The sequence below is a fragment of the Ambystoma mexicanum genome, chromosome 4p, assembly GCF_040938575.1.
Source record: "Ambystoma mexicanum isolate Mex_15411 chromosome 4p, UKY_AmexF1_1, whole genome shotgun sequence".
NCBI classification, from domain to species: Eukaryota; Metazoa; Chordata; class Amphibia; order Caudata; family Ambystomatidae; genus Ambystoma; species Ambystoma mexicanum.
In genome coordinates this window covers 1,267,384,957-1,267,529,135 of record NC_090927.1, presented here as the reverse complement: position 1 = coordinate 1,267,529,135, position 144,179 = coordinate 1,267,384,957, and positions in this window count along the sequence as shown.

Here is a 144,179-nt window from a genome sequence, read left to right as displayed (position 1 = left end):
ATAAGTGCAAGGAAGAAGAATTTGTCACATGTTTAGCATATTTCTTTTCTGACTGGATGGTTGACTATGTTGCTGATCATACCCAACTCTTCTTTAGAGCTGGCTATGAATGTTTTATTCTGAACTGTAAACATTTTTCTAGTTTGGATAATAGAGGCAGAGCACCTGGACGGTGTAAGGCAGTCACTGATGGATAGGAAGATTGTAACCAATCCCATTCTCCCTCACAATCTTTAACATCTCCACTAGCTGCTTTGGGGGGTTCTTCTTTGGTTCCTCAGGGACCGGGGGGGGCAGGGCCCGGGTCAGCTAATGATGATGATCATTGGGAATTGTTGGCAGGGTTGGTCCACCAGAGGAAATTTTAGGGTTCCTAACAGCACCCTATTACTTCTCAGTTGCAATACTAGGGAGTACCAACACGTATATGAACAAGATGGCCTTCTGGACAACATAGATTGATTCAGTACACTCACTTTACAGGAGACTTGGCTTGTGGAATCTCTAGTTTTGCATGAGTGGTCCACTATTCAAAAGCATGTGGTTAAAGTGAAAATAAGTAGACCCAAGGGTGATCTGCTCTTGGGTGTAATGAAGCCCTTAGCACTCACTGAGATTAACTGTGACTCTCACAATATTCTTGCAGGCAGAAGGACCCTCCCTGTTACCACTGGGCCAAAATAAATGATCCTTGTTAATATTTCTGACCCCCCCGGCCGTCCCACATACAGCAGTCTGAAATGTTCTAGAGGGATGGTTTGACTCTGCGTTTTGTGCCTCCCCCATTATTTCCCTCCCTTGGCTTCAAAGCCTTGTACAGTGCTTAATGTACAGTTTATGGTCAGCTTGATCTTAAATTCACTTCTGTAGCACATGTTAACAACTATTTGATAACCAGACATTCTTCTTGGTGGGCCCAGCCTCAACAGGTTTGTAGTTCAGATTTTCAAAAGGTCTTTATTTAGCGCTAAATGCACTCTTCATGGGAAACATGACCTTAAAGATCATTTCTGTTTGTTGTGTTATCACCAATTCACCACAAATGCGATCTCTTTCTTTATATATTTGAGCATATATTTGAAATCAGTGTGTTATCTCTAGTATTCATCAAACCAAAGGGCTATGAGGTCAGGATCCAGACATAGGGCCTCATTACGACTCAGGCGGTAAGGGTTTTACGGCGGCGTAAACAGCGCCGACCCTTACCGCCTGATTCCGAGGTCCCTTAGCCCCATGGAGGTTTTAACACCTGCTTTCAGCAGGTGTTAAAATCCATGGCGCTAAGGGACCTTGATGTTAATTACGCCACTGTAATTTACGGTGGCGTAATTAACGCCTTCCCCACTCCCATTATGCCCTATGGGGCAAAATGGGAATGGGGAAGGGAAAATGGGAAAATGGGGATTTACTGCCCCGCCAAGGTTGGAATGGGGTGGTAAATCCGCCAACCACCATGGCGTAAACGTAGTTTACGCCATGGTGGTAAAGTCACGGCCCAGGCGGTAACTTACCGCCTGGGTCGTAATGAGGCCCATACTTATTAAATTCACAGTTTAATGGGGGATTTCAGCTTAGAGGGAAAAAGAAGAGGCAGTTTACAATTCTGAAAGGCTAGCATATTCCATTTAACCAGTGCGTACCTTCAACTTTCCATGCTGCACCAGGGCCTGTTCTCCAGACATACAATCTTTTCTTTATACCATATTAGAACAGAGGTCAATGAATAGGTCGTTGTTACATAAGGAAGCAGTATTTAAATCTACACCAAACGAAAAAGGTCTTTCTTTGTCCATGTTGTCATTGTATATGGTGGATAGTTTTTCTACAGGGGTATCCCCCACGTTATGGTGATATTCCCTCCTACTAAGTGAGGATAAATAATATGTATTTAAACAGAAGGAAGGAACATATAACAAACTACATCAACACAGTATATATCCTCAGACAGCAATTTCTTGTAGCAACCCTTCAAAGCTGAATCTAGCTCAGAGAGAATTAAGAGACTGAAGAAAGATCTAACTCATTTTGCACATGAGAAAGCTTTTCAATATGTCAACAAAGATTATAACTTTGGAGCACCGACAGGAGGTCAGAGACCAAACCGTAGGGTGAGATTCAGAAATACATCGTATAGTTCTAGCGATGAAGGAGGAACACCTGGCGAGAATGAAGAAACTGATGGAGTGGGACAGAGAGGAAGGAAGAAAAATACCGCCATGCAAAGGGGCCGTAATACAGGAGCAAGGAATGGATCGAGACGCCCACCTTTTTTAGGCAGAGGGAACAGTCGGCAGGAATGGCAAACAGACCGGATGCAGACACGCAGTTACCGGGGTTGGTAGTGAATCTGTCTAGTGTAATCTTAACTAATGATGAAGAACGGTGTCTGAACAAAGGCCTGAATTTCGTGATATCAAAATATCACATCCTTTCGAATTCAGGTTAGAATTCAGTGCATTTATGCGCAAGGTACATCTTAGAGAATTCTTCGCAAATCAACCAGTTAGTCTTCAGACAAATTATAGTGGCCTGAGAAACCCCTCGACCTGGTGCCCACCCCATCTCGCACATTCTCCTGAATCAGTAGTCTTTGAAAAAAAGGTCCTACAAGATTTGAGTAAACTTGAAACTAAAGGCATTCCCAAGAACTCCAATTTAAGTCAGCAAGAAATTGCCGTACTACGAGAAAATTGTCATTCGCCAGGCGGATAAAGGAGGAGCGATAGTCCTTATGAATAAGAAAGACTATATCGAGGAATGTCATAGACTTCTGTCAGATAATATCAGCTACTGTAAAATTGATCAAGATCCTGGTCCTGCCATCATGAAAATGATAAAAGAGAAAGTGGGTAAAGCTGTTGATTTAAAACAGATTAGTAAACAGGAAGGAGACTATCTAGTAAGAGAGACCGCTAGAACTCCTATTTTTTACATCTTGCCCAAAATCCATAAAGATCTGGTGAGACCCCCTGGTAGACCCATTGTGTCGGGCGTGAACTCCATCTTGGAACCCTTATCTAAATTTGTGGATTTCTATCTACGTCCCTTCGTAATGAAAATGAAAAGCTACGTTCAAGATACCAGAGATGCCATTGGGAAAATTGAAGGGCTCACTTTTGATCACACCAAGGACATACTCATTTGCTTAGACATCCAGTCGCTTTATACTAACATTCCCCAACGAGCAACTCTTGAAGTGGTTGAGGAGATACTGCTTCAACGTGAGGACAATCATCCTGTGAGTAATGCCTTCATTTTATGGTGTGCAGAAACAGCTTTGACAAACAATTTTTTCCAATTTTTGGGACAATTCTACTTACAGGTTGAAGGTACAGCCATGGGTGCCACCATGGCTCCAAATTTGGCCAATCTGTACGTAGATATGGTGGAACAAACGGTAATCTATTCAGAAATGAATCCTTTCAAGCAACAAATAACACAATGGCTAAGATACATCGATGATGTATTTATGCTGTGGCATGGCTCGATGGATGAAGCCAATAGTTTTTTGGCATGGTTAAACAATCAGAATAGATACCTGAAATTCACAGCGACAATGAGCTCCTCAGAAGTGAACTATTTAGATCTCACTATCTACCAACAAGATAACCGTTTATGGGTTAAACCGTTTGTTAAAAGCACTGATAAAAATGCACTACTGCACTATAGAAGCCACCATGCGAAACATGTCCGTAACAATTTGCCCTTTGGGCAATTTTTACGTTTGAAACGTAATAGCAGTACTAACCATGATTACGAAACCGGGGCTAATTTACTTATGGGACAAATTGATCGATAGGGGCTATCCCAACAAAGTGGTTAGGCAGGCTGCCAAACGAGCTTTTAATAACAACCGGGAAGCTCTGCTGGTAAGGAATAAGAAAGACACTGCCAACCATGAGACTCCATTGGTGTTTGTCAACACTTTTAGTAATCTATCCTATAAAGTTAAGAATATCATATGTAAAAATTGGAAAAAGACAATGAATAGTCCATTACCTATGATAGCCTTCAAAAAGAGCACCAACATTCGTAATCTCGTTATGAAGAATGACATACACCAGGTGGTTAGCCAGGAGGGTGCCCAAAGTACATTGTGGGGTCTACCTCGAGTGAAGGGTCACCATCCATGTGGAGAATGTGTCATGTGTCCATTTACCAAGAAAATGACCACTGTCAATTTGGGTCTCACTTCTGAATGGGTGTTGAATGAACACACTAATTGTAAAACGGAAAATGTAATTTATATGATTAAATGTCCGTGTGACCTAATTTATATAGGCAAAACCAACAGAAAGTGCAAGACTCGGATGATCGAGCATAGGAGTTGTTTAAAACATCATATGGGTAAAGCTCCTCTAGTCAAACATTTCGAAGATAAAGGACATACTTTCTCTGATTTTGAATGGTGTATCTTAAAAAAGATCAAGGGTAGATCTCAAGACGAAATTAATAGGAAACTGATTAATCTGGAACAAAAACGTATCTTTCTTACCAACAGTCATGTCACAGGATTGAATGAGAACATTGAGTGGCATAACATCAGATAAGCAAGTTACTTGTTTCCTTGAGGGGACTTAGGAGATGCTAGGAGTGTTGCACTATTTGTTGGTACCCATTGAGGGAGAATCTCTATTTCTATGCGAAGAAATGGATAAGTTATGCAATTTGTTGTCATACAGGCCATGAACATTTTGCCTCAAGGGTTTGTTGCCTCTGTGGTTGTCTCTGTGTTTACAGAATTTCCACCGTAAGTGATGTTCTGTTGTGGTTTTCTTTTTACCTTGGACATGATCAGGGTTAGCAGGTTTCTTTTCCCGTGTCCCGGGACAGTTAATGCCCTTTTTAGTACTGGTGGAGAATGCCTACGCCTTCTCCTCACATGTTTTGCACACTTTGCCATTATATTGGGTCTTTTTTGGTTTTTGACAGGGATTTTTGCCCTTTAGCTTGGTGCTGTGGGAGTCACTCCCTTTTTTTCCATCAGAGGTCTTGTGGCCTTAGTTGCTTAGCATCTCGGGCTTGTGTTGCCTGATTTGAATGGGTGTTCCAACGCACGTGGCGCGGTGCGTAGTTACGTCATCGCGTTACCGCGTTCCGCGGAGCGTGATGACGTCATCGCGTCACGCTAGTGACGCGGAAGAAGGATTTCAGTACGGTTTTTGGGCCGTGGTCTCAGGGTGTTGATCCACTATTATCCCGGACGTGAGATGTAGAACTCTGCCTGTTTGCAGGTTATCAGCTGGCATAGATAAGGTAAGAACGGGGGGATGCCTTTTGAAGTAACTTTAATTCTATCACTCTGTAGAAGATGCCCCTACTCTTTGCTATGTATTGACGTAGCATGTTTACTCTTTCAGAGCAAGAGGAATTTTAGAAGGAAGAGGCCCTATCTATACAGGCTTTTACTGTAGTGTTTTTTGGAGTATTGAAAACCGCCTAAATAGGTAAAACCCTTTTTGGCCCTTTCTAATTAGAGAAGCAGATGCTTACTTGACATCTGGGGCTAGGCATCTCACCCTTAACTTGTTGTATTTTAGGTACTGATAGTTAATTTAGGAAATCGTAAAGAAAGATGATGGATGACAATGCCACTGAGTTGTGACTGTATCCAACTATAGAACAGCTTTAACACCCGAGGGTGAGCCAGTTTCTGTTGTTGCCTAAATTCCTGGTGTTCGGGATTAGGAGGTGAATAAAAATACTACCATTGGTAGAATTCCTCTAGGTACTCACTTTCGAATTTCACTTACTGCTGTAATAGTGAAGAGCCAGTACTGACTTGGCTTATACGGTCGAAGACATATATTTCTTCTGACCGCAGATCCAGTACATGAAGTAGTGTGTACAAGATACCCTATTGGTGATTAGGGTTTGGCTATGGTGATTGATTACACTGATTATGCCCGTGTTAGTGATACGTGTTTGTCTTTTTATCCTTAGAGATAGCAACGTGGTGTATATGTAGGACGAACCGACCTGGAGCACGGGATTACTTCTGCCCCTGATGAATGTCCGGTTATTTGGAAACACGGAGGACTGAAACTTATATAAGTTGGGCTGGTTCACATAATGGGGAATGAGAAAAATTGAGTTGCCATTGTTGTGTTGTGCTAATGAAATTTTTGGCATTTAATTCTGTACACTGTGAGGTGGCATGATTTTAAGATGTATATGACTATGTTATGTGTATATGTTTTTTAAACAAATGAGTGTATTTCTTGTGCTGAAGAGAGATTAATATATTAAAAATGATATTTTTTGGTAATACTGCTTTTTGATGATTATTGAGAACACATAATGCAGCCCATATTTGTTTCGTGGTTGCTACAAGAAATTGCTGTCTGAGGATATATACTGTGTTGATGTAGTTTGTTATATGTCATTGTATATGGTAACATGACGTTTCTTTCCTCCTAATGAATGTGATCTGTCCTTCACTTTACTTCTGAATTGCAAAGGCCTTGTTCCTCCTTTTTAGCTTCCAAATGCACAACTATTTCTTTTCATCCCATGTGCATTGCTGCAGTTTATAAATCTGTCCATGTGTAATGCATTTCAATGTCAGTTTATTTGTGAGAAGTGTCTTTATCCACTTGCACACTTGTCCATTACAGTAGAATTTAACAAGGCACATTTATTTCCACGTCACTAGGCCTTAAATCAGAGAAGCAGGTGTTTTGGGCTGGCCTGAATTTTCCAATGGATAGCTCAGGTAGCTTCACTCTTACATACTTGCCTGGACTCTTTATTTTGGACATTCAGGGGCTATCCGGTCGGGACCAGGTTGTGTGATTAATTAGGTCCTAATTAATAGCGAAACGATTGAGAATGTCACCGCCTAAGTAAAAGGTGGAGGGGACATTTCACACAACCCAACAATTATGTTCTATACTTTTGTAGCCAATGGACATTTTTAACATACACCTCCTAGGCAGTAGATGTTTGGAATTTGGAGTTTCCAGGCCCATTTGCCACTTATCAATCAATTTAAACGTGGACATGGGCTGATTTTTTGGGAGTTTCCTGAAAAATGCTTCACTGGTGAAGCTTCTTCCATTATTCAAGCATACTCTGGCGACAACAGGCTTCTCCACCTCATTTACCTGAATGTGGAAAAACAGATGTTCACCCTTTATCTGGATGTCGGTCAAACTTTGAGCTGGTTTTCCAACATCTTTTTTCATGGGAGTTAGGTGTTCTTCTGACTGTGGATTGGTGTACAATTTCAGAGTATTTCCTTCCAGGTTGGAATGCAACTCAAAACTGTCAGGGAGGTTCGTTTTCAACAATGGAGCAGGGTTCCCATCACCAGTTTTTTCTCCTAAAGAGATGACAGTGATGTCTGGGACTTGATTGTTCCTAAAATGGAATTCTACTTTGTTGGAACGTTGTTCAATCATGTGGCTTCAATCTCACATAGTTGGTGCTTTGTTTTAATTTGATGGCTGATTAGTCTGGGTCCAGAAGACCTTGTTCCTGCAGTCAATCAGGAGTGATAACCTTCAAAGGAGGTCATTCCCCAGTAAACAAGGTGTGGCCTCTGGAGTGGTGATTATTGCCAGGAGTTTCACCCTATGTCATCCAATTTTGATCTCCACATCCACAGTCCCTTCGACAGAAATATCATTCCCATTGAAGTTTTGGAGTTGTCCCGGAAGAGGTGTGAGGGGAATTTGGTGACTCTACCTCCTTCCTGAATTTAGTTGGGCAGAGTCTTTTTTGGACAGGAGTGTGGCTTGGGATCCAGTATCCACCAGCGCTGATAATGCACACTGACCCCGAACCTTGGTGGGAGCATAAAATCTTCCTTCTTTCTCATCTCTCTCAAGGGGGAAAAGGAAATGTCTATTTTGTTCCATCTTGGCAATTCACTTTTTATGTCATGAAAATTGACTTAAAATGCATTTAAATATGCTGCTCCGATGCCTCTTGCTGAGAAATCCTTTATTCCTCAATTGTTTTCTGGACTGCCTTGGTTTTGTTCGTTTCCTGGGCATGTTGCAGCCCTGCCTCATGTGCTTTTAAGCATTCCAAAATGGCCTCATTATTTGTTCACTTCTCCTGCAAGCCCACCATGCCCCCCACTGCCCCCGTGAGTGTCTGCAAGCCCACCATGCCACCCCCTACCCCCCACGAGTGTCTGCAAGCTCACCCTGCCACCCCCTGCCCATGTGAGTGTCTGCAAGCCCACCCTGCACCCCTTGTCCCCTGTGAGGGTCTGCAAGACCACCCTGCCACCCCCTTCCCCCGTGTCTGCAAGCCCACCCTGCCACCCCCTGCCCCCTATGATTGTCTGAAAGCCCACCCTGCCACCCGCTACCCCACGTGAGTGTCTGCAAGCCCACCCTGCCACACCCTGCCCCCGTGAGTGTCTCCAAGCCCCCCACCCACTCCCTGCCCCCGTGAGTGTCTGCAAGCCCCCTGCCACCCTTATGCCCCCTGTTATTGTCTGCAAGCCCCCTGCCACCCTCTGTCCCCCTATGAGTGTCTGTAAGCCCACTGCCACCCTTCTGCCCCTGTGAGTGTCTGCAAGCCCCCCTGCTACCCTTTGCCACCCTGTGAGTGTCTGCAAGCCCCCCCTGCAATCCCCTGCCCCTCATGAGTGTCTCTGAGCCACCCACCCACCCCTTGTCCCCCGTGAGTGTCTCTCTTCCCCCACTCACCCCCTGCTCACCTTTTAGTTCCCTGTGCCCTCCCCTTCTCTTCCCCGTCCCTCATCCTACGCTCCCCTCCTACCTTCCCTCCCCTGTCCTGTGAAAGATCTGCACTACCATAATTGCCGTAAGGTATAGTAATAGTAGCTGCCTGCCTTTTGCAGCCAGCCTGCCCTCCCCTGCCCCCTACATTTTCATTTTATCTTAGCACTTACTCTTATCATTTGTCCCTCGACCTCTGATGACAGCTTGTCTGTCTCCCCCTTCCCCCCTTTTCTTCTCCTCCTACTCCCTCGCCAGCACTACCTTGATTAGTCATTGACCTTTTAAGATAGTCACATGTTCTGTGCCTCTCCTTATCCCTTCTCTCCACTCCCCCATACCTCCCCTCATCACTTCCTCGTGTCATTCATGCACTGCAACAATTGTCATCAAGCATAGTAATGTTACCTCTAGTCTTGTTTCCTTTTTTCCTTCCCCTCCTCTCCCTTATTGTTCCATGCACTAGTACTATCTTATGATATGATAGTTTTTTTCACATTCTGATTTGTTTCAAGGCCCTTTAAGAATGTAACTGTATTTCTCACATGTTCCCTCCCTCCTTGAAGCTCTTTGAAACACATTGTGTATAGGCGCTATACAAATAAACTATCAATCAATCAATCAATGTTGTACTCCGACACTGTATGATCTTTGACAGTTTTCTGTGTCGGAGTCCAGGAATCTGTAAAAAAGATTTTGTACCCAGAAACAAGTGGGATTGGGAAGTCCCCTTTTTCCCCTGAATCTTTGCTGTGCCCCTTTTCCTGGAGACAGTTACCCGAACCTTTTAGGGGAGAGGTTACCTCAGTGCTTTGGGGGTCATCTGGGGGGCATTGTTGGGGTTTAAGAATGTGTTGCTCTTGGTCAGTCTCCATACTTACCCAGTCTAAATCAGGGTCTTTTGGGACCCATTTTACATTGGGAGGGATCCCTCCATCCCTGTAAGGGAAGATTTACTTCCCTGAATCCTCCAGGGAGTCATCCTCTTTCAAAAGGGATGATGCGGACTACCTCCACAAAGTGGGTTATCTTTTGCTTTTGATTTCTCATACGTACACTCTGTTCCCTAGATTTCAGCTTTTCAGGGGTAGAAGATTTATGTTCAGGTTCCGAGGTTTCCAGGGGTTTTGTTCTGGTAGAAAAGGAAGCTTCCTCTAGGGCGTTGCATCTCCCTTCCACCCAAGCCCCCTCCTCTGCACCAGGCCTGGATGTTGAGTTGCTCTGGGCAGCAGTTTCCAGTTGAGGGTTCTGCTGAGCCCTCAACATGCGATCGAGGTCTTGGATTAATTGTTAGACCTGTCACTCCATTTCTGAAATTTTTTCTGGTTGGTAGGGAGGTCTTGATTCATACCTTTACTGCTACCGGAAAGGGTATTTGTGCCTTCTCCCAGCTTAGCTCAGGTATTGGGAGTTTCCCTGATAACCTTCCATCCTAGGTCTCCCTTCTCCCTGATTTGGGAATCTGTTGTCGTGAAAGTGGGGCGAGAGAGAGGAGGATTGTTCTAGTAAATTGGGGTTTGAAGGGTATCTGGGAAAGAAACTCAGGCTGGGAGGTGGAGTATTTTTTCACCCAGACAGAAGTTCTCAGGGAGGTTTCCTGGGGCAGTACTTACCTGATTAGTCCTCTCCTTGTGCTGGCATAGTCCATAGATACCCCAGGATGGGTCTGTTACCCTTGTATCTTGGGCTGATATAGGTGTCCGGGACAGATGGAGTTTTGGTCTGATACCGTGCATGGCTGCCACCAGATTGGGTTGGAATTGAGGGTCTCCTCTGCCACTCATTCTGCTTGTTCGTGTTAGTGGGTGGAGGATTTTTAGGCCCCCTGTTTCTAAGTCCAATATGGGAGTATTTTTCACCTTTGCCCCCTTTGCAGCGGCAGGTGTGTTTGATGGTTTGGGGTTTTTAGGATTGCTTTTGCTTTCAGATGGCTTTTGGGCCTCATAAATCTGGGTGGCCTGATATATCATCCAATCCAGGGTACTACACTCATGGACATCCCTTACTAGTTGGGTCAGAATGTATTTCTAGAGTGCATGGAAGTATGCCTTAATAAACTCCCGACTATTGATGTTCACCCACCTAGAGGTATGTGGAAATGCTTGCTTCAGCTCTTGCACTTACTCTCTAGGTGCCTGGTTTTCCCCACACTGCAGGTTGTGCGCTGCCTTGTGGGCCTTCTGAGGGTTCCTGTGAATGGAGAAGTGCTTCCAGATGGCCGCCTTGTAGATGGATCATTTTTGGTGATCTTCCGCAAAGAAGATGGAAAATGTCCATTTGACCAACTCCATGGACTTTCTATCATTCTTGATACCAAATAAAGCCATCATTTGGTCATAAAGCTCTAGATGCTGCCATGCTGAATATTTGGTGTTCTTATGGCAGGGAGTCATACAGCTCTTCATGGCCTTTATTTGCCGAATTGGGTCTTTCACAAGACCTCCCTTCTGTTTGGCAGACTTTCTTTCTTTTTTCTTTTTCTTTTTATTTGTGTATAGTTCTAAAAGAACTTTTACAAATTGTCACAACTTTAAACAGTACATAACTTTACACAAGTATCTAAGTAATTCATAATATTACATAGCAAATCTACAAAAAAATATCTATCAAATGTAAAATTTAATCACATATTTAAAAAACACAGATCAAAACCAATTAGCTTAAAACCAATTAGCTTAAAATCCCCCTAATTTAGGGGCATCTCACTTTGAGCTCACAAGTAACCACACTATATCAAGACACTTAACTATAATGATCCACAATCAGTACAGTGCAATATGAATGCTTTCAGTATCTGTATTAAGGCAATGATCCCAGAATGTATCATTTTTTATAAACTCGTAGTGATACACCATAGTGCCTAAAATATTAATGTATTCAGAACTCAGTGTTTCACATTCTGTGAATAAATGTTTTGGCGTCTCTAGTATACCAATTTTTTTACATAGTCGGCAACATCTATCTTTGAGGGGAATCCCCAGACGAGCCCCCATCATCAAATATGTTGGTAGTTGATTCATGTGCTTTCTCAAATGAAGGCTCTGAACTGACAAGTTCGGGCATTGCCTCAACTATTTCTGGGTTTTGAGATATTGATGCAGCACTGTAGCTACATGTGCATAACTACTGATCGTAGTTAGATGGATATAATTACTGACCCAATCCCATTGTTTTACTCTATGTTTGAAAATCTGTTTTAAAGTGAAGTAATTAGTCCCTCTAATAAAATCAGGGCACCATCCAATATCCTTGTATAGTTCATCCTCCAACACTTCAAACTGGTCTGTGCCCCTCCGAGCCGCTGGCATTACCCTTATGCCAATAATGCAAGCAATTTACATTTTGGCTGGCATGTTAGTTTCCAGGTGTAGCAAACCTCTTCTAATCAACAGTTAACCTCTGAGTGATAACAGTCACAATTCTAATCTCAAATATTCCCCCTCAATGTGACTAATCCCCTCAATGTGACTAATCTCAGGTCTTGCATTGCCAATGCCTCAGCCCATATAGCACCATTGGGATAAGACATTATTTATAAAGAATAATTATGCTGTGTTTTTAGCAAAGTCGTATATTAGCTGTGTCATACTAAGTGCCTTGGTCTTCTTAATAGGCCCGGCTACCGCTCATTTCTAACCCCAGGTAGGGATATGATGCTGCATAATCAACCTTTCCTAGGGTAGTATGGAAATCTAGTAATTTTACTTTTTTTGATGAGACGGCCAGGATCTTGGTTTTGCCCATATTTATGTTCATCTCGTTGACACCTGCATAATCAATCAATGATTGGGACATGCCCTTGGCTCCCATATAGCTATAATTCATCATAAGTAGCTTATCAGCATACATCATGAGAGCAACGCTACTACAACCTATCTTAAGGTAGGCGCCACAATTTGTTGACATGCGGGTCGGCAAGGGCCGCTGTGAATAGGTTATACAACAGTGGAGCAAGTGTGCACCCCTGCTTCACTGCACAGCCTATAAGTATTGTTCCAGGTAGCCCTCCTTCATCATTCATATGGATCTGAGCCTGAGTATTCATATGAAGCCCTTTCAATGCAATAATGATCCACTTTGAACAGCCGTAGCCAAACAATTTTTTCCACAGCAGATTCCTGTTGACCCCGTCAAACGACGCTTTGATCAAGTATAATGTACATCCTCCAGAGACACAGAGCCCTTTCATTAATGCGTGCAATATTTTTAGATTATGGCAAGTACCACACGCGGGTCGAAACCCTGTCTGGTGGGGGTGCAGGATATTAAACTCATCGGCCCAAGCTTGGAGCTCCCTCAAAAGAGGGTAGAACAAATCTTCCCTGTTACATCAAGCAGGGAAAGGAGCCTATATTTCTCGAGTCGAAGTCACTCTCCCCTTTTGTACACTGGAAGAAGAATGGGTTGCTGCCAAGACACCGATATTTGCTGTGTGAGGCAGACTTTGCCAAATACGATTCTTAGTATATGTGCCCGTATATCAGGATTCTGTTAAAGCACTGCATTAGCCAATCCATTGGGACCCGGCGCACTAGAATTTACAGGTTGGGAGGCGACCGAACTCTCGCCCCTTGCTTTTGAATATGGTCCACCCAGTCAGTTTCACCTATAGGATTTATTACCTGTCTATTTTGATAACCCTTAGCCTTGCACGGATGGTGTTAGTTTACTGATTATTTTCTTTACATGTTTAAAGTTACCCTACATGTAACTAACTTGACCTCCAACATTCAAACTAATCCCTAGCATGATGTCTCGCCTTAGATTGCGCTGGTGGGCCACTTATCTAAGGTTACGGGATAGAAAAATAAACTTGCCCTATGCCTATCTGGGCACCATAAATATTCTTTTTTCAATATTATTTTCTTTGATCACCTCTAAAAAGCACAACCTGTGGGAGTCTTGCCTAACTATGTGCATTCAAACACTTGTGTATAGGCACGTTATAATTGGTGAAGTAACCTTATTTATTCTTCTTCCCTGTTTAGGCTACTAAAAACAAAATTAAAAATTGAAAACCCATAATATCTGAAAAGTGCTTCGAAATGTCCCAAGTGATTAGTATAGTAAGACAATCCCCAGGCAGTATCTCTCGCTCATGCAGTTATCGTGCTGTTTACTGATGACAACCTCTGAAAGGCACAAATTGGCCTTAGTTGTCAAGAGGTCTAGAAAAGCCTACCGGTTTCAGTGGTGTGATGGATAAGCCACTTTCTTCAGGGCCACAGCAGTCACATGGTGCTGTTCACACAAGGATAAATAGTGAGTGTCGACTATGCATCACAGTGCACCTGTATATTGAAAAAGCGGGGCGGGGAAGAAAGGGGGTAGACGGAGGGGAACAAGAAAAAAACAAAGATGATTCAGTCTCTTACATCCTATGTGTCTGTTTTTTAAAATGCTATTCACATTGTTCCTTCATAGTGCAAAAACCCTGTTGTCTTACCCTGCTCATATGCACAGCTCGGTAGAGAAGGATCAACACATGTGTTTCTTTATTTCTTTTTCTCTTTAATTTGCTCGAATTGGGCGATGTAGTTTCAAAACGTCCTGTGAGGACCTGTAAGAGTGCATAGCATTACTCTTTCAGATCTGTTTCAATAATGTTGAGCTGCTTGTTTTAAGCTTATTTTACAATTGTTTGTGTAGTAGTGACTATCTGGGAGGGCTGACGGCTGTCAACACTTTCCTACCTGGGTTTCCCACTGTCTAAAGTCCGGGAAATATCGAATCCGATTTACTTCTAAGAGTACAGCAAAGGACTCACCTTCTTAGGGTCCCGTTGCTGACTTACTTAATAATCAGTGACCTAACACTGTTTGTGTGAAAAACATTGTGTGTGTTGTTAGGGTTAATACCCACTATCAGTCCTCTTTTTTGTATTTCCACCTTAGCCTTACCCAGCATATTCCAAATATTCTTATGATCAGCACTACATAGAGCACCAACGATTTTTAGCCAGTTAGCATTTAGGGTCCAGCGTTTCCACCTCTTTCGCCATCGTAGGTACTTTTTCTGTCCGAACTACGTGCAATACATATTTCTTTCTGCATAGCTCGCTTTGTATCTCTGACAGCAACATCATATACCAATAGAGCTTTCTCACAATATATGTCCAGGGTTTTATTTCCTACCACAGAGACTTCTGCTTCCGAGTCCACTCACCCTCTGACTCAGAGCTGCTGCTATTGATGGGCCACTCCCTGTCCTCTAGGTACTCCCTACCTCTATGATACTGGGAATCCCTCCCATAATGACTGGGTCTGGGCTCTTCTCCCCTGAGGTGCTGTGGGCCCTCAGGGTCATCTGCATAACACTCCCCTTTTCACACAGGGAAGTACTCATCCTCCTCATACCTTCTTCCAGGTATGGTGGGGAAATCCCCCCACCTCCCTGAATGTGAGGAGGTTTTTAAAATACTCTTTTGAGGCCTGGACTCTCGTTCTTCTCTGTCTGCAAAGCAGACCAGGTGGTCCTTCGGTAATACCCACTTCAGTTTCTGCCAGTCTAACTCCCTGATCCTTTCATCATTGAAGCCCTCCTGGTCAGAAGTACATGCTAGGGTATAGTTAAGCTCCCAGAGCCCACTGGTCCGGGTACCTTCTCTCCTACTAGGTAGAGATGAATATTCTTCAATATCTAATAAGGACTGAGCCTCTGGTTCAATTGGACTAGGCCTGGTTGGGTCCAGCTGCCTCAGGTTTACCTGTTCTTGAATACTGGCAGGTATGAAGTTAGCTGCACCCTGTACATATGAGGTTGTGAGTTGGCTTGAGGTCCCTGGTAGAGAGGACATCACTCCACGATTGAGGGTGCTTTTATATACCCTGACTGGTCGGGGTCCCTCAAATCCTGTTTGTATTTGGCTATTTAATTTTCCATCCTTTCACATTTGTTTTTCTAAGTCCCTATCTCTTGTGATATACAATTCTAACACCAGTGCTTGAGTACCTTCTAGCACTTTATTGTGTGCTGTTACTCGCTCTCTTAGTCCCTTGTTCTCTTCACACTGGGATTCATTTTCTTCCTGTGAGGCTTGTATTGTCTGCATATATTCACACTACTTCCTTTTCAGAAAACTAATCTCCCCCCCTTTTCCAATTTTGGCTTGTGTTGCCTGCTTTATGTCAAACTCTACTTGCCTCATATGTTCCATACATTTTTCATTTTCTAGCCTCATGTCACTCAGTTCCTGAGAACATAATTCACTTTTCTCCACGTCTGTCCTTAACTGATGCACTTCCTGAAACAGGGTACTATTCTCTTGAAACATTTTGCTATTTTCTTTCCTTAACTGACTGCTCGCTCTGCTGTTTCAAAGTGTTCAGTTCTTGTTGCATTTGATCGAAATCACCCTGAGAATGCACATCCCTTATGACTGACTGGATGTTTTCAGCTTTCAGTTGTATTATCTGTCCTTGAAATGTGAAAATATCTTCTAAGCAGGCTCTATTTTGAACAACCTCGTCACTTAACTGGTGTTGACTTGCGCTCAGGTTTTCAACACATTCTTGATACTCCCCTTGCAGGGCAGAATATTGAACCTCTCACTCTGCATTCACTTGCTGTTGTTTCGCTATTTAATCTTTTAGTTGCTGATTAAAATGTTCTAATTTTGACTCTGAATTTTTGCTCTGTTGCGATTTTCCTTCTTATTGTTCCAACTCTCTCTGGGCTTGATTCAAAAGCTCAGAATGATTTTGCACAGAGGCTACACTATCCTGGTATCTTTCTTCCATGATCAACATATGGAAGTACATATATCTTATACAGGGACGTCATTTCACCAAAATGCCAGGGGTAGCAGAAGTGACATCACATGACCCTTGACCCCTGGTGACATCACAGGAAGTGATGTCTTTTGACCCCACCCCGAAGTGATATCGCGGGATGCGATGGAATGCAACCTTTCACCCGTTGACAAAACAGGAAGTGCTATCACATAGCATTTTTACACTACAAAAAATATGGTTAAGATATCACCATAATGTGATGTACATTTCATACAAGAATGGATTGCCATATGTATCGATAAGATCAGTGTGTATAGGTCCATATTACCAAATTACTGTGAATGCAAGCAGACGTCGATAACCAAATGATAATGATGTTTTATTATATAGCACATACGCTTAAGCGCTTTATATAGAAAAAATATACACCCAATATCACCCAACCTGTGTTGGCAGTCATTTATCAACCTCAGAAGGATGAAGGGCTGAGTTGAGGTGTTTAAGAACAGATTAAATCAGTGACTCACCCCCTGAAGTGTGCTTGAAATAAACCTTTAATGAGTCTAGCAATTATTCAATATAATTCCAGAAAGACCCATTATTTGGTATTCCTAATCTTCCTTATTTGGGGTCAGTGCTGAAAGTGTTAGACTTGTGTCACCCCTGTTCTTATTTGTTTTCTTTTTTAAGGGGCTTTAATAAGAAAGCCAGCCACTCCAGAAATATAAGAGCCACATGGTGCTGGCCACAGCCCATGAGCTTGCATTACAACAAAAAAAAAACGTTTTTTTTTCCTTTTTTTTCTAGAGGTCGCAAGGATGACCACAGAGGTTGCAAGGGAGACCTCAGAGGTCGCAGTTGTGACCTCTGGTGACCCCTAAATAACGTCCCTGATCTTATATCTATGCTGGGTTTTTTCATGTAGAAATTTGTCAGGGCCTGATGTAACAGCCCATTATCCTGCCACATATCAACATTTGCAGAGGTAACCTCCTGCATCATTCTAGCTTGACACATTTTGTGTTCTTATTCTACCAATTCACCTTTAAAAAACAAATTGGATAGGAGGTGCTTCCTGGCCATATTGATTTCTACACTGCTCATTCTGAAATGTGTTCTGCACTTGACATGCTCTCTATGCAAGTGCAAACATCTCAACCCTGTTCCTGCCTAGTTTCCACTCACAATGACAAATCCAAATCAACACTGTTTTATCTATACACTGCCCTGGAACCCAGGGTACAGGTCTGAATGGCGCCTTCAATATGCAACACAACTCTCCATCCCCTGCAATGCAATTGCACCCAATTGAATAGTCCGGTGCTACTTCACTATTACGAGTGAAGACTCTCTACCAATCCTGGACGAGCCCCCAGTTTTGTCAGAGTTTATTATGTGGTCACTCTCAACTCAGGGAGTGCCTTTCCCCCAAGCAAGGTGGCGCACAATAAAGCACTTTTGATACAGAAGAAAAAGTACATATGGGTTCGGTCTTTGTGTGGAAGGCGCTTGTGCACGAAGATTAATTAGTGAGGTGGGAAGCTGCGTGTACCTAGACAAATAGACCGCCCGTACAGGCCTATTATATGTATCACACTGTGAAAAGGAAGGAGTCGGGTCTTGGCGATCAATCAGCGCTCTACCCTACTGGTTGCAGGTAGTATTGTGAGTATTTAAGTGATGCATTAAGTACATTTGTCACAGAGATACAAGTTTACAGAGAAGTTTTAATAATTTCAATGGTCTAGTTGTTCAGCCAAGTTTTTCAGCCGGCACGTGTTTCGACCGCGACTGAATCGTCCTCAAGGCTGATATTAAGCATACATAGGTACAGAAATTAAAAAGATCCATAAGACCATATCGGTGCCACAAAACAATGTGATAAAACAGGATCAAAACATTTATATAGTGATTTAGACTCAATTGTTAGGTAAAATTGTTGATTCATGAAAAAAAAAATCATTCAAAATACATACCCATTGGCAATTGTCAGAAGAGGAGTATCAAAGAAGCAAGCAAGAACAAAACAGAAAACAAGAAATTGATATTAGATGCTCTTGAATAGATCTCTGAAGTTAGTAGTTGAATCACCCATCGTAACATCATCTTGCTAATGTGATAAGGGGTATGCCTCCCGATTTGCCAAACCCAGCCTAGTTCTGCCAGAATATAGATATCAAAAAGTGGGTTAGTCCTCACAGCACCAAAGAAGACCATGAAAGGATACTAGAGAAGCAAGAAAGGAAATTTAGAAGGCCAAGGACCAATACCCTGTGAAAGGTGTAAGCACTTAACCTAATCAATGTATTCATTGTATTCATTGTTAGGAAGCTCACCAGTTCGATTTGTATTGTCTGACCTAGTCCTGTAAAGAAGGATTTATAAAAGTCAATACGTGCATGCCTGATTGACAAAAAACAAACGCTGTGGCTGGAAGTACCAAATAACCTACCCTGTATAATTGTGACATAGAGGATGTGCTGTGTCGAAAATATCTCATCCTATTTCAGAAAGAACAGTCTCTCCATCCAATAAAAAACTGGAATGTATCCCAATCTATATAAGAAAATAAATAATTGTGGTCTTAGTTTTCCTTAGCCTACACTTAAGATAGTTAGACAGTACCTGTGTGCCACAAATCAAAGCAAAAACTATTAAAATGTAATGCATAATGAGTAAGTATCTTACCTAATTTCATGAGTCCTTTAACTTAAGCATAGGGGTGGACAGAAAAAATAAAGTGCATGCTTGTCCGGGTTAGATCCCTGAATGAATAACAAATTAAAGGAACTGTAAGTAAGGTGAACAAAGTGAGACACATAGTTAAGTAGAATAAGGGCCTCATTACACGGAAGGCGGTAATGGTTAACGGCCACCGTTAATGGTAACGGTGACCGTTAACCATTACCGCCTTACTACGAGGTCCCTTAGCGGGTTGGTGCTTTAACGCCTGCCTTTTGCAGGCGTTAAAAACCAACCCGCTAAGGGACCTCGGAGCTAATTACGGCACCGCAAAATTGCGGTGCCGTAATTAGCGCCTTCCCCATTCCCATAGAGCCCTATGGGGCAGAAATGGGAATGGGGAAGGGCAATGGCGGAAGGGGGATTTACCGCCCCACCAACCGTGGAATGGGGCGGTAAATCCCCTTTCCGCCAAGGCGGTGCCGGTAATTTACCGGCATGGTCCAGGGTGCTAATAGCACCCTGGATCACCGCCTTCCGTGTAATGAGGCCCTAAGTCTCATAGTACAAGAACCCTGTGGTTTAACTTCTTTCATGTAGAGTTCCAAAATCTCCTGGTTTCCTAATATGCAACTGGTGTTAAGCGCGTGTGATCAAGCGCGAACGCCATTTGAACATTCAACGTCATAAGCACGTGACGTCACGTGCACTTCATTGGCATGCGTGCTGCGTCACACATTGTTATTGAATGACGTCATTTGTTGACATTAAGTGGACACAAGCGTGGCGTCACGCAGTGTTATTAGAAGACGTCATTTGTTGACTTTACTGCCGCCAACACGCGAAAGAAATTAAATTAAATTGGATTGTGCTGAAATTCCATGTAACACAGCAAAGATTGTGTTGTCTGTAAATAAGGATACATCCAAAAGCCTAATGCATGGTAGCAATATAATTGTGCAGACTGTATGTTAAATCAATAGCCTTATGCATGACGGATTAAGAGAAGCCATGACAAACCAACAGAATAAAGTGATTTGTGCACTTAGAATCAAGGAGAGCCATATTAATTAACACAGTGGGGGTATTGAAACTGAGAGAACAATTAGTTCCCTAATTTGACCAATATCATTCAAAAGGGCACTGTCGGGTATACTTAATGACAATAAAATGCTCTAAGCAACTGTAATATATGAAAACAGGCTATTGGAAAGGGGATCATTAAGTTCAAAGCCTCAAGCCAGATACAGGCACTTGCAGGGTGCGTTTGGTGATTTGTTATTCATTCAGGGATCTAACCTCTTCAGAGACAAGATAAACTAGATGGGGCAACATATTTAGAGCACGAAACTAACCACAGCCTTCTAATCCATATAAATAGCCCAAAATATATGCATAGGGACCAAATTCACAATGTCTCCATGAAATCTAAACAACACTGCAGAAGCTCTTAAACACACCATCTACATAGATGACATCATTCCTATCTCCATTGTTAAGGCCACCACAGTTGAAGCACCCACATCAGTTCCTCATGCAGGGCACCTGTCCAGATAATCCCACAATCAGCTTTGACAACCTGGCCAAACATCACTCCATCACACACCCCTTCTTTCTTTGAAAAGTAACTGCAAAGTGGCTGAAAAGACTGTTGCCATTGTGGTGCATGAAGTGATCACTCAGCACAATCTCCAACAGGACGGGCAATCAACATTCCAATCTTCATTTTTTTTTAATTGGTTTAGTTGATATACATCAACTTTTCAATTTGACAATATAAAATACATATATTAAGAATAAATCAATCGATCAGACCTAATATTTACTGATGCAAGAAAAATGCAATAGGTAACAGTAACAATAATACAATGAACAGAATCATTAAAAAATATTTCTCAAAAATGATGCAAGATACATGAATTGAGCTGCCACAATTAATGCACAACTAGTGCATATCTGCATGGTCGCACATCACTAGAGATTTAACCTATCTAGGTGGTCTGATTAGATCTCACTTAAACATCATCCAGTCACAAGTCAAAAAATTGATTATTACGATTCCCAACAAAGTTCGAATTGTACAGAATATACATCGCCAGAAGATTTCAATAGCAAGAATTTTAAAATGCCTAATATGACTTCTCAAATCATTAAGCTATCTACATTCGGTAATTAGATGTTTTAACGTTTCAGACTGACCTGCTTGTTTATAAAAAGCGACAAATATTCTGCTTTGTATCGATAGTTCTCAGTTTTGCCAATACATCATTAGTTAACCACAGATTAAATCTCATTCACATTAAGGCATTTCTGAGCTTAGGTGATGGAAATTCTGCTAGACAGGTGTCCAATGTGCGATAGCTTTTATTGTTAAAAGGATTCAGTTTAAAATCCTTATACGTTAGACATATTTCTCGCGTTCTTATCTGGTCAAATTGTAACAATTTGTGCTTGTCGCGAGTTGGATTTTCTAGCAAAAGCTCCAAATAAATATCTGCGTCAGTGAATATTTCTGTAACAGCAGACTTCTGTACTTTTATAAACTTTTGGTCATTTGTAGAAACATATGATACTAGTATTTACAAGAGTTGTTCTGATTTAGGGGCTAGCAAGCATTTTCTGTATAACATACATAACTTCCATGTGTACATGCAAAAGAGCGAGATCAAGCCAAGCTCAAATCTGATCATTGCAAGCGGAACACATTGTGGCAGGTTTAAAAGTCGTTTTCCAAAACTTTCTCTCCAATTTCAACCAGAAGACTTCACAGAGCACTGATTCCAGTCTTCATTTAGCATAGAGCCATCAATCACCAAAGTCACTGACAACCCTCTCCAGTTATTGAAAAAAGGGGACATCCTGATGTGAATTCTAAGCTGTGCTAATCTCAAACTTTTGCCCCAAAATATAGAAATGGTGTTTAGAGCTACGATTAGTAGGGTACTTGTTATGATGTTATGACCATAGAGCTTTCTATTTATTCATTGATCCTGTCGGACTTATCTGACAGCTTTACTCAGAGAAAGGTCCATCAAGGATATAACATTTTGCTGTCAGAAAATAGAAAGTTGTTGCGTGAATCAGTGATGGAATATTTGTCTACCCTGTTCTTATGGAATGCTTCCTATGCTTTTCCTGCAATGAATAGGAGAATGTTTTCTAAAACAGCTTGTCCCTGCATTTTTTACGTTTGCACATCAGATTGTTAACAAAGCATATCTAATTTACCTCAGACACTTGTCTTATTGAAGGGTGTGCAAGGATATCAAGTTTCTACATTTAAAAGTTATTTTATTAAAAATTTGTTTATATTCTTCAACCATCACAACACACCCAGGCTGATGGGACTTCTTCAATAAAAGATCTCATCCTTTTAAGAATCCATTCTTCAAAAAAAAACATTCATGCATTGGCATTTGAAATTGTATTTCTAATGACTTAAATTCATTTTAAAACGTTTATTTCTGTTGTACATTATTTGAGAGAAGTGTGTAGTGTTGGTAAATGCTTCTTTGTATGCTGTATTCAAACTGAACAAATCACTTCTTCAACTGGCAAGTATAACCCGAATCCAGTCTGCTAACAATGGTTTGAGTGTTATTCCTTGCACTTAAAGGATAGTTCTGGGACTTTTTTTTTATTGTCCCTACGGTTCGGCCATGTGTTTTTAAGCATAACTCGGTAGATCGTAGAAAACTTTCCTATGGACCTTACCCAACTTTTCGTCCATTAACGCACTCGAAATCAGCCGCCATTTTCTGATAATCCTATCATTTCCCCCCATCGCCCTGGCTCACCTGCTTTTGCGGCACTAAATCAAATCCCCCGCCCCTGAAGCAGACTTTATCAAAACATTCATATTCCCCGCCTCTATCCGTGACGTGACTGAGCTGCGTAGGCAAACGCGCCCAGGCGTCTTCTACGCGACTCCACACAGAACCCGGAAATCAACACAGATGAGCTCACACAACACAGTGCGCCACAATTGGGAATATGAAACTGTACTTTTAAATTAAACCGCAAGATTGTAAATTTGGTAAAGTACATTTATTTGACATCAAATGTTTTGAGAATATTCAGCGATTTTCATTTTTATTTGCTCACGTTCCAAAAAGTTTGTTTTGAGGCACGCGATGGTCCTTTGCTGTACACAGGGTCTTAGATCATCTCACAATACAGCGCCTCAATTCTGAATATGAAACTGTGGTTTAAAAGCAAACGGCAAGATTGTACATTTGGCAAAGTACATTTATTTGACATCAAATGTTTTGAGAATATTCAGCGATTTGCATTTTTCTTTGCTCTCGATCCAAAATAGTTCGTCTTGAGGCAAGCGATGTTCGTGTGCAGTACACAGGGTGTTGGTTTACGATAAAATAAGCTCTTCGGTCGCACTGATAATCGCATGGCTGTTCCAACAACGAGGCACTAGGCCACCACAACGGTCTGTATGTTGCATCTAGCCGTTAGTACCGCGTAAGGGCATACTTGTACTTGGCGATCGTCCCATAAAATGGTCAGGGTGGTAACGTTGTTCACGCGGAGAAGCAACTGGCGGTTGAAAAAGCCATCCGCCGGTGTCTGGTACTCGTGACACATACAATAATGAAGGATGTACCTGTTTTAAAAACATAAAAAATGAAATTAGTCTCACCGTCAGATCTTTATTAAAATTATTCATTTTATATATTAGGTCGGGAAATTATTTCATAGCTAGGACAGTGCAACTGGGTATTATACGTCAAGGGGGGGCTGTAGGATACTGAGACAGTCCCCAAGTGCAGGGGTTGACAGGGAGGCAGTGCAGGTGGAGAGTGGAAGGGCCCAGGACCGAGGTCGCAGACAGTGGACCAGTTGTAGCAGGGGAGAGGGAGAGAGAAAGCAGAAGCAAAGAGGAAGGTTTTGAGGTGCTTCCGTAAAAGGAGATGGTTCTCCTCAAGATAGTGCGCGGTACAAAACAATATGCCACATAGAACGAAAAAGTACAACTTAACCCGTCTTTATAGCTACTGTATAGTAATTAAATTGCGGTATAAAATCATCTAAAGAGTTACTTACATTATATTTGCATTTTCCATTGTGTCTGTGCGTAGGGCAGCCCCGAAATACCACTCCTTCTATGCCGACGTTATTTCTTCTAATGAACGAACATTAAATGGCTTTCGTTTCTGAAATTATATTCATTATCATTTCTTACGTTATTGCCACACACCCCCAAAAAGAAGTCTTTCGGGATGGTCCCGGCCTGTCAAGGTCAAATAACAATGGAACCTTATACTGAGTCGTGGGCCATTCCGGCACCCGAGAAAAAATCAAAGCAGCTGACCTTCACTTTGAACGAGCACACATTCCTAGTTAGCTACATTCAGTGTAAGGCCATCTCACAGGACTCACAGAGCAATCACTTTTATTTACACAATACATAGCTACACATATTCAATGGGCCTGCGACATGAGGAGACTCGAGAGAACAGACAATCAAATTACAATCATTTAAACCGTGATGAGTATTTCTCAATGAGCTCTTCTTTAGGTGGACATGGAACAGAGGCAATGTTGGGTGGCAATGCAGTTGTCCCCTGCACAGGTTCGTTCACAACTCCATGTATGTGCCTATCTAGGACATCAACAATACGTCTCTCAATAAAGTCATACTGCATATCCTCAAACACTGGTTTGATAACCCATTGTTTACTTCTTTTAGTGAAGGCCTTATTGTAGCGAAGCGTCCCTAAAGTTCCGGTCGTCCTACTTTGTTGACGGCCAACATTATGGTTATGTGCCAAGACCGCTAGAAGAGTCCGATTTATCATGCCCTCCATGCCAAAATGCAATCGTTTTGGCCTGTACTTTAGGCACATATTGTGGAACACCTCCAAATCTCCTGTGTGGCAGAATTCCGTGAGTCCCCTCAAATCTCTTGTTATAGTTTTATCAAATACAATCTTTTCAATGGCTTTGTGAGTGGGTGATGAAGGAATCAACCACTTCTTCTTCCGTGCCTCCTCTGTGGACAAATGGCCATGTTCACAATTGTGGAAATGTTGGTTTGTGGTCCAGCGGTGAACGTTGCTACAGTGTAGCATTACTGACCGCCATTTTTCCAGTAGAATTTCCAACGACCCTCCACATGTTTTTGAGCTCCACCAAAGATGGTTGCTGATTGACTTGGACCACTGTGAAATACCTTGCATATCTTTTTTTTTACCTGCAGCCAACATTTTTTTATTGATTGTTTTTGCAAGATGCCAAACGTCAAATTGGTGATTTATATTTTTGTACTCTTCTCTCATTGTCTTGGCAATTGAAACGTGTCTGTCCGTGGCTATCAGGTCGATCACCATTCCCCGCGATTGTAGTTCTTGCAATGATGCTACAAAGCCAACTTTCTCCATGGCCACTGAGGATGTACTTTGTGACACCTGCACGACCACCGAACTCACAATTTTCTTACTGTCAATGTCCTGAAAGTGGTAGGTGCAGTACTTGGCTGAAAATCCTGGGCTGTCGCACTGTCCATCACCGGCTAGCCTGAACCGTTTGCCCGCGAATGTACTATCAATAGACATTTTTTCCATTCTCCAAGCTTCGCTAATGGCTGGAAATAGATAATCGCTTTGGTATTTGTAGAACTGAGTTTTCGCAATGAAATGGATTCCCACAAACTGAAAGAAAGACTCTAACTTTTTAAAACTTGAACCACTAAAAAGTGCAGCCGCTGCACAAAGTAGATTGCCTGCTGGCAGTTGCCCCAGCATGGGTTGTGCAGACCATGAGAAAGGATGATATTTTGTACAGGTGGCATGTATTTTAAGGTTAGTGCCTCGAATTGCACGAATCACATTAATCAATGGCTCCCCACATACTTCCCCACCAACCGAATGCCCACATTTCATCCGAATAATAATATCAATCAAAAAACTATCGAATACAATGAATTTGGCCTCTTTCCTTATACTGTCACTCTGCATCCCAGCTGGTTCGGCCTGTAACGTTGAGGACATGTCACTCACATGAAAGGTAGAATCTCTGATATCGTCTTCCGCTATGTTCAGTGATATTGATGGTGTTTCATTGTCGTCCACTTCATTCTCTTCCATTGCAACATCTGTTCCTTCTCCGGCGATGGGTGAATAAAACAATTTCTTCAACTTTCTCGCGGTCTTAGTTTTTGCGGGTGTGGATTCTGTGAATTGATCTCCGACTGCATCCGAACTACTAGGAGGACATTCACTATCAATGGCTGGATGTGGTATAGCTCCGTTGTCAATCACTTCATAGTCTTCCCATTGGCACGATGCATCTCCAGTCTCAAATCCCTGCCAAAAGGTTTGACAAGCAACATCTCTCGTTCGCTTCACTGTCTGTGTAGATCTAGTTTGTACACCCACTCGCAACTAGAGGACAGATTGGAAAAGGGATGTTCAGTTTAAACACAACTTACAGTATTGAACTATTAACAGTGAAAAACAACATAATATAGTGACCAGGACACTAACCTTCTTTTGCTTTCTTTTCTTTGAAACTTTCTTGCCTCGAACTTCAACATCAGGACGCTGTTGCTCCGACTCGTGTGTGCATGTCTCCACTTCCTCTTGCGCTGCAACGACTATATTTTCATGATAAGCACATCCATCACGCACTGACGCTCCATCGACTCCCTGAAACATAGAACTTTCATTAGTATGTATAATAATATCGAAAACACAAAATGTACTTGGGGACCAATACCCACGTACATCTCAATAGCAAAACACGAATGAACGCTTTGTGTAGAACATTCAAACGACAATTATTCACGCATTGTTGATCTAGTTAGATGGAACTGTCAAGATCCATACCTCGGGCTCCTCATAGACTTCCATTGATGATATTATTGAAGATGATGCTTCAGTAACTCCCTGAAACACAGTAATTGCATTAGTATGGTTTTCTATTTTGTTAAAAAGAACATAAACTTTGTGCAGGCGTCAACGGCTCATCTAAATAGACCTGCACAAATGATCAGTTGTCTAAAATAAATAATGGATATGTAAATATGATTCGATTTGCTCGATCGTTGCAAGTGTCACCACCCAGAGATCTGCATCAACTACTAGGTGTGATGTTCTTGTAGAAGAAGCTCCGTCATCTCCCTGAAACATAGTACTTGCGTTAATAAAGTAGGAAGTATAGCGGATGTAATCACGTCATATGATTTTGCTTGATCGAACTGTCAGTATCCATACCTCGAAATGCATAAGAACATCAAGGGACGATGTAACTGCGGTGCACACTTCTGCAAGCTGTTGCGCCGACCCGTAACTGCATGCTCCCCCTTCTTCTTGGACTAATGCTTCATCGACTCCCTGAAACATAGGACTTTCATTAGTAATGAACACAATATTGAAAAAAGAAGACACATAGGAGGGCGACGACAGAAGGACATATCAATGGCTAAAAACGAAAGAAACATTGTGTGTAACAATCACGCTACAAGAATGCAAGATCTGATGATCTCCATCGATGGAACTGTCCGGAAACGTACCTCGAGCATCTGAGTGACATCAACGGTTGTCGTCAATACGTTGGACTCCTCAACATCTCCCTGAAAGACAGTACTTGCATTATTTTGGATAACAATAATTATAACTGAAAACAAAGACTAGAGGACGAGTACAAGGGTGTACCATTAGGTAAAATAATTACACGATTAATTAAAACTATTGATTTACATGCCTAAAACAAGTCAGTGGCAGAATAGCCAAGTAAGATTACCCGATAGGCGCTTGAAGTGGCTGATGACTGCAATAACGACACGGATGGAGAATCTTCCGCCTTCATATTGAGTGGATACATAAATGGGGAAATTATTGTTAGCTAATGCTACACACTACCGCAAGGCCGAGAGATAAATACGTAAACTTGACTCACCAGTGGAGGGATGTGGACGAATAGAGTGGGAATAGCGGTTGAGAGCAATTTTCGCCTCGCTCGCGGTGTGTTCTTCTTTATTAGCAATGATGTGGAGTACATGTCTGAGCTAAAGTGCCTGCTGCAGATGCGGTATCGATCACCCCTCTTGTCCGCAAAGACTTCTAGGACTCTACTTTCAAGCTCAGACGGTGGATATCCGCAATATCGGACCCATTCTCTTATCTGATCTATTGTATTAGGGAAAACATGCATTATAGTACCTTCAGATTTATTATGGGTCTTCGAAGGGCAACCGCCAATGGAACAGGCAGGCATTGTGGAAAGTTCTGAAAAGTAAAGATCAACAATTCTCTATGAATACCAATGTGTTAAAAAATTAAATGACACATAAAAGGTTCAATGCAAGGTTTGTTTTGGTTCTTGGAACTATACACGTTATTCACATGCGGATAAGTATTTGAATAACTTTAAAAAAATAGAAAAATAATTTGACTAAACTCAGAACATGTGACTAGTTACTTGCATGTACTGTCTTGAACGAAAAGAAATTGGACGCAAAATGATTATGGTACATGGCCTTACCTTGACGAACAAACAGTTAGATGCAGGGATCAGAGTAGTTTCTTGTCGTAGAACAGGGAGCAGTTCACAGGTTGCAAACTGAAGAGTTTCCTCGAAGTGGTCACGGAAGTTCACAGAGACGAAGAGCAGATAACCAGCACCTTCACGGGTTGACTAGCAAAGCGCAAAGAAGTTCACATTAGAAATATGAAGTGGGTTATAAATAATTCGAAACAGGGGTGTGTTTGTGAATGAATGACGTGTATATGTCGTGGCATTATGCGGTTTGCAGGGGGCCGCCCAGCGTGAGGGGGGATGCTTGGCAGGAGACACGGGGTCTGGAGGTAGACATGGGAACAACAACCCATGCTCTATAGACCACTTTGAAGTGTACATGGTCTTTGGCACCTCTTGGCCTTTATCGCTCCCTGACAGCTCCACTTGGCAGCACAAGTACCCCGGTGCGAACTGCCTTTGATAGGGCGGGGGGGTGTGGATTAGGGCGGTGGTCGTGCAGACAAGACTCGTTTGCCGCAGGGCCTCACCAAGGAGAGGCCATCTAACTGCATGTAAGAGGCAGGCTGCAGGATCTAGTACATGGAAGGCAGGGGGGTGAGTTTATAAATACCTCACCCTCCCAGGAGAATATATGGGTGCAGTTCACCCTGGGGACCCTGGATGCCTAGGCAGTTAGTCAGCAGCAGGCTGGCCTGTGGTGGCAAGGCGGCACGGGCCAGAGGGGGTCATCTCTGTACCCGGTGCCCAAAAGGATGATTTATTATGATCAACCATATTGATTATTTACCTATAACCATGTATTATATCAATAAAATGCAACGGCCTTCCTTTTATTGCCAACGCTTGAACAAAGTGGTGTGGTAAGTATTTTTGGGGGAGGAGGCAAGGCCGGGAGGCTTGATGCCAACCCGCAAAATAACATATGTATGTCTGCTGCATATGGGTTCAACGGTTATGTGGATTGAAGGTGGGCGGCCAGCGTGAGGGAGGATGCTGGCAGGGAGACATGTGGTGTGACAAGACAAGGCACAGGAAGACTATTCAATGGAGACACACTAGATTCATTTAAAAAATCAAAACAACCATTGTTAAAATATATGTTGGGTTTTATTTTAGATCTTAATTTCAATTGAACATAAATAATAAACATTACACATTGTAAAGTTCCGGTTGCAGCACATCCAGGGAAAATCCGCGGTATTGTCCACTGTGGCTGGGGAAATGTTGTCTAATGGCAAGTACCGCACAGGCAGGTATTACTCTCCGAACGCGGTGTCCGAGCCTCCCGTGAAGCCACCAAGTGAAGCAACGATAGGCCACCAGCCTGTACCACCTGTGAAAACGAAAGATGCAAACTGTATTAAAATGACAAAACTTTCTTATCACTGTCGATTCAGGTAAAAAATGTCATTCTGCTTTGAAAAAAATTCTATCTAGAAAATGCACAATATGGAACCAATTTACATGCATTCGAATGATATGTAGATGTCATTTTATATGTGGGAGACGACCATGACATAGTAGTGGCATCACTGACATCAAAACCAGAGTATACTTACTCGTTACTCGGATTACGCGGACGAACAGTGCCGCGAAGTTCGTGCATAAGCACCATCATCATCCTCAACACGGTCCGTGAGAGGCAGGCTTCCCTGAACTCTGGCAGCTCGGTGATGCATTACGGACTTGGCTCGCCTTCCGAAATGTAGGCCAAGCACCCGGAATTTTCACGGCAGCAGCAGTTCTCCTCCTCAGTTGGCATTAGCTCGCACCGATTGCACGTGCACCAGGTGGAGACGCCGTCCATGCGACATGGTCCAGGCTCTTCATCCGTTGACTGGTCCTCCCAACTGCCGTCCGAATCCCCATCGTTTTCGCGTGCTTGCCTTTCCAGTAGTTCTTGCTCGGTGTACTCGGGCTCGTACATATACGGCATTATTGTAGCCATTGTGTGGTAAAGAAAGTAAAATAATTTAAAGAGATGGTACAGGTGTTCACAAGGCCTAGAAGCGGCGAAGGTAGCTGACCAGAGCACAGAAACGAGTCACAGAATACTCAAAGTAACACAGAGAGAGTAATGGAATCGAAAATCTGCTGCTGTGTGTTGTGAAACGGTGTGTTTATACTTATTGAGGAAAGAGGCGTCCTGCCATTTCCATGGTGACACTTCATTAGCTGAGGCGCAGCGATTGTTGACACGAAACGTGCTTTGGCGTTGGGAAATGGGCGGTACGCGTCTGCTGATGTCAGGCTCAGGGGCGGGGGATTTGATTTAGTGCCGCAAAAGCAGGTGAGCCAGGGCGATGGGGGGAAATGATAGGATTATCAGAAAATGGCGGCTGATTTCGAGTGCGTTAATGGACGAAAAGTCGGGTAAGGTCCATAGGAAAGTTTTCGACGATCTACCGAGTTATGCTTAAAAACACATGGCCGAACCGTAGGGACAATAAAAAAAAAGTCCCGGAACTATCCTTTAATTTAGTTTATGTGTTTAATCAAATAAATGCAGCTCACTTCCTGTGGTTTACAGGATCATCAAATGAATGCAGGCCTTTTTCTGTTTCTCTGCATTAATCTAATGTGTGGGACATCCAAATAATAATGATACATGTATCTTTTGTCACTGTATTAACCTAGTGTGTCAGGTAATCAAATGGGAATCTTGAAATGCTTCCTTGCCTCTGGACACACCCAGTGCCCCGGGTAATCGAATATGAGTTTTCAAATGCTTGTGTTTTTTGAAAAATGTAAACTATGAATTTAATTAGCAAGCCGTTGGTCTAAGCAATAGTTCTAGATACTTGCTTTTCCATGGCTTGATAATTGCTTTTTCATGCCCATATCATTGTGGCTGGCATTCCTCATCTAATTGGCGAAGTTCAACTCTCTGTTTGATTATCTGTTTAACTCTGCTCACATCTTGTGTGTGACTACATCTGCCAACACGCTACTGAATTGCGTCCTTCTCGGCCTCGTACTCATACCAATTGTTTGCCATTTTTAACACCTTTGGAAAGATAATTAAATGTAATCTTCAAGTGTGGTTTGCGGAATTGTCTTGTTTAAGAACACATTAGATCACAAGACACCACTTTCCTTTAGTGTGCCAGGTTTCTGTTGTGCATGTCTGATTTGCTAAACAACCTGCTCTGATTGCTTCTTGAGCTTAAAGAAGGAATGTTTTTAAAAGGAATGTTCCTGTCTTCAAATAACATCTAATGCCGAATGGCCATAGGCCTTTCAGGTGTACAATGGTGAATGTCTAAATGATAAATCCAATATCATTTATCGATCTAACTTGTACTTTTGGTAGGCAAGCTTTTTCTAAGCACTTCTGAAAGATATGCATGTTTGCAATAAATGCGTAAAGACCAATGAACTGCATGTATTACATGAGTGAAGTTATTTTGTTCTGTAGTGAATGCATAAGCTGAAAGAACCTGCATCTAAGCACTATAAAATTGCTACATGTATTGACCCTACTGTTCAAACTCAGTCTCACTAATCTATTCATGTGTAAATGCAAACTAGGTGTCACTTGTATGCTGTACTTAATTCTAAGCAGCCAGTTATTCCGTATTACTTTAGATAGTAAAATGTAGAATTGAGGGGTTTCAAGGCTTATTCTAAAGGCATAAATAGATTAATCTATTACTCATACTACTCAACCTCTCTACCACTTTCGATACCATGAAGTCCTCCTCAAATTCTCGCCATGCTCATAGGCTTCAAGGTATGAATGATAACTAATCTAGGGAATATATGCAGCAACATTTATTTAATTTGAAATTTGTATATCAGACCTAACCCATAGGCATCTGGGCACTTTTCTTGACAATATAAATACATGGTTACGCAGGTACAGAGAATTATCTTACATCCTCCAAATAAGTTACATCTTTTCTTGACAATAAAAATACATTAGTTGCATGGTTACACCGGTGCAGAGTTAAATATCTTACATCCTCGATCTTAGGTTACAGTGATCTTTTGGATGTTAGAGCCAAATTGTTTACTGATGGATATTTATTTTAGAAGTTCCTGTGTGAAGATTTTTTATTTTTAGGCATTTCCGGAAGGTCCAGAAGCAGGCTTCTGCCCTTAATGCGCTGGTAATGTGTTCCATTGTTTGGGGGCTACCACTGGGAAGCTACTACCTCCTGCTTTCTGAAGCTTGAATCAGGTGTGGAGAGCAGGTGAGAGTATGCTGAGCACGTAGGCCTATTAGATTGGTTGGTGGTGAATTTGTCTGCCAAGTATTTGGGGGCTGACTTATGTAGGCATTTGTACATCATAGTGAGTGTTTTGAAGAGGATTTGCACTTTGATGGGTAGCTTCATTATGCTAAAATAATACTAGAATTGGAGCTGCTGGTTAAGAATTTAACTTTGTATCTGACATACCCAGCAGGAATGATTAAAAGAAAGGCCCAGGTGGCCAATGCTTGGTATGACAAGGACTGCACTAAGGCAAAGAAAGAGCTGATTTTATGCGCCGAATCTGATGCACCCTTAAATAAGACCAAGCTGTGGTCCCTTTGAGTTGAATATAGAAGATTAATCAATAAAAAAAAAGAATATGCTAAAGATTGGTGGGTGCTCTGCAGATGGCTCGGGTGGAGGGGGGCACCTTTCTTTTCTGGAAGCTAGTTACAGCAAAAGAGTAAGATGGGGACCAGCATCAACAATGTTTTACTCCCGAAGATGCTTGGCAGGAGCATTTGACAAAATTGTATGAGAGCTCTGAAGGCCACATACGTGAGGCACAAAATAGTGATTTTGAGCCATTAAATTACCATGGTCACTGGCAAATCTCACTTCACGAAGTGGCAGCTGCACTAAGTTTGCAAAATGTTGGGAAAGAAGGATACAATTTTATACCAGTAGATCTTTACCAAGATGAAACAATGATCTGGGTACTCACTCTGTGTAAGGTCTTTAACACTGTAATCACAACAGGGATTGTCTCAAAGTCCTGGCAAAATGCCATAATAGTACCCATTTATAAAAAAGGGGGCAGAGACAGCCCATGGAACTATCATCTAGTCTCACTCTTAGATAGTGCTGGAAATATTTCTGGAAAAATAATTCTAACTCAACTTCAAAACTTTGCAGAGGTAAGCAGATAATCACAGATCTAAAGGCTGGTTTTGTAGTGGTAGAGAAACTGTGGGCCACTGTATTTTGTTGCTTTTGTTGATCAAAGGTATGCTAGTTTGCGTAAGATGAATCTGCACACAATATTTTTGGATCTGAAAACGCTATTTGATACTGTCTCAAGGAACACTCTATGTCAAATTTTGACCAATCAGAACACCCTGATGCATCTGGTGGAATCAATCAAACTGTTGTATTCAGAGTGCCAGGCTTCGGTACACTATGGTCTGGGGGCTGAACAGACAAGGCCCTTCCCAGTGAACAAAGGGGTTATTTTGCATCTAGGTTCAAGGGATGGTGGATGCACATATGCAGGGGTGCCTGGATGCCCCAAGAATTGCAACTTGGAAATGGCCAGCTCTTTTTTACACAGATGATGCAGTAATGCTGGCAACAACTCTGAAAGTCCTGATTAAATCTTTGCACATTTATATGGCTAAAAGTAGAGATCTGCAATTAGAGCTGAATATCAACAAAATGAAAGTCATTGTTTTCAAACCACGTTTTTCTAGGTGTGATCCCTTGAGATTACAAATCGATGGCATTATGTTGGAACAAGTCAAACTCTTTGACTAATTAGGAACCAGGTTCCACGAATCAGGCGTTGGGACAGAGCAATTGCTCTAGGCTGAGATCAGTCTAGAAAAGTATAGCGAGAGAATTCAATCTTTTTTTTTCCCGCCATGGTAGCGGAGCAATTTCCCTGGCTTTGGATCTTTATGGAAAATAAGCTCTGCCAGCAACTCTTTATGGCTCGGAGATCTGGGGTTATGCTAACATAACATCTTTATCTATACAGCAAAACAAATGTATGAAAAACTGCTTCTGTTACCCAAAAATGCTCCAACTTCATTGGTACTCTCAGACCTTGGTATTTTCCCCATAGCCGATCAAATTGCTCTAAAACCAGTGTTGTATTGGGTATAACTCTCAAATTGTGCAGGGTTAGAATTGTATCGGGACAGGTTAACAACTTTCCTGACATTGGAGGGGGCAAGAGTTGCAGCTGACCAACTCAGGTAAAACAAATGTTACATAAGTTGTATGCTGACCTTCTGTGAGATAACCCCACTGGCTGCAAGAAAAGGCAAAAATAAGATCTAGAGAACAGCTGGAAGCCAAGAGAGCTCTACCTAGAAATGGCCCAGAGTTTTAACCAACCAATATGATGGGCAACTGCAAGCCGTTTCTGGATGAAATCCACCCTGCATACAAAATATCGCTATATGTCGGACTGAGGGTAGGGATTCTTCAGACAGCAAGGTATATCTCCCTCGAGGTCTGGTTTATGCCCTATGTGGAGAGCTGCAAATGAAACAACCATGCATTACAAGCTAATCTGTCCTATCACTATGAAACTGAGATGCACGTGTCGGAAACCGTTGTTGAACATTGAAGGGAACTGACGCACTTATGAAGCTATTTTGCACCTGATATTCTCAGTAAATAGGAAGGTTATTTTTGCCACAGCAAGATATACCCATTGAGCCTGGTTTCAAAGGTGGAGGATTGTAGAAAGGGAGTGCACCAGACACTGTAGTAATAAGAATAACATTTTGATGGTCAATCGGCTCCACCGTGTCAAAATCTGATGCTTTTCTGATATAAGAAAGAGCATTCGAATGAATTTGTTTAGAAGATCTGATTTTTAATTCTACCAGATTAAGTATTTGATCGCAAATTAGGATATAGAGGTTGTGTACATTCGCTCTCCACCAACGGCTCAACATCGATAAGAATATAGCGTGTCTTTTCATTGTACTAGTTATTTAATTTTAAGGACACTTGTCTTTTTTACTGGATTTTATTAGAAATGTTTAAACATAATTCTGTATCTCTAATGTTGTATAGATTGTTGCTAAAGGTTTATGCCGAATAAAGCTTTAAAGTGGGATGAATGGCAGCAGATGCGACAGATGCAAATTGGGACAATATGTTAGGAGGGGTGTAGGAGCAGTTGAATTGTTCAGATATCCTCTGAGCACACCACAACATGGCAGAAAGGCTAGGGTCTTTCGCAAAGCATGTGACAATAAGGTTGATCACATTTGGGATGTGGGCCTGGTCCAGGGCGGCTTGGATATTGCTTCCACTGTGAGGAACCCAACTTTACAGGCCTGGGAACAAACCCACTTACTGATTCCTGCTTAATACTGGTTTACTATTTAACTGGACCTTAAATGTGTGAAAAACTGCCTGTGATATCACAGCAGCTAAGCTTTAGGATAATTTTCTTGGAGTGATTTCATGTTGTTATTTTAATAGTTTGGCTCTGTATTACGGTGGTAGATTTCTGGCAGTAAGTGGCAGCATGATCCGTTCAGCGAGGCTGCAAGGCGGTAGACATATCCCAGTGATTACATGACTGACAGATAACTGAGATAATGATTGTAGGACTGGTGACAAGAGAGGGAAGCTGGAGCTGTGAGGACAGCATGTGAGGCAGAGAAAGGGAACATGCGTTTTTCTGGTAAGTGGTTTTGCAAACAGAGTCTCTGACTCAGAGGAGTCCCATTATAATTCCCTAAGATTCTCCCTTCTCTTAGTCGGGCAGGGAGAATCCCCCCAAAAATGACAAGAAAATAGCCATGTGAAATATAAGTGAGGCCCAGTTATTGCAAGATTAGTAAACCTAGGGAGCTACTGCTTTTGATTATAGGTAGTGGTCATACAGAGGTGGGCTGAAGTCTGAAGATTCCAAATCTAAAGTGTGAAGGGTCAGATTATTGTTTGAACTAAAGAGATATTCTTATGGTACGTGATTTACACTCTTATTCTGTCACTGTAATATTTTTTTATGGACGGACCTTTTCTATGTAAATATTTTGCGAGAGCTATTCATAACTGTTTGACTGTGGGAGAGGTCTTTTTTAATAGTATCACCATGCAGCCAGTATCAGATTATTGCCATAGGGTGGGGGATTGGATCGTGGACTCCAGCATAACTACAATCTTGCGTAGTTGCCATCTAGAGTTAAAGAAGGATTGCACAAGCAGACCATTGCTTGTTGATGCGATGCATTAGAACGCCCATCAGAACTTGTTGTTTTTCAGCATGTGCCCCAGGACTTGAGACCCAGTGTGTTGTGACAGTCATGCAGTTAGTGCCCTGCACACCCCCCTGCAAACCTCTGGTGAAATGCCCATTCTTAACTTTTGATTCTTAGAGCCCAATTCATGGAAATATGCGAAGAAATCCTGCAAGGGCAGCACGCCGAGAAGGACACTCCGTGAGCCTGCGTGCATATAAAAAAAGTATGGCCCGCGTATTCATGGAATTGTTTGCGCAAAGTAACCGTATTCGCAAGTCGCGTCCGGAAGATCCCCGACCTGCCCACAAAGCATAAACAATCAGATCAGCCCCCTTTGCACCCTTCACTGAGCGCAAATACTTGCAGCCTTCAAACAGTTTGTGAGGTCCCCCGCAAGCAGGCCTGAATCTCGGGGACCCTGTGCAGGCTCCCATGTAACTGTTCCTGGCACCCGACAACCTGCGAATGAAACATCGTAACTCAGTCTAAACTCCAAAAATCTGCATGCAAACACGAGTAAACCGTTCCTGCACCCCAATACACTGCTTATGAGCAGCCATCAGTAAGTTCAGAATCCTTGTTGCGTACACGCACCCTGCAATCCGGCATGCAACCCCACCTCTGCACTGCAAATCCTATGTGCAAGTGTACCTACGCCTACCTTCGGGTGGCGGATCCAATGAAGCACTTGCATGGTAATTTTTCGGTGAGAGGTTGTGTGATTGAATCCATGAATATGTCTTGTTCCATGCAATTGTGGGCGTGCGAGGCACTGCATGGAGGCCGTCACTCGGAACGCCCATTTTTTAGCAAGATTTTCCATATTTTTGGTGTTCCGTCCCCTTCCTGCTCTCTGCGCAAGCCATGCTCACGCAATGCGTGGAGTCTCGCACGAGGCACCCCGATGGCTTGCAGCAACATGCCGAGCCTGCGCAAACTCCACGCAAGTCCAAAAAAAGTAGCATGTATTCGATTCCATGAATCAACGAGCTGGGATTTTCACACAGAAGGGCACGCAAGTACCGTGTTTTCTGCTCAATTAATTCCATGAATCTGGCTCTTAGTGTATGTTCTGCAATTGTTTAATGACCTGGCTATTCAGCTTGGGATTTCCAAGAGATTATTGGAAAAATAATGGGAGCCACTAGTGCCATCTGTAATATGCAGTGAAATGTGCCTATTTCACATTGAGGCTATTTTGCCCTGCCCTATTGCTTAAACAGTAATTACATTATATTTCATGGACTGTTATGAGGAAAGTTTCAGTGATGACTTGTACATCCCTGTACACTGCACCACTTTTCCTCTACCTGTCCATACATCTGCACACACATATTACGGAGATGTGTTTGTTTCTGTGTCACTGGGATTAAATATATTGATTTACAAAAAACAAGATTTAAATGCAGATTTAAAAAGTGACTTTCACCCGGGTATAGTCAGTCATGATATTGGACTTTATTAACAATACAGCTGAGGCGTAAAAAGTGGAGGTTAACTTGGTGTATTTCAGTTACTTCCATTTTACGGCTGCTTTACCGCACCACAGTGTTATGAGTTCTGGTGGTAAAGTGGAATATTTACATCTAGAAAAAAGCTGGAGGTAATCTTAGACCATACTTCCAAAACTCACCGGCTTTGCCGCATGGTATTAGCACTCATTGGGCCTCATTACGAGTAGTGCGGAATGGGATTAACGGCGCCGGTAATGGTGCCATCGCCGTTAAACCCACACTGCACTATTACGAGGTCCCCAGACGTCCATAGCGGGTTCCTCGAAGGAACCAGGGAACTAACAACGAGCCCGTAATTGACAGGCCCGTTGTTAGCTCCCTCCCCATTCCCATTGAGCCCTGTGGAGGCTCGAATGGGAATGGGGAAGGACCGGGCCCGGGTTCCTGAAGGAGGAATTACCGGGCCCTCCAAACTCGGAATGGCCCGGTAATTCCCCATTCAGGGAACCCGGACACGATTTTGGAGGTAGCCATGGCGCTAATAGCGCCATGGCTGCCTCCAAATTCTTAATGAGGCCCATAGTAATTCTGATAAAAATCCCCTTGGAGTTTAAAATTGGGACTAACAACACAGGGCCACCTAATTGTGTGATAAATTCATGGGACCGAATGGCGATAATGGTAAACGAATTTGACAGTAAATTAGAGTAATGAGGCCCATTGCTAGGCACAAATGAAATAGTAGACTTCCTAAAAAAGGGAATTCATGTGAATCACAATGTACCCAAGAATGTCCTGCATGACTACACATTCATCTATTTGGATATCTTCTGTCTCACATTATCGGATAATTTGAAACAGTGCATGACATTCGATGCAGCAGCACATGTGCGTTTATACCATGCCATATGGTTCCTTTACTGGCATATGACCTATTTGTGGAATTTGGTGGCACTTAACAAACATAACTTTTCTAACCTATTGGTTGTTCATTAGATGTATTTCACCTTGCGTCTCTAATGTGCTTATTCTCTGTTTCGGCACACACAACCTCTCACTTTGTTTGCTGCTGATGAGCTTTAGCAGGGCTTGCTGGAGCGGCTGGGGTTCATATATTTCTTGATCCTCGAACTACACAATCAAATATGTCTGTTCTTATTTTGCAACTTAGCAAAAGAACATTCTGTACATTCCAATCTAATGCAGTGTAGACCTTGAGCGTGCGTAGCATTAATGTTTAATTCATAGTCTGTTGTTTCCATCCCACCTTCTTGCTCAATACGGATTTACGTTTTCAATTTCAATCATGCTACAACTTCACATAATCTTCAATGACAAAAATGCGAAATTGATAAATGACATCTTTTCGGGATGGTGGGAGGAAGAAGTGGAATATTGTTGTAGAAAGGCTGACATTAATATTCACATAAACTGGAGGTGTGTGTGTGCGTGCGGGTGTGTGTATAAATAGCCACAGGATTCAGAGAATGAGTGTTTCATTAACAGAGGGTAGAACTTAAAAGTATTTGTCTTGAGTATTTCATTGTCTGTCGAACAGTTACCTTCAAAAACTGTCGCCCACAGACAATACCTCTATTATAAATCTACATCCAAAAGTTAAGCAATGTCAATTCCGGTGCACCCTCTAGATTTGTGTCGATGGTAGTAGAAACACAGAATTACATCAATGTGAGCAATCTGTACAACCAAGAAGAGCATAAGCCACTCCAATGATGTAGCTGATCCTGTACCTGTGGCATGATGTAAAGGGCAAACACTGGCTACATTACTTGCAGTGCATGGTTGTATACAATGCATGGTCCCAAACTATAGTGCTAGGAGACTTCAACCTAGGCTACAATGATATTAAAGACACCCAGTCCACAGCTACTGCTCTGATCCTAAAAGAGCTGGGCTTTGCCCAAAGAGTCACCTGTCCCACCCATAATAAAGGTTGCATCCTTGACTGGATAGCTGATCACAACTGTGGAGTAACCATTACAGACACTGTTCCCCAGATCTGGACGGACCATTTTCTACTTCTATTTACAGTAGATACTAACTTAGCCACAGCCAAGTCCACACCTGCCCCTCCTATACCCACGAGGAACAAAAAGCTAATAACCACGGAAAAATTGTTGCCAATCATACTACCCCAACTAAACTCGCTCCCAGCTAACACGGAGCCTGATATGCTAGTTGATCAATTCAATGAAACTATGAACTCAGCCCTTGATCACATAGCACCGCTCAAATTACGGACTAGTAAACCGAAAAAACATCTCAACTCATGGTTCACCCCCCACCTAAAAAATCTCAGGTTAAGCAAAAGAAAACTAGAATCCAAATGGAGACTTACTCCTACAGTAGAAAACAAACTAAACCTTGCAAAGATATCATCCCAATACAAAAAAGATATCCTACTAGCCAAACAGGAAACATACAATACCAGAATATCCCAATCTAAATCAAGTGTCAGAGAACTGTTCAGTATCTTGAAAGAGCTGGAAACACTCATCATTCCCCAAGAAAACTGCACCAAGGACAAAAAATGGTGCTCAGACATTCAGTTTGCCCTTACCAACAAAGTAGTCAACCTACAAACTAAAATCGCCTTCAAAAAAGCATCTCTCACACCTCAGGACGCTCTAACCCCAGCACCCCTACTTAAATCTAAACAAATAACACGTTTCTGCTTCTCCAAGGTATCTACCACTGAAGTCGAAAAAGTGATCCTGGGACTTAAACCATCCAACTGTAAAGGTGACCAATGCCCTGCCCAATTAATTAAGGATGCTGCGAGAGAACTATCGCCATTCATAACTAAACTCATCAACTCATCCTTCACTACCGGCATTGTACCGAAAAATCTTAAAAAGTCGTGGGTCCTGCCACTCCTAAAGAAGCAAACCCTTGACCCTGCCATTCCCACCAATTTTAGGCCTATCACGACTGTGCCCTTTCTTCTAAAAATTTTAGACAAAGTGGCATACATGCAAATACAAAATTTCCTTGAATCCAACCACCTGCTCGGAACCCGCCAATCTGGATTCCGTCCCCAGCATGGAACAGAGACTGCCCTTATCGATCTCAAGGCCCAAATCGATCAATGTAGGGACAATGGCCAAGCAGCCTTACTCCTCTTGCTAGACCTCTCAGCAGCGTTCGATTTAGTCGACCATACAGTCTTATGCAGCCACCTAGACTCTGCTGCTCACTTCTCTAAAGAGGCCATATTATGGATCAAATCCTTCCTGAATAACCGCACCATGAGAGTCTTCTCTCCATCAGCCTCAGCTGACCCGATCCCTATAACGTGCGGTGTACCCCAGGGATCTTGTGTATCACCAACCCTCTATAACATATTCACAAAGCCGCTCTTTGACGAAATGGATCATCTGGGTATCGCCTACACCAACTATGCAGACGATACCCAGATCCTCCTTTCTCTTTCAGGAGATTACGTCGTGGATCTGGCCTTAGTGAATAAAATTTACAGCATCGTTCAGGCATGGATGGCCACACACGGCTTATGCCTGAACGACGACAAAACTGAGCTCATAATCCTAGGCACCCCGACATACATAACTAAACTTAACACTGACTAAGCCAGCTTCATTATCGATGGGAACAATATCAAAGTAGCAAAGGAAGTCAAGACCCTAGGTTTTACCTTGACGCCACCTTAAACTTTGGCAAACAAGTCAACTCCCTAGCCTCTTCTACAGCATATACTTGCAAACTCATTAGAGCCAGCAAGCAATTCCTCTCTACAGACAGCTGCATCATGCTTGCCAGAGCCCTTATACTGTCCAAACTGGACTACTGTAATGGTCTCTACATTGGGGCTAACAAACAGACTATCCAAAAAATCGAGGTCCTACAGAATAATGCCCTGAGAGCCGCGCTTAAGATCAACAGGAAAGAGCATATCTCCTCTATAAGAAGAGAATATAAATGGCTATCCACTCAGGACAAAATACAACTCAAAATTGCCTCCCTTACTCACAAGTGCCTCAATAACATGGCACCACCCTACCTCATGGACAGGCTACACTTAAGAACCTCACCTAGACCAACAAGAATGGTCAATGCGAATTGCCTCTATGTCCCTCGCTTTAAACGTGCCACTATTGGAGGACATAGCTTCGCAGTCAAAGCAGCACAGCTTTGGAACTCCCTACCACATGACATAAGAGAACCCCAGCCCTTTGCGAAATTCAGGCAGAATTTGACCAAGTGGCTGAGAGCTAATGACATCCAACTAATCCGACCTGCTTGACCTGACTGTCCCTACTAGCGATCCACCTGCATGCCCCAGCTCTGATACCACGTTCTGTATTTTACACCATTGTATGTTACTGTACTTATTCCACTGTATATCACCTCCACATTGTTAAATATTCCTGTACCCTTATCACCTCTTGTCTGGACCTAGCTCCAGCCCTGCTCATTCTTGCTTATTGTATACTGCATTATGACCATGCACATGCACCTGTATATATTTTATTTATTGCAGAATGTACTATGATTATGTAGCTGTACCTGTAACAAAGTTGAGCATATTCTTGTCTTGTGCGCCCTGATGCTCCAGGGCTTGGCGCGCCCTACAAATAATAAACTAAACTAAACTAAACTAAACTAAACTAAACTAAACTTTGCTCTGTGTGCATTTCAGGTGAGGTGACTGTGCCCAGAGCCTGTCTGATTCCCATTCTCAAGTCAATGTGTCCTTAGAGCACAAGATTGCAAGTAGGGTCATTCTGCCAGGGCATGGTCAAAAGCTATGTTCTTGGCAGAGTGCCCACGGGCAGTCATTGCTGATGAGGTGACTGTCCCCAGGGCATGAGGAAGGCTTTGCCCCAGCATAATGCCCGATGAGTATCAACACAAGTCAACTTATTCTGGCCTTTCAGGTGCATTCACTGTGCCCAGGCCAATGGCGAATGCCATGCCCCACAAGACAGTTCTGCATAGCTTGGCTATAGGCAATGCATGCTTAAAGGACATCAACAAAAGAAACAAATAATTCACTAATGAAATATTTCTAGGTGAAAATATAATTCTCTGTATAACCAACATTATGAAAATACACATTTCCATAAAAGAGCTTCAAATGAGGCACATGGTTAAGAAGCATTTTGTTCTAAAACCACATCAATTCCCCAGTTATGGCTACCAACACAACCAAAACCTTCTCCCCTGCTGTGCACTGCTCAGGAAATCACTGATGGCATCGTATATGGCTTTCCCAGTTGCCTCATTTGTGGCACCACATATGACCTCACCTATGAGTTTGTGCGCTGTGGGAAAAGAGGATAGGGCTATTCGGTTTAGAGTATGCTGTACCAATATTGCATGACTTCAGAAAGTAATTAGTGAGTACATAGGGTATGAGTAGTAGAAACAGCTGATGTCCCAGATGCAGCAACTACAGGGCATTCCACTGGCCAGCCCATATGGGTACTGGTGGGAGGGGGCATGCTGTAAGACGTATCTCTGGTGCAGAACCTAAATGGTGCATCTATATGTCATGCCATCAGAATATTGTGAGTATCAGTACTGTGTCTCTGGCAGCGCCAGCAGCAATGTCCAAATACAGTACTTTCAAAGCATGACCTTTCCATGCCTTCTGGGTACTGTGGGGATGGACACTATGACTGCAGCATCAGTACAGACCCTGCCACAGACTTATTAATGATAAACACATTAATAGAAGTCAACGCATAGCACCACAGGTTCGATTCCCGTTCTCACAGTTTCTTAAGTGCGTTATAAAAGAACAATGATAATTATAAAGCATGGCCTACGGCCTTACCCTTTGTGTTCTTTGTCAGACGCTGGTCTGTAACATGACCTTTCCCCATATTACACAGAGGGCATGGAATTCTCTGATTATTAAACCTGGAGAATTGAATTATTTTATTTATTTGAGTACAGGGTGTTTCAAACAAAACCACGTACATAGAAATCAACAATTAATGTGACAACCCTGAATCAGGGGGGAGATTTAGTGAGCAGTTGGCCATTATGTGTTATGGAATAGATGGCAGAGAATTGGGGAACAGGAGAGAAATATAACACATAGCAGTTCTTGGCAGCTGGCTATATACAAGACGATATGTACAATGGGATTGCGTGTAGGGTAGTAGTCGGGGAGTGGTAGAGATGTGGGAGAAAGTAAAGGGTTGCTTCTATCTAAAGAAAGGGGGAGCCGTAGTGCAGATTTGAAGGAGTATCATAGTAACATTGTTGCAGAGCAAGGTGGTAGAAGTAGTGGAAAGGACGGGACACACAAAGTGGTCAGGGGACAGAAAGATTAGAGTCCATTAGCATGAAGGATGTGGGTGAGGAGGGCAGCAGGAGATAGCGTCAACTATGTTGGGGAATCACGTTCTCTAGGGATTTGTTGAAAAGCAGTAAAATTTGAATAGGGAACAGATAATCATGTAAATCCAGTCAGCTTAGAGGTGGTGTCTCTAGGTGAGAAAAGAGCCAGGGAGACTGAAGAGGATACAGGTGGAGAAGTTGAGTACTTTTACACATGAGAGGAAGAAGCTGAGCGGGGAGGCCAATGAGTTGGCTTGCCAGTAGTTGAGGTGGCTGAGTGAATATGTAAAGTCAGCAGAAGACTTTTGGTAGCATTATAAACGAGATGGGGTGGATTTTCCTGATATTGAGACGATTAATCCTGACGTCAGTGGAGATGGAAGTCTGGTGGAAAAGAGATAGGTGAAGAAAAGAGAGGAAGGGGCATTGGATGCAGGAAGGTAGATTACTTTGTTCTTGGAGGAATTAATCATAAGACATTGAAGTGCAAGGGAGTGACAGATCACACAGAGAAAAGCAGAAATATGAGAAGAGAGGGCAGGTAAAGAAGTGGTGAAGGAGAAGAATATATGTATGTTATCCACAAAGAGATAGTAGGCAAGCCCAAAGAGGAGATCAGTTGCCTCAGGAAGGCATTGCAGAATGAGAATAGGTGGGGTGCCAGGATGTAGTCTTAGAGGATACGGGGTATCATTGGGTGTTTATGCAGATGTCCTGGGAACATTGGCCATGCCTGAAGTAGCATCAGGATATCCTGCAGCAATGTCTCTGACACAGTGATCCTACCTGCCCTTCCATCTGGATATTTCCTGGGGAGGTAGGCTCCACCTTCAATGCTTGCTGTCATGGATGTGTGAATCGAGATGGCTCTGTGGAAGCCAAAATTGAGTTTGTGTTTCTCATACACTCCTAGACGTACATGAGACATGGGCAGAGCGGAATTACATCCATATTTGGGGGGATGATGCAGTCAAAAGAGTACACAATTGTAAATGGATAGAACACTGAGAAAAGCCTATAAGGCTATGCAAACATGAAGTTAGTCTCTTCCTGGGGCATTAGTATACCCAGTGACTCATGAAGTGTTACCTATGTAGATGATGTTTCCACATATATGAACCAGAACAATGATCACTTCGGAGCTAGTCACCAGATCAGAACAGGTCCAATCATGTGTGATAGAAAGGTCCACTGCATGTGGAGGATGTGCAGAAATGTACATGGTTCTGTAACGGTGTGCCACTCAAGGCCAGAAGATGTTTTGTTAGGAAGCTCATTGTTAATGTAAATGACTAAATGTATTTTGCTGACTTTCTGTAGTAACCCCATTGTGTAAAACCCTTAAAAAAAACTAAAGGATTGTGAGTTTGAGGGTCACATTTCAGTATTGGGAATACTTGACCAGTTTCCCTGTCCATTTCTGTACGGAAATAAAGCTGACTCTACCTTTGCTGCCTGGGATGCGTATTGGATTTTTCCTGTGGTTCAACAGTTGGTGTCGTCATGCATTGGTGTGTCATACCCAGCTGACACAGTATTAGGAGTATTATTAGGAGTAGAGTACTGCTCCCCCTCGAGCCTGTGTGTGCCCAAGAATATGTAAGGGGCCTAATTGAAGGATGAGTGCCTGTAACACTTTGTGTTTCTTCTTAGGCTCCACAAAAATGAGCATAGTGCCCTTTGGATAACAAGAATGCAATGGATGGGAATGCAGAATAACTCTGACAACAAATAATCAAACCGCCCCAGGAAGATGGCAAAGGTTTTAATGGTGGTCAGTCAAAATCTCGAAAACAAAATCTCGAATGACAAAAAGCCCGAAACAAAAATCTCGAAAAAAAAAATATTGAATTTTTTATTTATTTATTTATATATGTTTTTGGGGTCAGGTAAGTTAAAAAAAGGGGTAAAATAAAAAAAAAATGAAAAAAAGGAGGGTTGGGGGGGGAACCCCCCCATTTTGAAAAAAAACGCATTGAAAAAAAAATTCTATATTTTTTTTTTCGGCCTTTTGTTTTCGAGATATTTGTTTTCGAGATTTTTTGATTCGGTATTATCACTATGAACCGGTTTTAATATCAATTGTCTAAAACAGGGAATTACAACAGACATCAACAGACGTTCGCCAGAGCTCTCCCACATTTCACATAAAAACACATTTATATACAGAAAATGTGTCATACGTGATGTCATACTATGTGACAAATGAGAAAAATCTATGAGAGGTTGTAATAGAATCAAGGGGAAAATCTAAGTATACTTTCTATAAGGGGTGGGTTTTTTGATTGGATGTCCACTGTCAGGTGGACAACTTATGCCTACCTCTAAAATGAGTCATCTTCAACACTAGTAAGTACACAGTATATCAATGGCTCTCAAACTATATGGCCCTTTGTTATACAGCCCTCTATAATTGGTTGGCATGTTCGTGCCATGTCTGGACCATTTGGTTCACTTAGCAGCATGTAAACTCAAACCCAGGTTGCAGGAGGTGGACTTGACTTTACCTCCCCACCCAATTAGCCCAACGTCTCTCATGACCCATGGCTTCTGCCATGATGATTGTCTTTGAACTTGGCCTGACAGACTATTCTTGTCTCTGGGAATATAAGGGAATGCGAGCACACACTAATATTGTTCTAGAACTCCAAGGTCAACTCTATTTCCATTCTTGACTCATGTGACAGGAGACCACGATTTGGCCCATTTTGCAGCATTTAAATATCTTAAATGAATAAAACTTGTCACGCTTGGTGTTCTTTCTTTGCACCTTAAAAAGGTATGATTCAGCTTCTCACGTTCACCGCCTTCAAGAATAGATAAGCGGCCTTGGCTGCCTTCAGCTTTGACACCAGGTCAGCCAGCCTCACCATTCTTGATCTCAGCTAATGCTTTACTGCAACACCGTTCTCGCCCTTTCCTCTCCATGGGTCCGGGCTTATAAATTCATAACATTGATGTCCAGCTTCTATACAATCATTTAGTCTACTTGCGTTACAGCACCAGCACAGTTATTGAACGGTTTGCTTTTTCTGCAGTGCGTCACGCACATGCAATCTTCTTTTCGCATATAAAAGTGTACTCAATTCTTAAGTTCGTCATCAGTTTCTACAAGGTCAATGCATTCTCTTCAGCCAGTATTCTCAAGGTGTCACGCTCATCTCTTGTGACTTCACCAGCTCCTCTTTCGCTCTTTCTCATATTCCTTCGGGGAGTTTCTCCATCAGATTGTCATCTCTTCGGGAATACATCTGATAGGGTTTTCTCAGAGGGTACCTTCTTTCGAATATTCTCCAGGGTATGGTCACAACTGCTGGTTTCAAGCATGGTACAATCTCGGCCTTCCAACATACAGGAGGGAGGGGGGCAGAACTTCCTGCAGAGGCATTTAGCTGCTCGTCTACAAAACCTTACTAACGTTTCATTTATTTTTACTGGCAGCATGGATAAACCCAAAGGGAAGGATGGGAAGAATTAGATTCTGGGAAAGGCTGTAATGTGAGGAAATGGGGAACATGATGCACAACACAGGGATGTTGATATAAAAAGAGTATGAAATGAATCCAAAAATAATAAAATCAAGAAATCAAAAGGATATGGAATACGTTAGAAAGCAGATGAAGGTCGAGCAAAGCAAAGCAAAGAAGCAGAGCGAGTGAACTCTTAGTCAGAAAATGTTCAGGGGATTGGAAAGAAATTGGCAACCTGTAAACACGAATGAGGTGCTCATGAGAGGTTGACAGCTGTCACGTCAAAACCCAAATTCTGAAATTTCGTTGGGGACAAATATATTTTTTAAAGAAAATTAGGGGGTAAAGAAAGGTGAAATGGTCAGTCAAAACAAACCACTACCTCGAACAGGGCAAAACTAGCATACGTTCGGGAGGATAGTTCAAGGGGAAACATGCTCGCCTTGGAAGCAAGATGGAACACCACAGGTTTGATCCCCGGTTCTTGGCTTAGACACCTCTGGGTATTAAGCGTGTTATAAATAACCTATCATATCATATTATATGTATTTATTTATTGACAAATACCTGTAATTGTTCAGAGAAATGAAACTCCAAAGCACATGGAGCTAAATGTAGACACTTCTTTCAGGAAGGTACCTTTGATTCAGGCAAAACCTTGTATTTACAACCTATGTTAAAGGAAAGGAGAAGTAACACCAGAACAATGAAGTTTTCATGAAGCAGGTTGGAGATGCTGGGGTGACAAGGATGAGGGGTTTAAAGGACCCCAATGCTGAGCTGAGAGTTGAACTAAAGAACATAAAGAAAATGAAGAATAAACAGAAAGAAATGGCAGGGTCAGGTTAAACTACCCTGAGAACTGGACCGAGCTCTTCAAGAAATGATTATTTTATAATAGGTGGGGATTATTGGCATTTCATATTTGATTTTGAGATTATACCAAGGTTAACCAGTGACCATGCATCGCTACATCTATCACTGCATAATCCCTTTGGTCATTTATTTAAGAGTTACTACCCTATTTCTTAGAAAAATAAAATGAATACCAATCATAACGGTATACGTTGGGATAAGAAAAAAGGCAAATATATGATGGAACAACTCATAGCTGATATAATAATGTTTATTGAAAAGTGCCTCATTGATCCTTGTTTCCCTTAGGAAACGATTGTTAACTATGAAGTCCGATTAGAATGTTTAGGAGACGTTTTCTCTGCCTCCAAAAGCTATACATCAGTTCCCCAACCACGTGGCTGGTTTAACACAGAGTTCAAAACAAGAAACAGAAGTCTTTTGCAGGCACTTAGAAACAGTGGCAAGAATCTAGGTGTCATCTGCTACTTTGGAAGCAGTATAAAGAGGACATGAAGTGCAGAAAATTGGTGCTGACACAAATAGCCTGGGCAGAATTGTTAAGGGCCACAGAAGACAAGAAATATCAATGCATTTTGGGAATTGATAGTGAATGGCCCCAACCATCTTTGTGCACTGCAAGGTGCCGCACTAAGCTTGGATTAGCCACTTTGACTCGCTATATAATGTTTCCACAACAGGCATTGTTGAAAAACCTGTTAAGTCCCTCACAATATCAAATTCTTCCATAGGGGCCGAAGATACTTGTTCCACCCAATTAGACATCACAGAAATGCAGAAGGTCATATCAACTTTTGTATGTGGCATTTATGGATCTGGCTGCAGTGTTTGATTGTGTGGACCGGAACTGCCTGTGGAAGACTCTGGCAGAGAAAGGATGCCATATGAGCTCCCCATATTCTCATATATTTTCAAGACCAAACTAGAGCTGTAGTTAGATGTAGAATATATGGCACATTGATTTGATTGTGTGGGCTGAATAATTTGACAGAACCTGTCTTCTAGGGGGACCCCTAACCGAGGGCCCATCACCGGCAAGACCGGAAGCTGGTTTATCCACAGCCTTAGTATGAACTGCCTCACTTCAGGCGCCGGGCAAGCAGCAGATATGGTTGGGGTTTTCCGAAATCTAAGGGTGACATGGGATACTGCCTCGTATCCACTTAGCTTGGACAGATGGATGGCATTCATAGCCCAATCCCATCTGTTCAGCTGTTGCTCAAAGGATGTTTTCAGGTGGATGAAAGGCATGTATTTCTTGTTCGTGAAAGACCAGTCAATCTCCAAGAAGATGGATTCATTCAGTTGCTTAAAATTGAGCCCAGGTGGGTGCCTCTCAGCTTCATAGTTGTTACCCGCTAGTGCCAGTAATCTACATGAAGGGGCAGAACATCCCTTTAAATAAAAAATGCCCCTCCCCCGCAGGGCCATGCCTCGCAGGGAAATAAGGCCCAACTCAAGGCGCAGGTACTCAACCGAACAAGATGGACCTATGCCCTGGACAGTGCGCCAATAGTGGCCCTCCAAGATGTTCAACCATTTTAAATCCTGCATAGCCAGTGCTTCCAGGCCATACAGAATTGCATGGACAAAGCACTGTTTTTATAACCTTAAGATACCTGCCATGCTGTAGCCTGCAGTCCCCCTAGCGAATTTACAGGCCTGTAGGGTAAGTCATTTCACTCACCGTTTTTTGTGGCTAATTATAGCATCATAGTTAGGGCAGGCATCGAAGTCCAATCCGAAAAACGGATAGGTTTCCGCCACTGTCATTTTGCCCAAAGCCGTTTCAATACCTGAGCGGGTGGTGCCCTTTTTTGCAATAACAACTATCTTTGTTTTGTCCAAATTGATAGTTAATCCCAACTCGGATGCATACACTTGCAACTCGTTTAACATACTCTTGATGACGGATAGAGTACGATGAAAAAGAACTAAATCGTCAGCGTAAAGCATTCCCACAATTTGAGCATCACCCAATTTAGGGGGACAGTTAGATTTTCATGACATACATGGGAGAAGGTCGGCAATGTATAGGTTATAAAGTATAGGTGCAGCTCTGCACCCCTGCTTTACCCCTATATTTATGTGGATTGCAGAAGGCACTTCTCCTGCATCATTAAGTCGAACTTTAGTGGAGTTATCGCTATGAAGGGCAATCAATATGTGTAATATCCAGCTCGGACAATTCATGGCTCTAAGCTTCATCCACAGGGTATCCCCCACCACTTGGTCAAAGGCACTGCGAAAGTCTATACAGGCAATATACAGAGTGGCTTAATTCCTGCTAACAGTGTTATTAATAAGCTGGTCGAGCACCCGGATGTTATGAGTGGTGCTCACCCCAGGTCTGAAATCAGTCTGTCCATAGTTTAGGATCAGATTTTCTGAGACCCAGACCTCCATTTCCTTGAGTACCAGAGTCATGAAGATTTTGCTAGTGACATCCAGCATTGATCGCAGCCGATAATTAGCGGCATTCCCTCGGTCGCCCTTTTATGGACTGGAATCAACACAGACTTTCTCCAGGAAGATGGCACCATCCGGGTTCTGCAAACTCGAGAAAAGAGAGTAAGCAGGACCTGGGCCCAGTTGTTCGAATCCTTTTTCAATACGGAGTTGGCTAAGCCATTTTGGCCTTGAGCATTTGAGGGCTTTAGGTTCAAGATCGTCTGTTTCACAATTTTGTGACTGAGAGGAACCAGCCAAGTTTCTGTCCCCACGGGTATACTGGTGGTAATTGTATTTTCCTTATAGAATTTGTCTGTAATGAATTCAACCCATAATTGCCCAGAGATAGGATTCAATACTCTCAACTTCTGCTCCCCCCGCTTGTGCCAAGAAATGCCATATTTTAAGGCTATCTCTGCTGCAAAGGGTCAATCCAGTGTTATAAGCCCTCCTGTTGTTATATGAATCAACTCATGAGAGTAATAATACATATAATAACTACTAAGGTGCACCGATGTTTATGAAGAGAGTGGTTTGCCCACTGAAGATATGCAAATGGGAATACAATTTTACAAGTGAGAGTTAATTTGGTACTGGAAACTCCAATGGTGTGCCAAAAACTATTATGTAAAAAACAAATAACTACAAATAGAAAATAAATGGTCTCCACAATCTTTTCTAGATCGTTTGAAGGGTGTGCTCAAAGAGCTAACGCAGCAGTGACAGCTGCTTTATTCAATGACGAATGCCAAAACTACAGCAACAGATGAAGGCTATTTGCATCTGGTAGAAAAGAAGCCCCTCACGGAACTACTGGAGTTGGTCAATCATTGTGCTTCTTGCCAAGAACAAAATAAGGAAATGACTGAGTGTAAACTAATTAGCATTCAGTTATAGAATTTGCATCAGCAGTGGTATGGGTCGTGTTGTGTATGTAAATGCTAACACAAACCCAAATGTTGGAGCTAGGGCCAACAAGTGCAAACCGAACAGGACATAAAAGTGAACACGTAAAATCAGAATCCATATTATGGGTCTATGATGTGTAACACTGCTTCTACTATTGCAAGAAGACAGGGCAATGGCAGTTTGAGTGTCCTAACAAAACGTAGCTTCAGGCCACCAGATTGCCCTTTGCCCTTCCATTGATAATCATGAGTGTACAAACTCATCTGCCATCCAAACCAAAACACAATGGAGCTAATTTTCAATGGGGGTGTAACTTTAATGGAAGGTGTAAAAGCCTTGAGTAAGGCATTTGCGGCACCCATTAATGTCTCGCCCCATTTTCACTGATTTGTAGGTCGGACAGGAAGGCAGAACGCTACTGTCGTTTCTGCCACCTTCATTCCTCTCTGCCATAATGAGCTCCTCTGTCTAGATAAGGCAAGTGTAAAGTGATGTCATTAGTCACACACTGATACCTATAAAATAAATATTGACCTATTGACCATGAGGGTCCTTCCATTAAATGCAAAATTGATGGGGAAAATGCTTTTGTCTAATATATAATGGAGCAGATCGCTTGGCAATGAAATCAAAGGAATTAGCAGATGTGCTCCTTTCTTTTACTACCACATAAGATGAGGGTATTCCTAATAATACTGTGGTTCACCCAGCAAACATCCCCTTAGCGGTCCCTAAACGTCCAATTTCTGATAAACATGCATTCCATCTGTGGGGGAAAAATGCAGATATATGCAAATGAATGTCTAAAGACAGTTAATGGGAATTGTAACTGCAAGTTAACTTCAATAGAATACGTTTTCCAATTTAAGAATGACTAGGTGTCTGTATTCAGAATTAGGTCTAATGTAGCTTAGGGAAATATTTTATTTGAAAATATATGTTTGCAGTCAGAATAGAGAAATTACTAATGCAGTATTTTCTCACATATTTGTATTCTGATGACCAGGCTCCAAGACCATGTAGAGGAGCAGCTGTATGCCTCTGCAGGAAATCCCCCCCTACCTCCTGTATGTTGGAAGCCTGAGATTGTGCCATGCTTGACACCATCAGTTGTGACCATACCACAGCGAATATTCGAAAGAAGATACCCACTGTGAAAACCCTATGAAATATATTCCTGAAGCGACGATAATCTGAGGGAGGAACTCCCTGAAGGAATATGAAAACGAGTAAAAAAAAGGAGCTAGTGACATCACGAGAGAAGAGCGTGACGTATTGCAGATAATGGCTGAACTGAATGCATGGACCCTATAGAAACTGTTGACGAAGTTAAGAATCAAGTAAACTTTCATATGCAAGAAGATTGCATCTGTGTGATGCCCTGCAGAAAATGCAAGCTGTTCAATAACTGTACAGATGCAGCAAACCAAGTAGATTAAGTAATCTTAGAAGATGGCTATAAGTAGTGAATAGACTGCAGGCGGAACCGCCATTGTGTGGAAGCTGGATATCGGTGTCATGAATTTAGTAAGCCCGGACCCGTGGAGAGGAAAGGCTGAGAGCAGCGTTGCAGCAAGAATTAACTGAGATCATGTCTACGAATGGCGAGGCTGTTTGGCCTGGTGTCAAAGTGAAAGCAGATAAGGCTGATTATCTATTCTCAAAGGCAGTCAACGTGAGAAGCTGAATCATCCCTTGTTAAGGTGCAAAGAAAGAATACCATGCATGCCAAGTTTTATTCTTTTAAGACATTTAAATGCTGAAAAATTGACCCAATCGTGGTCTCCTGTTACGTGAGCCAAGGATTGAAATAGAGTTGAGCTTGGAGTTTTAGAAGAGCGATAGTGCATGCTCTTAGTCCCTTATATTCCCAGAGACAAGAATACTTTACAAGGCCAAGTTCACAGACAATCTTCATGGCAGAAGTCATGGGAGATGAGAGATGTCGGGCTATTTGGGTAGGGAGGAAAAGTTGATATTAAAACATTGATATTAAAACAACAAACTTGATTTTTTGGTGTCAGAGTTATTCTGCATCCCGATCCATTGCATGCACAATACCCAAAGGGCCCTATGCTCAACCATTTTACCAATTGGGAAGACTAAAATCCTCCTAAGTGAAGTAATAGACAATTCTGTTGATTGCACTGAAGTAAATGTTTTAAAAAAATATGAAAATCTGTTGATAGAAAGGTAGGATAGCACAAGTCTGAATTGCTTGGGGACTGTGTACTTTTGGTTTCTGTGTTCACACTGCAATGCTGCAATTAATGATATTCATAACCAACCTTACCCAAGAATAGAGTCCTGTGTCTTATTTCCATGACAGTTATGGTGCCTTTGTCCCCTTAGCAGAAGGGTACCCCAGAGAATTTGCCAGTCAGCCCTGAGTGATGCCTCTGGCCCACCAGTGAAGGTAAAATGCGTTGTAATAAAGAGGATCGCACTGAGGGGAGCAAGTCAGAGAGTCTTTGGACAAAAATAACAAGCCAATTTTTTCAGAGGACAGTTCAGTACATTTTTAAAATTAAAACTGTTTATTTTTGCCTATCAATGCTGCCAGTTTATCTGGGTATGTCAGAAAGAGCACTCTTAAAAACGTAATCTGGTCTGGGGACAGTTGACTTTTAAAACATAAAAACACTTGGGTCCATACCCTATGTTTAGAAGGGATTAATATAAACGTAGAAAGTCAGTATTCCTGTGTGAAAAGCTCTTGAATAAATGGAAAAAAGGGATCTTTGCACAGTTCAAAATCATAGGACAACTGGGATACCTCTCCTGTGAGATTCACAGATGATATCATTTGGAAATGGTTGTTGCACAGGACTGTTGATCGAGAATATTGTATGGCAAATAAAGTGATGGTTTATTGTCTGTCCAACCACCCTTTCCAGGCCTGATTCATTTGTGCAGCCATGGACCCAATGTTTCAGCATGTATGGTTTTGGCAAATAATCTATTTCTTTTCTTTGATTCATCTCTATTCCAGTCACAGAGACAATCATTTGAGTCGCTCAAGCGCCAGCAGCTTTAGTAAATAAGACTTGTGACATAATTACTTAACTAGTCATGTTTCTGTTGCTATAGTTCTGTTCCTTCTATCCTTGCAATGGGATCTTATTAGGTTTATATACTACGTCCTTGTGTGTCTAACCCTCATATACTTCCCTACCCTGTCCCTGAACTGCTTTCGAAATATAGACCTTGTCTGAAATCTGTAGTGTGGGGCATGGTAACTGAGCAGCAGTCATGAGATGTTGTTCGATCTAGCAGTGTCTAGGAGGTACAGCATAGGGCATTACAAATAGAGACACATCATTGTTTATAAGTCAGTCCTTGTTTTACCTGTGTGAGAATAGATACAGACCAGTTGAAGCAAGTGCCACTCCCTCCTAAAGGGAGTCTAGCCTACTTCATGCACACATATTATTCACCCAAGACTTGTAGGTATCTGAAAAATTGCATTATTACACAAGGTGATGTCACATAACATTTCTCTGAGGAACGGACATTTAATCCTGATAAGATTATCTTGCTACAAGGAGCACTAGTGTCCCGAGTAACAAAGGTTCACCAAAACCAGTGGGATTCTTTCTTCGAGTGATATGGCAAGGCTCCCAAAAGGTGCACAAATCTAAGAAAAGAGCTATGAAAGATGGCCCAAGGAAACTACAATAGAAGTTAAAAGCAGAGCAAGCAAAATGAGATGTCCCTACAAACAGAAAAGGCTATAGTTGGCCCTATCCAGCCCTTCAAGGGGTACCCCCACTGAAAGGAACTCCAGAAGGTGTTTTAGATTTGTATAATCCTGCTATATAGAAGCCTATACCTGATCAGCTACCGATCAACCCCAAGCATTTGCATCTACTCCACCTTTTCCACTAGGAGGGGAGGTTTCATTTCAGAGCCTAGATTCATTCCTCAGTGAAACAAGTCATATAGTCAATACACTACTACGCGATCACTTGGAGGCTATACATTGAGATCGCTTTCAGCTGTTGATGTCTTAGGCAAAAGATGCCCAATCTCTTATCTTTCTGGACTTCATCTACCTCGAATATTTCTGCAACACGTGAATGTTCCGTACCATATCTCCTTGGGCTGACACTGAGACATACCTTATAAGACAGTTTCTCGGGACAGGTAATACTATCGTCACTGTCTATGCACCATGGGGAACCACCGATCTATTTAACATTATGCAAATATTTCATAAAATATGTGAAGATCCTGTTATGTTGCATGTTATTATAGATTGCTACAATCCTACAAGTGCCAATCTCAATCAGCTGTCAAGAGATATCATTCCTACATGTTCACTTTATTGAAGCAAAGATGTTTTTGCCCACTGCAAGAAGCCCTCACAAACTATTTAAAAGGGCTTTACAGACAGCTTATTCTATACAATTAGAGAGATCTTCCCCCACAAAAAGATTAGACTAAGATAAATGCATGCAAGCCGAATAAGGTGGAGAACATTGGAAGTTATTTTGAAAAACGAAAACAATGTTTTGATACATTTTTGGGAATCCCTAATGCAACGGCGATTGCACAACAAGCTTTGGTTTCCACATCCATAAAGGGGCTTCAGTCCAAGATTGAAGAGTTATTAAAGGAATACTAATTGGCTGGTAAGAAAAACAATATGTCAGAGATGTTGTTAGCTGTGAAGAATGTGCATGAAAATGTAGAGAGACAGAAAGAGACTACTGAGGCTAGATGGTATTGCAAGTCCAGCAGCTACAAACTTCACAAGGAAAGGCAGAACACTGATAAGGATCCAACTCTCAGGGAAGAGAGATAGGAGGAGGATGAGGAATCCCTGTTAATTTAGGACAAGGAGGTGTTCAAGATAGGCAGCCATGAATCTGTAAATAATCTGGGCATTGGAAGTCCAAATGCTCAAATCAACCTGCTCACTAGATGTCTTATATAACACAGATCCCTCCTTCTTTCTCATAGACATTTCCACAACCTTTTTAGAGACATCATCTTGAGAAAACTTGACTATTGTAATATGCTCTTTAAAGGAACGTCAGCCTCCAACCTTGCTAAGTTACAGCTGCTACAAAACTAAGCCCTATGTGCGGCCCTGGGCCTCTGCAAATCAAACCACATTTCTGCAACTTGCTGTGAGGTCCATTGGCTACTGATAAAAGCACGGATTGACTTCAAAACGTTGTCCATTGTGCTCCGCTGCATCTATAATGAAGCCCCACAACACCTGAACAACCACATTGCAAGGACACTCGACTGTTGTTCCCTCTCATCCTCTAACCACCTCACCCTGACTGTCTAATGTTTTAAACTGGCCAGAACAGGAGGGGTGAGCTTCAGTACCACTACCCCATCTCTCCAGAACTCACTTCCTACCATCCTAAGGAATGAAACTTCATACCCTGCATTCAAGAGACTTTTGAAAACTTGACTCTTCAATAAGTATGATTAACTTCAATGTGAATCTGTATCTCTATTAAATTACCTGATTATTGCCTTACTACCTGACTGTCTGTGTACCTTTTTATTCCTCTGTACAATCGCTGTGATACCCATGGGGCTGGGCATTACACAAATGTAAAATAAATAAATAAATAAACCACCACCACGTGCTGCTTTTAATACAAAATAGGACAACCAGTGTACCATTAATATTGTTGCTTTACTGATTCTGTTGATGCTTCTGCTCCTTATGCACATTGAGCTGTTAGTGGGGAAAGTATTTTTTGCATAGTAGATAATGGAGTTTCATGCTCAACTTTGAATTTCACAATTTCTCTGTTCAGATGGAGTGGTAAATTCAGTGGGCATTGGAGGTCAGCTGACAACTCATCCATTCACATGACCTATGACTGTTACTTTGGGTCTGAAAGTCACACTTTCTACTGACGCCAGTACATTGATTAAGATTGGATCTATTGAGTAGACTGGGTTTCACTACATATTGGCACCCTGATGGTATTTATTCAGATGCTTCGATACACAGGGGGCTGAATTTTGGCTGTATTGCAAGAGTCTTCAAATTTAACAAATAGGAGATGCCAGAAAACTCCCCATTGTAACAACAGAGATTGTTGCACCAAGTTCCTCCGTGGTTATGGTCCAGAGATGCAAAGAAGTTGGGCCAATATTGAATGTGGAACCAGTAGGCATTACTCTGAACACCATCAAACCTCTTGTGTGTATCCCACATCCCCATTTCAAAAGAAGTGGAAGAATGTATAAAACCAGTCATTGGGCCTCTTTACGAGCTTGCCAGTCTGGATACAACGGTACTGGTAAGCTTGCTGGTACCGTTGTATCCGGACCGATAAACTCTGAGTTGTGCTCGCAGGTGCCTTTCATTCCAAAAGGTCTGACTGGGGGAATGAAAGGCACCCGCGAGCACAGCATGTTGGATACACCGGCACCATTATAAACGGTGCCGGTGCATCCAACCTCCCCATTCCCATTAAGCCCTATGGGGCTCAAATGAGAATGGGAATGGGGAAGAATTTTTTCTGGCGCCCAGGAATGGGAAAATATCGGGTCTTCCGGGGTTGTAATGACCCGCTATTTGCCCTTTTCTGGGCGCTGGAGTAAAATGAATACCAGCGGCAGCCTCGTAATGAGGCCCATTGAGTCATAGTTTATGTAAGGATACCGAGAGACCTTGCAATGCTCCCATTTTACCCACAAAGAAGCCTAGGAAAGGAACTTATGCTGTCAATGTTGTGGTTCTTCTTGCTTTTCCTGCTTCCTAATCCTGCTACCATTTTGGCTAGCTTTCCTGCAACTGCCACACATTTTACATCCCTAAATGTATGTGCTGCATTCTTGTCTATGCATGTATATCTTGTTTTAAATATGTGTTTACTTTTTCTTATACATCCTGGCAGTATCAGTGTTCTATCTTACCTCAGGGGTATGTGGAAAGTCTGACTCTCTTTTCCCAGATTGTAAAGCCGAATCTTAAATTTCTTGTGTTGAAAGGGGCGGGGGTCTGTTTCAATTTCGATTGTGTTGGTGTATTAACTGTTGCATAAATTAGAATTTTCCAGGAATAATACTCTCCCTCTAAACATGCACCCACTGACCTGTTCCAGTAGATGTGTGTGTTGAATATGAGTGGCCACCTGGAGAACCTCTTCCTCTCCCTAGATAAATGAATCAGAAGGGAATGAGCTCTCCAGGGAAACCCTCTGGGGTAAAAAACCCTGATCGCCTCAGTGGATGTAATCTTCTATGTTGCACTGGATGGGGTGAGTTTCCGTTGCGGTCCCAGGTGACTGAATGCAAATACAACAAGGAAATAAGAAAGGTAAAGATTATAGAACAATATGTTCAGGAGTAGAAATAGAGGTGAAATGATCTGGATATAGGATAAGGAAATAATTACCCTATGGAGATAGGCGATGTGCAATGAGGTATTCAGAACAGCGAGAATGTGAATTCCTTCTGAATGATTGAAATATAGAAGAAAGAAGGTTGAAGGTATTGAGTTTCCTAAATGTCGAAGTATGTTCAATCGATTGGTGAAAGGAATCTAAAATACCTGCGAAGCAGAATTCAGTCGTAAAGAAATTACATGTGAACCTTGTTGTAGGAGTTCTGGAATCGGCTGTGAGCTGGAAGAGAAAAGAAGAGACGTGATGAGAAAAAGGAAGTGCTAACTAAGGCGTCGGAGCTAAACTAAGCGTGCAAAAAGATACCTGATAAGCAGGTTCCAATCGTGAGATAAGTCGAAAATGGGTCCGGAGTGAATTGCCTGGAAATGTCCGGAGAGACTGGACCGATAATGCTGGCTCAATACGTCCAGACTGGAATGAAGGTAAGCGATCCCGGATGGCTAGAAAAGGATCAGGTCTGAGTCGACCGCTGGCTCGAAAGGAACAGGTGTGACAAGGCGGAGCCTCAATTCCAGAGGAGCAGTTGGGAAGCTTTGAAAACACAGAGACAGAGAAGTATTATAATCGTACAATAGGAGATGTAGCAAGTAGTAAAGCCTAGGGGCGAACTTACGGAGTGCTGACTGTAAGAGTAGCAACGCACTCGAGCGTTGTGCATGTCGGCAGATAACCAGAACTTTGCTGAGGGGGCGGAGCCTTGGTTGCAGGCATCCACTGCAAGGCTGGAATGCCGCAACCTGCCGGAGCCGCCATCTTGGGAGAAACAATGGCTGCCATCCGTGCCTGTGACCATCGGTGCCACAAAGACCATCTCCTTCTGTGAGATATGACAGTTGGTTGCCTTTTATTGGCATTCTCCTCATTGGAAACTTGCTAACATGATTCCCTTGATTTACTAACAGTTCTTGATTTATAAGAAATATAGCCTCTGATGAACTGAATCAGTTATGTTATACTATGTCTACAATGGGTCATGATATGTTTGCTGCTGAGAGACACTTGTCTAAAGACCAAATTAATGCCATCCTACAGGTTCCTCAACCCCAAACCTGAAAGCTAGTGACTGTTGGCAGTCGATAATGGGCTATGCTTTGATTTTAAAATCCTCATGAAACCTCACCATTGATTTGACTGCTAAAACCCTTCCATGCTTCTCTAAGGCAGACATGGCATTTGTTAAAATAAAGCAAGAACTGTTGAAGGGCCAGCATTAGGTCTAACGAATTATCAGAAATCATTCACTCTATATTGTGATGAACATAAGGGTTTTGCTCTGTGAGTGGTGATTCAAATACGTGGGGATAATCACCATCCTATTGACTATTGCAGTGCCACATTACACATGTGGCTGCAGGTTTACTACCTTGTCTAAACACAGTGGTAGCAACTGCACTGTTGGAATAAAAAGCATACACCTTGGTTCATGGACACTTACTGTAGCAGTGCCTTCTGCTGCTCAAGCATTACTTTAGAAAGGAAAGACCAAGCACATTTCTAACTCTTGTTTAACTAAATAGAAGTTATTGCTCTTCACTGCGAACGTAACTATGACCTGTTGTTCTGCTCTAATTCATGCTTCTTTACTCCGTCGCGTTCTGATGGACAGCCCCAAGATTGTGTATTGCAGAAGGGGAACTTTTTAACTCCCAACATTGATTTAAAACAAAGTTGCCCAACTTCTGGCTGCAAGAGTGGCAAACCCGACATGCTTTCAGGATACCCTTCCTTAATGTTCATGAGATAAATTTGCATGCATTTAGAATCATTTGATGCAGATTTACTTCATAAATATTAAGGAGGGATCGCCTGAAAGTCAGACATGCTTCCAGCCCTCAAGGCCTGGCATTGGTCAACCCTTATTTAAAAGGTATAATCATGCAGAACCCTAAAATGATCCTCTTCATTGATGGGTCTTGCTTGAGAAATGCTCAGGGGACATTTTTGAGGTTACGCAGCTGATACACCATTTGTGGTTCTAGAAACAGTTCAGCTACCAAATATTAAGTCTGCTTAGAAAATTGAACGTATTGCCCTCACTTGAGCCTGTGTGCTGATGAAGGTAAATCCAACAGGAATTACACTGATTCCTGCTATGCCCATGACAATACACATGACTTTGGAATATTGTCTGGCTACCTAATTTCAGCCAGTACTCCTATATGTAATGGTCTTTATGTTTCTGATTTGCTGAAAAGCTTATTGTTTCGCTTTGCACTGGCAATAGTGAAGTGCAAGGCACATGATTTATCAGGATCAGTGGTAGCAAAGGCAAATCATTAGCTGCTAATTCAGCGTGAACTGCAGCTAATAAGGCCCCTTGGCGCCTAACAGTGTCTTTATCTCGGTTCTAGTGGATCAGGCATCAATTTTGCCAGAAAAAAGAAAAAATGTGAATCAAGGCAGACATTTGAAAGGAAGAAAAACATAACATTGCATGCTGTATCAAATAGTGAGACAGTGAAACTGTGATCACATGCCCAGGGAAAGGGTAACATTTAGTCAGATGAAGGCTCTGATCTTCAGATGTAAATAAATATAGATATTTAATCACTTAGCAAAATGCATTTTGGCACTAATAATGATTGGTGGGGTACAAATACATACCAACAGGTGATGCTTGGTGAGAGGATAACAATAATGCAGTTTCGTAAATTAATTAAACAGTCATATAGTCAGAGTCCCGTAATTTTGAAGAAACACAGTGCTTGCTTCTGGAAGTAGCTAGTAAGCCATGTGAATGATAATCACAGAAATAAGAAATTGAATAATTTGCAGGATTTTGGTTTAACTGCTGAGATGTAGTGATGCTGGGTTGGATACAATTCTGCGTGTTTTATTTGCTATGGGCACGATAGCAATATCTAGTGTTGCTAGACTTTATGTTAACTATTTTGAGGGCAAAATAATATATAGTATGGATAATCCTTATAGAAGTAACATACTTGAATGGAAATGGTTTCTAAGTGGCATCATAATTATCTGGTAGGGTATGGAATCTAGAGCAAAATAATTCACATAATGGTGGTATGGGTATCCGTGGTTTCAACAATGGAAATTACTTCAAAGTCATTTACTTAGAAGTGATTTCTTCAAATTACTTTAAAATATATATATATATATATATGTAGTTGTGGGTTAAGGGGTAAAAAGGGGTGGGGAGAGATTTGAGGTAGGGGTAGTAGTGAAGGGGAATGGAGGGCATTAGGGGGACCCTCCCAAAATAAAAGATACAAAATCAAAGTAACATTTTAGAGTAATGACATTCAAGTAAATAATAAAAAAATGTAGGGCAAATTAACACAGAACTGGCTGAGTCACCATGATAGACACTTGCAGTTCAGTGAAGAAAGAAACACTGAGAATAAGGGTCAAATAGTGTGTGTGGCCACTTATACAAGTTCACCATATAAGATCAAAAATGTCATTAAGAAGAATTGCAAGATATTAAACAGTGGTAAATCTAAGTTTGCCCTGATTTTTGCTTATAAGAGAAGTTTCAGCATACGGGATAAAATAGTGAGACATTTTTTTAGAAATATAATATTCAATTCTACCCCAAATGTGGGGTTTAACAGAAGTGAAGAGACATTAACCATTTGGAAACTATGTGATGTGTACTGTGGTAAGTCAGAATCAGGGGTCGGACAAGGAGGCATGATGTCCATAAATTGTATTCTCTCTTCATTCTCAAAAGGCCTATTATTTCCATAAATCTGTATTACTAAGTCCTACTCTATGCAAATGAAGGTCAAAAAGATAGTGCTCATCAGTGTGCCAAGAAGGCTACACATAAATGAAGTTTTCTGTCCAGAAATCCAATTCTAACCTACTTTCTCTCCCTACTACTCTAAAAGAAAACATTTTTAAAAAATGAAGACATTGTTTTGGTCTTGCCCAATGAAAGCAATAAATGCTAACAAATGATGATATTTCACGCATGCAGTGACCTAATAGGCTTGAATGAGAACTTGGGAACCCCTTATAAAAATATGAGTGGAGCAAAGAGAATATATGATCCTAATAGAAACATCATAAGGGTAATTTAAAATATTCTGGCAAAGAGTGGTTAACTAGCTACAATGAGAGAAAAACTTGCTACGTAATGATATTACATGGCATTACTTTTTTGTAAAATGAAAAATAATGCTATGTTTTTTACTATAAGAGCAACTATTCAAATTCACAGCAAGTAAATGAGATGCAGCGTGCAAGTGTTGGAGACTAACATTTAGCTACACCGCGCAATAGTACAGTAGTTTTACAAAACAGGTGATAACACAATTGCACAGAAAAGCTCAAATAATGAAGAGCCCAAAATATTAATGTGGCAGAGAAAAAACTTTAAAAAACGATGACACCTCTCATGAACCCTATAATTTTACAAAGAGGGCAGTGATGCACCAGCAACGAAGCGAGGGCTAATGCCCATACAAGGAAAACACATAAATGCACCTCCGATGCAAATATGCAAATCCTCTGGACCGACCACCTCGTTATACCATTCGTGATCCTACTGCCACCAAGGCTACCTAACAACATCCCAAAAAACCCTTCAATTCTGAAAAGAAACTGGAGCGCGATTAACAGTGTGGACCTAAACGCGAGACTGAAAGTCGAAAAACCAGCAATTACCATCCTAGACTCAGTTGGCATAGATGAAAGAACAGAGAGAATCCAAAAAAGGATCACAAAAAACACTAGATGATAGTGCATCAGAAAAAACGGTCACCACCTCACTAAAGAAAACAATGGCAAGGTGGTTCATGCCAGATCTCAAAGCACTGAAAAAAACAACAACAGGAAACTAGAAAATGAATGGAGGAAAAATTACGACCAACACACAAAAACCATACCAGAGACACATAAGAGTATACAAAGCCAAAATGCTCAAAATCAAAAAAGGCACACTACATCAAATGGATCACAAAATCAAGCAAAACCCAGAAAAAATGCTCAACATCATAAACGAAATAAGAAACTAAGTAACCCATCCCATGCAACAACGCACCAACCCCTACGTAAAAATGATGCAACAACCTCGCATATCACAATAAAAATGAAATCACCAGCATCCAGCAAATCATAGAAAGCAAGCCAAAAAGCACCACTGACCACATCAACCAGGCAACACTGGAACCAGCGACTAGAGTAAACCACCTCTCGCCAATTCACAGACAAATTCAACAGACTGGTGGGCAAAAGCAACAGAGCGGGTTCTACAGCAGACCCATGCCCACCTGACATTTACAAGATTATCCTCACCTACAGAACACCAGCAGAATATTACTGCAATCTCTTCAACCACTGTCTAGCAACAGGAGCTGTGCCACAAACTTTCAAATCAGCCTACATCAAGCCAATCCTCAAAGAAGCGCAGAAGAACTAACCAACTACAGACCAATTTCAAATATCCCTCCCCGGCAAAACTATTAGAAAGCTACATCTATGAACAAACCTTGGAAGATGTATAAAACAACCAGCTGTTAGATCAGGCAAAAGAAGGCTTCCGACCCATTAGAGAAACGGAAAGTGCACTGCTATCTATATGGAATGATCTAAAGACCAACGCAGATGCAAATGTCAACTCAGCACTAATACTACCCGATTTCTCAGCAGCATTCAACACAGTCAACCACAATACACTCATCAAAAGACCACAAGATGTTTAGATCAGCAGCACAGCTCTCCTCTGGCTAAAATCCTTCTTGACAGAAAGAACAGAAACAATCTGGGTAGCGCCATTCAAGTCAACACCTCAGAAAACAACATGTAGGGTCCCACAGAGCACATTGTTATCCCCATTACTCTTTAAAAACTACATGACACCCTGTTCAACCTCATTAAAAACATGGCATCACCTGCTATAAATACTGATATGACACTCAAATCTATATATATAAAAGTCAAAATGTGTTTGTTTGTGGCAGGATTTGTGGCAAAGCGTTGTTCCTTATACAATTTCACACTGTTTCACCAATCTGCACCAAATGTTGCATTGTTGCTTGTTAGGACCCTCCAGATATTACTGGCTACATGACATTTGGACATTGCACTCAGTTCCCCGGATTTCAGCACAAGTCAAAATCTATTTGTGGCTTTATGGCTTGGCAAATGTTGTTTCTAATACAATTCCACACTGTTTCACCAGTCTGCACCACATCCTGCATAGTTGCCCGTTAGGACCCTCCAGACATTACTGGCTACATGACATTTGGACACCCCACCCCGTTCCCCAGATTTCAGCACAAGTCAACATTTTATGTTGGTTTGTGGCATGGCGAAGTGGTGTTCCATATACAATTCCACACCATTTCACCAATTTGCACCTAACTTTACATATGTACCTGTTAGGGCCTTGCAAACATGTGGTCATAGAAGGACTGGTCCCGATACGTAGAACAAAACTTGAGGTTCAGGCTCCCCATGGTTTCCAAGATATTTGCACCAAAATGCACCACAACAAACTGCACCATGCCAGGGTGAGGCAACAGGTTTAAAGAGAGCACAGAAGGTCCCAGTATGCAGCAGCACTCCAACTCTCATCTCCCCCATCATCTGCTCCGGGGTATGTCAGCCAGCCACACGCACCCATTCTCAGTGCAATTTACTTCAGGGTGCAAAGCACATCAAGTGATAAGTGAATCGGAACAGCGACCTACAGGATCAGTGTTATCATGTCTGTCTGCAGAACTCATTCAGACAACAGGTAATTCTGCTAGTCATCTATAAAATCACTGACTGCCCCACTGAACTATATCAGTGGATGAGCACCAACAGCCTTAAACTCAACCAAGGCAAAACAGAAATCATGATTGCACCCAACCACCCATTGAACAACAATCACATTCCAGGAAACCAGCCAAAATAATCCAAAGTGGTCAAACACCTTGGAATGCTAATGGATAACAAACTACCACTAGAACCACAATTCAATGCATTAGTTTAAGAAATGATTCTTCGACGTACACAATCAAGAAGATACTTCCTTACCTCTCCTTTACACACAGAACACTCACTGTCATCTCTCTTGTCATGTCAAGAATAGACTACGCCAACAGTGTCTACCTCGGAATAGCTCCCAAGGAAGCTACAACTATTACATAATGCATCAGCAAGACTACTCCTTAGACTCAGTAGGAGAGAACACATCACCCCAGAACTAAGAACACTGCATTGGCTACCAGTCAAGAATTATGAATCTTCTTAAAAAATCTCTGCATAACACACAGAGCGATCTACGTCCAATGAGCGAAATTCATACTGGAAAAAATCCTCATCTACAAATCAACTCGAACACTAAAATCCAGTAATAACATCTGCCATAAACCAAAACACTACGCAAAGCAAAAATGTATGGGATCAGTATTCTCCTGCATAGCGGTAAAACTATGGAATTCGCTCCCAAAGGAAATACAAACAGCAGAAGATCACCTGCAATTCAAGAAGCTATTAAAACACATGGCTGTTTAACACATTAAACTGAAGAAATTACCAGAGAAAGAAACCCTACCATTGCAACGCAAGAAAACACTACGGAAATGGACCACCCAAAGAAATATCAAAGACTAAACAAAAAAATAAATAAAGTAAGTCGAAGGGTTAATCAAGCGCAAAACCAAGCAAGACAACCCCCAACTAACCCTGCTAATAACTCTGTAACACTCTGCATACCCACCACCCCACCCAGACATTCACCACAAAACAGCCATACTACAGGCTCTCTACCAACTCTCCTCAACACCCAATATGCACATGAAACACCTGCAGGCAGCCACACACAAAACATCACACATTGCCAATCAACTAAAACCATACCAGCAAACAGTGATCGGTTTTTCGTACTGAAGCTAACAACAGCACATCAAAGTTATCTTGTGCTTGTCCCTCTCAAACCTACTAGCTAACCACACCAACCCCTTCCTTTTCAGATCTGCCTGAGCACCTGCAGACCATGACAAATGGCAGTGGTGTGCGGTACAAGCTAGTCACAATAACATAACAAAACAGTGGAAGTGGTTTTCCTCTACAATTAGCTGACACAGGAAAGAGAGAAAGGAGAGTTAAAAGTGAAGACGAGCACAAACCCACAACATATTATATTATAGTTGCAATTTTGAGATTAATAATGAAATTCTTCAATAAAAGGGGTTTGTGTTAATATTCTGTTATAGATGGAGTGGAACGCTAAGGAGTAACGGCAAAAGTAAATAGTAGAGAAGACAGTGGTCAAATATATGAATTAAAAGAAATAATAGCAGTACAGATTCAGGTGAAGCATGTATTAGAAAGAACATCATTAAGAATTTACCAAGAGTATGGACACCCTATTAATAAGAGATTTTTTTTTTAATTATTATTTTTGCCTCCTCTGTGCAGGTCCTGCAGTGGAGAAAATTAAACACATTGCGAGAGTATGAGGCCATTTTAGCAGCCTACATTAACAGACTAAAACAATGGGGGTAAATACCCCAACGTAATGATAAGATTAACTAAAGAAACATTCATTTACTGCTTGATAATGCAGTGTTTTGTTGATCTTTACAGATAACAGCAGTAATAGAAAAATAACAAGAGTCATGATGGTACAGCAATATGTTAAGAACCAAGGAGATATGTAAAAGTGGAAATGCCCTTCGGATCATGTAGAAAGATAAAGGGTAGAGTACCCCGGATCAAAGTCTAAGTAATGACAATGCAAACAAACAGAACAATTTACATGTCGGGTAACACAGGGAGATAGGTGTACGATGTGTTAGTAAGACTTGTCATGTGTCTATAAGCTGTAGTGAGAAAGGTATTGTACAGCTATTACATTGTTAGATGTGCTTTATGTAGTGCATTGTGGAGAATAGACTAATGTTTTAAGGAAAATGGAAGAATGTTATACATTTCTGCACTTTTCTGACACTGCATTTTTTTGAGTGGATGTTCCACTGGCTTATATATTGGAGTCTACTCATTGGATGCATTTGTGCACATATGATGGGGTTTACAATGTTGAAATTAGGAAGTAATGTTCAATAGCATGAGGTTGTAGTAAAATGTATGTGTGACTAATCATTTATAGGTTGTACTTTCTAGAGTGTATCCATTGGCTATTGGATATTGGCAGCCACATTTTAATATATATTTTCATTATGTTGCGGGCTGCTTTGAAAACATAGCTGCTTGACTGTCTCATTCGAACCAGCAGCACTTTTATTATCATTTCCAGAAAAGTAAACGAGGGCTCTGAATCCTTTCACTGCAAAGGGGCTTTCGCATTTATTGGTTGGAAGCCAAGGAGTACGCTTGTCTATTTGCAGTTGACGTTTCTGGCATGCTTCGATGGAATCTCTGAAGCAGGCGATGTGAATTGTTGATGCAGTGGGCAAATACAGATACATTTGTAAGTATTCTTAATTTTAATTCTGAGTTCACGCAGGAATGTGTCTGGCAAGGGAATTTCTCAGCAACAGAAATAGTTACGAAAAAGTAATGCAGTCATTTTAATTAAATTACAATTGCCACTAGCTGTAAAGATTTGAGGTCAGTTTCTTCAAGTGCGGAAAATACATTCATGTGTTGGTTTAAAAGAAAAAAACAATTGTTATCAGTATCAGGGGCGTCGCTAGGGGGGGGGGCTATAGGGGCTATAGCCCCGGATCCTTTGCTTGTAGCCCCGGATGAAGATCATGGGGCTACAAGCAAAGGCTAGCCCCGAACATTGCTTGCCTGGGATTCAAATTGGGAATTGAAATTAGTGACGGCGGGTCGGCGGCACAGGCAGGCCAGGAGGCAGCAGCAACGTTCATGTGATTAGAAAACACACCTTGACACGAACACCGCTGCCTCCTGGGCTGCTACTCATGCTGCTGCTGCCCATGGCTGCACAGGCTGCGCATGCGCAGGGAGCCGAGCCAGCGCTTTGGCACAAACGCACGTGCCCTGCTGGGTCTCTCCTTGCATGCGCACTTGCACAGTAGGCAGTGGCAGATGTGACAGATGCCCTGTGCCTCCCTGCATGCAGACACTGGACACTGGTGCTCTCTGCTGCGTGGAACTAAAGCTGTCTGCCACACGCCACCACCTGCTTGTGTGACCCCCAGGGAGGGGGTGCAGTTGGCTGCCACAATTTAAATTGTAAGTTATTTTGTGTTCTGTGCTGAAGTGGAAGAGCAGAAATCATTTGTATAGCCAAATGCTGTTGCATTCTGAGACCATGAACTGTGCGTGCTCTATGCATATGACATTGTATTCGGCCTACCCTACGTGTCAAATAAATGCTGTAAAAGGCACCACATTGCCTGAGTGTTTCAAACCTTTTCGCTCCGGCGTTGCTCCATGCGTGGTAGCTGTTCGGTCTGTGTATATATGCCGTTGCTTTTAATTCCCAGTGCAGCCCTGCTGCCCCTACCCATTCGCTGGAAAATCAGGCAGGGGGTTTTCTCAGATGACCTGCTACAGCCCCTGGGGACGGTCGTCTGATAGTCTGCTTTTGTACCAAACAATTGATTTTCTTTTTTTACGAGTGCTCCAGTCACTGCTAAGCAATGCAACGAAAAGCGCTTTGTAGCTTAAGCAAATATAACTGTAACGTAATGTGCTCTGTGGCTGTGCACAGGACAGATTTGGTGATCAAATCTGCCATGTGCACAGCCACAGAGCACCAGGGGAGTATCCAGCATTGCAATTTGAATTCCATATGGTCTCATACACGCCCACAAACCGCCAAACCCTGCCCCAGACTACTTTTTTGTTCAGATTAGTGGCAGATGGCATTTTAACACATATCACATATAAATCTGCAGTGCAGAATCATTGCAGATGTATGAAACGCATCTGTTAGAGCTCTGTCCAGGCGCTCTGGGGAAAAATACATACAAACCTCGTAATTTGTATATGGATTGCACCAACAGAAAAGGACATCACAAGGAGCATCATCAGTCGTTGATAGATGGAGGCACCATAGAAGCGACTTTAGAATAAGTTACCATAAGTAAGCCAAGTGGCAAATAACTTTGTGGTGCAAAAAACCTAAATTGCACTATTTTTATTTATGGAGAAATTCTATAATCAGGCTTTTTATTTTTAAATAACAGCATGATCTATACATAAGCTCTGGAGTCTGGAGTGAATCACAGAGCTGCATAGTGTGATTAAATGATCTGCCCAAGATCACACACTTTGGTTAAATGGTGAAACCGTGATGTGGACAATTTAAGCAACTGAGCACATCTAAGGTCTCCTGATGCCAGGTCAATGACCGTGCTGAGCACGAATTGCACAGCAATTGTCCTCCCAGCAGGACACCTTTCCTGTTGGACACCCTCATTGAGGCACTGAATGGGAGAGGTGTCCCAGTGACAAAAGTCCCAGTCAGGTTCTCAAAAGAGCCTCTGGGAGGCAGCTTGTCTCCGCCCCGCCACTGCACAGCACATTACATTACCGTTGGTTATATATGCTTAGGTTTTACTTTTCCATTGTACAGAGCGTTGAACCATGTACAGTACTTAATGTTTTTTTCTTTATTGTCACCTAGCTGGTGCTTACCAGGAAATACTAGAGTTCACCGTCAGTTAGTGGTCAACTCTAGTATTTCCCTAGGGTGCTGCTAGGAGACTTAGAGGTGTGTGTTTAGTCTAGGGTCGGAGTATAAATAGTGTGGAGTTTTAAAACTATTATTTTGAACATTTCCTTTGATTGCAGAACAACTGGGAGCTCCAACCACCTCTGAACTCCGCCTCCTCAGAACTCTGCCCCCTCCTCCAAACTCCGCCCCAGCCCTTGTGGATCCCCCGCCAATTTTTCCCATTTCCACCACTGGCAGTATGAAAAGTTCCCATTAAAGGGCAGCTGGAAGTGGCATCACATCTGTCATCCGGAGAATCTCCAAAAACCTACAATTATTATGTGTAAATGGAAATATTTTCCTCTGTTAGACTTTTTTGTGGATGTAAATTTGTGTACCCCCTTAAGAGCCAAGAACTGCAGCAGAGCCCAATGTCAAGCAGTCACTGCTAGAGAGTTAAGCCCGGCCTCAATAGGCTGTTTTCATATTTGGACACATTGTGTGAAAGACAAATCTTAGAAAAACATCTGGGGGAAGCCTGTTTATCTTGATCGAGGCGGGGGACGAAGCTGCCCATGTTGGTTTTGGGGTTGGGAGCACAATGGAGGTGCTGAGAGGCTGCTGAGTGGCTCTGGGACCGGCGCACGTGGCCGCTGAATTGAGGCAGGCTGGGGCCCCCGCCTGGCCTACAAACTCAAGCCTTCCTCGGTTAACATTATCACTGGGGAAACCCACAATTGATCTGCATCGTTCACTCGAGATTTCCATGCAATTACATTGCGACAATCCAGTAGTGCCTGCTATTCTCCTTGCCAATGTAATGATTTATTCCATCCAAGACAAAGTGCCATTTTGATAAATATTCTCTCAAAAAGTGCCCACTAGTGTCCCTCCGATTAGGGTGCCTTATTGTAGCACAAGCTCTACCTATACGTGTTTAATGTCCATGGATCCACAGGCCTCACTTCTATGGTTTGAGCTGATGGTCAACTCAGAGCTGTCCAATGCTGAGCCTCACCCTGTCTTTCTGCTATAGCTAGCTCTGGGGACATGGAGCTAAAGACACAGAGCACCCATGACTTGTTCAGCAACCTTTCTAGCACTCTTAGCTGGTCCCTGAAATCTGCTGTCCTCACTTCCTCCACAGGATCCTAGCCCTATGCAGGACAGTCCACCTGGATACTGGACCTAAGTGTTCCCCTTAAACTGGCTAAATCTACCCCCAAGAAGACTCTCTTGCTCTGTATGTTGTGTTACTTTACTCTGCATTTGCACTGCACCTGTCACGAGTGTAGTGGGCTTATGGCATCTAGCCTTTTTGATAAATGGTGTATTGTGGCTCGCCTGGATGTCACCAGACCCTGTTCGGAGGGTAAGAAAGAAGTCTTCCCTTGGAGCTGACTTTCTCTTGGTCTCTGGCACTACCCCAAAGTGACTCTCTTGCTCTTTACACCCCAGGCCTTTCCCTCGTCCTCCGGCTCTTCCTCATACTCATTGTATGACTCTTGCCCTTCCACCGCCTCCTGCTCGCACTCCTGCTCCCCCACCTCCTCCTGCTGCTCCACCTCCGCTTGCTCTCAATCCTGCTGCTCCACGTCCCTGTGCTTCCACTCCTGATCCTCCATTTCCTCCTGCTCCATCTCCTCCTGCTCTCACTCCTGCTCCTACACCTCCTCTTGCTCTCCTTCCTGCTCCTCCACCTTTTCCTGCTCCCACTCCTGCTCTCCACCTCCTCTTGCTCTCTCTCCTGCTCCTCCAGCTCCACCTCCTCTTGCTCTCACTCCTGCTCACACTCCTACTCCTCCACCTCCTCTTGCTCTCACTCCTGCTCCTCTGCCTCTTCCTGCTCTCACTCCTGCTCTCCACCTCCTCTTGCTCTCTCTCCTGCTCCTCCAGCTCCACCTCCTCTTGCTCTCACTCCTGCTCACACTCCTACTCCACCTCCTCTTGCTCTCACACCTGCTCCTCTGCCTCTTCCTGCTCTCACTCCTGCTCCCCACCTCCTCTTGCTCTCACTCCTGCTCCTCCAACTCCACCTCCCGGTAGCACTCCTGCTCTCCCACCTCCTCCTGCTGCTCCACCTCCTCTTGCTCGCAATCCTGCTACTCCACGTCCCCCTGCTTCCACTCCTGATCCTCCATTTCCTCCTGCTCCACCTTCTCCTGCTCTCACTCCTGCTCCGCCACCTCCTCCTGCTCTACCTCCTGCTCCTCCACCTCCTTCTGCTCTCACTCCTGCTCCCCACCTCCTCTTGCTCTCCTGCTCCTCCAGCTCCACCTCCTCAAACTCCTGCTCTCCACCTCTTCTTGTTCTCACTTTTGCTCCTTCAGCTCCACCTCCTCCCGCTCGCACTCCTGCTCCCCCACCTCCTCCTGCTGCTCCACCTCCTCTTGCTCTCAATCCTGCTGCTCCACGCCTCAGTGCTTCCACTCTTGATCCTCCATTTCCTCCTGCTCCACCTTCTCCTGCTCTCACTCCTGCTCCGCCACCTCCTCCTGCTCTACCTCCTGCTCCTCCACCTCCTTCTGCTCTCACTCCTGCTCCCCACCTCCTCTTGCTCTCCTGCTCCTCCAGCTCCACCTCCTCAAACTCCTGCTCTCCACCTCTTCTTGTTCTCACTTTTGCTCCTTCAGCTCCACCTCCTCCCGCTCGCACTCCTGCTCCCCCACCTCCTCCTGCTGCTCCACCTCCTCTTGCTCTCAATCCTGCTGCTCCACGCCTCAGTGCTTCCACTCTTGATCCTCCATTTCATCCTGCTCCACCTCGGCCTGCTCTCACTACTGCTCCTGCACCTCCTCTTGCTCTCATTCCTACTCCTCCGCCTTTTCCTGCTCTCACTCCTGCTCCCCACCTCTTATTGCTCTCACTCCTGCTCCTCCAGCTCCACCTCCTCTTGCTCTCACTCCTGCTCCTCCACCTCCTCCACCTCCTCTTGCTCTCACTCCTGCTCCTCTGCCTCTTCCTACTTTCACTCCTGTTCCCCACCTCCTTTTGCTCTCACTCCTGCTCCTCCGCCTCCTCTTGCTCTCACTCCTGCTCCTCCGCCTCTTCCTACTCTCACTCCTGCTCCCCACCTCCTCTTGCTCTGTAAGGATATTTGGCATGTTACAGCACAGAGTACAGCACTACTGCACAAGTAGCATTTTTTTTTTGCAGCACCACCACAAGGGTGCGGTGCATTGCTATATGGATTAGCAGATTAACAAGGAAAGACAGACTATTCAGTCAAAAACGACTTTAACATATAAGATGCAAATCTATTTTTACAGTTAAAAGCACACGTGTTCATTTAAAAATGCACACTATTTTTCACCTGAAATGCCTATATTGCTAGAGACACATTTGAAAATTAACAGCTAACATATTAACCATTAACCCGACTAATAAAACCTTATTTTAATATAACTCACTAATAAAATGTGTTCTCTACTGCAGAATTAGGCATACTTTGAAAACCAGTTAAATGAGTGTGCAGATTTTTTTTTCCTCTCTTCTCTGCCTGATTATCCGTGTTGTTGTGCACAGTAACTGCAGGAGGAAGGAAGTCAGATTTGCAACAATTGCAAATGTATAAGCGAAGCTATTGTTGAAGAGTAGGAGGATGAGAGATGATGGATTTCATTGGAACACGTCATAAAGAGGGCTGAGAGGAAAGTTTTAGTGGGCAGTATCAGGGAAAAAGACAGGAGACATCTTTCGGCACTACTGGGGAGAAGACCTGGCTGTGGGGGTGTCCTGCTGCAGTCGAGACTGGGGAAAGCTGAAAGAATTACCTTTCCACTGGCAGAGGCAGTCCTATCTGAAAAAGCTGAGAATTCCAGGCAATGACCCCGGCTTGAGAAGGCAAGCGTTCCTTTTTGCTGGAATTAAGCCAAGAGAGCCACATTCACAGAGAGAAGCCTCTGAACAGATAAGGTAATTACCTAACTGGGGGAGCTGTGTGTGTGCACGAAAGTATGCAGTCAGTGTAGAAAAATGAAAGTCCCGTGCGTGTCTTAATCAAGTGCTAATGTTGCAATTTAAGTTCTGTTCTCCGCCACTATAATTGCAGTGTGTCATTGAAAATGTTTTGATTGTTCCATTTTATTGCTGTAAAGAATGCGATCATGTCTAAATGCAACTTTTATAATACAGAAAATATTTGAAAACAGACGGGTGGTTTATTTTCTATTTACCATTACAATGCCAATGATGTGGGGAGATTTTTAAACAGTGCAATGGTCATTTTAAGACAGATGTGTGTATGTCAGAATCAGTATGAATAATTGTGAGTGACTGTAGTATAACTTGTTGGAGGTACATGAGCCAACGGGAAGAGAGACTCTCTGAACATAGCTCCCTACCGTATATAAGGTAGTGGAAATTACCACAAGACTACCACATATAGCTCTCTGTCGTAAATAAGTCAGTGAGTTTGCCCATGGTGGCGCACCAACACTATCACTGGAAATTGTGGTATCTCTAGAATGCAGGTCTGAGGTCTCTCTAGTGATCACACGAAAAATCTAAGCTAAGATAAGGGATTCTGGACATTGGGGCCACAAATATAACAAGGGAATTATGCTCACCAAAATACCACCAACCACGTATACCAAATATGCAGGTCTGGGTGCTGAAATAATGCATGTCCATTGTATTATTGTTGCACATGGCCAAATCTGAATACAAAGAGTGATTATTGCTAAGTTATTTTTCGGCGGTAATAAAATACCGTCAGGCCCCAAATCTCCACAAAATACCCTACATATTTATGGTGCGTTGCAGGCCGGGAAAGTGATCATAGAGTACCTACTGGGCGTGGCAAGCGTGTCTCACACTGCCATTTGCACATTAAAGGGAACCCATTTTATAATAGCAGTGTGCCACTAAAAACGAATTTCAGAATGTCACAAAGGGAAACCACATTCTCAGATCTAGTGCAATATTTAGAGGCAAAGTTATTTGCACATGGGAATTGGTCTTCGAACAGTACCTTAGAATGGAGTAACCGCATTCAGGGTGAGGTGCAGAAAGAAAAACTAGACAATATTTTTGCAGAAGGCAGCATAATTCAGGTCTGCCTTACAAGATTATTGAATGCAGCCGATAAAAGTGCAGAGAAAGACTGTTTAATACGGCTATGCGGCAAAATATGGTTTATTTTAAACAAGTCCCTGCGAATGCAAGAGAATGATACTCAGCTAATTAACAGGTTAAAGACTGAATTAGATGGGGCAAATAAAAATCAGGAAATGTTGAGAGCAGAATTGGATGTATGCCAAAAAGATATGCAATTAAAATGCAGAGACTTTGATACTCAGTTATCCAAAAGCAAGAAACAATTTGAAGATAGTGAGCAAGAATTGACACACTTAAAAGCCTTAGTGGATCACATTAGGCAGGATAAAGATGAGGTTGTTTCAGAAATGCAGATTTTACAAAAAGAACATTGCGAAAAAGAAGGTGATCTCCAGAGTGTAGAACAAGAAATGATTAAAATGATCCAAGAAAGAGACAAGAGAAGTAAAGAGTTCAATGAATGCCAAATGCAAATGTGCGATATGCAGGAGGCAATTAATAAAATGAGTGATGAAAATAATTATTTGCATGATGAAGCCAACAGACTCCTAAAAAAGTGTAAGGACTTAGAACAGCAAATGTGCATTCTCAGGTCCCAGGAGAGGCGGCAGGGTACCACATTCAATGGAGTGGAGGTGAATTCTAGCTCTGCCCAAAGAGCTAGTGCCCCAGTGACTGGGCCGGTGACTGAACTTGGTTGCAGCGCCCTTGGGGGATTTGATACTCCCATTGGGGGCAGTCACCAATCTCATACACCTGAAAACAGGATTGACTCACAAAATAGTGCAATTCCATGCATTGCAACAAGTAGCCCCATAAAAATAATGAAATCCATTAAAGCTCTGATCAAACCATTTAAAAAGGGAGGTGAATGCTGCATTGAGGATCACTTAGAAGCGGTGCATGACATTTTTAAAGCACTCCAGATACCTAAGGAACAGTACAGACAATATTTTCATTTAACTTTAGATGCCCCGACGGCCAGCATCATAAGGGGATTAAATGAACAGCAGAATATGACATGGCTGGAGTTTGAAAAAGAAATTAGGCGTCATTTTTCTCCTTTTCAGTCATTGCAGGAGGCAAAGAAAGTCGCGTACACTATTACTGCTGGACCTAATACATCACCTCGCCAATTTTTACAAGACTTAAAAAGAGCATTCTCTCGCTTTGATGTATCTTTTGACTCAAATTCCAATGAGTTTAAAACCGCATACTTCTATGGGCTACAGAAAGACATCATATCCCAATTGGTCCGTGAATTTGACCGTGACAAGTCCCTTGAATGGATTGTACATCAAAGCACCAAGCTATATGAGGTACTCTATTGTCAGGGTAGAGAAAGTGATAAAATGAAAGATACTAGGCCTAAATCTAAAGAACCCTCAGCCACAGTAATGGAAATCAGGTCAGCCAAAATGTCCCTTGAGTCTGCTCAAAGCCAAGGTAAAAATAATGTGACACCTGAACAAAGGGGTAATCAACAAAGATCGCCATTTCCTGTACCAATGTTCCAATCACATGATCCTAGTAATAGAGAGAGCTACATCAGCCCTAGATATTTAGGAGATAGACCCCGGGTAAGGTACCGGTCTGATATGGCAGGTATGAACAATAACCAGAGACAAAATCAAGATCAAAGAAATGATGGTCCCTACCAGTCATTGGGGACACAGAGCAGATTTGATCCCAGCACCATGATATATGGTAATCAGGATAGGCCCCGATATGTGGATCGATTTACTGATAATGGAAATCAATATAGGGGCCAGTACCCACAATCTGAGAGACAGGACATGAAGCAAAACGTGAACTACAGTCCACGCCAGTACAATGATTCCCCACCAGGGGACTATAATCAAAGGATGGGTGCAACCCGCTCCCCTCCACAAATGAATCAAGAGTTCAGAAACCATCCCAACCGGTATCAATCACCTGAGAGGTATCAGAATAGATCCAATCAGGGGGAAAACAACCAATATCGACCTAGGCCACAGAAAGAGGATCCTAGAGAGGTGGAAAGGTTCCAATGCCTTGAGGCTCAAGTGAAAATGTTAGCTGAGCAAATAGGAAAGCTCTATACAGCACAAAAACAACCTTCCAAAGAGGGGGCTGATGGCCATAGCAATGACCGGGGGGCTTCCGAAAAGTGACTAAGTACTCATGATAACTGCAGTGCCAAAATGACAGATTGCTCTGATATAACTTTGCATAACGACTCTGAGATGACTAATGGATTAAAAATGAAAGTACCAGTAAATGAAATTGTGATAGAAAGTGCAAATACTTCTAAAAAAGAGGTACGGTTTAACTTAGAGCTAAATAAAACAGTAAAGATTTGCACAAATGAAAAAGAAACATTAGGAATTCCAAAAGAACAAAGGGACAGATTTAAGAAAAATGACTCATGCATGGGGAATACCAGTGAACAGGGAGTAAGTGGGGATGCCATAGCTCCTTCCCTGGGCAAGCAAAACAATGACCAAACACAGACAGAAAAAGGAAATACTCACAAGGAGGGTACAAGTCAATCACCTGAAAAATTCTTTGAGCCACATATTTTTGAAGAGGCTGAAAGGGCTGGTATTACACTAAATGATCACAAATGCACAGAATTAAAAAATGACAAATTGCTGAATGATGTTGTTACACATGTTCAGTTGGAAGGTTGTAATGTGGTCTCTGATGTTACCCAGATGGATGGGCGAACGGTGGCCACACTCCAAAAAACCTCTGAACATGGAGAAATGAATAAAATACCTCGCACAGAAATGGGTAAAAAGGAGGGAAAAATGTCTTTTCATTTACCAATGTGCTTAGCCAAAAGTGAAAAAGACCTGAGAAAGGTGAGCCCTGAAATCAGTAAGAATTCACATTTCTTATGTGTATTAGAGGAAGTTGAGGACAGATATTATGCACCCATCACTGTAGAAGAAAAATGCCACACCTTTGCTATGATTGACACTGGCGCACAGGCCACAATTATGTCCAAGGAGCTGGTAAAGAGTATCAATGAAGGGAGGCCTCCACAGAGTCAGATCACAGTGAAGGCAAATCAAGGCCCAGTGCATAACTTTAATGGGGAGGAGGTGCCCATCATAGGTGTAACTGAGGTTGACATAAAAATAGGAAAGCACAGAATGAAACAAGAGGTATTGATCACATCTATTTGTGAAATTCCATTTCTGATGGGGACAGATTGCCTGAAAAGATTGTCTCCTCTCATAGATGGGGTGAATGGAGTGCTGTGGTCCTTAACCAAAAAACCATTGAGGCCTAAGAAACTAAAATCACAAAACAGTAATATAAAAGAATGTCACACCGTTGCCAAAACAAATGATGCTGTGGAGGTATATCTCCAGAATAGCTGCATACCTAGTGTCACTGTTATATTAATGTGTCAAGACAAAGATCAGAGCGACAATGAAAAACTACCTGTACAAATATACTTGGACCCAAGGAAAGATTGGCAGACTGCCATAGACGAACACACATTACGTTTCTATTTAAAAGAGAATACATGCAAACAGAATATTGTTCCTAAAACAGATTCAGAAAAACACATTACCACTCTGGCAGAGATACACATGGAAGATGAGCAACCATGGGTTCACGCTGGTATAAATGATTATCTTAAAACAATAAAAGCCACTTTAGCGCTTGAACATGAAAGGAGTTTCATTAATGAGAAATTGTTGCAAAAAATTATGGAGAGGGAAGAAATCCCGAAATTTAGGATTAAAAACCAATATGTTTCTGGGTTGGACAGTCCAGACTTTGAAAACCGAATTACAGGCAGATGCATGCTTAAAATTAGCATTGGGCAGAAAACAATTTACCATAATGTATGGATAGTGAATGGAGCACAAAATGAATTTTACATGGGCAATGACATCATGCACAGAATGTGTATGGTGTTAGATTTCCTTAATCAAAAAATATGGTCACGCCTAGGTGGTCCGGCACCTGAATTTGAAGACAAAAGAAGGGCTTATCATTGTGCACAACTAGTTCCTTATGCAGTCGAATTACAAATGAGGAAAAATACTATTGTTCCTGCATTTACAAAACAGTTTGCAATAACACTGCAATGCAAAAATGGACAGCAGATGAAAGGCTCTGATGCATTTGTATGCCTGAATGAATCCATAAAACAGCAAGGCCTGGATTATGAATACATTCCATTGGTAGACATTGGTGAGGGATCTGTAAAAATCATGGTAAATAATAAAGGTTGTCAGGATATTCATTTAGAGGAAAACTCCCCATTAGGAATGGCCATACAAAAATCACATTATACGGCAGATTTAAATAACGTGGTGATTGGGAATATTCCTGAAAAATATGTAGATGCCAAGGGCGAGTTGCCAGAACACCTGGACTCTCAGCCCAAAGGAATATTTAAAATTCATTCTGTGTATCCTTATGATTCAAATGAGACAGTGTGCTGCCATCAAGAGGATTGCATAATATTTAATTTAAATGAAAATGAAACAGGAAATCAGCCCATTGAAGTGGAAGCTGATATGCCAAAATATTTGAAAGTGGCAGCTCTACAAAAAGACACAGCCACACAGTTAGAGGAAAGCGCTGAGATTCCTTTACCAGAAGAGTTTCCAGAATTTTCCAGAATGGTAGAAGAGCAGATCTCCTTAGCGGATGCATGTAACAGCGATGAGGATCGACGCAATCTGAGGGAAATATTTATGGAGTTTAAGGATGTATTTGCAAAAGATGCTTATGATTGTGGTTTAACTGATTTACATGTGGCCACACTACCAGAAGGTTGTAGCAGAAATCCAGTGTTTGTACGCCAGTATAGACTACCGCTGGCATGTTTAGAATCATTGGCAGAGATTATTAAAAATTTGGAATCACGGGGAATAATTAGGCCCATTCATAGCACATCCAATACGCCTATTTTAGGTGTGTTAAAGCCAAATGGTCAATGGCGGCTGTGTGCAGACTTAAGAGAGGTAAATAAAAGAGTACCAGTATCTAGATGGCCACTACCATTCATTGATCAGGGCCTAGCTCAGATACATGGTTCAAATGTATTTACCACATTAGATCTCACATCTGGATATTGGTGTGTGCCATTGGCAGAGGAGATACAACACCTATTTTCCTTTACATTTGACAGGACTCAATATGCCTGGCTTAGAGCTCCGTTCGGGTACATCAATAGTGGGAGTGAATTTGGCATATTTTTGAGAAAGGCCATGCCGGATGCAGCGGAAAGAGGGACAATAGTTTATGTGGATGATGTCTTGATAAAAAATGAAAACCTTAAAAGCCATTTTGATGAAATAAGACATGTGCTTGGCCAATTGCAGAAAGCAGGCGCCAAAGTATCTTTGCAAAAAGCACAATGGTGCAAGAAAAAAGTGAACTTTCTAGGGCATGAAGTGACTGAACATGGGCTAAATCCACAAAGGAAGAAAATAGAGGCCATACAAAGATTAAAAGATCCTAAAAATGTGAAAGGAGTAAAAAGTTTATTAGGGATGACAGGCTATAACAGAAAGTTCATTGAGAATTATGCAGAAATCACTCAACCATTGACTAAACTGCTTAAACTAAATACTCCCTGGAGATGGGAAAGAGAGCAATCTGATGCAGTGGCTAGATTGAAGGAATGTCTTGTAAAGGCACCATGTTTAGCATACCCCATAAAGGACAGGGATTTCTTTATAGAAATAGGCTTTTCTGAACATTGTATGTCAGCAGTGTTATCACAAAAACACGATTTGAATCACAAAACCATTGCATATGCAAGTAAGGCATTTTCCCAAGTTGAAATGAAATTTAATGAATGCGAAAAGGCCCTATTAACCACTGTGTGGGCGCTACAACATTTCCGCCCCATTGTTCAGGGAGAAAAGGTGATTATTGAAACAAATCATCAACCTTTGCAATTTTTAGAGAGTAAAAGAATTAGATCAGGCAATCTAGCGCAATCCAGAATCACTTCATGGACGCTGGCATTACAAGGTTTTCCCGTAGAAGTAAGATATGGACAAAATAAAAAGAGCCCAATTGCTCAAGGGTTAGCTGACTTACATGACTGTGCAGCTGGACAAATAACAAATGAAATGGATGTGGAAGCTAGTTTACAGGAATTTGAACAATCACCACACAAAGCTTTTGATGAAAAAACATGCAAGGATTTGCCAACTGTATATGTGGATGGTTGTGCTTTTCACATTGAAAATGACAGTAATAAACAATTAGTGGCAGGAATAGGAAATGTCTGGTTGAAATGTGAAGGCGTTCCTAGTATAGGGATGAGGATTGGAGATAGGAGCAGTCAGGTGGCGGAATTGGCAGCCATCTATAAAGCAATTGCTACTGCAGTTGATAAAAAGTTCAGTGAAATTGTCCTGGTGACTGATTCTGACTATGCACGGAATAGCTTTGTGGAGTATTTGCCTGGTTGGAAAGCAAGAGGCATGGTTACATACAACAAAAAGCCACTTAAACATGGAAAAATGATACAAGCCATAGACAAATTGGTGTCAGAAAATAATTTAACAATATACTGGAGAAAAATTTGTGGGCATTTAAAAACACCAGGAGAGGATAAGGAGGGAAATGATAAGGCAGACCATCTGGCTAAGATTGGGGCTGTGATGGGAGAATTGCTACCTATTGATTATTTAATGGGTGAAATACAAATTGATGCAGTCACACGGTCTAAAGCACCAAAGGAGGTAGATCAACCGGTGGTGCAGTGGAGTCATGACACGCCAGACCAAGATTTGATTGAGGCACAAAAGAATGATCAAATTTTAGGAATCTATTATAATCATTTGATAGATCCTGAACAAAATCCTTTAACAGAAAATGATTGTATGGGAAAAGAAGAGTTGAGGGTGTTATTAAAGAACAAAACACGAATTAGATTACAGGATGGGCTCATGATTAGAGAGTCCATAACAGGGCAAATACAGTGGGTAGTACCCCTTTCATTCAGAGGACTAATGCTACACCATGCACACGATGCCATAACTGCAGGCCATAGAGGTTCACAAAAGACATTAGAAATACTAAAAGATTATGCTTACTGGCCACATATGTCCCAAGATGTGGAATTATATACTAGAGGATGTCTAGTATGCGCCCAATTTAAACCTGCTTCACCAATGCATAGAGCACCATTGATGAAAAGAGGCCTAACTCTCCCATGGTCAGATTTGCAAATAGACTATGTAGGTCCTTTAAAAAGGTCGAGCAGGGGACACCGCTATATTTTGAGTGTGGTATGTTTGATGTCAAAGTGGATTGAGTGCATTCCCGCACCAGATTGTAGTGCGCAAACAGCAGCCACATTGCTGGTGAACCATGTGTTCTCAAGGTTTGGGTTGCCACAAAGAATTGAGTCAGACAGAGGAAGTCATTTCACAAGTACTCTAATGAGTAAGGTATGGCAAATACTAGGTGTGAAAAGGAAACTACATATCGCATATCGGGCGGCGTCTTCAGGTACAGTTGAAAGAAGCAATAGGTCTGTTGTGGACATTTTAAAGAAATTTGTGGCAGAAGCAGGTTCCAGCTGGGATTTGCGTTTACCATTGGTTTTGATGGCAATCAGGTCGACTCCTGCCAAAGCAACAGGTGTTAGCCCCCATGAGGTCTTAACAGGTAGGAAAATGGTGTTACCACAACACCTACTATACAGAACACATGAGCAAACTCTAGTGAGTGCATCCACAGTTCATGAATATATTGATGAACTGAGGAGGCATTTGCAACATGCATTTGCTTTTGTGCAGAGAAATCTGGAAAGAGCTGCTGACAGTGCTAAGTCATATTATGACAAAAAGACATCAGTAAAGGAATACAATGTAGGGGATCAGGTGTACAAGTTTCATTTTGGAAAAAGTAAACAGAAAAATTCTAAATTTCTGGCAGCCTGGCAGGGGCCATTTCGAATTATAGATAAAGTCTCTCCTGTAGTGTATAAAATTTTGAAAAATGAAGGTGAAACAGCAATAGAGCAGTTTGTCCATGTAAATCAAATCAAACCATGCCATCCCAGACATGAGATCAGGCAGCTTGAGCATGTGGAAACGGATAGAGTCCCTTGAGAAAATAAATGGGTGTGATCAGGAGGCAGTGACAAAGAAGTTAAAAAAAAGTTGATTGTTATGATGGCACATAAACACTGTAATATATGTGAAAATATATAATATAAATAAATAAATAAATAAATAAATAAATAAATAAATAAATAAATGCACATATAACGGAAGCTCGTGGTTGGTGTGCAGAGAGAAAGTGTATTAAATATTGAATGCTGTTTTATATGTGTTTGTTTTCTTTTAACTTGTGTTTAATTTCAGAAAAAAGAAAAAAAAACGAAGTATTTTTACCAAGCATGTTTTATTTTTGGCAAAAGGATGAAGTTAGTATTGTGCTATGTACTTAATCTGTTTATTTTCTATTTTGATTTAGACAATTAACATTATTTGATCGGAGGTTCCGGGATCAGAGGCCACGGGAGACGATGGAGTCCTGGAGTCCCCTGGATGAAGACCAAAAGATGCCTGCCTCCAGGTGGAGGTGAAGACAAAATAACCGGAATGCCAAAAGAGATGACTACTGTGGATTCAAGATTGCCAAGATGAAAGAGTACTCGAATGAACCGAATAACATCGCTGGTCGGGACATACCAAAAGAGACAAAACAAAAGTTCCGGCATATGAAGTTCCACGTATTTATTATTTTAATTATTTATTTTAACTTGTTATATTACTTATTTGTTTTAGTTAGTTGTTTTATTTCATTGTTTTTAATTGACTTGGAAAATTTAAACTTAAAGTAATGCCACTTCCACTGAGAAGGCAAATGTGGAACATTTTATGGACTTATGGACTCAGATGAAATATTGATTGCAAATTTTCATTGATGCACATGAATATTCATTTTGTTGGATTGATATATTGTATAAAAAAAAAAAAGAACAAGTTGTTTTTAGAGATTGGCTTGGATTATAGCCAAGTTCTAAAAACAAAAGGAGGGTATATGTAAGGATATTTGGCATGTTACAGCACAGAGTACAGCACTACTGCACAAGTAGCATTTTTTTTTTGCAGCACCACCACAAGGGTGCGGTGCATTGCTATATGGATTAGCAGATTAACAAGGAAAGACAGACTATTCAGTCAAAAACGATTTTAACATATAAGATGCAAATCTATTTTTACAGTTAAAAGCACACGTGTTCATTTAAAAATGCACACTATTTTTCACCTGAAATGCCTATATTGCTAGAGACACATTTGAAAATTAACAGCTAACATATTAACCATTAACCCGACTAATAAAACCTTATTTTAATATAACTCACTAATAAAATGTGTTCTCTACTGCAGAATTAGGCATACTTTGAAAACCAGTTAAATGAGTGTGCAGATTTTTTTTTCCTCTCTTCTCTGCCTGATTATCCGTGTTGTTGTGCACAGTAACTGCAGGAGGAAGGAAGTCAGATTTGCAACAATTGCAAATGTATAAGCGAAGCTATTGTTGAAGAGTAGGAGGATGAGAGATGATGGATTTCATTGGAACACGTCATAAAGAGGGCTGAGAGGAAAGTTTTAGTGGGCAGTATCAGGGAAAAAGACAGGAGACATCTTTCGGCACTACTGGGGAGAAGACCTGGCTGTGGGGGTGTCCTGCTGCAGTCGAGACTGGGGAAAGCTGAAAGAATTACCTTTCCACTGGCAGAGGCAGTCCTATCTGAAAAAGCTGAGAATTCCAGGCAATGACCCCGGCTTGAGAAGGCAAGCGTTCCTTTTTGCTGGAATTAAGCCAAGAGAGCCACATTCACAGAGAGAAGCCTCTGAACAGATAAGGTAATTACCTAACTGGGGGAGCTGTGTGTGTGCACGAAAGTATGCAGTCAGTGTAGAAAAATGAAAGTCCCGTGCGTGTCTTAATCAAGTGCTAATGTTGCAATTTAAGTTCTGTTCTCCGCCACTATAATTGCAGTGTGTCATTGAAAATGTTTTGATTGTTCCATTTTATTGCTGTAAAGAATGAGATCATGTCTAAATGCAACTTTTATAATACAGAAAATATTTGAAAACAGACGGGTGGTTTATTTTCTATTTACCATTACAATGCCAATGATGTGGGGAGATTTTTAAACAGTGCAATGGTCATTTTAAGACAGATGTGTGTATGTCAGAATCAGTATGAATAATTGTGAGTGACTGTAGTATAACTTGTTGGAGGTACATGAGCCAACGGGAAGAGAGACTCTCTGAACATAGCTCCCTACCGTATATAAGGTAGTGGAAATTACCACAAGACTACCACATATAGCTCTCTGTCGTAAATAAGTCAGTGAGTTTGCCCATGGTGGCGCACCAACACTATCACTGGAAATTGTGGTATCTCTAGAATGCAGGTCTGAGGTCTCTCTAGTGATCACACGAAAAATCTAAGCTAAGATAAGGGATTCTGGACATTGGGGCCACAAATATAACAAGGGAATTATGCTCACCAAAATACCACCAACCACGTATACCAAATATGCAGGTCTGGGTGCTGAAATAATGCATGTCCATTGTATTATTGTTGCACATGGCCAAATCTGAATACAAAGAGTGATTATTGCTAAGTTATTTTTCGGCGGTAATAAAATACCGTCAGGCCCCAAATCTCCACAAAATACCCTACAGCTCTCACTCCTGCTCCAGCTCCCCTTGCTCTCATTCCTGCTCCTCCACCTCCTCCTGCTCTCACTCCTACTTCCCACCTCATTTTGCTCTCACTCCTGCTCCTCCAGCTCCACCTCCTCTTGTATCACTCCTGCTCCTCCGCTTCTTCCCACCACCAATCTCCCTTCTCCTCCCTCTCTCTCTCGCCTGCTTGTTGAGTTGTAGAGCTGCTTCTCTTTATACTTGCCACTTGATTTGTATAGCAGAATTATTTATTATTGATTTTCATACAGCCTCTCCCAGCTAATGATTTTCACCCGTTCAGTACCTTTTAGATGGTGGCTAGTTTCAGTGATAGACTGGCCTTCACTGAACTCTGGGGAGCCTGCACTAAATGCAACTATATGCAAATTCAAATGGAATGAAACCATAAATGTTCTTGTTTAAAAAGGTATTTTGGAATTGAAAATGCTTTTCATTTGTTAGTTATGTTATACTGGGTATTTTTATCCCAGCTGCCTGCTGCAGCTTATTAGTGGTACAGTATTCAGCAGCCATTTAGATCACTAAGAAACATATGTACTATGCTGGTTATTATGGAAAAATCATGCTGAAATGTGTGTGATTTTGATAGCATTTTTTCCAAAATGTTCTTGCGGGGGAGTTGGGGGGGTGCGGGGAGAACCCTCTGGCCCCCTTACCACCCTGGTCAAGTTGAGGCTTGCTCGTTGCGCTCGCTCGCTACATTGCATAATGACATTCGTTATGTCCCACCACGTCGTAAGCCCCTGTCAGTCCAACAACCAGCAGTAAGTGGCTGTATGGTTAATGTAGCAAACGGATATATCTCCAGTTGCTGCTTAAATACAACTTCTTAATCCATGCCAATTCTTTGGCTGCCCTGTCCAAATGCTTTTCTTTGTCTTATATAACCTCCTAAAGTATTACATAGCACTACTGGATGAATGTTCAAGTTCTGGAGTCGCAAATCTTCCAAATGAGCAATGAGCATTTTGAGCAGCATAGTTTGCAATATTAACGCTTGAAATTGCAATGTGGTGCCCGTGTTCACATCATGTAGTTATGTAAAGTCCAAACTTGCAATGGGCTCTAGCCCCGGATCTTTTACAAACCTAGCAACGCCCCTGATCAGTATACAATTATATGGAAGCTGGGGGAGACGAGTGTCAATTTCCAAACTAAGAGGGTCACTTAGTTATGTTAACACGGTTTGTCTATCACTTATAAAAAGAATCAATGCTGCTGTACGTGAAAAGGTATACATGAAGAGAAATTAACAGATTCGTATTCTAGGCAGAGAAGGATGCCACTTAAGGTTACGTTCAATGTGTTTTGAAATCTTTAATCATTTACATGCTCTGCATGGCGTTATTGTAATGTGCTGAGTGTCTGCTTGTGCGAATCAATATATCTTCTTTCGATATGTCAATGCGAGGGTATAGAAAGATTCATAATAACATTGCTTTTTGACTGATACAAAAAAAAGCATTTAAACACATTTTATTGTCCTGCATTTTAATTGTCCATTTAATGTTGGCGAATTAAAAGTGACAATTTTTGGCATAGAGGATCTCACCCTACCTTCATTGGCAACTCCATGTAAAATGTATTAAATAAAGGAAAACAATTGATAGGGGGAATTAAATAAATAATTAGAAATAAACATACCAAATAAATTAAATTAATTATTTGATTGGTGACAAACTATCTTGGCGTGCACACTGGCAGTATATGCATGATAAGGCACAACAACGACCTGGTGCATTGAGCTGGTTTATTGGGGCGAATGCGGGTCATACTACCAATACCGTTCTTACCATCTATCAAGCAAACATAAGATCTCTTATGTTATACAGTGTGGAAGTATGGGGCCACAAATTGAGCAGAGAACTACACATTCTTGACAGGAAATGGTTGAAATTACTCTTGAGGCTCCCACAGTGTATGCCCTGTGAGTACACAATGCTTGAATGGCGTCTGTTCAGTATTGACATTGCAGTCTCGATAAAATCACTATTGCTGAATAGGAAAATAAATGAAATGGAACGGTATGCTCTTTTTCACATGATTTACAAGACATATAGTGACCGGGAAATGCCACTACATAACTGCTGTTTAGAATGGGTATCAAAGATTGCAGTTTATTGAACCCACCCATTGGATGTTAGTTTGGGGGGGACTGACATTTTATAAGTATAAATATAGGGTGAAGAAAGTGTTTAAAGTCACCAACAGAGAATAGCTATTTGTTGATCTTGCCACAAAGAAAAATAGTGATGAATACATGGGTCTGTAGGGTATTTTGTGTAGATTTTGGGCCTGGCGGTATTTTCTTACCGCCGAAAAATAATTTAGCAACAATCACTCCGTGTATTCAGATTGGGTTATGTATAATAATAATACAGTGGATATGCATTATTTCAGTACACAGACATGCGTGGTTGGTATGCGTGGTTGGTATGCGTGGTTGGTGGTATTTTGGTGAGCATAATTCCTTTGTTTTATTTGTGGCCCCAATATCCAAAACCCCTTATTTTTGTTTAGGTTTTTCGTGTAATCACTAGAGACCTCAGGCTTGCATTTCAGGAACACCACATTTTCATGTTTAGTGCGCCACCATGGGCAATTTCTCGCTGTCTTATCTACGGCAGCAAGCTATTATGTGGTATTATTCACTAACTTATATACGGTAGTGAACTATGTCCCGGGTCTCTATTTTTGCTGACTCATGTACCTTCAGCAAAAGGCTATAACACACACAGTTAGTTATAATTGCTCATACTGAATGACATTGTGCACACAGCTGCAGCTAAATATTATTTTTAGCTACCTTAAAAATGACAATTGCACTGTCTAAACATCTCCCCACATCATCAGCACTGTATTGGTAAATGCACAAATGAAAGAGAAAATAAAACATACCACCCGTCTGCTTTCAGATATTTTTGTGTATTATAAAAGTTGCATTTAAACACGATCTCACTCTTTTACAGAAATAAATGAAATAGCACAGTAACAGCATTATTTGTGATACACTAAGAAGAGAGTGGCGGGGAACAAGAATTCAATTTGCAACATTAAACACGTGGGTAAAGCACAGGAATCTCCTTTCCTACACTGACTGAATATTTTCGCACACTCAGCCCCCACACTTCAGCGAGATAATTACCAGGCTTATTCAGTATGTAACTTCTTTGGCTGGTCGCCTTCTGGAGGGGTTCACCCAGCAAGGACAAGCATCTGCTGTCACTCAAACTGGGACTTGTTGACTGGAAATCCCAGTCTCTGCAACCAAGTTGAATCTGCTTTAGGAATCAGGCATCCCCAGCTATCAACCCAGTCCTTCTTCGAGCTGTGTCAAGATCTCTCTCTAGCTCCTTCCTCGAGATTATACAAGAAAACTCTGGTTACCTCGTACCAAAGGATCCTAACCAATAAAATTCTATCATGCCTAACCACCCTCTGCACACAATGGCTTGGCTTATACAGTTGCAACTGTAACCAAACTGATTTCCTGCTTATTCGAGGTCTTTGCTTCCTGCAGTTACTGTGGACAGAACAGCAGAGCAAAAAGAAAAAAAAAACTGAATGTGCATTTAAATAATGACTTTCAGAGCCTATCATTTTCCATTCATGTTGCACTGAAGAACACATTATTATTAGTGGGTTATGATCAGGTTAGTTGTTAATGAGGTTAGTTTATTAATTTTCAAATGTGTCTCTTGCAACATAGGCATTTCAGGTGAAAAATAGTGTGCATTTTGAATGTACAAATGTGTGCTTTTAACTGTGAAAAAAAAATGATTTGCTTTTTATATGTAAAAATCGTTTTTGACTGAATAACCTGCCCTCACTTATATGTCCATGTTACACTGGCAACACATACCTTGAAACAATTGCATCATAGCAATGCACCAAACCCATGCAGTGGTACTGCATAACAAAAAAAAAACATGCTACACATTGATCCTGTGCAGTAGTGCTGTACTCTGTGTTGTAACACGCTAAATAACCTTGCAGGTCATCTTGATGGTAGGATGAACAAACCTAAATCCCTCATGGCCTATCCAAACACAGCAATAGATAGGAAATAAATGTTAATTAAATTTAAATGTATGCCGACATTTGAAATTATTGGTGCACGCATTGGCATTTGCCGTGAGCAGCGGTTCTGTAGATTATGCTGGGAATCTGTCATCGAAACTGTAAGGCATTTATTTGTCGATTGCTCAAGTTTGCATGCCATTTCATCAAATACAGCAATGATTGTTCAAGATTTTGTAAATAGGAGCTCTAGAAACGTTTTGTGGGTGGGGGCAATCTTAATATTATGTATTATGGTGTTAATTATTTCGAACATTTAATATAAATATTGTATGAACTTGGTGCGTGAATGGGTGTGTTTTTGTTCTATAAGGTTTATCATTTTGTGGAAATATTTTTATGTATTTGATGTATGAACTAGATGTGTCTATTTATGTTGTTTTTATGAAGTATATGGCATGTCATTTGTATTGGGAATATTTTATGGGGGCGGTTGTACAACATCATTATTTGATTATATGTGCAATAAATAAATAAACAAATAAATGATACCTTGCCTTTTGATTCCAACTATTTCTAGCATGGCTGTGCTGCATAACTTATAAACAGAACCTGAAAAAAAACATTGGCACTGTGAACACTGTAAGCTGCACCTGATACATTGTAACACTGCCAGATCGACAACTGGCTGATTACTTCTTCTTTACCTCACCAAACTGCCCCATTTAATGCCCCATTCCGGAATAGGTGCCCTGATCACCATGATTAGCAGAGACTGGTCTGCCATGTATTTTCCTATTGTTACAAAGAACTACTGCAGTATTTGTCCAGCTTGCCTAGCCCACAAAGTGGGAAAAACAGCAAAGCTTTTCTTTCCACACACCCAGTACCGAAGGATGATTTGTAAATGTTCAAGTAGCCTTCATACAGGTAACACATATCTTAATTTTGAATTTAGTTTGGTTGTTATGGACATGTTTTATCGGGTGTGTGGAAGCTTACCCATGTTGAAAGGTTCACTCTGTCACTGGTGTGTTGAGACTTCTAACAGAATGCATTCCTGGAGTTGATCTTCATGCATTTCTAGAGAAACCAAGACAGACATTTCACTGGCCAAGTGGTTAGAGATATTTGCAAGTCTTTGAATATCTCACAACATTTTCATAGTGTTAATCACCCCAATATAGTTGAGCTGTAGAATGCTGCAATGGCGATATCAAGAACCTATTTTCTAAAGTGAGTGAAGAGACTGGCCTTAAATGCTTACGCCCTACTATTGATTTTGCTTCATATTTTGAATAATACAAACATTAAGCATGGCCTGTCACACCACGAGATCCTGCTCAGCACCCTGTGCACATGGCTGCAGCCTGTTGGATATTTTGTGTAGATTTGGGGCCTGGGTATTTTCTTACCACCAAAAATAATGGTAATTTGGTGATGACTACTCCTTGCATTTAGATTGGGTTTGGCCTTATTTACTTTCAGTGACCATTCCTTATTACATTATATGGGATGATTTAGTGGTATACATTATTGTCGTTGGTTTAGTGGTGAGCATAATTTTTCTGTTTTATTTGTGGCCCCAATATACACAAAACCCTTCTTATTCTTGGACTGTTCTTGTGATCTATAGATGCCTCGGACCTACATTCAGAAACACCACAGTTTCACATATAGCATTCTCAATAACCTGTGGTATTATCACTCATTTATATACATTAGTGAACTATGTTTCCATAGGCCTCTTTGCTGGTTCATGGACCCCCAGCAATGTCTATTGTATTAAATTTCACTCAGACACCATGCACTGAGTGGACACATGCACACAGCTATTTATCACTGCTAGTGCTATTATTCCATCTGCATGGGAAACATGACACATGTATTACCTAAAAATGTTCCCCCTTTCCCGAGATATTATTCTAAATGCACCCAGAAAAGACAAAAGCAAAAACACTCTACACGATTTGTGTACTTATCATTTGCATTATAAATAGTTGCATTTCAAAATAACATCTTACCCTCTTTACTGCCGCATTATCTATAACAAACAGAAGAGAAAAAAAATACAGCAACAAAACGAAATTCACTCCGCATTATTTGTAACAAGAAGAAGAAAAAAAATTACAGCGACAGAACAAACTTCACTTTGTCAATTAAACACAGGGGATTCCCTTGGCTACTCTCCCTTCACTTGGATAATTACCAATTTTCTGTCCCCCACGCGACCTCCCTTCGTTCGCCTCCGAGGAATGGGCGCAGGGTTGTCTTCATAATCTTGAAAGCTTGAAGTGCACAGCGAGAACATGCAGTTATCTGCAGTTCTCAAGCCGGTGCTAAGTGAGACTGGGAATGCCTCCTCACAGCCCAGTCTCAGATGGTCCATGTCAGCAGCTCAGCAAAAAGCCATCTGAACTTTTTTCTGTGAGACTTTTCCAGCAAACCTCTGTCTCGTCCCCCTCTGCTTACGTGGAACCACTGCAGATACTCTGCACCAATCAAATTATAAAGACCGTATCACCCTTCCTTCCACAATAGCTCATTTTTTACAGTAAGAAACTGTAGCTAAACTAATTTCCTGGCATGCAGATTCTGCTTTCTGCAAACACAGTGAACAAAGATAGAAGAAAAAAAAAATCCAAGTGCACGTTTGAAAAACGAATTTCAGAACATGTATTTCTACCTCATTTTCCACATGGAGAGCACATTATAGTGTTAGTGAGTTAGTACTAGTGATTAGTATTTGTTAATTAAGTCAGTCAATTAGATAGCTAGTGTAGTCTCCTGTGAATGAGGCATTTCAATTAAGAGAAAAAGAAAAATATATATATATATATATATATTCTGGTGTACTTTTAAACCTGCAGCCTGTCTCCATTTGCATACTCATATGTTATGCAAGCAACATAGGGTTGGCTATAGGTGTGCCACATTATTGCTGGCAATAGAATGTTATCACATTCAGTGACGCGCTATAAATTATACTACAAGCCTCCCATTTGCCAGCAAGCAGTTTGAACTTTCCTTTGGAAGAGGATGCAGTTTTAAACTACTGTAACACCCTTTTGAATGCTGACGGTGTTCTCTTCATAGGTCAAAGGTTGACTGTCAGAATCTGATGAGGAACCATGCCATTCTCTTAGACCTGGTGAGTGCGTTTACCTGCAGGTAAATCCGAGTGAATCAGTGTTTCAAAAAATCTAAGAGAGGGCTACCCAGTGCTTAATTTGTGCCTCTGTTTGCCGATGTTCAACCCAGCATTTGATTTATAGACAGGGCTGACCACTGGCACTCCTAAGACTTCTGAATTCTCCATTGTGTGAGGCTTGCAGTACGTGCTTTATTATCTGCCATTCTAAGAGTTTGGGCCTGTTTCCTGTGCACAAAAACCCATGCCCCTCTTTGTGCCCCTTTCCTATTTTGGTATCTGGGATATAAGGCCTGACTGTGCCCAATGACACAAAAGGGTCTGCAGTAGTGGCGGCTGGGGAGTTTGAAAGCTGGTGGGGCGTAAAGATTTCCGGGTGAATTTTCGGAGCGAGCGCGTCCACACCACCCAAGTGGGGTGGTTCTCCCCCGCACAGTTTTTTGAAACTGGCCTCCAAAATATGCTATTTACTGTCCAAAACCCACCGAAATATGACATAAAAAGCATTAGGTTTTACATACTAATGGTGGTACATTATTCCTACGTGTGCAAGTGTGGTGGTGTATTTTACAGCAGCTTGTAAATTTGAGAATAGCTGGTACAATGGTGTATACATAAAGAAATTAATCTTTAATGGTAGCGGCTGCAAAATGATGCAAGTGCCTGGCCATACAATAGCAGTGCCTGGCAAATGCCTAATAATTGTACACAGGCCAAAAATGTTGGCTTTGCCAATGCTGGTTTTTAACAGTCCTTTAGTGAAAGACATGTATAGCGCTTACAAATCGAGTGCGGAAACCTGGTTAAGACATTTTTATTACACCAGAAGTAGGTCTACAGCTCCATCAAGTCATTAACTCTTAGAAGACTGCTTTAAAAACAATGGCAGGCCCTAAAGTACGAAGTTTAATGGTAAGGCTTGAATGAATCGACTCGAGCTCATAGAGTTCCCATGAGGAGGAGTTATGGGCGGGGAAGGGAAGGTACTACGAGGAAATGGCCATAGAGATTAGCATGGCCATGGGAAGTCAATGGGTGGGCAAATAACCAAACAGCACCAACAAGCTGAGTGTCCCTCCACATGTGCCATTTCTCCCTATCTGTACGCTAATGCACACATTTTGCCTAGTAGGTGGTGCAAATAGCCCAAACTAATAAGGCCACCAGTTCATAAAATGCGGATTATGCCGCAAATGCCATGCAGATGTAACATCACTCAGTCATTGTCTACGTATGGCTGAATTATGTTCTTCATAAAGGAGGTCTCTTACCTGTAGGGGTTTCCCGTGTAATGAAACAAGATGGATGAGAGAGTCCCAGCAAATTCCTCTGCAATGCATGCCTCCCAGTCATGGGCGCTGGCAGTGACCCACCTCTCGGCAGAGTGATGTGGCTTTTGATCCCCGTGTACAAGAAGTGATAGAAAGGGTCATGAAGGGGCCCCTGAGGGACCCTCGAATGTGGAAACAAGGCACAGTCACCACACACGAACTGATACGCCAGACACGAGGTTGTATTCCCAAAAGCTAGGGTTTATTGCAAAGTAAATAGTCTCAGTTGGCCAACTGGTCTCACGCCCAGCGATGTGTGTCTAACAGACCTCGGGAGACGCAAGAGAGCGGGACACAAACATCAGTTACATATATACAAAACTAACATCCTACAATCAGTAGTGTCACATCAAAAACCGCCCCATGCACATCTCCTTTGAACTGAGCACGATGATTGACAATCGTGACGAGTATGACACCTCAAACATTTGTTTTAACAACAGTTTGCAATTTTGTAACGCTGCAGACATAAGTCTTTGTTGAAAAGAACAGAATGCTTCTGTTCTCGCTAGCAGGCTGCATGTGGGTTGGAGAGCCACATTCCAGGCCTTCCTATCTCCTAGTTTCTATTTGGGTCCTGGGGGTCAACTCGCTCTCCAGGACTCTACAGGGCTCGAGAAGGGGAGCCGCAAAGAAGAACATAATTCAAGCAATTTAATGTTCGTTCTGAGTATTTTCACTGTGTTTTCGAGACACAGTGGCACCTGTGGGCGGATTAGGATGCCTCGCTGCCCTATTTCAAGGATAGCGTGCAGGAGGAGACCGGGTATTTCTATCAGGGTTGCTACGTTATGTTTCAACATATTTCCCTTGGCCTTGCATTGCACACTGGTAAAGCAGAATATCATGTCAGCAAAGCATTTAGAACAGAAAGCAATAAGCAAACGTTAGAGAAAACAAGATGGCGATTTCTGTCATCTTAAAATGGCTGCACTTCGGTCAAGCTTATGATTATGTATTATTAACACTAAGAGCATGAGACGGTTGGTCTTCGGCCAACATAGTACATTTCCCCATGATCGAGGGGTGTCTGTTTTTCTGGATCGACAGTCAAGTCCTAAAAATAGAGTGGGGAGACTCATCAGCAAATGCAATGGGTTGTGCTGTCGCCGGAAATTAGCATATTAAGGTGAAATATGCTCATTTCATTAAATTAGCTTTTTAATTGTATAACTACCCAAATTGCACATGACGAATGGCATTTGTCTTTCATAAAATCAACACACACACAAAACCAAGAGAGGATATTTGCTTCTAATAGTGTTTTTGAAAACGTTAAAAGGTGTGCATGTTTTAAACTTCACAAACCTACACAAATGTTTTTTCTGGAACTTGCAGTACCGAAATGGTACTGCAAGTTCCAACGATAAAGTCCAATGTCCAACATTATAGTGTAATCGGGCTGGGGGCCCTGCCTTGCATATGTCCATGAAGGTCCTTTACTATTGCAGCGGGATCTCCTTCCTATATTCGTCGCCACTCGCCACCCCTCCACCCAGCTTCTACTTATGGGGAAAGCTGGCCTGCTGCCTGGCCTTGCTGCGTGCATGCCGCTGCATTGCACGCGATGCACACACACAAATAGATGATTTTTATTCAGTTAAGTAACTGAATAAAAAATCATTTTTTATTCTGTGCAAGTGTTGATGCAGCACGGCAGGCCAGCCAGGCCTGCCGGGGTCTGATGCAGCAGGACAGGCCCAGTCAGTCCTATCCCTGAATCAGGGCCTAGGGATGCCAACTGCCCCACAGGCCCCAAGGTGTCTCCAGCACCGGACGTTCCTGGAGACACCTTGGGGTCCGCAAGCAGTCGGGCACCTCTCTGGCACGGTCACACAATGCACAACAGGCTTCTTTCTGAGTCAGGCTGGTCACCTCTCTTGTCAAAGACGAGAGAATGGCCCTGCCCGACTCAGAAAGAAGCATGGCTTCTAATGCAGGTGGCCTTAGTGACACAAGGCCCCAAGTTGCCTACACGGCCCCTACAGTCAGAGCTGAAAGACGTGTAGGCCCTGGGACGTGTAGGCCTGGACGGAATCTTCAGTGCGCTGTTTGCGCACATTGTATGGTGGTGGGGCCACCCATCAAGCGCCCCACCGGCCTACTAATGAAAGGGGTTTACGCAGAGTTCGTGGAGCTACGAGCTCCACTCACTCTGCTATTGTAAAAATTAGAGTAAGCTAATTAGAGTAAGCGGCATCGGGCCGCTCTGGCAGCCGGCCCGATGCCCATAGAAGTTCTATGGACAAAGTCATGTATTGTTACCACAGCGCACCCGCGCTGTTGGCAAATGCAGCAAATGCAAGAAGATTCAGAAGATTCTTCTGGATCTTTGTGCTTCTGCTCTGCTTTTTCTCTTGCTCTTCTTTTTTTGGGGGCGGCGCCACTGGTCTGCAGTTCTGTTTGGGGCTTAAGATAAGAAGTAACTCTGACAGCCTCTGACTTTCAGTTTTGTTTTAAACATCTGTCATTCTCACCATGGGCCTGCCTGTGTGCTCGTCATGGGCAATGATTGCAAAGGCAATGTATGTGTAATGATATCAGTGTAAGGTATGTGTGAACACCAGTCATACTGCGCTCAGCCCAATGTACTTTTTAGAATGTAATATTCATTACAATTTTCCAGTGCTCCCAAGTGTCATTACTAAAGAAACAGGAGATTCAACCATCTTCAAGGCTTAACATTAGTAAATGCATAGTTCATTGTAAGTTACAAGCAATAGTGATCTATTAAGGTACAGTATTTCACAATCAAATTAAAAGGAAAGTTATTTGAGATAAGATCAACAAATCATGAAGGGGAAAGAAGGAAAGAACAAATGGAGAAAAACGAAATGTAGTAGGCTGAGTAAGATTGCATGGGTATACAGAATTGTTGGGCAATGTCCCAATGGTGTAATTGGTGAAGAACATACATACAGCCTCTGAATAACCAGTGCCCTTCTGGCAAAATCATGAAATAAGTGCCTTTCTGATTCATGATGACATTCTGGGTCGGTCATGGTGTGTGTGAGTTTAAGAGGAGTTTCTAATTCTTAAGTTCCTAAGCCTTGTTCTGGATATTGTTCTGGTCATTATTCATAAATGGGTTTTTCAGGTCTGCCAAATGTTCATCCTCCTGGTCAGCTTTATAAGAAAGCTGCTGCAATGTGGCTATCGTCTTCTGCCAGAGGACTTATCTGCCACACTAATAGCGCCCATACATAATTATGATGGTCCCTTTAATCCTGGCTAACTAATTCTATTTGCTAATTAGAACATCTATACATCATGGGATCCTGATGATTTGTAATATCATTTTGGAAATGTACGCGCATTCTGAATCGCACTTGCGCGATCGGAATGACACAAGGTCTAGTAATATCATTGTTTTGTCTTCCTTCTGTTTCCCCTCCTTGTCTTGTCGCAACTAGAAGCAACTAGAAACTCTTGTGTACAGGCACGTTGAAAATGACATATCATATCATATTGCTTATATTTTCTATACAGATATGTTTTCATTGTTTGGAGAAAAAAGCTGTTAATATTCTGGGGTTTCAAAAGCAGATCATGTTGATGAAAGCAATTAACAAAATGTTCAGAAATAAACGTAGTGCTCCAGAGTTCATTATGCAAAGCTTAAAGGTGTGAGGCTATTGTTAATTAGTCTAAAAGGAGGAATTCTGTCAAAGAAAAATGAGATAAATGCATGTTTCGACCGTCCATCTATGACCTGCGAATAGAGGGATCTGACAGCCTTCCCAGGCTAGGCCTCTGTATTCAGCTGTAGACCTAATTTACCTCAGGGAAAGAGTCAATTTTGAATTGTATGCTTGCGGTCGGAAAGGATAAATGAAACTTGGCAGTTAATGCTGCTATAACTCACACATTTGTATGTTGTTTCCTTAGCAAAACTAATTATAACATTGATTACAGTGCCAAAATTATATTCCTGTTTTGCAAAAAAAAGTTACTTCTAAGAAATGACGATAGAAGAGTATGGGCCTCATTACAACCCTGGCGTTAAGGGGTTAACGGCGCCGTAAAAGGCTGCGGCACCGTTAAACCCTTAACGCCAGATTCCCACTTTAACGCCTGCTTTTTGCAGGCGTTAAAGTCCAAGGCGCTAAGCGACCTTGGTGCTAATTACGGCACCGTAATTTACGGTGCCGTAATTAGCGCCTTCCCCATCCCCATTGAGCCCTATGGGGCAAAAATGGGAATGGGGAAGGGGCAATGGTGAATGGGGATTTACCGCCCCACCAACCTTGGAATGGGGCGGTAAATCCGCCATCCACCATGGCGGAATCCGGCATGCACCATGGTGCTAATAGCACCATGGTCCTACGCCAGGGTTGTAATGAGGCCCTATGAGTCTTAATTGTTTAATCGTACATATCTGTGTTGGTTAACACTTTAAGAGTAGAAAACTGCCCTTGCACCACATAGAAGACCATTGTACTGATTGGGATGACTGAAATCCTCCGTAGGGAGAACAGAGCATCTTCTGCTTGTTGCATTCAAGTCAGTGTACTAAAAATGTGTGCAAAACCATTGAAAAGGGGGCAGAGTCACACCATTCTGGAATGCTTGGGAGTTGTATGATGTTTATTTGTGTGATCACCCTGCAGTTCTGCAATTAATGATTTACCAAATCAACCTCACCCAAGATTCAATTCCCATGTCTGTGACATCTCAGTCCATTGTCTCCAAGAGTAGCCCATGGAAGGACTGGAAAGGTAATATATGGGATGCTGTACATTCTGTAGCCTCGGCCTGGAATGTTAATAATGTAGCTATTCATGAAGAGATGCTAGGTCAACTAGAAACAGCTACTGGATTAATAAGTGGCGTGCAAATCACCAGTATATATGGAAGACTAGGAGAACTCCATGTGAGTAATCATCACCCAACCCACGCTAATGGGTTGCATATGTTACATCACAGTTGCTTTTTAAAGCATACAATGGGACATCACCTCTGGAGAAGTGCACAACTACCTCCTCCAATTGATCTGGGATGATATCAAGTATGAGTGCTGTATGGAAGCATTTAGCGAAGATTCCAGTGTCCCATTTGAATTATGGCCTTGGCAAAATGTGCAGATGTTTTCTGGCGGGCAATACAGCCTCCAGATGGAAAGATACTTTTCAGGACCTATCAGCTTGTTTGATGGATAAGGGCTCCAATGTACCAGGTAATGCCAGGAATCTGGTGAAGCTGCAAGTGGAACTGGGTGCTTCATCAAGACATATGGGATACAGATCCCAACAGCGCACAGTGACTATGTTCTGTGCATCCCTGAAGGGAGATGAGATCATCAGAATTGGAATGTCTTGGCCGAGCGAACCTTCACAACGTCAATGTATGAACAGAGTGAAACTTGGTTGTGTGCTGACTATTAAAAGTTAAGTCTGTTAGGAAGGGGAGCCACCAGGTTGATGTTGAACAGAACTCAAATATCTACCTCATTCGACAACTGCACCCACCAGAAGGAAAATCTGCAGACTGATATGAACACTATAGTGTTGACAACATTTGAGAGTTTATTTAAAATATGGGGTCAGTTTCAATTGCTCTGCCGTAATACTGATTTGAACAAATTATTAGAACTATTGCTTAAAGTACAAACAATTTTGGACTTGAAAAATCTACTTTACATAGTACAAGCAATGTATGGATGTGAGAAAAATGCATCTAAATCATCGCATTGACCAGTGGATCTTTGTGCCACAATGGACATTCAGTGTCATGATACCAAGATTGTCAAATTCCTATATTTGCTCAACATAGTGAATAGTAACTATTGCCAACATTTTCATTTTTCTTGCCTGCTGGTGCTGCTTTCCCCAAATACCTCAAAAGCTCTGCCTTGCACACACTGGGCATATGTTGCCTATAGTAACAGAATACATAGAACATGTAAAGCAAAGAAGATGAAACCATATAAAATAGAATACAAGAAATAATGCTAATTGAATACATGTGAAAGAGATTAACATACATATATTAACACAATTAAAACTGAATACGAATATAACCTAGATGTACAGGTCACAGTCGGTAATCAAGTTCTGCACGAGAACTGTTGGATTAATTAGTGCACAGACGTCACCTGTGTACTAATTTCAATGGAGGATGTTAATGTTGTAGCATGAGGAGTGTGGCTTATGCTGATGTGTGACATTGAGGCTAAACTAAAGAGGGGGTGATCAGAAGCATAGCATAGCATTAATGCATAGCATAGAATAGCATAGTGTAGTGCAGGGTGTTAATAATCATAACATTACTAACTGCTAACACCACTAAGATTAGCTGATTATAATCCTACTGACATTTGTAGTTGGACTAGGGGCTGTAAGTGAATGAATTCACACTGCAATATGGGCATAGGAAATAAATACATCATGTAAAGCTGAACAGCAGTGTACCTTGTTGATGCTAGAGTCAGAGCACAATGATGTGGCAGAATGTGCACTTTTAAGAATTATTTAATTATTCACACTGGTACAAGTCAAGAAGCAAAGGGTGTTATATTGCACATTCCATCCGGGCTTAGTGAAATAGTGAACAGAAGCATTGTACAAAGGTCATTGTAGAAAAAGCCTGAAAAGTTTGGAAAGTTACTGGGGTGTTGGCTAAAACGGCAGTGATTTACTAGAGCCATCATCCATGACATCATGACAGAATTCATGAAAATGGCTGATGAAGCAATTTGGATCATTATGAAAATATATGCAGATGGAAGTTGAAAGTAGTAGAGCTTAAAAACTGGGGAAGAGGAGAGAAAGGGGTTGATCAGAGAAGGAGCGAGTAGGTGAAAAAGAGAGAAAGGAAAAAAAGAAAATCAAGGAGATCAGAAAGAGTGCTGACTGAACTGCGATGGTCCAGGCTCTGCTGCAGAGGGGGGAGACAAGGGCTGGATGAGGCTGGCTGTAATCCCAGAGGCAGCTGATCGAGAGAGGGAGAGAGAGAAAGAGAGAGAGCGAGCGAGAATGGCTGTGAAATGAAGAAGGTCCGGCCATGCAAACCAAATGGCACTAAACTCTTAGTAAGCAATTGTCACAAAATAAAAGAGAAATATTTAATTAGAGATAACTCATATTCTAATTAGTGAAGTGTAAATTGGGCACGAAAGGGTGTAAACCCATGTTTTCTCTATGCACCGATGAACACATATGTTTTCCTGTGTGCAAATAATCACTTGTTAGAAAGGGAAAGCTTACAGCACTGCTAAGGTTTATCAGTAATATATTCAAGGTTGTGTATTAAATACATGTGGTCGCCAAGCTTGCTAAAAGAGAAGCTAGTTTTGCTGGACGTGAAAGAGAAATCATTGTCTTGGTGGGGGGCTGTTCAGGAAGTTTATGGCAATATGCAACAAATATAAATGTTCGGACAAGTAATGAAAACTGCATTTCTGCCAAGCTGTGTTCAGATCTTTCTTCCTGTTTATTGCATGTGTTCAACGAGATGCAATGCTGATGTTTTTTCTCTGCATTTTTTTATTCTGTTTTGCTAAATGAAGATAAAGTGCATGACGGCATCATTTTGGAAGCCATGTGTGGTTTATTCTTGTGTGACCTGTTCATTTTGTGATATGTGGTGAAGTCTGTTGTATACAGTATAGTCGATATGAAAACCTAGTGTGCTTAGTAAAGTGCTTCGTCAGCCAAAAATCCCAAATAGGATCCTAGCAATAAACAGGTGACCAATGAACTAATTCCCTACACTGTAAGAAACACATGTCCGTACAGAGCCCTGATCTTCAGAAACAAAGTAGCACAAATGGAAAAATTAGAGAAATAAAAATAGTTTGAAATGCTCTGCTAAGGGCACAACAGGGGGGCTGTCGAAGCCAAAAGTATGTTGAATTGTTCAAAAGGCCCTAAATGTATATGAGCCAAGAGCAGAGCACAATCACAGCCATATCTGCAGAGAAGACGTGGGGAAATGTTTAAGCAATTGTGATTGGTTTCCACAAACAGTAAATCACATAAGAATATGAGTCCATAACGTTAGTCTCTGCCTGGGACTCTAGACGCATGAGAAGTCACCTATGAAGGGGAAATTTACCTGAATGAGAACCGGAATATTTATCATGCGGCTGTTATTCACCAGATCAGGCTCCATTATGTGTAATCGAAAGGTATGCTGCAGGCAGGGGTTGTGTCACATGGATGGGCAGCGAGGCACTGTACAGGTCACCCCTGGTGCTGTAAACCTTTGCCCCTGAAGCTCATAAAATGTTCTGTTCGGAAGCGCATTGTTCATGTGGCTGATAAAATGTGCCTTACAGATTTTTCTGTTTGAACCCCCATGTTTTAAACCCTATAAAAACCATGAGTATTCTGAGCATTGTGAGCATTTTTGGGACCGGGATAGCAAGTTTCCCTTTACATTTCTAAACAATTCTATAGAAATAAAGCTGACTCTATCTTTACTGCCTGGGTTGCTCATGGATTATTGCTTAGTTTCAGCAACCCCTACCCTGTGATACCACAGAGGTTGGTCCTGGAGATCAGCTCATGAGTGACAAGCAAATATTCAGTGGTAAACACTTTCTGTGAGATGTGAGATTTTCAGGTTTCTCATGGGAGACAAACATTGCAAAAGCCACCCACTAAAGCACCCCTACACCTCAATTGCCTCACACAATACTCCTGTTCCTCCCTTACCACCAACACCCTGTTGTTTCCTTCACCTCATGGCAACACCATGTCTACCTTCCACCTGGCGTGCTTACTTTATTTTTCATGGTTGAAAATGCAGTATGCTCTTCAGAGATGCCTGCGTGTGGAAATTATTTTATTTACATTTTTTTCATGGGAGGTTCTAGGTGACCATAGGGTCCGACCTGTGCTAAATTTAAAATGAAGCAGTTTGCCCCATGAAGAATACCATGTTATTTTATTTTATATTTTCAGCACATCCACCCGATCTGTAGTGAAAAAAGTTACACATGCCTCCCTCTCCTGTGCTGGCATACAAAACCCTCTGTCACGATGTCCATCTCTCCCCTTTTCAGCTGTAGGCTGTCCTTCCTGGCAGTCCCCATTGTGTGTAAATACCAAACGTGTTTTGGGGAATTGCTAAAGAAGGTTTTCCGAACCTAGAGCCATCACTTGATTCTTCAGAATCATGTTCTATGTAGGTGCCCTGTAACCAAGGCAGCTGGCAGACTAAACATGTTTACTAATGTACCCCCCTCTAAAGTCCTACATGAATCTGAATGACCAGATTGTTTGTGAACTTAAGGAAACAAACACTACTATATGTTGCCCACTTTTGCATGAATGTCCTCTAGACAAAAGAAGGGGTTCAAGTTGGCTCAGGTGCCTACTATCAATTCTAGTTTGGTGTCTATCCACCAAATTTGTTTTGTGCATAATGAAAGCACGGGGTTGGTATAAGATATAGGGCCTCATCACGAGTCTGGCAGTAGCGCTATTACCGCTGCATTTAAGGGTAGCCACATCATGGCTTTGGCGGATTTGGAAATCCGTGACAAAATTGCCGATTTTCGGCACGATTACCACCGGCGGGAAATCCGCCAGCAGTAATAGCGTGAATATTCCCCATTGGGCCCAATGGGGAATGAGGAATTTCCGAATGGGCTCAATGGGGAATGGGCAATAGCCCTTCCGCCAAACCGGTGATCCGGCGCTAATAGCGCCGGGGGGTTTGGCGGTAGGGCTATTAGCGCCGGTGCTAATAGCGCCGACGTTACCGCCCAACTTGTGATGAGGCACATAGTATTTTCGGGAACTTCACAAACACATTCTGAGAGGATGTATTTATTTTGGAAAGTTGTGTGCAGTATTTTCCATAGGAGACAAAGTTATTAGTTTTGCAAAATCACTTTCTACTATGGCATTTCAACTAAATGGTAACATTTGAGTTGCTATGGTAATATATGCATGATGACCACAGTCAATGGGGTACGTATTTGCATTAATATAATATAGACAGTAATGCAAACCTATTTCATTTGACTGGGTACATTGTCAATGAATGAACAACAAAAAAATAAGCCAAATCAACCTCATTACAAGAATAATGGTGCTGTAATGAAGGGTGGTAATTAAATGACTGCTGCTTTTACTGCACCAGCATATTCCAGGATTGAAGGGGAGTTGGAGGAAAAACCTCCAGCATTTGACTAAAGGGCATCCCTCCATACTACCTGCACTAAATGGAGTATATAGTATGGGCGGAATTACTGCCTGCAGTTTATGCTCTAGGACCCCAATGGAGTCTGACGGGACTATTTATTTGTATTTATAAAGCGCACAACAGCCCTCAGGCATCGCGGCACTATTACAGAAAGCTTACTTAGTTACATAAGTGCTTTCAAACAAATACATACATACATGTTGCCTAGCCCCATGTTGCAGGGCCGCTAACTTAGTTGCAAATGCTTGCAAAGACATACAGTTTGCCTAACCCTATGTTACAGAGTGGCTGCAGCATACAATGCAGAGTCTTTTTGGGAGGCACAAACATGCTGCCCATCCCCATGTTGCAGGGTGGCAGCAGTATACAAATGCATAAAGTCAGTATAGGTGGCAGAAACATTCTGCCCAGCCCCGTGTTGTAAGGCGGTAGCAGCATACGAGTGCATAAAGTCAGTATAGATGGCAGAAACATGCTGCCCAGCCCAATGTTGCTGAGCGGTAGCAGCATACAAATGCATAAAGTCAGCATAGGTGGCAGAAACATGCTGCCCTGCCCAATGTTGCTGAGCGGCAGCAGCATACAAATGCATAAAGTCAGCATAGGTGGCAGAAACATGCTGCCCTGCCCAATGTTGCAGAGCGGCAGCAGCATACAAATGCATAAAGACAGCATAGGTGGCAGAAACATGCTGCCCTGCCCAATGTTGCAGAGCGGCAGCAGCATACAAATGCATAAAGTCAGTATAGGTGGCAGAAACATGCTGCCCTGCCCAATGTTGCAGAGCGGCAGCAGCATACAAATGCATAAAGTCAGCATAGGTGGCAGAAACATGCTGCCCAGCCCAATGTTGCAGGGTGGCAGCAGTATACAAATGCATAAAGTCAGTATAGGTGGCAGAAGTTCATAGCAGAGCTCTAGCTAAAACCTTCTGCAAATGAAAATCACCAAGCAAACTGAAAAAAGGATTTCAGCAGTCTCAATCCACTCTCCCTTTAATGTTCCTTTCGAAGCTTTCCGGCCAATCAGCAAACATTCATTGCAACAAAGACTATCCACAGTGCACATAGACAGCCACAGAAACCAACCCGATAGCGAGTGCATTTCCCATACATGCCTATTGTAACATGCACAAAAACATAGAGCGAACTATGCAGTGAGATGATGCAAACGATATTCACACAACAGTAATATATGGTGAGACATGTGATCAGTATCAACCCACTGAAGCCAGAGAGATAACCTTGTCCCATATTATTATTTGATTTACAAAAAAGTTAAACCTAAAATATATTTGACATGCTTTTATGTGCATACTATTGAAAAAATAGGCTACCTGTAACAATATCATTAGTTTCTCCTCCTTCCATCTAATCAGCAGCTCTAGTTTACTGTATCTCAATCATTTAAATATTAACTATATTCTTTATATCAGGAAATACGTGTGCTCTTCCATGTTTTGATACATTGGAAAAAGAGTCCTACATGAATTATACACACAAACCAAAAATATGCATACATTTGGCACTCTGCCCTTTTACTTCCAAATGAACTCCCGAGGGCATCCCCCACTTCTCCGCACAAGGAGGAACACTTCTAGCAGCAGGTGACATCTGGAGTAGACGTAATGCAAATACTTCCTCCATGACCCAAGAGCAAGCATACAGTATGTACAGCAACAAAGAACCACACTGTATCCAAGGAGACCTCGTTTTTAGAGTGCAGCTGCACACAGCTATAGCATATCTAAAACAAGCATTGGCAAAGACAGAAAGGGGTCCTTTCGACAATTACCTTTTTGCCATCATATGCCCTAATTGTCACATCCTATGTACTGCATTATAATGGTCGATGCTGCATCCAATCCATAGGTATTCACATGCGACGTGTTCCATTCAAATGATAAATCCTGTGCCAGGTATTGCAGTCAAATGCCAGAAGCTCGCATTTAACAGCACCAAAAGCCCACATTGTAGCACAATTCCCAAGAATTGCCATGAAATAGACTGGCTCTCACCCAAGAGAGAAGGGTTGACATCAAATAGGGAGGTGCTTACCTCATTGCCGGTGAATGCCATCAAATGCTCACCCTATTTGTAAGGTTGCCATAAACCCATTACCAGGTATTTCTATCACACGCTCGGGTACTGTCCCAATTGCCAAGGGATGTCAAGAATGGTTTTACTTTTCCTCAATTCCTAGGTACTCAGACTCTTGTGGGCTCTTGACTTTCGAAATGTCAAGTCTCTGGAGAGCCTGCACTGTGTGGATCATATGCCTACCTCGGATTTCAGTTGTTCTGTTTATGCAGTCAGGCCCCCGCGGCAAAGGAGGTTGGGACAAAATAATAAACTCAAGCCACCACTTTCTCATCAACTCAGGCACTAAGAAAAAAACGAAAAGGCAACAGGTGCGTTTTGTCTCTTTACTTAGCACTTAAAGTTTTTCACTTTTAGTTATATTGTTTTTGAAACATAAATGATAACCTCCAATTAGCTGCAAAGTGGATTCTTTAACCTGTCTGAAGTCTAACTATTGCGTAAAATACCCTGAAAATCGGTTTTTATTTTCATAACACTTTGCAACAATGTTTTTCCCAACTATATTCACATTTCGTGCGTTGTTAATTCCTCCAGGCAAGTCCTTGCTTAATTGTCTTTATGGAGGTTATCTTTGTTTATTTTCATCCTAGTGGTGTGTTCCCGCAAGACTCGCAGGGCAGAATTTACAAAAAATTGCCAAACATAGAGCAAAGACTTAGTGCCACCGCTAAGATTGTACAGCACAAACTTATAATAATTCGCCAACCTTATTCACAGAAGAGAGTCAGTGCAGAAACCAATGGTGCAAAGGGAAATCCGTTGCACCGGCCACGCTAACAACAGGCACATAGCGCAAAACTGTATAGCGTTTGGATCCGTATTGCGCCACATTGGTAAGCACTAAACAGGAGATTGGGCCTCATTACGGATCCAGCAGGTAACCGTGCCGGTGCTACTGGCGAGTTATCGCCGGACCCGTAAAAAATTACCAGCGCCTGACTTCCCGGTGCCACCGGACTATCCCAAGTCCGGAGGCCGGGAAGACAGGTGCCAGCAATTTCGTTAATCCCCATTCCCGTAGAGTCCTATAGCAGCACTCTATGGGAATCGTGACAGGGAAGCGCTGGAACCTTTGTTAACAGTGCCTCTGCGTCCGTGATGGATTTGCCTGCCACCACCGATGTTCCTCACAGGGTCAGACCTGTCGGGGATACAGAGGCTCCAGCAGGTAAACCAGTAGTTTGCCGGTCCGGAAACAATGGTTCCGGTAAGCTTACCGGCATCGTTGTTTTGGTACCGGCAACCTTAGAATGAGGCCCATTGTGTGGTGCATTTATACAGAAGGAACGGTCGGATTATTTACAGGTAATCTCCATATTTCAAAATAAAAGTGCTCCCTGACAATCATGCAAACCGTAATCCACATTACTCCTACGCCTACACTTCCTCCTCACCGTACTTAAACCAGGAGGCATACAAGCATGCAAATATTGGACTGGCATATACTTGCATTGCTAATTATGTATACCCCGTCTGCTCAATGGAGGTACTGCCCATCCCATGGACAAGCACCATGCATAGAGAGGGAAGGGCAGTTGACTTGTGTACAATATGTATACATAAATCAAGCATTTTATAAAAGCTAAACTCCAAAATGGATAGGTGAGGAAACTGGATGAAAATGCTTTTGAAAACAGTAACATTTGTAATTGGTTATTTGATCATGTGCCAAAATAAATTGGGCTCTGCTCCTCCAAGAGAACCAGGGCTCTGGATAGTGTGAGCTTCTAGGGGAAAGTGAGAAAAGGTAGAATACCTCTGAGGAGGTGAAGCTGGAAGTGGCCCTTCTTGGCAAGTTCTGTGATGTGAGGAGAGAAGGAGAGCTTGGGGTCAAAGATGACACCAAGGTTTTTGTCTCACAGGAAGGCAAGGTTAGAGGGCCAAACAGGGCGGCCAGAGTAAGAGAAGGAAAGCAGGATCAGGGGTCCCATTGAGAAGGATCTCCATACTACTGGTATTAAGCAGTGATTGCTGGCGGTGCACCAATGCTAAAACACAGATAGACAGTCAAGAATGTGTGAGGGAGGAGAGGAGGCTGAGGGAAGCCTGAAAGAGGGTTGAGTGTCATCTGCATAACATTAAAAGTTAGAAGAGAGGTGGAGCTCAGGTGGGTCAGATAGACATTGAAGAGCCAGGGTGAGAGGATAGAACCCTGGGGGACACCACATGTGGAGAGTGAGGTGATGGAGAGAAAGGACCCAAGTTGGACCTGGGAGGGTTGGTCCAGGTGGAAGGAGGTCAGTCATGCCAGGGCCTGATCCTTGATGCCCAGGTTCTCACAGAGAATGATTGATCAGGGGGGTGTGATTGACCATGTCAAAAGCAGAGGAAAGGCCAAAGATGATGAGGCCAGAGGGAGAGCTAGAGTCAAAATTAAAGAGCAGATCTTCACGGGTGTTCAGGAGAGCAGTTTCCATGCCTCTGGCTGCTCTGAAGCCAGACTGATGATCGTGGAGACAACAACAGATTCAGTGTTGCGCGTAAGCTGGGAGATGGCCAGCTTTTCTGGGATTTTGCCCAGGAAAGGAGTGATAGAAATCGGGCGATAGTTAGCCAGACAGGTAGGATGGACAGAAGACTTCTTTAGTTAGGAAGGGGGGAACAAGGGAGTGTTTGAGGAGAGAGAGATGAAAGATCCAGTGGGAAAGAGTGATTGCAGAAATCGGCCAAGGCAGGAGCGAGAATGGCAATGTTGTTCTTGATGGTTCTGGAAGAGCAGGGTAGCGCCTGTTTCGATGACATATTCATAGATCAGACTTGTCAGACTTGTCTAGAAACATTGTCAGGTGTTATCAGAGAGAAAGCGGAAAAAGGAAGAGGAGAGGGAGAGGTGGCCAAAGGGGGCCTGAGATAGGGAGAGGAAGAGGAAAGTGAGGGCAAGATGTCCTGAGTTTTAGTGGGTAAACGAGAGGCCAGAGCCATAGATTGGCCAGATCTTTGCAGATTTTAAAGAGTTTGGCCGTGTTATTAGAGGCTGCAGAGATGAAGGCTTGAATATGGACCCTCTTCTTGGAGAGGACAGAGAGTCTGTATTGCCTTTGGAGCAGCAGACAAGCCAGTTTGCCAGAGGATGCGCCAGAAGCCCTCCACTTACACTCAGCCACCCTGCACTTGCGTTTCTGGGCGGCGCGGTCAGAGTCATATCAAGAGTTGCACTTGGAGATAGGCTTCAGGTGGATTCTCATGACATGGGTAAGGATGTCCAAATTGTCAGAGATATAAAGATGCAGGTTAGAGAGGGCTGTGTCAGAGTGTGAGACAGCCGCTGCAATAGGAGAAGCAGAGAATGTAGAGCAAAGGCATCCACTGACACTCACTTCATGGGCCGAATGACCGAGAAGGAAGGTGGCAGTGCTGGTGTAGGCTTGGTGTGGGGGACAAGAAGGTTCAGGTTGGAGTAGAACCAAAAAGTGGTCTGTCTAAGAGAAGGGAGTGGTGAGAGGGTTACAGAGGGCGATGTCTGAGGAAATGAGAACATCTAAGGTGTGTCCAGCAGAGTGTGTCGGAACAGAGGGTAGAATGGAAAGGGAGAGAGTGTCACAAAGGTTGCACAAGAGCCCAAAGGCAGGATTAGAAGCATCTAGGTGGATGTTGAGGGTCCAGAGAGGAAGAGGAGGGTGGTTCCAAAGAGGTGGCACAGGAGGAAGGAGGTGGCAGAGGAGCCATAGAGGTGGTAGAAAGAGTAGCAGGAGAAGGGGGGAAGTTGATAATACATGGGAGATGCATATCCAGAAGGAGGAGATTGGGCTGCGAGCCCTGGACCATGACAGTACCATTTAGGCTTTGGAGAAATGGGAGGAGGCTAAAAGGACCTCCCACCGGGTGCCACCATTAATGGGAGAGGAGGAAAAAGGAGAGAGAACAGAGACCATATGTGGAGTCCATAGGTCTGGCAAGGGAATGACAAAGAGGATGTTGGTGAGCGTCTGTCTGGATGAATCGCTGATGGAGGTATCCGTGATAGGAAGGATGGTTTGGAGAACAGGATATCCCGTTTGAACTTTTTTCTTCAAACTTAGTGAGATGGATAGGATAGCAGACAGACTAGCAGTTAAAGAAGATGGGGGAAATCAAGAGTACCATAGAAGGTGCAAGGTGGAAAGTTGATGGAAGTGAGAGAGAGAGAGAGAGAGGGAGAGCAGCAAAGCCCAGCACAGCACAACACAATATGCATAGAAAACGGAGGGGGGCCACACAGTAAGGAACACAATAAGAAGAAGCAAGGCAGGTGAACAACACAGTATCAACAGTAACCACAGTGGAGTGGGAACCTAGAGAGTGGGAGAGAGCCTAGTGGAACTGATGCCTTTGTTTCCACCTTCATCCCCCATTATCCCCTACCTCTGATCCTACCTCTGACTCTGCTCTCAGCAAACTCCACCTGTCCATCACCAATAATCTTGACATTCTTACCCCAGTCATGAGGATCTACCTGAAACCTGCCTCTCAGCGTAACACCTGGTAGGACTCTGAACTCGTGGCCCTAAAACGAAAGTGCAGGGCGGCAGAACGGAAGTGGCAAACCACAAGCTCATCCTCTGGCAAACTGGCCTGCCACCTTCTCCGAAGGCAATACAGACACTAGGTTTTTATCTCGACTCTACCTTAACACTCAAGCAACAAGTTAACTCCCTTGCATCTTCAACTGCCTATACCTGTAAACTTATCAGAGCCGGTAGAACATTTCTCTCCGAAGATAGCTGCATCACTCTTGCTGATGCACAAATAATGTCTAAATTAGACTACTGCAACACCTTATACCTAGGTGCTAACAAATACATCCTAGATAAAATGCAAAGGCTAAAAAATAACGCCCTGAGTGCAGCTATGAACATTCCTAACAGAGAGCACATCTCCAAATTCAGAAGAAATTACCACTGGCTAAAAATAAACAACAGGATTCTCCTTAAAACATTATCACTTACCTCCAAGTGCCTGAATAAAATAGCACCCACATGTCTCACAGAAAGAATAATTTGGAAATCTCAACAGGTCCAATCAGATCTTCCAATGCCCACCTTCTAGAGATTCCTAGATTCAAGCAAACTAAAACGGGTGGCTCCAGCTTCCTGGTCAAAGCAGCCACATCTTGAAAGGCACTCCCCCTAGCCCTGAGAACTGAACAACCCTACATCAAATTTAGACGCAATACTGGCTACGAACTAAGGATCACTAACACAGGACTCTAATCCAGTACTGACGTCCCTGGCTTATGGACACCCCACCTCCTTTTTATTAAAAACTGTTTAAATTAACGTTTAGTACTTCTTTTTCAGGGTATCTGTCATGTGGTAGAACCTGGCCCTGGCTTTACTGCAATTACTGTCTCTACTGTAACTAAGTCACCATGCCCCACTGTACTATGTCATCACGATTTGTGACCTAAAAGACCACTGCATCACTGTAACCTGCATGTGGCAACTAAGGTCAAGTGTGTTGTACTCATTGTATTTGTTGCAACTAAGCCTTAAGTATGCTTATCCTGTTGCGCCCAGTTATCTAAGGGTTCGGTGCGCATTACCAAATAAATAAACAAACAAACAAACAAAACAAACTCTCCATCCATGCCAAGAAAGAGCCCGCTGCATCCAACAACACAGATGAACTTTTCAAGATCGGCAGGAAACTAGCCAACCCTTCCTCATTCTCCGCCTCCCCTTCTCCTTCCCAGGCCCTCTGCAACACACAGGCCACACACTCAGCCACCAAAACTCAGGACATCCTGAAAACTCTTGCTACCCACCCTCCCAACCCATCCCACACCCCCTTGCCTCCCATGGCACCTCCCCCTCCTCCTTCCCCCTTCTCCTCCTTCTCCCCTGTCACACCTGAAAAAGTTACCAGAGTTGTCCGCTCCATGAAGGTCTCTTCTAAACAGGTTTCCCCTTGCTCATCCAGGACCATTAAGATTAACATTGGCTCTCTTGCCCCAGCACTCATGATTTCTGCAATCACTGTTTTGTCATCAGACCTTTCCTCTCCTCTCGTAAGCACTCCCTTGTGCGGCCACTCCTGAAAAAGCCGTCAGCAGACCCTACCTGCCCTGCCACAACTACTGCCCTATTTCCATCACCCCCTTCCTGTGGAAGCTGCTGGAAAAGCTAGAAATACCCCAACTCAACTCACTCACCGAACTTGTTGGTGGTCTCCACGAACATCAATCTGGATTCAGAGCATCCAACCACATAGAAACTGCACTTCTGAACACCCGTGAAGAACTGCTCACATCTCTGGATGCCAACTCCCCAGCTGTCCTCATCCTTCTCGATCTCTCCTCTGCCTTTGACACAGTCAACCATTACATTCTCATACAAAGGCTCCACAATACCGTTGTCATCTCGGAACGGGCACTGGACTGGCTGACTTCCTTCCTAACTGACTGCTCTTCCCAAGTCGTCCTGGGCACCTTCTCCTCTCCTACTTCCTTCTCCATTTGTAGTGTCCCTCAGGGTTCTATCTCTCCCTTGACTCTTTAGCATCTACAGTGCTGAGCTTGCACGCTTCATCTCCTCTAACTTTCATGTTATGCAGATCACACACAGCTCTTTATCAAACGTCCTGCTGACCCTCTTGCACATTTTATCATCCCTAACTGCCTATCTGCCATCCAGTCCTGGTGCACCTCCAACAATCTGTAACTCAATGCCTGTAAAACTGAGATCCTTCCTATTGGGACCCTTGCTCTCTCCTTATTCCCCTCACTCTGGCCTTACTCACTGGGCTCTCCCCTGCTCCTTCTGATTCCTCCTCTTCAACAAATTCCGGAGCTCCCCAGCATACAGCTATACTATCGCTAAGCGAGGTGCTCAGAAATGGGAGCGGAGAGAGATCCACCCCCACCACCACTTAGCTAGGAGTTTTTCCCTGGTTGACTCTACTTTCAGCCTTGTCAATGAAGATAATAGTTCAGTGATTCCCTGCTACAGTGCGGGTCTCTAAAAAAATGTGGGTGATTTGGAGTGGGTACTTTTATCTGTAGATAAGAATATTCTCAAGGAAGCCATGGTCAAAATCTCACCCTCAGTTAAATGTACCCATATGTTCCTTCCAGCTTTCATTTCGGTTATATAGAATCTAGCCGTTCATGGCCTGTGGACTTTGCATGGTGCATTTTCTTGGGCATGGTTTCCTACATGCCTCGAGCCAATGTAACACTGTGGAAAGCTCAATGTCTGGACATAAGCACTTTGTGCATAAGCCTAGTGTTATGGCAACCATGACATAAATGAGGAAACCAAAAACTTTAAGGATTTTGTTTTGCTTGCTTTTGTTGGAGCTTTTGCAAACTTGGCGAATTCAAATTTCTGACATACAACTCCTCCCAAATGCTGTTGGGGGCCTAGGGAAGTAAGCATAAGGGATATGCTTCTTGTGTTTTCTTTGCCATTACTTTAACATGCCCAGGCTCACCTTGCAATGAGTAATCTCCAGACATACCACCCTTGCGTAAAGGACACCTCCTCTCCAGCTATCTCTCCTCTTGGTGCTGCACCCCATGGAATACAGCTAGTCCACAATACATTCGGTCCAATTGTACACATAGCCCCTCTTCCTATTCCTTCTCATGCCTTCCTGTGCCTCTTATCTATCTCTCATCCTCATCCCAAATATGTACCAGACTTTGCTTCTCCCTACCACAACTGAATGTTCTATCGTATCTCTATGACAGGCAAAGTTCTTCAAAGCCATAACTATGGAAGGAGGTGCTATTCAAATGCAAGATAACATAACATAATGCATAGTTTGCTTCCAAGAAATGTGGGCCCATTTTCAGATCACAAAACAAGGTTATGCCTGTTTTGATGTAGTAGCAACCTCTGGGAACTGCTCAAAAGGTCAACCAAGTGTGGGATGGAGTGTGTGGGTGGTGTGAGGGGTCAGAAATGGGAGATGGACACACAGTTGTTGTATTCTAGGTTAAAGGCTTTTTATAAAAAAAAATAATGGGTTAGGAAAATGCCTCTGTAGCCCTATTCTAAGGAGGAACTTCCTACCTAGAAACTAAAACTAAGGCTCAGTCTGTGTCAGTATGTCAGTTACTGAAAAGCCATCCTTTTGTCCAAAACAACCTATCCTGAAATTCACACTTATAAACAAACAACAAAAGGTGCAAGGAAATGTCTTTAACTTGATGTTAGAGAAAGTATTCAAAACCAAAAGTATAAGAATAACTCCAATGCAAAAACAGTGTGGCAAAAATGTCTCTTTAAATAACAGTTGCTTTGTATTTTCACTGAACTCCCAAAGTTTTTGTAGGAGCGAAAAGGGCTGTAACAGACTTTCTGTAGAAGTTCTTGTAACTTTGCAGATTACTTGGTATGCTCCCCTGCCAGGAATCTTTATACAATGTTCAGCTGCCATGTGGACTCGCCGGCCAGGACTTTCATTTAAGGTTTTCAGACCACCTGGTGTACTCTCCTGCCAGGAATCTTTGTACAACTTCAACTGCTTACTATACTCGCCTGCAAGGATTCCTTATGTGTTTCACAGTTCTTTGATATAACACAATAGCATATACCATGTGGTGCTTGGTATATCTATGGTAATATTTGCTCCAACGAGTTTGCTGAAAACCTCTCCCCCACATTGGCAGCTCATAAATCTGTGCTTGACTGGGTTTTGCCTTTATACTTTGCCTTGACTACATTCAAAACAAACTTTGCCTCTGTACTTTGTCTTGTCTGCATTCGAACATTCTTCTTATTGGGTGTTGAATTTGTAGTTGCCTGTATTGCATTCAAACAAACTTTGCTTTTGTATATTTTCTCCATTAGCAGCATTGTACCATTCAATCACTTGTTGGTGCACTTGTCGGATTGCTTTGGGGTCCCAAGCTGCTTTGGGCAGAATCATCAGCTTCTTGCAGCATCTCCGCTACTGCTTGCATTTCTGCGATGTGGCTTCTTCACCCGCTTTCCAGTTTGGAGTGTGAGGACGCTCCTCCAGCATCCAGCATGACTCTGCGGTCACACGACAGCTTTCCTTCGTGGCCCGGGTTAAAAACTACAGCCTCGTTGAGCGGCCTGACCTCCAGGAGCTGCTTCACTGCTTCTGGCATCTGCATAACCCTCCTTGCTTGCACGCAATATCTCTCTCCCTGTCCCTTTGTTTCTTTTGAACCCACTAGGTGGCCACGACATTTGCCTGTGACCGCTATACTTGTCTTTTAGGCCCACTAGCCTTTGGACGTGTTTCTTTTGAACCCACTAGGTGGCCACGACATTTGCCTGTGACCGCTATACTTGTCTTTTAGGCCCACTAGCCTTTGGACGTGGCCACTGTATCTTTTAAAAGACTACCTTTCTATTCTGCTCACTAGCTATGGCCTTTGGCCATGATCATTGGCCCGCTCTCCGGCTGTGGCCACTCCACATATTGCTCCAATAGGATTCCTGAATAGGCCAACTAGCCATGGCCTTCGGAAGGAACACTGCACTATAGTTAAGGTGAATATAAAGTTCCATAGGAAACCTGAAAATTGACTTGCTAATAACTTTTGACTTGCATGACAGAGTTACCTGATATTATGCAAACAAAATGTTTGTGACGGGTCCCCCCAGACTGGACACTTTTGGAAAATATCAGTTAAAAAATTGAAAACATGCTGTTTTTGGCCTATGTATTTCATTTTTCCATAGAGAAAAATTCAAATATCTGCGTAGCACACCGCAAAAAAATGCTGATTGGAATTGGATCAGGTATAAAATGACTTGTGCATGAAGCTTTGTTTTGATTTCTGTGAGGGGCCTGAGGGTTTTCCATCCAGTAGTTGTTAAAATTTTAGATGGGTAAGGGGGTGCCCCCTTCTCTCAAAATTGTAGCTATATATGTGCCACAAATCTGTATCGGAGAGACTTTTCAGAAATGAGAAAGCAGCCATTTTACCCCATATTCTATTGCTAATAAGCTTTGACTTGCTAGATGCTTTTAAAGCATAAAGTTTGTCAAGCCCCACTCCACACTGCAAATTTTGGTAACAATACATTTCAGAATGAAAAAGCTATAAAGGAAGCAAAACACCACCGTTTTCAGCCCATTCATTTTCCCTTAGAGAGAAAGTGCAGTATTTGAAAAGCCGTAGTGGGAAAACGGCTGGGCAGATTTGGACCAAATGAGACACAACTTGGGCACACACCATTGGCGTAATGTCCTTGACTAGATTGGGGTACATCCATCCAGTAGTTTTTAAAATATTTGACAGAGAATGGGGTTCCCCTGCTCCTTAAAAAGTTTAAATCGGCATTGTTACTTTTTACAGCAGAGGGGCTAAGCAAGGCTAATCACATTTTTAACTTGCTGGATGGATATGGATGCCATTGTCCAAACAAATGGTTTATCAAGAGCCCCAGCAAACTGGAAATGTTGTAGAATAATTAATTACAAAATGAAAAAGTTATTAAGAAAACATAAAAATGCTGTTTTCAGCCTGCTCACATTAATTTTCCCATAGAGAAAAAGTGAGGTTTGTGGCAAATCCATTCAGTAGTTAAAACATTTTTTGACAGAGAACAGGGTGTCACCTTCGACTTAATCACTGTCATCAGAGATGTCATCTGTGAAGTCATCATTGTGGTCATATGCTGTACAACAGGGGGATAATAGTTAAGGTGGATTTGCTTGATATGGGATTGCTGAAATTCAAGGGTTTTGTTGCATTAAATCTGATCACCTTATCTCTCTCTTAACAAAGGGTTATTTCACTGAATTATATCTATAAATATTCACCCAATAGCTCAAATATAAGGTCTCCTATGTTCAAATTAGAATTTGTATTAGGAATGTACTTGATGGTCCTTGAGAAGTCACCCATGGTTCTATTTATGGGTGATCTCAACCTACAATTCAAACCATTAAGGGAAATGGAGGCGTTTCTGAAAGAGGAAGATTTAGTATGGGATGTTCCATCCCAGATCACGTTGAGGCCAAAATGACAATATGCATATGCATTAAACACTGCTCAGGTTTTATGTATCCTAGGCTTACATGCTTTAAATGATAGGTTACCTGGGGATATCCCAGCAGCCATAAGCCTCCATGGAGATATCAAGTTGAGCCACCTTGAATATATATTTTAATTTAATCCATTGGAAGGAAGAGTCTTGTGTGCAGGTCAAACATAGAAGTGAAAACAACTATTTAATACAGGTCCAGGAGATTTAAAAAGGAGGGTTACATAAGTTAAGTTCTGCAAGGTATTAACAATGGGAAACGACTCAGGCTCAAGTGGGAACATTTTGACCAGGAGTCTGTGACCCCAAAATTCGATAGTTGCATTGTTCTGTCATTAGAGTGGGTTTTTGGGCATCCAATCCCTAGTAATAATATTTTGTGAAAGTCATGTGTTGACATCACCACAAGCCTAGCCTCTTTATTACCTAAGCCAGTGGCAACATTTCAAATTAAAAGAGGGAGTTGGTTTGGCAGCGACTGTAGGAACTGATAAAGGCCCTTAAAGCTAAAGAGAATGCAGGGAATGCAGACATCTCTAGACTCAGAGCAGACTATCAAAAGAAAAAGGCTAAGAAAGAAGAACATTAGGGCCGTCCTCTAATATTTATATAAAGGCATTCTGAAATGTAGTTGATCTCCCACAAATTGTTTTATACTTCTCTTACTTCCCAGAAAGTGTTTTCTCCCTTAATATTTACCATAGAGGAAATTTACCAGGCATTGAATAGTCAATGCCTGGGTAAAGCCCCAGGCCCAGACAAAATCCTGGTTGATTTCTTTAAATCGGAAACAGCTATATGGGCACCATGTCTTGTCCTGCTTTAAATGCCACAGTAAGTGAAGGTAGAGTCGCATATTTTTGAAAAAGGGGGCAGAAATTAGTCTGATTTATTAAAAGGGTGGTTGCAATCACCCCAGCAATTATTGCCCAATTTCTCTATTATATTACAATTAGGGTAGAAGATTGGATTCTACATTCGGGTAGTCTCAGCCATCTTCAAGTTGGTTTTTCCAAAGGAGTGCCCACCATGGACCAGGGCTTCAGACTATCATTAGTAAAAGATACAAATATTCATTTGAAGGGGGCTTTATATGGTATTCATTTATTTAAAGGCTGCCTTTGACAGCATTCCGAGGGTAACACTGTGGAATGACTCATCTGTTGAAAGCTATTATGCAGTTACATGCTGACTTTGACACTATCGTTCGCTGAGGATTCGGGAGCAAACCTACAAAACCCTTCCCTCTTGAAAGGTGGATAAGACACGGGTGTATTTTAGACGCAACCCTCTTTTATTTGTTCTTTGAAATGTAGTGGTTAACATGGTGCCTGTTCCGAATGTTGATGTTGCAGTTCTAGGTGGTGAAAAGCTAGGTATTTTAATCTTAGCTGATGGTGTGGTTTTTTTTTTATGAACCCCTATGGGACTTGCTAAACTTAAAGATGGCTTTGTGGGTTCCGCTCCAGAATGGGGTTGGTAATAAACATCCACAAAATTAAAATCCTGCAGTGTTGGAAACAACACAATCATTGAATGGTGTTGAAGACTTTGGAAGGTGAATCAGAGATTGAAGAAGTTGAAGTTTGGATTATTTAGCTATAAGCATTTTGTGGAACCAGCAAGTAGACACGACCAAGTTAATTTTAGAGAAAAGGAGCACTTGTTGATTGCCAGCTCTTTGTAAGGGGTATAGATTTGGTGACACACTGATACCCCAAAACATGCAATCAAGGAGACTATAGCCCTGAAAAAACCTTGTACTCTATTTTGCCACTCCCAATGTCTTGCTTCACTTAGAATTGGGACAGTATTCGATTGAGGAACGAATTGCCATCAAGCCATGCTTTACTGGGAACCCGGGCCCGGACATTCCCCATTCCCAACTGAGCCCCCATAGGGCTCAATGGGAATGGAAGAGGGAGCTAACAACGGGCCGATTACGACCGGCCCGTTGTTAGCTCCCTCTTCCCGTCGTGGGACCTGGTAACGCAACCTGGTTTTACCAGACATCCTTACCGGGTCCCGCGAGGGGACTTCGTAATGATGCGGAATGGTGTTAATGGGCCCGCCACCATTAGCGGAGCCCGTTAACCCATTCCGCCTCACTTGTAATGAGGCCCATTGTATTTAACATAGCACCAAACAGAAAATGTTATGCTTGCTGTATTAAGAAAGAAAAGAATCTTGAGTGTAAATAATATGTATTTTACGTAAGGTGTATTTTAATTAAGGGTGTTTGAAATTACATCTGCTTTATGATATAGCAGCTAGGGTGATTCTGCATTCTTGTAGTCTGACACTGTAAGAATGCCAAATGTGTAGTTCTCGGAGTATATTTAATAGGCCTATGGGCCTCATTACATGCTAGGCGGTAGCCATGGTGCTATTAGCGCCATGGCTACCCCCTACCGCCGTCGGAGTCCGGGTTTCCGGAATAGGGACTTAACGGTCTATTCCGACCTTTGCGGGACCGGTAAGTCTCCATTCTGGGAACCGTTCCCCATTCCCATTTGAGCCCCCATAGGGCTCAATGGGAATGGGGACGGAGCTAATAACGGTACCGCAATTTGCGGTACCGTTATTAGCTCTGAGGTCCCTCAGCGGGAACCGTCCATAACGCCTGGACAGACCACACGTTAAGGACAGGACCCGCTGAGGGACCTCGTAGTAGGGCGGTAGGGGATTACAGGCACCGGTGCCCTTAACGGTGCCGGTAATCCCCTACTGCCTACCGTGTAATGAGGCCCCATGTATTTCCACACAACATAAGATAGTAGTTGACTTTTATGTTTTCATATCTATGTGTGATGGAGTCGAGGTTTTCTACTTTTCTGCTTATGTCAGTTGGCTTGACATCTTCAGTTTTTCCTCACAGTTTACCAGGAGAAATGTTCTAAAATATTATCTGTAAAGGAAGCCTTCAAAGTTCAAAGGCACGCTTGAACACATCTCAAGTTAATCACACAATTATGTGCTGATTAATTCCAATACAACATTATGAATGTACTACACTGGGAATGCCCTCACAGAAAAGTGCTTGGTATTGCAGGTGGGTTTTAGACCCTTACACTTCTCCACAAGCGATATTCTTTTTGAAATTGCAGGCTGCATCTGTGATGTTAATAATACAACTCATTAAGATACGTTATGCTTTACTATACAGATCTTCTATAAAGTGTACTTCTAGGCTTTCATCTACATTAATCAGTTGCAACCCCATTATGCATGCTATATTTATTAATTTCTCCTCATGTACTCTTTCGCTCGTAATGTTCCAAGCTAATGCCACTAAGTTAACGACATTCCAAATTCCTCCCTATAGACTTCTTCAACTTTGCCTTCTTTCTTTCCTATTGTAGTTCATACAATGAGACGTTAGTTGAAAGTTCAATTTTGATTGAACAAAATTCACTGAACCGAGTGTGGTGTTTAACACCATCCACTTTTCTGAACTAGTCCCATTATGCAAATGTTTGCACCATGGTGACTGCGATTGTGTAATGATTGCTTTCTTCAAGTTTTGAGTTTGTTAACATGAAACACTACTTACTGAATAATAGTACATATAATTGCTCTTTTAAATGGCAACCCGCATGGAAATGGATTGAACCATCTTCCGAACAAAACAGTATAGTGTGGCTTTATAAATATAATTTAAACTATAATTGGAACATTGGGCCTCTGGCACTTTATCTTCAATGAAAGGCACATCGATACCTGGTGCCACCATAATTTCCATCTTTGTGGTAATGATCTTATACAGTTTACCCCTTAAAATGTTCCCTTCCCCCCACAGGATCCTTGCCGATTGTCATCTTTCAATCTGTCGTCCACTGCATGGCTCGGTAGAAATCCTGTGTCCAGAAAATACATGTTTTTATAGTAGTGTTGAGTGAAGTTGGTCTTCTTCTAAACACTCTTGCTTATTGAACTTTCTTCATCACAACAGATCACTTCTCTTTAGGTTTTTGAATTACTTTCTTTCTAGCCGATTCTGAAGTAGGGGCTGTCTATGCAAGGCTTCCATGTATCCACTCTGGCAGAGCTCTACATGCAGAGCATGTCTGCCCTTAAGAGCACTTCTTTGCACCAGGAATACATCGCAGATAATATGAAATCCTGCATTAAAAGAAGCAATCTCTAATGTCCTCACTGCCAAAGTACAATTAAGCATTTTCAGCACTATGGCAAATTTTGGTCCGCTGTGGGTATTTTTTGTGCACATCTTTATGCATGCTTTAGTATTAGTCTTTCAGACAATAAGCTTTTGCTATATACATCCTCTCATCTGAGTACCAGATTAGCAAAAATGGAAAAGACAAAACAACCACTAGCTTGCAGAAACATCAGAAGCATTAGATGTTACAACAATCTGCAGCATTGCTGGTTTATAATCACTGGCTTTGACAAGTCCTTGGGAGCACAGTATTTCAACAAATTGCAGTGTCTGTAATTAACAGCACTTCATGAAGCTGGGACTTCATGACTTGGAGACAATTCTTTCTGTGATGATGTTTCACAAAAATCAACTGACACAGGTCTTCTGCACCTTCTGATGGAAATAGCTCAAACCTTTAACTACTCCTTTGCAGTAATTAAGAACTGTTTCATCCATCAGCTGCATATTGCAGTGGGTCAAAGGTCCTGATGGAGCTCCCAGCTGACCTATTGGCCTGCCTATTAATATGTCCTGTGGCTTCAATCCTGTGACTGTGATCACTGTGAGCCACATGCCCATTAAAGCAAGTGACAGTGCATCTGGCTTGTTCAAACCAGATTCTTCACATATTTTAGTGATTTATTTTTCAGAAGGCCATGTTGTCTTTCCGCTAACATCGCTGATTGTAGGCGAAAAGAACAATAGAATGTTTGCTGCATATTATATAATTTATTGTTCTAGTTTCCATGTGAAATGTGTGCCTCTATCAATATTGATACTCACTGACACCCTCAATCTAGTGCTGAAGTTGTGTATCAGGGTCTTTAGCACAGCCTGTGTATGTGCTCTATTGGTCGGATATGTCTGTATCCATTTTGAGAGCACTTCAATAATTACTACAAGCAACTCTAAAACTCTAAAACCGCTGCTTTCAGCATGTGGATACAATCATACTTTAACTGTGTAAATGGCACCCATGGAGCATGGTCTGCTCCAATCTTCACATTCACACGTTCTTCCATTTTGTTATTGGCAAATCAAACACTGATGGACACATTTTTCTGCAACTTGTGAAGAATCTGCAGCATACCATTCTTTCTTTATCTGAGCTATCAATCACAATGTGTGCTCAGCCATGTCACATTCATGTGAAATAAAGTTAGAACCAAAGTAAAGTTAAAGTTAGATCATCTTGGGAAGTACTAAATGTCTTTCCTGATACTAACAATGTGTATCAATGTAAAAGGAACAACTGCTTAATGCACTTTTCTCTGTATCTGGGGCTTCTTCCTGTATCCATGCCAACTGCTCAAGTGTATCATATGGTGCATTTGGATATAGGACTTGTCCTTGTGGCCTTGAAACACTTGTGTATAGGCGCGTTACAAATGCCATATCATATCATATCATAATTTTCTCTGTCAAGGTTGTCTGGGGAAGGGCAGTGTTTCTTGTTATTTTTTAATCAGTGTGTGCATTTCTTCTACTGAGATCCTCTCGGCGGATTTCATGTGTGGCACATTTTAAGATCAGTGTTTCATTGGCATGAGAGCAGGTGAGAGTGATGCCGGGGGGTGCTGTGAGAGGTGCTCCTTACAGCTCCAGACAGGGGCCTTCGTGTGGGCTTGTGCGGGGGGCTGGCTTCTTTTAAGCTGGCCCCCGAAAAATGTCTTTAAAAACATATATGAAGGGTTACTGGATGTTGTGAGCAGTAGACTATCAATAGAAATATATGTGATATTGGTAACCCCTCCTGTACTGATGAATGAGTAGCTGCCACCCACTGCAAGGCCTTGATTCCCTCTCTCACTACTGATGTGCAAGGACGGGGATAGGCTTTTCCCTACCCCTACTGCTACCACAGCCCCTGCTGGGGGAGTCTTGGACACTCCCCAGGGGGAGGAGGAGAGGCTCTAGAGGTAGGAGTGATAGAAATCATATCACCTTATCACCCCAGATGGCACATTTCTCACCATCCCTACACCCTAATAATATTCTCCCTACCTGTCTACTGATGATGGACCAGGGGGGAGGCTACAGGCTTACAGTTACAGAGAATAATATGTACGCTAGTGAAGAGCAGGGTGGCTTTTCACGCAACTCCTCTCACAAAGCTATCTAGCTAAGAGGCATTAATATAGTCTAGTGAAGAGCAGGGTGTAAAACAAAATTGAAAATACTCTAGTGAAGAGCAGGGTGTCTAACAAATAGTTAGAAACACACTCTAGTGAAAAGCAAGGTGTCTTTTCAAGTAAGCTATCTAGCTAAGAATAATGTCTAACCCACATATTGATGTCCCTATACATATGAACGGACGCCATGCAGTAATCGGGTGCTTAGAAGGAGGAGGTGTTAGGAATGTTGAAACCAACTTCACAGTGCCAGTGCCTGGAGGATGTCAGGGGAAACTCTGTTCACATATATGAAGAGACCTGGTACCAAGCCAGGAGGCGTGTTTAGGAGGGATCTAGATCAATTACAGTACACACCGTATGGGTATCCAGAAGCAACCTTGCAGCAGGTAGACCACCAGAACTGGTTTTAAGGGGTATTAACATACCCCACCACAAGGGCTAGATATGGTCCTTTTGCTATGGAAGGTTTAACCTTAACACATATCTCTAAGTTCCACTGAAATAGGGAGGCCTATGACCCATATATCGGGGAGTACTATGACATTGTGTTGAGACATTTTGACACTGTCCTTGCTCAAGCTGTAAAATATAGAGCCTTGGGAGCTGCTCCAGCAGTGCCCAGACCAGTAATGGTTGGGAAGGAAGGAACATTTCGTTTCCAGACCCTCAAAGCCTTATTAGGCACTTGCCCACAAGGCAGGAAGACATCCTTAGATGGAATTCCAGTAAATTTAGCCAGCTAGAAGCAGCCTTCCCACAGGTCACTCCTCAGTAGAGGCAGAGGGCATTAGCAATCATAATGCCAACAGGATGTAATCAAATTATGGAACACTGGTTTCGGTTTATAGTTGGTTGTAACTTCATTCAATTGGGACTCCTTCAATAACAGTACTAACTTCCATTCTGTAAGAAATATTAAACTACCAGGGAGCAGAAGTATCAATGAGTTTAGTGCTAGCAAAAGCTGGGGGTAATTATTACATGGCTCAAGGAGTACGTATGCCCTGAAGAAAAGGTGTGTCAGTAAGACTAGAAATCTTCAGATGCCTAGCAGGATGGCCCAGTGACCTGGAAAGGAAACTCCAGTTTAGTCACATTTTAACAGCTACATATAGGTCCCTAGGCAGGGACCACATGGGTAGACTTCCCCAGGAAATGGCACAGGAAGGAATCAGATGAGAAAAGCCACTCCAAAAGAGCACCACCTACTAATACTACTGGTACCAGACAGGAACCAGGCAGCCATACCTTCTCAGCGAGAAGCAGAAGCGCTTCCAGCATGCCCCCTGCCAAAGAAGAAAGGGAGACTTTTCAAGAAGCTGGTTAGGATAGAAGTGCAGAAGTGGTGAAAAAAGCACCTATCAGTTAACTTATGGAGCTACAAAGATACAGAGATGAAGGCTATATTCTTCTCCTTCACAGAACGAGAAGAAACAGGGCTCTGCACCCAAGGGAGAGCAGAAGCCCACCAGAAGGGAAGAGAAGAAATGAGAAAGCAAGCACACTGCAGCTTTGAGAGTGGACAATGGCAACAATGGCAGAAACTGTAAACTAAACTCACAGGATAATACGAGTGATTAAAGATTCAACAGATTGGTTAGTGGTACAATTGGACTCTGGCACTCAAGTCTCCATATTCAAAGAAAGACACAAGAAGCTATTACAACTAGGGGTGTACCGAACTTCGGCTTCGAGTAAGTATTATGCCAAAATTCAGCTGAAAACTAAGTATTCGGCTTCGGCCGAAGTTTACTTGAATATCTACTCAAAGCCGAAGTTATACATCTACTATTAAGGGACATATTTGTGCATACGCGGGCACCGTTCATCTTCTGCATTTCACCCTACTGCAGTGAGCTAGCTGCCTTTCCCTGAGTCAGAGCGCGCATACACTGTGCTCAGAGGTGTCTCAAGGGCAGCCAAAACATCTTGTTAGAGCGGCACTGCAAGTTCTGTTAAAAAAAGTCACATATTCAATTTGGGAGCACGAGACACTGCCACGCGCGTGCTCGTGCATTTCATGCAATGCAGACTGAATTCCCCAGTGTACTTCTTTCAGTTTCAACACCAATGTTCTGGGCATTGTGCTCTCTAAGGGAGTGCAAAGTGGCCTCAAGGATCCGTGCACTGCCCTTTGTATGACTAGGAGCATGAAGCGCGATAGCTGGGCGCCAAGGGGATAATTCTGCAAAACACCCGTTCAAAAATGCTTTTCATTTGTAATTACATTTTCCATACAATCATGTCTTAAAACCTGAGGCATAGCCGCTCGCGAATCTGACAGGCATAGGGAATAAGCAGGACATTATTCATCAATTAAATGCCAGTGTCTTTTTTTGTGCCTGGATGGAAGTTGCAAAGTACTTCTGCTGGGCGGAGCTGAATACTTAATTTGTGATAATTATAGCACAGCGTGATCCCCGCTTTGAGTAGTGGCTGTGGGTAAAACATCTGGAAATTCCTGAAAGGCTTCTTCAGCAGCTGCATTCCCCCTCCAGTTAATGGAAATATAAGTTTCCAGTCTGAACTTAATTTACTGCTAATAGCCGTGAAACACAGCATCATAAATCTCCAGGCTGATAAGAGTCAACCTTCACAGGCAGTCGCAAACAAATGTAGTATTTCAAAGTTGCTGCCCGGACCATATTCGGGATTTGCATGTAAATGGCCACAACCCGCCACACATTGCTAGACAAGGCAGCCGGGCCTGGGCCGAGGCATTGTTGGGCCTTCCGCCCTGTCACTGGCCTGTTTCATATGGAGATTGAGGCTATGGAGGGTGGGGGCTGGCTGGGAAAGGGTCTTTAGCCCTGTAGCCCGGTAGATCTGATAGCAGGTCTCACATTCCCCAGAAACACCCTGGATACATCAGCTGTTCAGAGTCAAAGAATATAATTGTAGAAATAGATTCCAGGCAGCCAGGGCAGAAGGGAGGAACCATCAAAGGGACACAGTGCCCCGAAGACACATTTTATATTGTGCCCTCTTCCTTGACAACATGTGATAAAAATAAGACCCCTTCATGAGGCAAAAAAGTGCTTGTTAAAGACTAAAACTACACCATTGTCCAAAAGGAAAACCCAGCTGCATTTGCTAGAAACTTCTTTCCATTGCAAATAAGCCCCTATATAATCAATTTCCCCACACTGCAACGTGTGCATTTTCCGTGGAAAAGAGTGTCAGCACAGTAGCCGGATGTATCTATACTACACTTCCAAACATGCTGTCAGGCTGTCATGCTGCATATGTTTCTCACAGCACAAACATGCAACTTGCCCTTTTTGAAAGAAACATTAATAGTTCTTAACTCTCGCTTGTCGTAATATACAGCACTCCCTCCAAACATCTCCCAGTCCTTCTTTAGAAATCTGCAATTGGTTGTTCCCTCCACAACGGACCATGTGGTCTCTAAACGCGCCTGTTGATTTTATTTGGCAATTTTTGTTGAATATAATAAAGCCTGCAGCTGACTGAACTTAGGCAATGAAAGCAAGCAATAATAAAACTCCCCTTGAAAAGCTTAGTTACAGCTATGATCTATTAATAAGCATTATGCATATCCTTCACTGACGTCCTGTTAAAACAAGCATTGGCAAAGCCAACAGTTTTGGCCTGTTATGCACATATTGACACATTTCTAATAGTGAACTACTATTCGCCTCACTATTCGGTTCCGGCCGAATACTTGGGCTAACTATTCGGTATTCGGCCGAATAGTAAATGTACTATTCGGTACACCCCTAATTACAACACATTCCTACTAATAAATAAACAGAGGTTATTACTCCCACAGGAGAAGTGGTTGAAGACAATAGTGTGTATATAGTTATAATTCACCTTGAAGGGGAATTTCCAAAGGAGAAAGAGCCACTATTTTGGTCTAATGTGCATATAACACAAGATGGCCTTTTAGCAGAACATAATTTGCCCAAGCTATATGTTAAGGAAAGCCCTAGAGTGGAAAAAGTCATTAAACTAGCTTTTTCAGATGAAGTTGGGGAAAATGTAGTCAGCTCCTATGCAGCCTCATTTGTCAATATTAGGTGCAGCACAGTTATACCAGAATCATGTAGGACATGACATAGATTGCCCTTCTCATACAATGCCCATGTTTGCAACACCAAAGGCTCAGACAGAAACAATATCCAATCAAAGCGCAGGCTATACCACATTGGAAAGTAATTGTGGATCAGTTATTAGACCAAGGGGTTCTAATACATCAGGCTAGCCCCTACAATACAGTGTTACTTCCAGTGTCCAAACTAGATGGTTCATATCGATTGGTAATATACTTTAGAATCTTTAATGCTAATACACACACAGAGGCTGTACAGAACATGTATACTTCAGACCTTCTGAGTAACATACAAATATACAAATATAAGACTGTATTAGATCTGGGGGAATCTATTCTTTGCACAACAGTTGGATTCAGAAAGCTATAAATACACATCTATAACATTTAGGGGAAAACTGTTTTGCCTCACTGGGCACCCACAGGGGTACAGAAATGCCCCTGGGTTTTTCTCTAGTAGAATACAATCCCTCTTAAAAGGCATACAGACATGCTGGCAGATGACAACTTGAATGATCACTTATGGAAAGTAGACTTAATCATTAGGACACTCACAGCTAAAGGCTACATTTTCAATTTTAATAAGTCTAAAATAGCCCCAAGAGAAATCATATTTCAGGGGTTTTCATTATCTGATGAGTGAAGGGGTCTTGCTCCACAATTCCTAGAGAAATGTGCAGACTTGCAGCGTTAGTAAAACCTCTATATGATTTGTTGAAGCCCACTTTATGTCCAACAGACTGGAAGGGAGAGTATACATGCCTCCTGCACCATGTCTTCCAACAGATGACTCAAAGCAGTCCTCTTCAGGACAGGAACACAGACAAGGGCTTAGAATTGACACTATTTCCTGGTCCACAAGTTTTTACATATGTGGTATGTAACCATGGAGGGAGGGACAAAACCTATCATAATAAATGAGGGTCAGATATAAAGGGATTATTGCAGTGTCAAAATATCACACATATCTCAATACATACCTACATTACTTAGTTTAAGACAAGGATCGATTCCGGAATGGTGGTCAAGGTGAAAGCAGCTTGAGCCCTCAGCTCCTGGCCTCCTCCCTCAAGCTATTTATTGCTGATATGAATTCCAACAAAAAGATCCTAGAACCTGAAAATCCTACTTCTAAAAAACAGAAACAGATTGCAGAAATGGATGAGGAAAATCCAAGTATTCAAAATTTGTACAAGCTGTTGCGTCAGGTGGCTATGGACATGGTTGAAGTTAATACTACTATGACTGAACTGAATGGAAAGGTATCCCACTTGGATACAAGGGTAACAGATTTGGAAAGGAAGGCCTCTGATATGGGATCTGAGATTACTGGGAGTTATAGATCCTACAAGATTTTGAGAGCTGATGTCCAGTGGAGCAAAGATCATCGCCTGGAAATGGATTTAAGACTGCGAGAGAAAAATCTTAGGCTGGTTGGAGTTGCAGAGCATTCAGACCCTAAAAATGAAAAGCTGCTGCCATTGATTTTACAGATTTTTAAGGAGTGCTATGGTGTGATCTCTTTGAAAGGTGATATTGGCCATGTTTGTCAGATTGGTAAGCTTCCTGGCCTGAAGTCCAGGCACATTCTGGTGTCTTTCACTCTGGCAAGGATGAAGGAATCCTTGTTGGAGGCTTCCAGGGGTAAGGTCTCTGTCATTTTTAGAGGCAAACCTATTTATGTGTTTCCTGATTATACTAAGGAAGTGTTGAATGCAAGGAAGCTGTTTAAGGGAGTGAAGGAGCGATCCAAATCTCTACAGATAAAGGCTTTCTTGAACAGATTTAATAGTTTAACATTGGCTTTGCCTGGTGGCAGCAGAACCACTTTGGATCCTCAGGAAGCCCTCTCTTGGCTGGATAAGATTAGTGCTCCTGACCACATTATTGCTGACTAACTTTGGTTAAAATGGCACCCAGCAAGGTTTTCAGTTGCTATTTCTTCATTTGTTTAGAACTTTCGTGGCTTCGTAGGATGCGGGCGACATTATTGCAAAGAAAAGCACCTTAAAGCTGGCCTGATCAGCTCACGTGATGTCATGACATTTTGCTGCTGCAGCTGCGGTTCTGATTGGCCACTATACTTCCTGGATTAGCTTGCGCTGTACGAGCAGTGTATCCCTTTCCCTCCGCTCTGTGTGGCCACCAGCGGCTGAATTGCTTTCGCCGGTTCCGTGATGGCTGCAGCTTCACCAGTGGATTACAGCGGGATGGTGACATGTGATCCGCAGCTCCTGAATAGTGCTGCGGAGCTGGGACGAAGCCGAGTGATTGGTGAGTGGTAGAAGCGTTTATGCTTGGATCCAGAGGTGGCATCTCGTTTCGCCCACCTTCACCATTGGCGGCTTGTGTATGAGTGGCTTGCTGTCCCCATTGTGCTCTATTCTGCGGAGGGCTCTGTACATTGCTGGGCACGTGTATCCTTCCTAACATACTGGCCAGAATCTACCAGGAGCGCCTGCGGATTGTACTGTTACCACCCCTTTCTGAGGGCATGGACCTTCGAGTAGTTTCAAGCTGGGGATCAGGTCCGATACCCATTCTACGTTTAATGAGGAATGGGAGAGATTCTGGATTTTATGATAATAATGCCTGCTGAATGACGTTTGTCGCCTTTCATGGTTTACGTTCTTATCACATAGGTGAAGAAGATGCTTTCCGTTGATTGTTGTTGGTCAGATAACACTTCTCCACGACTGCGGAGTCTTGATTTTTTACTTGTCGGTGATCGGATGGCATGACTGCGTATTTTCTGTTGGAGAGTTTTTTCGCTTTGAGCAGTTTCTCTTGAAATATCAAATATTTTGATGCTGAAGAACTGTTGTCTGCTGAATATATTTCAATTGACATATCTGCTACCCGATATCACCATGTTGATGTGATGTTATTTGATTTGTCATTCAAATGGAAAACACATTTTTCATTGCACTGGGCAGGGATTTTGGCAGCTTTATTTATGTCTACAGTGTTGTTTCATGCATGGCAATTTGTTAGGACCTTTTTTCTTTCCAGCTGTGCTACTTGGTCTTCTGCTCAAGCTACATTTGGATACTGATTTTTTACATTTATTCACGGGTTTCAAATGTTGCTATCGGGCAGATGTCGCTTCTGCATCCTACTAATGTTATTGTTACATGGATTGTTGGCTTTGCTGTCTTTTCAGGTGTGAACGTTTGATATTCATTTTAATGTTGGGATCTTGGGTGTTTGTGAGGTGGGAGGCACGCTGATCTTTTGATTCTTCTGGGTGAGATGGGTTACTGGCCATGAAATATACGTGTGACTTAACTTCTGACTCATTGCAGGATTCAGTATGTAGAGAATACCTTGGATTTTGGGAGGGGTGCTGGGTTATTGGGTTGGTCTCCTGTGCTTCTTCAGCATTGGTGTCCTTATTCTGTTGCAGGAGGTTTGGGATTGTTTCTTTTTTGGGGTTTTTTTGTGTTTTAAATTTTTGGTTTTTTTTAGACCTCTCGAATTTTCTGTCATGTCTGCTGCCAGGGGCTCTCAGCTTATGATTTCTTCCTGGAATGTCAATGGGCTGAATAATACTGTAAAAAGGCAGAAGATTATGAACAGCTTACGTGATATGCAGTGTGATGTTTTTTTTTTACAGGAGACTCATCTTTTGTTGGAGGACATTGGGGTGTTGCGTAAGAAATGGTTGGGTGATGTTGTTGTTTCCTGTTATTCCTCTAAGAACAGGGGGGTGACAATTCTTTTTTACGGGAGGGTTCTCCTGTTAAAATTCTGAAGACTAGCTGTGATCGAGAGGGGCGGGCCGTGGCTGTTCTGGTGGAAATACAGGGTATCCAACATGTGTTATGCAATGTTTATGCTCCCTCAGTAGACAACGGCTCTTTTTTTGGGGAAGTGTCACAGATGATACTTGATTTGAACTCCGCTAATATCGTTCTGGGTAGAGACTTCAATCTAGTTGATAATCCATCCGTGGATAGCACTGGAGGTTCTGCTATACAGAGCAGGGATGGGCTTTTTTGCACTTTTCGGCCACTGCTTGTGGATTTTGATCTGAGAGATTGTAGGGGGCTACAACACCCAGATTCCAAAGAATATACGTTTCTATTATGGAGCTCACACCCCTATTTTTTTGGGCCTGTCTTTGATTTTTGCACGTTGTAGGACTTTTCAATGGAAGGTGAATACTTCTATATTGCAGGATGAGACTATTTTGGAGAAAATCAGAACAGAGGCTAAATGCTTTGTAAGTGAGAATTCTTCAGATGTTCTTAGTAAGAAAGTAACTTGGGAAGCGGTCAAATGTACGATGAGGGGCATTACTTTAGGTTTATCCTGTGGTAGGAGGAAAAGATTGGCAAAAGTGCAGTTGGAAACTGATGCCAGTATTGCTGAAGTGATGAGTAGTTTGATTTGTGATCCAAATGATGTTTATAAGAGAATGGAACTGAAGAGATTGAAGAAAAACCTGAATGATATTTTGGGCGCTAGAGCCGAAAAGGATTTATATAGAATCAGAAGTGCTTATTTTGAGAAAGGCGAAAAGTGTGACAGGTGGCTCGCCTACAGATTGAGGCAACAGATTTCGGAGTGAGCCATTAATTCTATAAAAGGCTTAGATGGGGTGGTCACTTTTGATCCATGCAAGATTAATGCTGTTTTCAAGGATTTTTACATGAACTTGTACGAGAACGAGGCTGGTGTTACTGGTCGTGGTGACTGCTTCTTGGATAATTTGAATATTCCAAAAGTTTCGGATGATGATATGGATGGTTTGAATCGGTCGGTTACTGTTTTTTTTTTTTTTTTTTTTAAACTTTATTTTTAACTTTTTGCTGTATCAAATAAGCAGTGCTCCAACAGGGAGCTGCCTAATGCAAACCCCAACAACAGTCCTCCCCCCCCTCTGCCCCCCAGCCCCGTGCCCACCATGACTTTGAATGCCGCTATCCATTGTCTAAGTCAAATAGAAAGTCTTCCACGTTGTCCCTGTGTACCTCCATCCTATGGTCTCTCGCTCTGGGGGCTTGAATTGTCCGAATCTGAAGCTTCAGCATTGTTCATCAGGTAAGTGATGTATGGCCCCCAGATGTCGGGAGGGCGCGCATGTAAGGGCAGGGTTCGGATAAATTCGGTGTCCATATCTTGGCAATATGTTATATCCTTTTCCCAGTCAGCTATCTTGGGGAGTGGGCCACGACCCCACGACATAGCAATTCTCCTACGTGCCAGCGCCATGAGGAGCGCTGCTAACTTGCGTGACACTGGCTGTAGATATTTAGTGAGGCCGAGAAGCGGACCCAGCGGTAGGGGGGTCACCTGCTCACCTATAATGTCGGATGTTATTTGTATAACGGAAGTCCAGAAGCGCTGGATACCAGGACAACCCCATGCCAGATGAAGAAAATCAGCGCTGGCAAATGTGCATCTCTCGCACTGGGCTGACGCTTCAGGGTGGTGTCTATGTTTCCTGACTGGAGTGTAGTATGTTTGGTGCACAAAGTTAAAGTGTATTAGCTTGAGTCGGGAATTTAACGCTACCTTCTGAGTCTGACGAAGAATGTAGGCCCAGTCTTCCTCACTAATCGGTCCTTGTAACGCTGATTCCCACCTTCGTTGCACTTTGGGTTGGAGTTTCCGAGTGTCTCCCACCAAGGTTTTGTACAGAGTTGACACCAGTCTGCCTTCACCTTGCGCTAAAATGGTGTTGTGTAACAGATCCCAGGTGGGGGGTTGTTTAGGGAATGTGGGGAATAGCCCCTGGAGGGTGTGGCGAAGTCTGAAATAAAGGAAGACGTCTAGGGATGTGTTCCCTCCTCGGTCTTTTGCCATTTGGGGGGTCAGAAAGGTGCCCTCTGGGAAGAGGTCTCCCAACGATTTAATCCCTATTTTATCTATCCATAACAGGAATACTCTTTCGTTCGTGAGGGAGATGCCGGGGATGAATTTTATCGGCAGTAGGGGGGAAAATCGTATAGCCACTCCGTATTCGCCAGCAATCTTCTTCCATATCGCATATGTGGATAGGACTGTATTCAGTGTTTTATGCGGCACGGGAATGTGGCTTATTATGACTGTAGCTAGCAGGTCGGGGGAAGCCAGGGCTCTTTCCACTTGCACATGTGGTCTAATGTAGTGGGTTGAGTACCAATGGCTTAGGAATTGGGCCTGTGCCGCCCAGTAGTATTTTTCTATATCGGGGAGAGCCAGGCCCCCTTTTGATATTGGTAGAGTAAGTGTGTTGTATGCCACCCGCGCTGGTTTCCCCGCCCATAATAATTCAAGGATCGCGCTCTTGATTTTTGATAAAAAGGATTTGGGGAGAAGTAGCAGGATATTTGTGAAAAGGTATAGAAGTTTGGGGAGAATAACCATTTTTGTCAGTGAGGTTCTGCCCCACAGCGTTAGTGGTAGAGATTTCCATCTTTGAATACATTCTTGTAATAACTGCAGTGTAACTACATAATTGTCTCTAAATATATCGTGGTGGCTTCGTGACATCTTAATCCCCAAATAGCGCACCTTCGAGTTTTCCCACTTGAACCCGTGGTCATCTGCAAACTCCGAAGTGCAAGGGGTCAGGGGGAACACTATCGATTTGGAATGATTGGTTTTGAGGCCTGACATTAACCCGAATTTTATCACCTCTCGCATTACGGGGTTAAGATTGGTTTGGGGATCGCTGATGAACAACATGACCTTGTCAGCGTATAGGGAGACAATTAGCCTGTGCGGACCCAGCTTTATCCCTCGACCTAACTGCTCGGCTCGCAGCCTTGACGTCAGGGGTTCCATCACCAGGGCAAAGATAAGGGCCGAAAGTGGGCAACCCTGTCTCGTTCCGCGTTCCAGTGTGATCCCTGTGGATTTGGTGTTCCCTAGTGTGATGTATGAGCGTGGTTTGTTGTATAATAGAGCTACTAGCTTCAGGAAGAAGTTACCCAAACCCATCTGCCTTAGTGTTGCGAACATGAAGGGCCACTCGACTGAGTCAAACGCCTTCTCGGCATCCAATAATACTGCTATTGCCTGCTGCATCGGGTCCAGGGCCTCAATGACGCCAAACAGCCTCCTGATGCCGTATGTTGTACTCCGCCCCGGGATGAACCCGGCCTGGTCACCCAGCACCAATGCCGGCATCAAGGGGAGCAATCTGGTTGCCAGGATTTTAGCTAGGATTTTGTTGTCTAAGTTGATCAATGAGATCGGCCTGTACGAAGCGCAGTTCTCTGTAGGCTTTCCAGCTTTGTGCAACATCATTACGTTAGCCTCGCGCATCGTGGGAGGGAGTGTCCCCCGCTCCACCGCCTCCTCGTAGACTTGTAGAAGAAGGGGGGCCACCACCTCCACGTGCGCTTTGTAAAACTCGCCATTGAGTCCATCGGGACCGGGGGCCTTGGTGTTAGGCAGGGATTTGATTGCTGTCTGAATTTCTTCGAGCAATATGGGCGCGTTCAAGGGTTCGCGCAGGTCCTGGCTCACCCAGTACAGTTCTGTGTCATTAAGGTACTCTTGTATCGCTAGGGGATCTGATGCTCCTTTTGAACTGTACAGGTTTTGATAGAAGGCTCGGAAAACACTGGAGATCTCCTCCTCTGTGTAAACCCTCTGGCCTTGCGCATCTGCGATACATTCAATGCGGGGAGGGACTTTGTCTATGGTTAGTAGCCTGGCCAGCAGTGCACCTGGTTTTTGCCCCTCTCCGTATTGCCTGATCTGTTGCCTGCGGCCCAGGAGCTTCAGTTCGCGGTCCGCTGTCTCCCTGAACCCCAAGAGTTCTTTTTTGAGCTTGGCTTGGGTGCGTGGGTCTGGAGCATTGGAGAGGTTTCGTTCTAGTTCTTTCAAACGACGCTCTTTGTTGGATAATTCGCCTCGGATCAATTTCAACAAGCCATTTTCTTTAGTCAGACAAATTCCTCGTATGTAGCACTTGAGTGTTTCCCAGATGGTGCATGCGGAGTCGACAGAGTCTTGGTTGATCTCCAGGAAAGAGACTATCTCATTACGTAGTTCTGCAGCAAATACGGCGTCCGTGAGTGAACCGGGCTTGAATCTCCAGTTGAGGCCAGGCACTGTTACGCCCGCCAGGGTGGCCTCCAGTACAACCATCGAATGGTCGGAGTAGGACCTTGGCAGGATATGGCACGCTCCCCATCTGAAAGGGCTACGGGAGGATGCCAGGATATAATCGATTCTGGAACTGGTGTTGTGTACCGCTGATCGGAAGGTGTAGTCCCTGCTGTCCCGGTTGTGTCTTCTCCACATATCAGATAGATTGAAGGCCTGAAAAATCTCTCGAACCTGAGTGCTGGCCTTGGATGGGACTCCCGATGTGTTATGGGACCTGTCGAGCCTGGGATCAAGTGTGGTATTGAGGTCTGCACCCCACACCACAGTCGTCGCGTTGGTCGCGTCCAAGTGGGACATTAACCAGTTGAAATTATCAGGTCCATCTGTGTTCGGTGCGTATGAGTTCACCACCACCACCTATTTTCCTGCGATTCTCCCCTTCACCATTAGGGCCCTCCCCTCAGTGTCTTTCTTTAACTCGATAAAGCTGAAATTAGTTCTTCTGTCGATCAGGATCGCAACACCCCTGGCGAATGAGGAGTAGGATGAGAAGTACCGATGACATCCCCATGATCTGGCCCAATGTTGTTCTGACGCGGGCAGCAGATGAGTCTCCTGGAGTATCGCTATGTTGATTTTGTGTCTCCGAAGATATTGAAGAATTCTCCTCATTTTCGTAGGCTGATTGCCACCACGGATGTTCCAGGTGGCGATTAGCAACGTTGCCGCTGCCATCTGGAGGGGTCCAGATCATCATGTCGAGACGAGGCTCGCGGGATTGGCTGGAGTCGCTTTCCATAGAGGAGCAGGGAGGACGTGGCAATCGTTAGATGCATAGTTCTTCGTGTGACTGTCGTGGAACTGGGGTATGCGGGTTGTGGCGGTTTTGCTAAACTAACTTCCCTCCCCTGCACGGGCAACCCCCAACAAGCCCGTGAAAAACAAACCCATTTTAACAGTACAACCAGCATTGCTGTGCTCGGGGCGCAGGTGGCCCTCCAAGAGGGGGCTGGCTCCCTTCTTCGGATGTACTGTTGAACTGTGGTGGTCGCTTCTAGTCAACCTTGAAGTCTCGTGCAGCCGTTTTGGGTGTCCTATAGGCAAATTATACGGCGGGTTTCTTCTTGGTCTGTCGCCCCTTTGCGGTCTTCCGTTGCCAGTAGCGGGTCTACAGCCAGAGCGGTCCAGATAGGCGCTTGTCTCTTCTGGTGTGTTAAAGAACTGGGTCCTGCCCTCGTGTTGAATACGGAGTTTGGCTGGGAAGAGCATGGAATATTGTATCTGGTTCTCTTGCAGTCTGCGCTTCACTGCCATAAACGATCTTCTCTGCACTTGGACCGCTTGGGAGAAGTCCGGGAAAAACTGGATCTTGTCGCCGTCGTACTGGAGATCCCCTTTTTCCCTAGCCGCCCGTAGAATGGCATCTCGGTCCTTATAGTTAAGCAATCTCGCTATGATTGGGCGGGGATTAGTCCGGGGATCGGTCTGGTGTTGGGGGCTCGATGAGCTCTCTCCACGACGAACAGTTTGGACAGGATTTCTGTACCGAAAAGGTCCATGCATAACTTCTCAACGTAGTCTTCCATTTTCACGGTAAGTTGTTGTTCCCTGGCTCCCACGATCCTGATGTTGTTGCGCCGCGAGCGGCCCTCCAAGTCTTCGTTTTTGGCGCTTACTGCTTTCATTTGCACTTCTAGGGAGGCCACTCTGGATGTTAGGGCCGCTGCACCGTTGTCGAGGTCGGACACTCTCTGCTCGACTGTGTCCAGTCTGTCGGCGTGTTTGTCTAGCCGGTGCTGGAGTAGGTCGACCTTGGAGGAGAGTGCGTCGAGTTTGCTTCCAAGACCTCCGATCCCGGCCTTAAGGTCAAGGAGGATTTCCCTGATGTCGAACCCGTGGGCCTCCTCTCCATCCTGGGCTGCGGCCTGGACGGGAGACTGCGCTCTGCTGTTCGAGGTGGTTGCTTTGGTCGCGGAGCTACCCTCGAAGTTCAGCTTTTTTTGAGATCTGTCCGTTTTCCTCGAAGTCGCCATTGGTGCTCGCGTTGCGGGGGCCAGGGGGCACCGGGAGGCGGGCCAGGGGTCCGGGGCGCTCGGTTTGTCGTTTCCTAGCGGTGTGGCTCTCAGGAGATCTTGCCGCTGAGCCGGTTTGGACCGAGCTGTTTCACGCCTCCCCCGGCGAGGGAGTCGGGGATCCACCCGGGGCGCGCGAGCGAGGGCGCACGGGGTGCGCGTACCTGATCTTCGGCGGTGCCCAGGGAGCCCTTCGGCGTCCGTCTGTGGTGGCCCCTCCAGGGCTCTGCAGGATTTTTCTTTGTGTTCGCCAGCTCCGGGCGGCACCCCCGGGTCCCAGGCCCCCTCCGCCGACGGCCTCTCCGCGTCTGGCCTGCACCCGTGCCCCGTCCGCACGGGGAGGGGGGAGGGCTCTTCACCGTCGAGGAGACTGGATCCAGCGCTCGAGGGTCGATGGATGAATACCCCGTTCTGCTCGGGATCGCCTCGGCTACAATCTGGAGGCGGCTGCGGACAATTTGCGCACCACAGAAGCTTCGATTGATCAGGATTTCAGGGGAGCTCTGCGGAGCTAACAGGGAGGCCGCCATCTTGGACGGCTCTCTAGCGCCCTCTAATCGGTCAGTTACTGTTGATGAAATTAAGATTGCTATTGCTAGTTTGAACTCTGGGAAAACACTGGGTCCTGATGGTCCGCCGGCCGAGTTCTACAAGATTCTTCCTAGAACAGCGTTGGGGCTTTTGAGGGACATGTATGTTGAGTCCAGGGAGGTGGGAGTTCTTCCAGAGTCTACCAATCATGCTCACATCTCGGTATTTCTTAAGAAAGGAAAAGATAGCATCCTACCTTCCAGCTACTGACCGATAAGCTTAATGAATACTGATAACAAGATTCTGGCTAAGGTACTCGCTTTACCCATTGAGGATGTGATTCAAAGACTTGTTCACAAAGATCAATCTGGTTTTATTAAACATCGTAGAACTTCTAGCAACATTCAGAATCTTTTGTTGACCATGTCTCAGGCTCAGAATCTGGATGATGATGTGGCTTTGTTTTCTTTGGACACCGAAAAGGCTTTTGATCATATTAATTGGCAATATATGTTCACATTATTGAGGACAATGAATCTGAGTGATGAATATATTTCCTGAGTCTCCCTTTTGTATGCTGAACATACGGCAAATGTTAAAACAAATGGTTTGTTATCTGGAACCTTTAATCTTTGGAGGGGCACTAGACAAAGATGTCCGCTTTCACCCTTATTGTTTGTGCAGGCTATCGAACCCCTTGCTATTGCTCTGCGGAATGACTCATACTTGAAAGGTGTGTCCTTCAATGGGATTTAGCAGAAAACTTGGTTTTATGCTGATGACCTTTTATTGGTTTTGAGGAATCGGGAAGTCTCTTTGCAATCTTTGATGAATATTCTGGACCGGATCCATGTGGCGGCGGGATATAAAATAAACTGGTCAAAGTCTGATGTTTTACCTATCACGAGGAGTTGTGCTAGACCTTTGGTGACTGGATTTGCATTGCAGTGGTGCGTACACAAAATGAAATACTTGGGGATTTGGCTGACTCTGGTTGTAAATGACATGGTGGAGGCAAATCTAGGGGAGTACTGCCGTGAGCTGAAGTCATCCACGCAGAGGTGGTTGGTTTTACGTTTGTCATTATGGGGCAGGGTGAACGCTCTGAAGATGGTTGCGGCCCCCAAAATCAACTATGTTTTGAGCATGCTCCCTTTGAAGATCAGTGCTTGTTATTGGAGAATAATTGATGTAACTTTACAAACCTTCCTTTGGGAGGGGAAGCCTCTTATGCTTAAATTGTGGAAGCTACAGCTCCCTCTTGACAGAGGGGGGCTTGGGGTCCCCAATTTTAGGGCATATCATATGCTTTCTCATGCCAGTTTTTGCTTCCTTTTCTGGATGTTTCTCCGGGTGCTTGGGCTGTGGCGGAAGTGAGTACTTTGGGTCCTCTTGCCCCACGAGCGATGCTTACGACGGTTAGCAAACGTGGCAGGAAACTTCCTTGGACCGAATTTTTGCGAGATGTGTGGAGGGGCTTCAATGAAATGTGTGGTTCAACTGCTCTGACATCACCTTCGGCCTCGATTTGGTTTAATAAAGCCCTCACAGAAGCTGGCAAGCCTATTTTTTGGCCGGAATGGTTTATTGGTGGAGGACACTGGATTAAGGATATATACAGAGGTGGAAAATGGGTTGATTTTGATATGTTATGTGCTGATTTCAATATTGAAAATGTGTCCATTGCAGACTATAGGAAAATGAAGAGATGCATTGGTGAGATTGATGGGAGTGAACTTGAGATTTTGGAACATATGGTGGTGGGCTGTCAGTCTGTTGCGAGCAAAATATATCGCTGGATTGTTGCGAGCTACAAGGATAATACTGGGTTGATGGATGAGTGGTGTAGACGAATGGGTTGTTAGATTACCGCTGATATGTGGACTGAGATGTGTGAAAATGTGCTGCTTTGTTCAGTTGATTTGTGTGAACGCTCTAAGCAAATACAAATTCTAAACAGAGTGTTTTGGTGTCCGGGGAGGCTCAAGAACAGGGGCATGTCTGATTCAGATGTGTGTTGGTGTTGTGGTTTGGAAGTTGGCACTCTTGAGCATATGCTTTGGGATTGTGTCAGGGTCAGGGGCTTCTGGCAGGAGGTTTGCACTATATGTTTACGGGTCCTGGATTGCGGCATTGATTTGGATTTTAAGACAATGATTTTGGGATGTGGTGCCTTGCTTGATGATTTTTCTATGTCTGAGAAAAAGATTTCTGTTCAGGGAGCTTCAGTGTCCAAGAAGATGATTTTGAGGGGGTGAAAATCCCGGATCCCTCCTGCAGTGAAGAATTGGATTGATGAAATGATTTCTTTGGCGGCTATTGAAAAGGTGATGTACAGGCGGTTGGGGAAATTACGAATACATGCTAAAATGTGGGATGTATTCTTAACTATGTATTAGCAAGAGGAATTTATGTATTTATTTATTTATTTATTTCTCTTTTATTTTATCTCTCTTCAAATGCTGTTTGTATTGAAGTTGTTTGTTCACACTATGATGTATTTGTTTCATGATCGATGTATTCTTGTTTTGGTAAAATGTAAATAAAGAAATTTAAAAGAAAAGACAAGGATCATCCTCTAAGTATAAAAACAATTGTATTCATCTATAATACAAACCCACATTAAATCACACAATACTATTTTTAAAACAATCAGCAAGTCTTCTCCACTATAACAAGATTAACAGTGCAAAATCCACCAATTCAGATGCCAATTCAAATCTTCCTCCTGTTTTGATAATAAATGTACCTTTCTGATTCTACTTCGGTCATCAACAGCCTAAAGATCAGAGAATTCTTTAAATGTGACCAAGATACAACAGTTAATAATGTGGCATTTTTAAATTAGGAAGTCGATCTGTCAAAATTTAGAGTTGTGATACATCGACAACTCTATGATCCTATGCCCAACATGTTTCTGTTCAAATACCAATCATGTGCTGAATATTCCTCAGGAGCGATTATTATGTCACCCAACACAATAAAGTGCTTATCATTTCTATAAACAGGGTCTCTCTATAATAAAGTGCATATCATTTATGTAAACAGGTTCACTGTATTCTGTTCAAATTCCCCTTGAGAAAAATGTGTGCAATTCCGAAACTGCAGTAAAATCAGATGAGAGTAGCCATTAGTGCTATCACTTAAATGGACGCATAAAACAATCAACCACCCCTTCTCCCTCATGACTACCCAGATTACCTCAAGAGAAAGTCACTTAGGTTCACATCATCTGGTGATTCTAAACTTCACCTGCAAAAAATACTCTGAAAAAATGTGCATTCAGAACCTTTAATTTACTAAAAAAAAACAGCACCAGACATATATCGCTTGATAGATCTGTAGACTGCACCTTAAATGAAGGGATACATCTCTCTAGCCATGCTGTTTTTTTCAGTGTGTACAACACCTCTTGCCAATCATTCAGACCTGCAGGATTCTAAAGGGGCAATACCGAATTTCTGGACTGTTATACGTTTCAATACCAAATGTGCCTTCACTCAAGCCACAAGAAGGAAAAACTCACTCTCCCTCAGCTCACCTTGACACACACTTTGTGTCAATGAATAGCTGGTCACCTCTTCACTCTTCTGGGTGCTCGTCCCTTATCCCTGTTAGCAAATGTGTTTTAATACTAAATGCCGACTTGGCTTGGCATATTCGAAATGATCACGCTGTTTCAATGACACATGATCAGCCATGCATCTGGATGCAAGCAGTCAATCAGGCTGCTACACACTGGCGGCCACCTTAGACTGAAATAATTCATGTAATAAAGCAGTTAGACCAACCCCCCTAGAGGCAATCTGCAAAGGATATGTACTTAGAAATACTTTCTTTAAAATAATTTTATTATAAATTACACAAAAGCATATTCAGTTCCGTTTGTAATAATTATAGCTGTTCTATGGATACCAAAATCGGAAAGAAAAAACTGATAGATATATATATATATATATATATATATATATAATCTCTAAGCAATTGCGTTTTTTACATCTGTGCTTGTCTAGGTACTGGCAATGCGTCGCAGCTGGCCAATCTGTTTTGACACTAAATGCCAAGTAGACTACAATGCCAAGATGATAGCGTGCATCGGCTAATGCGTGATGGAACTGATGTTACTGAACAGGTGCCAGATCATACAGCTAAACACTTGTGGCCATCTTTTCAAGGGGTGTGTAAATCTTGAGGATTTGAAATTTTCAAATACAGCCTGGTATCTAAGAGCTATTTGTGGGTGTATTACCCTACTACTGGAAAACTGGATACTTCAGATGTAAACAAACCTGACACATATTAGTTCAGAATAAAACTGTGTTTCAAGTGCGTTGCCAGGTTTTATCTTAACTTGTGTCACTGATGTCAATTAATAAAATGCATATTGACATATCTTTTTGTGGGTGAATTTACCCTACTACTGGAAGGCTAATTATTTCAGAAGAAGAGAT